The sequence below is a fragment of the Lissotriton helveticus genome, chromosome 7 (assembly GCF_964261635.1).
Source record: "Lissotriton helveticus chromosome 7, aLisHel1.1, whole genome shotgun sequence".
Taxonomy (NCBI): domain Eukaryota; kingdom Metazoa; phylum Chordata; class Amphibia; order Caudata; family Salamandridae; genus Lissotriton; species Lissotriton helveticus.
In genome coordinates, this window is record NC_136068.1 from 1,753,661,575 (window position 1) to 1,753,805,753 (window position 144,179).

General features: G+C 44.2%; 1 protein-coding gene across 1 annotated transcript; it reads left to right on the forward strand.

The window, feature by feature from the left end:
* Positions 1-42,263: 42,263 nt before the first annotated feature.
* On the forward strand, positions 42,264-111,912 carry LOC144769677 (sialic acid-binding Ig-like lectin 13). The gene is made up of 4 exons (XM_078653869.1): positions 42,264-42,309; positions 80,368-80,759; positions 105,993-106,004; positions 111,598-111,912. Exons 1-4 carry the CDS (start codon positions 42,264-42,266, stop codon positions 111,910-111,912), a joined length of 765 nt encoding a protein of 254 aa, XP_078509995.1.
* The last annotated feature ends 32,267 nt before the right edge of the window (positions 111,913-144,179 follow it).

Genomic DNA, 144,179 nt, shown 5'->3' on the forward strand with positions numbered 1-144,179 from the left:
CATCTTTAGTGGTAAAGCCACACTTTAAATTACAATTTGGAAAATGGCACTTTTAAAAGTTGGTACAAAAGGGGGTGGTGATGGACGGAGCATCAGAGTCAATCAAAAACTCACACCCAGTCAAAAGATCTGGGTTTGATCCCACTCTGCCACCCCAGTTGAGACATGGCTATATGCAAATCAGTCTGACCCTGTGCCTCATGGGAACAGTCCAGCCCGAACTACCAAGCCATGTCTTTCCTGCACCGCAAACAAGCTTCCGAGGACCGGTTTCTGGCATTCCAGCCGTCTTCAGCCCGGCTTGCTTGAATCCAGTGGCAAAGTGAGCAAGGGACTTACGTCTGAGCATACCCTGCCACACTTATGGCGGCCAAAGCGGTACAAAAGGGGGTGGTGATGGACGGAGCATCTGAGTCAATCAAACACTCATACCCAGTCAAAAGATCTGGGTTTGATACATCTCCGTTCTTTAGCCCACTCTGCCACCCCAGTTCAGACATTGCTATATGCAAATCAGTCTGACCCTGTGCCTCATGGAAACAGTCCAGCCCAAACTGCCAAGCCATGTCTTCCCTGGACCGCAAACAAGCTTCAGAAGACTGGTTTCTGGCACTCCAGCCGTCTTCAGCCCGGCTTGCTTGAATCGAGTGGCAAAGTGAGCAAGGGACTCACGTCTGAGCATACCCTGCCACACTTATGGCGGCCAAAGCGGTACAAAACGGGGTGGTGATGGACGGAGCATCTGAGTCAATCAAACACTCACACCGAGTCAAAAGATCTGGGTTTGATCCATCTCCGTTTTTAGCCCACTCTGCCACCCCAGTTCAGACATGGCTATATGCAAATCAGTCTGATCCTGTGCCTCATGGGAACAGTCCAGCCCGAACTGCCAAGCCATGTCTTCCCTGGACCGGAAACAAGCTTCCGAGGATCGGTTTCTGGCATTCCAGCTGTCTTCAGCCCGGCTTGCTTGAATCCAGTGGCAGAGTGAGCAAGGGACTCACGTCTGAGCATACCCTGACACACTTATGGCGGCCAAAGTGGTACAAAAGGGGGTGGTGATGGACGGAGCATCTGAATCAATCAAACACTCACACCCAGTCAAAAGATCTGGGTTTGATCCATCTCCGTTTTTAGCCCACTCTGCCAGTTCAGACATGGCTATATGCAAATCAGTCTGACCCTGTGCCTCATGGGAACAGTCCAGCCCGAACTGCCAAGCCATGTCTTCCCTGGACCGGAAACAAGCTTCCGAGGACCGGTTTCATGCATTCCAGCCGTCTTCAGCCCGGCTTGCTTGAATCCAGTGGCAAAGTGAGCAAGGGACTCACGTCTGAGCAAACCCTGCCACACTTATGGCGGCCAAAGCGGTACAAAAGGAGGTGGTGATGGACGGAGCATCTGAGTCAATCAAACACTCACACCCAGTCAAAAGATCTGGGTTTGATCCATCTCCGTTTTTAGCCCACTCTGCCACCCCAGTTCAGACATGGGTATATGCAAATCAGTCTGACCCTGTGCCTCATGGGAACAGTCCAGCCCGAACTGTCAAGCCATGTCTTATATGGACCGGAAACAAGCTTCCGAGGACCGGTTTCTGGCATTCCAGCCGTTTTCAGCCCGGCTTGCTTGAATCGAGTGGCAAAGTGAGCAAGGGACTCACGTCTGAGCATACCCTGCCACACTAATGGCGGCCAAAGCGGTACAAAAGCGGGTGGTGATGGACGGAGCATCTGAGTCACTCAAACACTCACACCGAGTCAAAAGATCTGGGTTTGATCCATCTCCGTTTTTAGCCCACTCTGCCACCCCAGTTCAGACATGGCTATATGCAAATCAGTCTGATCCTGTGCCTCATGGCAACAGTCCTGCCCGAACAGCCAAGCCATGTCTTCCCTGGACCTGAAACAAGCTTCCGAGGACCGGTTTCTGGCATTCCAGCCGTCTTCAGCCCGGCTTGCTTGAATCCAGTGGCAAAGTGAGCAAGGGACTCACGTCTGAGCAAACCCTGCCACACTTATGGCGGCCAAAGCGGTACAAAAGGGGGTGGTGATGGACGGAGCATCTGAGTCAATCTTGGGGATCTAGAACAAAGAGAGTCTATACTGGAGGATGTGGGGAATGACAGGGAAGGGCAGCTGAGTTTTTCTGGAAAGAACGAGGAACGGGAGCAAAGCATCAATCTACAGTGGCTTCTTGAAAACTTAGAAAATAGAATGGTCTAATATCAGAAAACGAGGCACCTCACACAATGCAGAAAAAGGGAACATCTATGTTAAGAAGACATCCTTCACGACAGAACACATCAAGCAAGCTGCCAGATGAAACCTCAAGGCAAATTGCAGGACATTTTGACGTATGTGCATTACTTCAGACAGAAGGAGGCAATCATGATTGTTAGACCAGTCAGCCTTATGGGGACGTTCTCCCAAACATTTTGCATACTTACCCCCATTTTTCTAATTATTTTGTGTTTCATTTAGGGCTCTCTGCATTCTACCAGTGTTAGCCAGTGCTAAAGTGTTTGTGCCTACTTCCCTAAACATGGTTAATGTGGTTTTGCATATTTAATTTTCTTGTAGAGTTCTGTACCATGTAGCCACGGCCTGTATATTAAATGCTACTTGTGGCAGCACATATTGTGACACCTACTTAAGTAACCCCTTGAAATGTATCCCAGGTCTGCCACTGTAGTCTGAAGGCAGTTTTTAAACTGCAGAATTGAATTAGCAATATAAACGGCCATATAAACTACTTGCCAAGCCTTAAATGTCCCCTTTTTTAATATAGGTCACTAAGGTAGGTCCTAGATAGCCTAGATCCTAGAGCGGTAGTTCCTAGATAGCCCAATGGGCAGAGTGTGTTATAATTAAACTTCCCTTTTTTTAATATAGGTCACCACTAAAGTAGGTCCTAGATAGCCCATTGGGCAGAGTGTGTTATAATTAAAAGGTTGGAAATGTACTTTTAGATTTTCCATATCCTGACAGTTAAAATGTCCTAAATTTACATTTCACTACTGTGAGGTTTAGCTTTCCCATAGGATATGGGTTGACTTATTACATTTGAAACATGCAAACATTTGATTGAGGACAACTGAACATTTCATGTTTGGTATTTGTGAACTTGTAATGAAAAATCATCTTAAGTGGTAAAGCCACACTTTAAATTACAATTTGGAAAATGCCACTTTTAAAAGTTGGTACAAAAGTGGGTGGTTATGGACGGAGCATCTGAGTCAATCAAACACTCATACCCAGTCAAAAGATCTGGGTTTTATCCATCTCCGTTTTTAGCCCACTCTGCCACCCCAGTTCAGACATGGCTATATGCAAATCAGTCTGACCCTGTGCCTCATGGGAACAGTCCAGCCCGAACTGCCAAGCCATGTCTTTCCTGGACCGGAAACAAGCTTCCGAGGACCGGTTTCTGGCATTCCAGCCGTCTTCAGCCCGGCATGCTTGAATCTAGTGGCAAAGTGAGCAAGGGACTCACGTCTGAGCAAACCCTGCCACACTTATGGCGGCCAAAGCGGTACAAAAGGGGGTGGTGGTGGACGGAGCATCTGAGTCAATCAAACACTCACACCCATTCAAAAGATCTGGGTTTGATCCATCTCCGTTTTTAGCCCACTCTGCCACCCCAGTTCAGACATGGCTATATGCAAATCAGTCTGACCCTGTGTCTCATGGGAACAGTCCAGCCCGAACTGCCAAGCCATGTCTTCCCTGGACCGGAAACAAGCTTCCGAGGACCGGTTTCTGGCATTCCAGCCGTCTTCAGCCCGGCTTGCTTGAATCGAGTGGCAAAGTGAGCAAGTGACTCACGTCTGAGCATACCCTGCCACACTTATGGCGGCCAAAGCGGTACAAAAGGGGGTGGTGATGGACGGAGCATCTGAATCAATCAAACACTCACACCGAGTCAAAAGATCTGGGTTTGATCCATCTCCGTTTTTAGCCCACTCTGCCACCCCAGTTCAGACATGGCTATATGCAAATCAGTCTGATCCTGTGCCTCATGGGAACAGTGCAGCCCGAACTGCCAAGCCATGTCTTCCCTGGACCGGAAACAAGCTTCCGAGGACCGGTTTCTGGCATTCCAGCCGTCTTCAGCCTGGCTTGCTTAAATCCAGTGGCAAAGTGAGCAAGGGACTCACGTCTGAGCAAACCCTGCTCACTTATGGCGGCCAAAGCGGTACAAAAGGGGGTGGTGATGGACGGAGCATCTGAGTCAATCAAACACTCACACCCAGTCAAAAGATCTGGGTTTGATCCATCTCCGTTCTTTAGCCCACTCTGCCACCCCAGTTCAGACATGGCTATTTGCCAATGAGTCTGACCCTGTGCCTCATGGGAACAGTCCAGCCCGAACTGCCAAGCCATGTCTTCCCTGGACCGGAAACAAGCTTTCGAGGACCGGTTTCTGGCATTCCAGCCGTCTTCAGCCCGGCTTGCTTGAATCCAGTGGCAAAGTGAGCAAGGGACTCATGTCTGATCATACCCTGCAACACTTATGGCGGCCACAGCGGTACAAAAGGGGGTGGTGATGGACAGAGCATCTGAGTCAATCAAACACTGTGGAAGTGGAAGGAGAACAAGAAGGGCAAGGAAAGTGAAACAAAGCAACATTGAAGCTGATAAATGACCACTATGAAACGTGCAAGTTTCAAATACCATTCCAATTGGAACTCACACATAAACAACCAGGACATTGGATATAACAATGAGATAGGGGATGAATGGGCTGATTCAGGCCAGAGGATTCTCATTCATTTGATGTATAATTCAAATACTGAGAAGTGAAGAGAAGTAAAGTCCTGATGGTGGTCGCATACACAGGACATAGAAGGAATAACTTTTGCAGGCATAGCACCAATGGGGGCACCAAACCCCCTCTTACTTCCCTTTCTGTCAGTATGTGCTCCTACACCTGGGGAATATGCTTTTTTTCTGGCTTTCATCCTTTCTATGTAGTCCAGTTCAAGTGCTAATAAGTAGATAACGTAAGATAGCTCTACACACATGACATGCACTAAGCAACTGGTGCAGGTGTTCCCTCTGGCTTCCTTTTCTGAACCACAGTGTGCTCCTACACCTCAGCACATATTTTTTCCCACGCCTGATACCTATTTCTTTTAGTTTACCTATGTGCATTCAAGGTGCAGCCAGGACCATTCTATGTTCACATCTTCAGTAGGATTAACAGCTCTGGTTAGGGGGGCTTAAAGGCCCAGTGCTGTCAGTCACTCTGAGATTGTGAAAGCAAAGTGTCCATACCAGAAGTCAGAGTGGCTTCAGAGGAGCCCACCATTGTGATGCACAGTTGCCATATGATGCAAGATATATTTTTAATGTAGGAGACCGGGAGGGGGGTTGCTGGAATCCAGGCTGTCAGGGTTTGTTCTGCTTGTGTATCATCCTAACAGTACATATAACTCCGGACAGCCCTCTTTGCACCTCTAGGCAATGCTATCTGCTTATCTTGCATCAAAAAGGTTTTTCTTCCCTCCTAACATATTCTCAAATACATCCCCTCCCTGTTTTCAACCCTCGCAGGGAAAACTGCACAATCCAGATTCAACAGAGCTCTGAGGCTTCCCAAGTTCCATGTTTGAGTAGCTTATTCAGTCCACATTGTGTATGCTACTTGTTGGGATTTATTGCCAGTTTATGCCATTAATCAACCTATGCTATGAATTACAGAATAGAAAATTCCAAGAACCGATTAGCTGATGATGCATGGAACTGGGAAATCTTGTACCAGGACCCACAACCGGAACTGCCTCCCTCTACCCTAAATACCCCGCCCTACATCCATTCCCCAGTGTAGGTCTGAGAATTTCCAGAATGCAGAAAAATGGCTAAGGGGTTTGGGAGTTGTGGGGGTAGAAGGGGAGTTTTACCTAGGGTTTCTAGAGTTAGCATGTTTTACATAATACACTTTCTGTTTTGCTGATTAGTTTCTATCCTGTAAATGCTAATAGTATGGCTCCTGCTGCTATTTCACACCAGGCCAATTGTGATCTTCTGCTCCTTTGAACCTATAAAATATGTTCGTTTTTGGTTGTGTGCGAGATGTTGAACAGACTCTATGATAGTCCGCTATTTGTTTCTCAACAGAGACTATTTCTTTGGTTTATCATTTTGCTGATGTGAATTGACTAACCAATTGCTCTTTTGCCTCCTGTACTAACTATTAACTGTAGTTAAACCTTCATTGTTAGAAATGGGGGTATCTAATTTTCAATGATTTGCACCTTTGTTCAAGTAGGGACCCTTCTTCCTCGTCAGGATAACGGGGATACACTACTGAAATAACCCCATTTCCTAGTCAGTATAAGGGAGATACACTACTGAAGTAGCCCCTGCTCACCCAAATGGTAGCTTGGCACAATCAGTTAGGCTTATCTCAGAGGAAGTGTGTAAAGTATTTGCAAATAACCAACAGTAATACACTACAAAAGTATGCCACACCAGTTTAGAAAAATATCCAATATTTTATATACTAAAAAAAGATCAAAATGATAAAAATCCAACATGCAGTACTTAAATGTATGCACTTTGCAAGAATAACCTTAAAATGCACTTTCTGTGATGCTGAAAACAATAGAGTCTGACAACGTCGGTCGTGGTGTCGGCAGACTCGTAAACAGTACGGCCGATCACGTTGGTCCATTGTGGCAACCTTCACGGTTGCAATGTGAAGTGAAGCTGTGCAGAGTACCTTTCACTCAAGGCGTGGTGTAGACAGTGAGTCGGTGATGGTCGTCCGGCGGCGGCAGTGAGACCAAAGTTGCGATGCGGAGGAGTGCTTGTTGCATTGCCGGCAGGTCACGGTGCAAGCGACAGAGCAGGTTGGTGGGAGCTGGCATCGGTCGGCCCAGACTGCGTTGTGGGACGAGGTGGTACGTTGTGAGACTTACGAGCAATGGCTCCAAGCCACAAGATAGTCACAAATGTCAAAGTCAAAAAGCAGCGATGGCGTCGGTGTGACTAGTGAGGCAAAGTGAAGTGATGCGGTGTAGAATGTGGTGCCCACAGCTCATGGTGCACGCAGCGACTCAGTGGTGGCAGCATCGGTCGTCGGGGAGACCAGCGTTGCGGTGCGAGATACGGCGGTGCCTTCGGCGTGCCTAAAGGACACAGAGCCAGAAACAGAGTTGGTGACAGAGGTGGTTCCCGGAGGTCGGTGAAGTCTTTGCAGTCCATAAAGCTTCAGAACAGGAGGCAAGCTCTACTTCAAGTCCTTGGGGATACTCAGCAACAAGTTGAAGAAAGTTTAGTCCAGTCCTTTCAGGGCCCACTGCAGAAGCAGCAACTGCAGGCCAACCCAACAAAGAAACAACAGAGCCAAGGGGCAGTCCTTCTCCTGGCAGCTCTTCCAGCTCTTCTTCTTGGCAGGTTCCTTGATCAAAGCAAGTTCTAATGTTCTGGGGTTTGGACCCAATATTTATACTAAGTTTTTCTTTGTCCTCGCTGAGAGTATCTGTATCTAGTCCAAACCAGTTTGGTCCTCTCTGGCCCAGTTTCCGGACAGGAGCTGGAGACAGCATTGTCTAAAGCAGACCAGGCCCATTCGGGTGCTAGGAAATCTCCTCCTACTAATCTAAAAGCAGTCTCGGTCTGTTCATCCCAGCCCTGACTCATCCAGGAAAGGCAGGATACACCTTGACCCCCCAGTGGCAGTCTAAAGAGAATGCACATTCCCAGCCCCTGTCACTCCAAAGCCAGACAGTCAATGCACAAACCCAATATAGGCACATATGATGGCTAAGTATGAAAATACCTACTTTCTAAATGCAGTATTTTCAAACACAGAACATAAAAATCATCTTTACTAAAAGTTGCAGTTTTACAGTCCAGGCATACTAAACTCCATTTCCCTATCTTGTCCCAACGGGAAGTTATGCTTATACCTTGCGCCTACCATAGGGGTGACTCACATGTAGGAAAAGGGAATTTTAGGGCCTGACAAGTGGTTGCACTTTCCAGGTCAACATGGCAGATACAAACTGCACGTGGACACTGAAGTGGCAGATCTGAGAACCCTTTACATGGCTGCTTGTGTTGGTGGCACTATTAGTGCTACAGGACAACTAGCAGCATTTGTTTACAGGCCCTGGCACTCTCAGAACAGTTTACTAGGGACTTACTAGTAAATCAAATATGCTAATCATGAAAACACCAATCCATAATACCATTTACAACAGAACGCACTTGGACTTTAATACTGAACAGCAGTGAGAACGTGTGCAGAGTCACTAAACCAGCCAAAACTGGCAGGTCAGAAAGCAAAAGGGCAGGGGAAACACACCAAAAGATGCCAGGTCTAACATTCATAGTGTGGACCTTTGTGGATTTTCCTATGTGGTTTTCCCTTACTTGCCTTTGGCCTTTTTGGTTAAAGACTCACATGGTCAAAGGTACAAGAGGAAGGCTATGGGCAAATTTGGTGTAGAAATGTTAACTTGAAATTGCACCTCAAAAATTGTTAAAGTTCTGGGACAAAAATTGTGCTGGTTTTCCCGATGAACCAGTCTTGTTTAGGCATCCAGGCATTATGTGAGTATAAATATATACCAACATCAGGAGGGAGAGGGAGATTGGCACTCTTATGCCCCCTGAATACTATACTGCGAACAACAAAAGACTGACTATAGATAAACTAAGGGAAACTTAGTCAGTAGAGCAACATGGGACGAACAAAAGTTTTTAAAAGAACCCTTACTCACCAACCTAGCTGGTGACATGCTTCATCATTGTATTACCACCAGAGAGGCCGAGTGCCTCCGTGGTGTGCTACGATGCCTGAATTACAGTGGAGCAGGTTTGTTTTGTGTGGGTCTCTGTTTTCAAAAGCCAGGCGCAAGAACTCACAGAGAAATTGAGGAATCGAGGATATCCAGACAGGATTCTCAAGAAAAGCTGTAAGAGAGCCCGAAATCAGAACAGAGAAGCACTCCTGGAAGAGAATCCGACCAGAGTCATGGAGACGACTAAGCATGGGCGTAAAATCCGCTCCGCTCGCGGATTTTTCGGATTTTCGGCAAATCCGCAATCCGCGAACGCTCGCGAATTTGTCGAAAATCCGTGAATCCGCTCGCGGCGGATTTTTTGCTTGGTTGCGGCGCGCGGCGTGGTGCACGGCGTTCACTTTCCGTCATTTTAGCGTTTGCCGAGTTGTTTTTCTTTGCGAGTGACGCGCCATTTTAGATCTTGCTGCGTGTTCCCGCGGGAGTTTGTCGCCCGCGAATACGTACTCGCGGCTTGCCACCTTGCACAGCACACCTCGCGAGAGTTCGCAATTGCGAACACGTAGTTGCGGCGGAAAGGAACAATCTCGCACTTGCGAAATAGAGATTTTGCAATTTTGCACAAGAAAATCACCAGCAAACAGGATAAACCTTCAGAAAATTATGATTTTTATCAGAATCACTCCTCAGGTTGACATTTGCATGGCCTTTTTTTTTTGCAAGGAGTCCATTTTGGGGGGGGGGAGGAAGGAAGTGCCCCACAGTCTCCAACTTCCTGTTCCTGTCCAGCAGGCTCCTCCCAGTGCTTTGTCCATCTCCTGGTCACTTTCATTTGGATCTGGAGCTGGAAGGATTACTTTTTGTGGGTGCTGCTGGATATTTGGATTTGAGGCCTTTTTGACTGTCTTTGGATCACTTTTGGATTAGAAATCAACTTTCACAAGTAAGTTTGTTTGGGGCATTACAGTTGCTGCAAGTAAAATTTTGGAACTTTTTCAGAACATTAAATAAATTATATTGTGGGTAGCCACAGTATCCAGTAGGACCAGGGTTGGTTAGGGGTGCATGATACAACTGTTTTGTTGAATTTAAACACCATTTAGGCCATGGATGGGCTGGGATTGTGCTGATTTTATTGTTTTTTGTCGTTTTTTTGGGCCTGCTGGTGGGGCCCTTTGCCCAGGGGTGGTGAGTGTTGCATGGGCCTAGTCTTTCTGTGGGGTGTCTTCTTGAATTTAAACATAATAGAGGCCATGGATGGGCTGGGATTGTGCTTATTTTATTGTTTTTTGTCGTTTTTGGGGGGCTGCTGGTGTGGCCTTTTGCCCAGGGGTGGTGGGTGGTGCATGGACTGAGTGTGCCTGTGGTGTGGTCTCACTCTCTTTAATGTAAACATCATGGATGGCATTGGATTGTGGTGATTTCTGGCTGTTTTTCTGTTTTTTGGGGGTGTACTGTTGATGTGGACTGGTCATGTGGGTGGTGGTGGTGGCCATCTTGAGTGCTGGCTGCTACAGGCAACATGTGCTTGGGGTGTAAGAAGGGGCCATTTTGAGGAGAGGCAGTGTCTGAGGCCTGCACTTATTTTGCCTACTTTTCATCCATTATGCCCAGGGGTAGTGAGTGTTGCATGGGCCTAGTGTTTCTGAGGGGTGTCTTCTTGAATTTAAACACCATTGAGGCCATGGATGGGCTGGGATTGTGCTGATTTTATTGTTTTTTGTCGTTTTTTTGGGCCTGCTGGTGGGGCCCTTTGCCCAGGGGTGGTGAGTGTTGCATGGGCCTAGTCTTTCTGTGGGGTGTCTTCTTGAATTTAAACATAATAGAGGCCATGGATGGGCTGGGATTGTGCTTATTTTATTGTTTTTTGTCATTTTTGGGGGGCTGCTGGTGTGGCCTTTTGCCCAGGGGTGGTGGGTGGTGCATGGACTGAGTGTGCCTGTGGTGTGGTCTCACTCTCTTTAATGTAAACATCATGGATGGCATTGGATTGTGGTGATTTCTGGCTGTTTTTCTGTTTTTTGGGGGTGTACTGTTGATGTGGACTGGTCATGTGGGTGGTGGTGGTGGCCATCTTGAGTGCTGGCTGCTACAGGCAACATGTGCTTGGGGTGTAAGAAGGGGCCATTTTGAGGAGAGGCAGTGTCTGAGGCCTGCACTTATTTTGCCTACTTTTCATCCATTATGCCCAGGGGTAGTGAGTGTTGCATGGGCCTAGTGTTTCTGAGGGGTGTCTTCTTGAATTTAAACACCATTGAGGCCATGGATGGGCTGGGATTGTGCTTATTTTATTGTTTTTTGACGTTTTTGGGGGGCTGCTGGTGTGGCCTTTTGCCCAGGGGTGGTGGGTGGTGCATGGACTGAGTGTGCCTGTGGTGTGGTCTCACTCTCTTTAATGTAAACATCATGGATGGCGTTGGATTGTGGTGATTTCTGGCAGTTTTTCTGTTTTTTGGGGGTGTACTGTTGATGTGGACTGGCCATGTGGGTGGTGGTGGTGGCCATCTTGAGTGCTGGCTGGTACAGGCAGGCAACATGTGCCTGGGGTGTAAGGGGCCATTTTGAGGAGAGGCAGTGTCTGAGGCCTGCACTTATTTTGCCTACTTTTCATCCATTATGCCCAGGGGTAGTGAGTGTTGCATGGGCCTAGTGTTTCTGAGGGGTGTCTTCTTGAATTTAAACACCATTGAGGCCATGGATGGGCTGGGATTGTGCTGATTTTATTGTTTTTTGTCGTTTTTTTGGGCCTGCTGGTGGGGCCCTTTGCCCAGGGGTGGTGAGTGTTGCATGGGCCTAGTCTTTCTGTGGGGTGTCTTCTTGAATTTAAACATAATTGAGGCCATGGATGGGCTGGGATTGGGCTTATTTTATTGTTTTTTGTCATTTTTGGGGGGCTGCTGGTGTGGCCTTTTGCCCAGGGGTGGTGGGTGGTGCATGGACTGAGTGTGCCTGTGGTGTGGTCTCACTCTCTTTAATGTAAACATCATGGATGGCGTTGGATTGTGGTGATTTCTGGCTGTTTTTCTGTTTTTTGGGGGTGTACTGTTGATGTGGACTGGCCATGTGGGTGGTGGTGGTGGCCATCTTGAGTGCTGGCTGGTACAGGCAACATGTGCCTGGGGTGTAAGGGGCCATTTTGAGGAGAGGCAGTGTCTGAGGCCTGCACTTATTTTGCCTACTTTTCATCCATTATGCCCAGGGGTAGTGAGTGTTGCATACTTGCATGTCCGTAGTCTTTCTGTGGGGTGTCTTCAATGTAAACATCAAGGATGGCATGGGATTGTGCTCATTTTTCTGTGTTTTGTCGAATTTTTGGGGTGTATAACTGAACTGATGTTCCTCTGTCTTCCATTGCTTTTAGGTGCACAAGAAGACTCAAGAGAACCACCAGTGCCAGGAAGAAGTCCTGCAGCGGTGTGTGCAGCATAATGTCACGCGACGTCACGTCTGGACACAGAACCCTCTGCAACTCGTGCAACTGCTGCCTGCTGACCTGCTCTGAAGAGGATGGCCCCAAAAAAAGTAACCCGTAGCTCCTCTAGCAAGAAAGGTGCCAGTAAGGAGCAGAAGAAGCAAGTTACCAAGGAGACTGGTGTGCCGCCCGCCCCTTTTTTTGGGAGTAAAAAAAAAAGTATGCCTGCAGCAGCAGCAGCGGGATCTGCTGGGGACCAAGCTGGCAGCACCCCCCCCCGCTCCATTGGGCTCAGTGCCACCACCACCACCACGCCAACTTAAGTCCAAGCCCTTGAGTGCTGCAGAGGCAGCCAGTATAGTTGTTCAATCACCATCGACCAGTGATGTTGGCTCATCGCAAGAAAGCAGCAGCAATGTCCCTCAATCAACACAGGTTGTTGTAGCTCATCTGACGAGTGTTGAACAACCACAGCCGCAACAACAATCACATGTGCAAGTACAAGCCCAAGTACATGTGGAAGGAGAGGCAGCGCAAGGAGATGCGCAAGCAGAGGTGCATGGAGGGTCACAAGTGCCCACAATAGTTGTTCCTCCCGAAGTAGGGGCACATCAGGAAATCGACAATCAAGGCGAGGTATCATTTGAAGAAGCCACTCCTCCTGCTGATCCTTCATTGTCTTCCACAACCCTAGCAAGGAAGAGATCAAGGGTGGTGTCTACATCCTCTTCAAGCACACCTTCTTCTGATGATACGGATCAAACTTGGGAACCAGCACCACAGCCGTCTGAGAGTGAGGCACACCATGATCCAACAAAGGTACTTAAGCGTAAAAGGAAGCTCGTCCAAAGTCTCAGACTTATGGAGTGTGATGAGGCTCAACAAGAAGTGGCGGATACTGCTGCTGATGAAGACTCTGCCAACGACGACCCAGTCATCATAAAGGTCACTGCAGCCCCAGCGGGCATGCAGCAAACAGACATTTTGACCCTAGCCCGAAGAGCTGCTGCGCGTGATGATGATGATGATGATGTTGTCGATGAGGAGGCAGTGGAAACACCACAATCATTGGAGTTAAGTAGTACACCAACTCGTCCCGCTTCCATATTTCTTTCTGGCAAGAAGAGACCTCCGTCAACCTCGACCTTAATTAGTGGCGGTGAAAGTGGAAAACGTACAAAAGTTGGGCAATCCAGATCCTCCACTTCATCTGGCATTAGCTTCATGACCACCACCACCAGTATCGCCGCCTCCTCCAGGTCCCACAGACACTTCAAGTCCCCAGTTTGGGACTTCTTTACTGTTTGTCTTAAAAATCCAAAGTTTGCCATTTGTACCCTTTGTAAGCTTGCAGTTAGTCGTGGTAAGTCAGGTACCAACTATGGTACCGGCGGCCAGAGTGGTCATCTTGAGAGAAAGCACGCTGTCAAATGGTTTGCGCACCTAGCTGCGATCAAGAAAGGCCAAAATCAAGGAGACGTTGATGTTTCATCTGATGTTGACGAGCAGGAAGAAGACGTGTCAAACACTTCCCTTACACCCAGTACCCCTGTCAGCAGCACACCCAATGTGAGGCACACTAAGAGTGTTGGAGCGAGTGAGACACCAACGCACAAAAGTTCACCAGCGAGCAAAATTGGGTCAACGAAGTCATTATCAGCCCGTAAATGCTTGGTCCAGGGCAACATTAGAACAATGCTTACTTCAGACGTGCCATATGAACGCAACCACCCACTGACGCGTCTGTATAACACTAAGCTGGCTAAAATGCTAGCTGTGGACCTTCTACCTTTTTCTTTTGTAGAAGCGGTAGGTTTTCTTGAATTAGTTGCAACGCTCTGCCCTAAATGGAAGGTTCCGAGCCGGTTCTATTTTGCCAGAGTTGCGGTTCCAGCACTACATGAAGATGTGCTGCAGGCGATTGGGGCAGCTTTGCAGAAGAGTGCTGTTCACACAATACATCTGACAACAGACATGTGGACCAGTGGCCCAGGCGATGATTACATGTGCATCACTGCACACTGGGTCTCTTTTTCAGGTGTTAAAGCAAAGCTAAACGCAGGTGTTGACCCGGACCAAGTTTTCAAAGCTGCTCGGAAACATGCAACACTAGCCATGTTTGGCTTGGAGAAAAGTCACACAGCAGAAAACCTTTTGGAAGAGTTTGACAAAAAGGTCTTGACAATGCTATCCCCCCTAAAACGCAAGATTGGTTATGTTTCCACGGATAATGGCGCCAATGTAGTTAAGGCCATGTTCCTTGGTGACCATGTTAGAGTGCCGTGTTTGGCGCACTGTATCAACCTGGTAGTTCAAAAATTCTTGAGTGATAAAGAGAGTCCAGCGTTCGAGGTAATGGCCACCTGCCGCAAAATGTGCAACCATTTCAGCCATTCTTTTAAGGCCCGGAAGCATCTGCGGAGACTGCTACTTCAACGTGGAATGCCAGTGAAAGCACTCATCCAGGAGGTGGCAACACGTTGGAACTCAACCTTCTACATGCTTGAGCGTCTGCATGAGCAGTATACGGTACTCGATCACTATTTCTTGACAGAGGCTACATCTCAGAAGGAGGACCTGCGGATGAGTAAGGCGCAATGGGACATAGTTAAAAGCCTGACAGACATGCTTCGTCCTTTTGAGTTCTTCACGCGTGCAGTCAGCCAGGAGGACTGTAATTTGGGAAAAGCTATCCCATTGTTGTGCATACTGGAGCACCAACTGATGGCGGTTTCTTCTGAGTTTGAAAAAGATGAAAAAAAAAAAAAACATTTCATTTTGTCTGAGAAATTATTACATTGCCTACGTGGTGATGAACGTCTTCAAAACATCAACTCAGATCAGCATTACATTTGTGCTACTATTCTGGATCCACGCTACAAAAAGGCGCTGGCAGACAACGCATTTTTTCCTTTCGCTGATGCAGATGTTCAAAAGTACAAACATTGGTTAGCCTGGTCAGCCAAGAGGTTTGAAAAAGAACGGCAGGTTATTGAAGGAGAAGCCAGTACATCAGCATCAGCATCAGCAGGCCATCCGCAGTCACAAGAATCCACTTCTGCACCTGTGGCTGGGGCACAAGTGACCTCTCAGCCGTTAAAGACACTGGCAACTGGATCATCTGCACCACACACAATGACAACACTAACAGTGGCTGGGGAGGAGGATTGGCTAAGTTTGATGGGGTATGGTTCTCGAAAAAATGTCACAGGCACAGCAAAAAGTAAGCAAAGTGGAGGAACAGTTGATGACCTTGAGTCGATGGTGCAGGACTATCTGAATGACTCAACAGAGGTCTTCCTTAATGATGAGCCATTGCAGTATTGGCATGGCAAAAAACAATTGTGGCCACAGCTCTTCAACCTGGCTATAAACTATTTGTCTTGCCCACTCGCAAGTGTGTCTTCTGAACGTGTTTTCAGTGCTGCTGGTGGCATTGTAACTCCCAAACGGAGCCGCCTCTCGCCCAAAAATGTGGAGCGGCTGACAATGATCAAGATGAATCAGCACCTCATACCACCAGATTACAAAGTACGAGAAAGCACGCCGCATGAAGACGAGGAGGACAGCAACGTAGATGAGGGGATTTTTTCTCTGTTCGGTGCCACTGACCTCATCCAGCCTGAATTCGCAGAGTATGATGACGAAATCTTGTTCTTATTCCCTGACACCGAGCCCTGAAAATGAGACAATCAATCAAGAACTTTCTTTTTCGTCCTTATTCACTTTTATTCCTGTGTGCTTTGTGTCTCTCATTCTTTGTTTTGCACAGTTAATTTAATTCAAACTTTAATCACCTAATCCCAAAAACAAGACCATCATCAGAACTGTCTTCACTTGTTTGCTTATTGATTTGAAGGTGCCGCAGTCTACATTCCTCAGGTTCACAAGTTCTGAAGAACATGCTCCTCTATCCTCCTCCTCCAGACTGCGATTTCCCTCCAAGCAGAGTGCTGGATTACGCACAATGAAGAAAGACTCAGCACTTGTGGGGGTGTTGTACTTCTTTGCGGGTGAGTTGACGGTTTTGGGCCCATTGCTGTGAAGCTCTAATAATGGACAAAAGTGTTTTGGACCAAATATGAGGTGGAAATTTCTTGCCGTTTTTGCTGACTTGCTTGCCTTTGAGGTGCTCTTTGGCGGGGTTCCGGGGGTTTGTGTGTAATTTTTGGTGTCTGTCGAAGCACTGCTGCGACAGTCTAATCTTGATTGCATTTGCTTTTCAGGAAATCCGTGGTGGAAAACAGGAGTTATGATGATTGATGATGATGACCTAGCTGAACAGCGCCGCATTTGGAACGAAGGCCGAGAGATATTGTAAGTATGAGATTTAGCTTTTTCGCTGTTTGGGGGTGTTGTCGGGTGTTTTTTTGCGGGTGGGTTGGCGCCGGCGGGTCTTGCCTGGGGCATTCCTGGGAAGGTCTAATACCGGATAGAAGTGTTTTGGACAAAATCCATAAGGAACAGCCTTTTTTTTGCCATTTCTTCAGACATCTTGCTCAATGTAGCGTTTTGGGGGGCTTCCTGCTGTTCGTGGGTGGGTTGCGGCCGGGGTCTCTGTCGAAGCACTGCTGCGACAGTCTAATCTTGATTGCATTTGCTTTTCAGGAAATCCGTGGTGGAAAACAGGAGTTATGATGATTGATGATGATGACGACCTAGCTGCACAGCGCCGCGTTTGGACCGAAGGCCGAGAGACATTGTAAGTATGAGATTTAGCTTTTTCGCTGTTTGGGGGTGTTGTGTCGGGTGTTTTTTTGCGGGTGGGTTGGCGGGTCTTGCCTGGGGCATTCCTGGGAAGGTCTAATACCGGATACAAGTGTTTTGGACAAAATCCATAAGGAACAGCCTTTTTTTTGCCATTTCTTCAGACATCTTGCTCAATGTAGCGTTTTGGGGGGCTTCCTGCTGTTCGTGGGTGGGTTGCGGCCGGGGTCTCTGTCGAAGCACTGCTGCGACAGTCTAATCTTGATTGCATTTGCTTTTCAGGAAATCCGTGGTGGAAAACAGGAGTTATGATGATTGATGATGATGACGACCTAGCTGCACAGCGCCGCGTTTGGACCGAAGGCCGAGAGACATTGTAAGTATGAGATTTAGCTTTTTCGCTGTTTGGTGGTGTTGTGTCGGGTGTTTTTTTGCGGGTGGGTTGGCGGGTCTTGCCTGGGGCATTCCTGGGAAGGTCTAATACCGGCTAGAAGTTTGTTGGACAAAATCCATAAGGAAACACCAGTTTTGGCACTTTTTGTAAGTTAGGGTTCGTTAGGGTTAGCCCTAGCAGCAGGATTGCATGTGTTTAGGGGGGTTCTATTGCAACGCGGTTCTGTTGTTGTAGAGCACTGTTGGAGCGATGCTGGCTATGGATACTTTTGCTTGCAGGCAAGTGGTTTGAATACAATCCACGGTCTGTATTTGGGCCTACTGTTACTTTCAAAGTACGTTTTGTAACCATTTTTCTGCTAGGCATCGTTTTTGGAGATATGATTGGGTTCTTCTACATTTTTGCGACTGGCTTTAGTAAGGGTCTTGGTGGGAGCATTGCTGGGAAGGTCAAATTTTGTTCTAAAACACAGTAGTACACCCACCTTGAGGGGAAAGATCCGCTATAATATTTTGGCCATACTTATTGATCCTTAAAAAGGTGACTCAGACAGAGCACGCAGTTTCAAAAATATTGTACTGTCTATTAGGGAAATCAAAGTGTCACTTTTTGAACCACACAGCGTACATACCTTTTATTTATTTATCAGTGGTATTGTAATAGCACTTCCTGTTTTCCGTTCAATAATTACAGGCCGGGTTTCAGTCAACATCCGCCAGGCAGGCAGTGGACAGGGTGTCTCTTCTGTCAGTGGTCACCACCATATTGATGGACGAAGCGTCAGCTGGAATGGAGGAGTGCCGCCAATAAGAGGAATTGTTTGCTGCATGCAACTTACTTACCAATTTCAACAGGACAACTCCAACAACATACGCAATACAGATACAGTATCCATTGTTGTCTTTTATTCTATGAGTGTGACTGCATGTGCTTACCTTTAGTTTGTAACCAAAGATTGTCTGTAAACTCTGTATCTTCAATTATTGTTTGTCCATGCTCTGCTTTTTTTTTCTTCTCTCAACAAAACCTACCCAAAAAGAAACCCCCATTCCCATCCATTTTACAAACCCTAACCCTCTTCCCCCGGGCTGTGTTGTTTTGCTTGATGTCTGACTAAAATGACATCAATAATTCCACACACTTGCTGGGGAGGATAAGGTGATAGCAGCAACAGGCTGGTGAAGGAATACGAGGATATCTTCTAGACTTACTCAGCTTCAGTACTATATCTTCTAGTAGTAGTAGCCAATGTCAAATAAATTCAACGCAAGTACTAGTTATACTTGCAAGCAAATACTTTACCATTTGTTAGGCTACATTATGGCACTGTTCTAGTGTACTGTCACCTGCTATTTTCTCGATCGTACCGTAACCGTTGTAATGCTACAGTAAGGAGGACAAACAAGGTTTCGTTTTCTTTTTTTCCATAGGCATGCAACTGCCACTGTGTCACACCACTAGTACCACCGCAATGAGGAAATGTCACCCGCCCAGGATTGACAACGTTAATCCCCATTTCACCTGGAGCCAGCCCTGGGCCTAGCCCTAATTTCTAACAGAAATTACAGGTAAGATAAGCGTTTGGTGGGAGGTAGTATAATGGAGTATTATTTCGGAGTAGACAAGAGATTGACGGTTGTACTACTAAAGTCCTACGACTGTTCAGGAAAACAAAGTTACTGTTACACCCCCGCCCCCCACCCACCAGACTGAAAAGCAGTAAAAAACAGGTATGGTCAGATAAAGTTGAAAAATATATTTATTTAGCCCTAACAAAATAATCTCCCTCACCCACCCTAACCCCAACGATTGTCTCTGAAACGTCCCAAAACGATCCCAACTCCCAAATCCCACCCCCCAAAAGTCTATAAAAAAAGGGCAAGGGACACTCCACTACTGGAGGGTGCTGGTGCTGGTGTATGATGCGGCATGGGCATCATACTCCTTGCGGAGGGTGGCAAGCTCGGAGCGGAGGCCCTTAACCAAGTTCTTATACCTCAGGACCTCCTGCTCAAGGTTGGACATGCGGACTCGTAGGCGGCGTTGGCGTTCCTTGCAGCTCCTGTGGGGGGCAGCTGGTATTTCGGTTGCTTGGCGGTGGCGGTTGGCTTTCTTAGCCCGGCTCGGTCCCGCTGGCTTAGTCACGGAGGAGGATGCAGTGGTCACAGTCGAGGATGTTGCCCCGCTCGACTGCGTGTCCTCCTCCTCCTCCAGGGCCACCAGCCGCCGATACTCGGCGACTGTGGCCTCCAGCCTCCGTTGCCGGGCCAATCTAGCCTGCTCCCTCCTTGTTGTTGATTTGGAAGGAGCAACTATATGAAGAAAGAAAGACATAGTCTGTAACCAATGCTCCTTATTAATAACACAAAGTGATTGAGCCGAAAGTTGGGTCACAGAGTACAAGTAGCAAATTGAAAGCACAGTACATAACTATTGAGGACAGTATCTATGTAACCTCCCACTTCTGCATCCTTGCTCTAACAGTAGTGGTAGTTTAATGAACTAATTCTACGACCACTATGGACTTCCATTACAGTCGACTATGACAGTACACCAGTCTTATTCTTCTTCTTCTCTCTTGTTTAGGGAAATGGGTACGTTATCTTATGCAAGCCGGCAGAATGACATGGACACAGCACAGTGAAGTTGCACCCGAGAAAAAAAGTTGCACACCATGATGATTGAGACAGACTTGCGTTACTGTACCGGTCCAGTACATGCAGGTGGTGAAGCTATTACTTTTCTATTACGGGTGGCACTGAGAATACTCTGTTACAAGGGCTACTGCTTAATTAATTTACCTTTCACCCTACAGTGCAAATGAGTACTAGAAAAGGAAACTGAAGAAGCTAACTAATTTGATTATCTATCACTTCACATGGGACGTATTTAATGACAGATGAGATGACTTTAGGTGCTTTGCTTAATATTGAGTGAACAGTGATACACCCACACATGAATGACGTACTACAAGTAAACTAAAGTTATTAAGAGAGGTACGGAGTGTCCACCGTAATAACCAGATATATGCTGTGAATGCAAACGCAATACAAAGTACTGCTACTATTCATGGTAGTATTGGACACATTTACAATTTCTTTTCCTTGCCTTCCCTGCACTGGGACGGACGTGCGGGTGCGGTGGTACATGCTCTTCAAGGTAACACTTACTTCACCTGGCGACCATCTACTCTCTCTAGATACACATGTGCTATGTAAGAGTCAGAGAATACCATGCTCCAGGCATCCATTCAGTCAAAGTATACGCACACATACAGTTTCTGTTTCACCCACCCAGGCTGCTGTCCTTCCACCCATCCTTGCTTCATCATTGACCCAGCCATGCACCATACCATATTCTTTCCTTCCCAGCCACCTCGGGGGCCAAGCAAACACATATCGTTCTTCTTTGCCAGCCATCATACAAGTTCGCGTCCCACTTACTTACACCCTTCTTTCGCTTTTCGTTCATCCCATCCATCACGTTCGTCTAAGAACTTATTGGGATTCTTCTCACCAAAAACTTCACAGCTAAGTCGAAGTACATTTCGAGGAGGCTACTACCTGGTTGATTTGTAATTGTAATACACCCGTGCAGAAAGCACACTATGCAGTCTTCAATCTCAATAAGTAAGGAATATATAGCTTACCTGTTTCCGCCACCACCGTTTGATCCCCCACAGGAACGGCCACCAGCTCTTCTACCGCCGCCTCCTCCCCAGAGGCCTCCGAGTCCAAGTCCAACACAGCCACCTCCGCGCTGGCCCCGTTGTAAAGCCCTGCGCCATCAGGGGGCGTTCCGGCGCAAGGGAGGGCGTACCTGCGCAGGAACGAATCCTAAAAGTGGCTGAGGGAAATCTACAAGATGTCAATCAGTCACTTTTAGGACAATGATGCATGACTCAAACCCTGCGCGCTTGAAGCCGACGTACGGCTTGATGCAGCATTGGGGAGATAGGGTACCCCAGAGCATTGCTGGAGCTGCGCCATCGTTGGCACGCAACTCCAGCAATGCGCTGCCTTTACGGCACAGATGCGTAAGGCTTCTGTGACGTTTTGGGCCAATGGGTGGTGGTGGCATGGCACACAATTACTGCCGCATCCCTGCTACTTTGCAGGGATGCGCCGGTAATTGAAAATATGACCCTTACTGTCTAGCATTACGCAGTTCTTTTCTTTACAGTACACTCATACATAATTTCTCAGGCCAATGAAATGCTTCTGAACACAACATACAAAACAAAGAAGCATAGTAGCAAGCAAGGCTACTGAGAAGGAGAGCAGTGCACCTGAAATGCATAGAAGGTTTTGAAATATAATTTACCTCAATGTAATCGGCAGCATTATTGCTCTTGGTAAAGAACAAAGATGTGCAAATAACAGAGCAGGATAAAACAGAGTAGTAAATGTACTACTACTACTACTCACCAAGCCCGGGGACCTCTACGCCGAGCGCGTCCAGCAAGTCCCGCTCCCGGTCCATGACATCGGTCCAGCGGTGGGTGGCCTGGTTATATGTGCGCCGGACCCCAGAGATCTTGTACATGGCCCGGCACACCTTCTCCCACCGCTTGCGACGCTCCCGGATGCCATAGCCGGTCGCGATCTTGCCGCCTCCCAGGATCGTCTTGGGGAGGCGGCGCTGGACGTGGAAGATCAGTGCCGCCACTTCCTCCGCGCTGAAGATCTCCCTCGGGACCACTTGCTCCCCCCTTAAACGCCCGCACGGGAGCCGGGCACGGGGTGCGGGACCCTTCCCCTTCTCAGGGTGCTTCCCGGCTCCCTTTACCATGGTCTGGGCAGAAATAAACTTAAATGATAAAGAAGAAATAGAATAGTGAAGAAGAAAAGAAAAGAGTTTAAAAAAGTAGTTTAAAAGTAACTAAAAGCTGCAGAAAACACAAAAATATAGAGCTAGAAAAATAGAGGGTTAGATAATAAGTAAAATTAGATCAAAAAAACTTCAAACAAGCAAAGGATGGCAGAGATTGAGAGAGGATAGAGAAAGCATGCCCAGAACCATAGCAATGAATGAGAAACAAGATGGCCGCGCCCGTTCACGACCGCGTGGGTAAGTTCGCGCGAGATTTTCCTTGCGAGTACGCGCAAAATTGTACTAGCGAGCAGCACACTTTGCGAGATTACACATAGCGGGCGGAAACGGAATTACGTCACGCCAACAAGATGGCCGCGCCCGTGTACGACCGATAGGGTAACTTGGCAAACGTATAGCTAGAAGCGCCTCGCGAACACGCGCAAGATCACGCGAACATACACGTCGCAACAAAAACAATTTTGTATTCGCACGTATTCGCGGCTTCCGAAATCGATCTCGCACGGATTCGCGCCCCAAAAAACGCGCGAAATTGCAGAAAAAACGATTTTAGCTAAACTGAAAGCAATGAGCAGGTGCAAAAGTTCAAACTTAACATTAGTAACATTAAAGGTAGTGCTTCCTGATGGGCCCCTCCAGAGTTTGCAACTATTCTATGACCCTGCTATGACCCAAACAGCAGGCTCATAGAATAGCACCATAAAGGTCCTGTGAAAAAAAAATTTCACTGCAACAAAAAGCAAATTACAGATAAGGAAGGAAGCAGGTGCCAGCCAGACTGGAACTTTCAAAATTACTGACACATTAATGAAACACAAATTAATTGATGGCAGTTGAAGAAGGGCAGGTATGCTTGCTTTTTTCAACCACCATAATCTACAGTGATAAATAAACCTAATAGGTGCCAGTGAGGATGTACTAGAGGGTGGCATGGGTGTCCCAGAGGGTGGCAGTGGTGAAACAGAGGGTGCTGTGAACCTGTGATGATAAACCAGACGTAGAAACAACATAGTCGCGGCCGTTGCAAGCCGAAAAGTAAGTTCGCAATTGCGAACTTGTCCCAAAATCGGCGCGAACACGCGCCAACACAAAAAACGGAAAAATCCGCAAATCCGCTAGAGTTCGTGGATCTTCGCGGATTGCGAATCAGTAAATACGCAAGTTCGCGGATTGCCAATCCGCAAAATCCGCCCATGCTTAGAGACGACACCCCTCACCTGCGTGACTACTTTCAATGCAGCCTCTAATGCGGTCAGCAAATCCATCAATAGATATTGGAGAATCCTCGAGAGTAACAATCACAAATGGGAGAAACCGCTTTTCTCCTACAGAAGAGCAAAAAGATTTAAGTACACACTTGTACATACACGTCCCAGAGCACAGGACAGAGGAGATGACCAAACTTTTCTTAATGCATGGGGCCTACCACCGGTGGTAGGACATTTTTCCCTGCGGGTTCTGCAGTTTCTGCCACCTAACCTCAACCACGAAACAACTTTTATTGGAACCCGGCAAACAATGGTCACAAAGGTCCCACAAGAACTGTAATTCCACTGATGTGGTGTACCTAAACCCCTGCCCATGCGGACTAAGGTACGTGGGAATGACGACAAGGAAACTTAAACAACGAATATGCGAACACCGCTGTAATATTCGATGCTGCAAGACCAGTACAAAACTAACAGACAACTTTCTAGTTATGAATCACACCACTAATGATCTTAACTGGACCGTCATCGAGCAACTAAAAGCCGGTTTCAACACCCAACAGTAGCTGTTTGAGAAGGAACAGCGGTGGATCTATTGTTTGTCCATGCACCACACAGGACTTAATGATAATATCCAGTGGGGTTCAGTACTCAAACGCTGATACAGACATCTCCTCCTCTGTATAAAAGTAACCCTTTGTCCAGACTCTGTGGTTCTAATAAGCTTTTCCCTGCGTTATAATGAGGGACAGGACCAGCATTTATCCACTAGGACGCTCCACGGCAGGCAACAGCTATGAGATAGTGTTATCATGTTCTCCTATGAGTTATTGGATAATGCGAAGCCCTCCTCCCCCTCCTGTCAATTTTGCTAAATATAACACCCTGCCTCATTAGTGAGTTCCTAGCGCATTATGCTTAACCTAATTTCAGAATTTTTAATACGCAGTGGTATTTAGCAATCTAAGGGCACGCACAAGATAAATTGAGGGCTGACAAGCATTTATTCCTCATCGTCCATGTGATTATGTTATTCTGTGTTCAATAAAGTTCTCTGGATGAATCGTGTATAGCGCATTCTGGTTGTTCCAACTAACGTGGCGCGTCACATGTTGTTTCACGTCGCCACGTGACTGCCACTGGGCTCTTCTACCCGGTTTTGCCATTACTCTACAATATTTGGGTCAAGGAGGACGCCGCCAGGTTCTTAGCAGGAGTGTTCCAGAATCGAAGTAAGTGTTCAGGGGGTGGGCATGTTCACCTAAAGACTCCCCATGGTTTTTTACTCACTACCAAGTAATCTTCCCCTTTCACAGATTTTATCAGCACACATTCCCCTCCTCTCGGACCCATGATACATAAAGCAACGCAGTTGCAAGGAAGCCTTTTTCCAACTAGGTTGGTGAGTGAAGGATCTTTTAAAAGCTTTTGTTTGTCCTGTCGTGCTCTAATGACTAATTTTCCATGAGTATAAATATGTCATTTTTTGTAGTCAGTTGACTTGCGTGCTGTGTGTAGTTTGGTTGGTTATGTGGATTGTAGCGGTATTGGTGTTGTCTTTTAGGGTGTGACTTTGAATGAGACAATTGTTCTGCAGAGTGTGCAAATTGATGTGTTGTCATTTTAATTGTGTTTTCAGTTTTGTGTTCTGCAAGCATCGAAACCTCATTATATTGCACGGTTTTGCACAAACTGTTGTAGTAGTTTTTATTTGTGCTTTTTATATAGGAATATTAATCTGATTGTTGTGCAATGATTTTTGGGATTCATTTGTAAGATAAGCAGATTTAAGGAAATCCAGAATCTTGAGATAAATATTTAGGCTGTATGCTGAAAAGGCATGTGGCACCATTTATGGTTATAGGTTAAAGTCCTATGAAACCTCTAACAGTCTAGTTGTGAATGAGCTTATCTGCTTAGTGATGTTCATTTTATTGTGCACAGGAGATATATTACTCAAAAGTCGATTTCTGATGTTTGGTGATTGAAAGTATTTAAGTGGTTTGCTATCCCTGTTGTGAGTTTCATTTTCTCTCCCAGTAGACGGACAAGGCATTGGTTTGAATTCCGTTTTGCATTTCAAGTCTTGGTTTGAAATTGTATTGTGATTGGTTGAATTCATTTTGTGTTTTGTTAGCAAGGACTGAATTACAACGGGTGCAAGTTTGAATAAGCCAGCGATTTCTGCTGTTCGTGCAGTTTCACCATGCCCAATTGGTACCTCTGCTCACAAAATGGTGACTGATCATGGTTTTTGGCTTAAATACAAGAATAGAATTACCGCTCCAATAAAAAGCTGCAGTTTCCTAAGTATGGTACATTTGGAGTGGATACGATTGTGATGCATGCAATGTTTAAGATGAAACAAAATCCTAGACCTGTGCCACTGGAAGCTTTAATGAGTGGGGATACTTGAAGAAAAAGAAAGCATTCATGTAAATGTTGAAAGAACAGATTAGTAAGGCTATCTACAATTGGATGGATCGATGGAAGATTACATTTGAAGAAAAAAGCATGGATGAAGGATGTTTTAGAAATGATAGGTGATTTCCCAGCAAGTAGTGAAGAATCAGGCAAAACACCACAAAAGATGACAAAATAGTGGAAGCAAAAGAGACAGATAAGAATAAGAATGACCCACAGGGACAGATGAGTTGATGCAGGTTGTTGACTGAAAAGAGACCACCTCCGTACTAAAAGATTCATGTACAAGCACAGGCAGAGGAAGCAGAGGTAGGAGAGCCAGGTGTCAGGAAATGTGACAATGCCTAGTACATCCTCAATTGAAGAGATACGGTTAGAAATCAAGACCTTTAGTCTTCAAGAAGTTCTGGAATTAATGTCTGAAAGAATTAATAGAGACAGCATCTTAAATTGCAAAAAAGATATATTGCAATATTTTGCTTTTAAAGCAGAAAAACATGCTCATCAAACATTTGAAAATCCATAACTGGCCATATTGTGAAACAGAGACAGTAAGTAGTTTCTCATGTCAGTTCAGCCACTCAAAGAACAGCAGAATGAAGTACCAGTGGAAGAAAAGAAAGGATGGAAAAAACTGGTTATTCCAAAGATGGAACTGAAGTGCGGTTGTCTTCAGATTGGAAGTTTGCTTTGTTTGATTCGATGTTGTTGTAATTAGAAATGTGTAGGTATTAGTGGACCTACACATTTGAGACAGGATGGTTTGTGTCATTATTCAAAAACTATTGTTTAATAATCTTTTTAGAGTTTTTGTCGATGCACTCTGTGAACTCTGAATTACCTGCCAAAAAATGTTTGTAGGAAAAAGGACTAAAGTTGTCATGAGTCAAATAGGGACCTGTCACAAGAATACTGATAGATTTCATTGAGATGATGCCACTGTTTAACAGTCTAAGATGCATATTTGTTAGTGTCTGCCTGTTAAGGAGGTAGATAGAAGCCTACCCACCCAAGGGGTTTGATGCTCTCACTGTAGCTCTTATTGAGACAATTAAACTCCAGCTTTGGAATCAGATAGGAGAAGGTATTTTAAGAATGAGGTTTTAAAGTTTTTTTGTATGGCACTGAAGATGGAGCAGATGTTTTATTATGAATATCACCCAGAAGCAATATGATTTATTTGGATAGAGCAAATGGTATTCTGATAGCAAAGCTTGCAAAGGTGTATGCATCAAAGTCACTAAAATGGCCAGATGCCCCTACTTTGGTATTATGATAATAAGAAGCATGCCCAACAAGAGTGTAAGACTACAAGACTACAAGCTTGTTTCCTGGTGCAGTGCTGATGGCCAGCGCCATGAGAAATTCTGGTATTCACACAGCTGCACTTGTGTACATTGCTGATGATATAGTTCTGGAATACTGAAAATTGTTGGCTGATGTGGTACACCCTATCCATTTAATAGTCTAAGATACATACTTGTTAGTGTCTGCCTGTTGAGAAGGTGGATAGGAGCTTACCCAACGAAGAGGTGTGACGCTCTCTCTATAGCCAAGCTCATATTGAGTCTAATTAATCCCCAGCTTTGGCTTCCCAACTTCTTTAGAATCAGATTAAGGAACTTATTTTAAAGAATGAGGTTTTGAAGATTCTTTACATGGCCTGGAAGATGGAACAGATGTTTTATTGTGAATATCACCTAGACGCATTACGGGGTTTTGGATAGATCGAATGGTGTTCTGAATGCAAAGCTAGCAAATGCTCATGCATCAATGTCACAGAAGTGGCCAGATGCCCTTCCGTTGGTATTAATGAATAAGGGCAGCACGTCCAACAAGACTACAAGGCCACAGGCTTGTCCCCTCATGCAGAGCTAATCGTCAATGCGATGGGAATTCCTAGAAATCATTCAGCTGCACTTGTAAACATTACTGATGATCTCGTTCGGGAATACTGCAAACATTTGGTTGCTCTTTGTATGCTCTATCTCTCACCAGATGAATTTGGCCATACCTTCAGCAAATGAATAGCCCTGCAATGACCTAGAGCCTGGAGACTGGGCCATGATAAAGAAACTTGTTTACAAGTCTTGTCTGGGACCTCGATGGAAGGGCCTGACCAGATAATTCTGCTGACAAATACGACTGTGAAGTGTTGTATCCAATGGGAGAGAGCAAAGACAGTACAGAGACAAATAAGAACAACAAATAAAACAACAAGAAAATAAAACCTAAAAAGCTCAAACTCTGACAAAACACCAAGAGCAGTTCACTGTATTTCAGTTGCAGATGGTGTAAATTATGAGACAGCTGAAGATAAAATTGGGACAAATCGGTCTGAAGATGAAATTTTAACATGAGCTCATTAGTCTGAAGGCTTGAGAGAAGGGAGAAAAGCAATGGAAAAAGTAGCTCATTTGAATGATTAAGTATCTGTAACACATAGGATCAGGAAATGAACAAGAGTAAGAGTGCCAAACAAGTAATGTTGTGCCCCTGAATTTTCATATTTGACAAAGAATGAGCTGGTAGAAGGAGACATTGATTTTGGAGACTATCGAATCAGGATTCTGCTGGAAGACCCTCCATGAATAGCCATGAACTGATCATGGTGATTATACACTCGAAACCCTTGTGATGAAGTAATGTAACAAACTTTTTCAACCTGAGGAAGATTGATTATGGACCCTTTTCATTTTTCATAAGTGTTCATAAGTATATCTTCATGATTATTTAGATTAGAAATTGAGTTCTAGATTTTCGATAGCTCATGTCCGCTTGAAAAAGGGTGATTTTGTTTCACAACTTTGGATGATTTGAAAGCTCTGGATACCTTAGGCTTCTGCATTTCCTCCTCTGCTCCATTATTGTTTGTATGGGTTTTTTAACTTACCATCCCCAGGGCTATGCAGCACAATGTATTAAATCTCTAGCCCAGGTTTCAGCGGTAAAGATTGCTAACTATGCCAACTTTATATTCTTAGAAGATTTTAATCTCATTTTGGCTAACTTCGAAGATTTTCTGGCCAATCTCTTTACAGAAATATTAGCGGCTCTCAATATTTAACTGATATCCACTATTCCTACTCATGTGTAATGAGGTATAAATGACAAGAAAAATTATATATTAGCATTTAAAAATATAAACTCAGAATTATCTCTAACCTCCTCAGGAATATTACTCAGAGGAACAAAAATATAAATACCAGACAGTCTACAACATCACGTGATTGATTTGGCTCATGAAAGTCATCGTGGTGTATCAGCAACACCGTATTTTCTAAGAGAGAAGCTATGGTTTCTAAGATTGTACAAACAAGTGGAAGAAATTGTTCAGTTTTGTTATGTCTGCCAATGTACTGTAAAGGAGAAAGGAATTGAAGAGTTGCACATGTCAGATCTTCCAAATGCTGTTTGGTCAAATGTGGCAGTAGATTTGTATGGGCCATTGGATTCTGGGCATTACTTACTAGCAGTGGTAGATGAATATTCTCGTTTTCCAGTTGTAAAATCAATATCATCTACATCTACTTCGACAGAACTTCCAATATTAGATGAAATATTCTTAACATGGGGAATACCTAGTATATTAAAAACAGACAATGGACCACCATTTAGTGGAGAAGATTTTGGAAAATTTATGAACTATTTTGGAATAGTACATAGAAAAATAACTCCAATGTGGCCTAGAGCAAATGGAATGGTAGAAAGACTGATGGCAACAATTAAAAAAGGTGTACAAAGAGCAAAACTTTCACACATTTCAGTAAATCAAGCTTTGTGTCAAATTTTAAGAGACTCTAGAAATACCCCTCATCCATCAACTGGGAAGTACCCTTCAGAATTAATGTTTGGGCAATCAAGTAGAACTCGATTACTACAATTACCAGCAAATCCGCCAAAAGTACATGATGACGTACTAAAAAAGACAAAGAGGCCAAAGAAAAAATGAAGCAAAAAAAGGAAAAACGTATCAAGGTAAAGATAATCAAATTGGTGATTTAGTTTTAGTTAAACAAAAACAAGTAAAAAAATCACAAACTAGATTTCACCCAATGCCTTTGGAAGTTACAAAAATACATGGCACAGCAATGACAGCAGAAAATGATAGTAGAACAATAACAAGAAACAAGTCTTACTTTAAAAAATTGCAACAAGCAATGAACAGAGAAATATATAACCAAAGGATCAACAAGATGAGTGGATGCAAAAATGATCGGAAAGAATTTCGAAAAAAAGATCTGAGAGACTAATTGAACAATGTTCATTTATTTATTCATTTTTTTATTGATTTATTCATTTATTTATTTAAATTATTTTACTTATTTTAAGGGGGAGGGAGAGAATGTAATGATGTATAAATGACATCATAATGTGAGATGTAAAAGAATGTCAACGATAAAGAATGTTCAGGGGGCATTCATTGGATGTACCAGGACAGATATGGAAGCTGATTTACAAGCTCCATTAAAAGGATATTAATTAATTATATTTATTGTGTCTAATGGACTTCTTTACATCATGAAGCTGGACACACTATTGATTTGGTATTTTCTAGCTTTTCCATCCAGCTGGAAGTCCCTTAGAAAGTAGTCTGGTCTGATCACTACATAATATTCTTCATCTGGTCCTTTTTTAATACAAAAATATGGCAAACAAGATATTCCTAAGATTACTGTTACAAAGCAGTCATCAATCGATCATAGTTCCTCAAGTTAGGTTTATTAGAAACAGCCCCACACCGGTAGTATGCGTTGGTCAGTGGAACAACTGTAATGACGGTACATGTCACAGGGGGTCAAAGAGGGAAGCATGGAATGTCGGGGAACCAATCAGGGAGGGCAGAGCACAGGGGAGGCTCACGCGCAGGGAAAGAGAAGGAACCAAGCGCAGGGCGCGGGAGAGGTGGCATAAGAGATACAACACATCTTCCTCTCTTGAGAGTTTTGACAACTGTGCCACGGGGAGAGGTAAACATTATGTGGGGGTGAATAAACAGGAGACTGCTAGTCACATACAAAGTCATCCAAGTGTTTTGGTCTTCGGATGATTCTGCCAAACCTTCCAAAGACCAACGGCAAGTCAGGTGTACATTCAGAGTCAGAATGGGAATCATGGCTAGTTCTACCAAACCTACTACTGAACCTGTGACCGTCAGACGCAATTTCAGAGTCAGAATGTGGGTCATCGTGACAACTCCGATTGTATGTCGAAGTGCTAGGATTGACACCAACAGACCGATCTGTTGATTGACCATCATCTGAGCCAGTGTCAGGTTGGAGATCTTGTGTGATGACATTTCTAGACATATTACTCTATTCAACACAAGCCCTATCCACATCCACCCACAGATCATTGTTAACCGTAACATGTTGCTGTAGGTTGTGAGTCTTGCCCCCCGGATGATATTTTGCCAATCTGCTCATGTGCCATACTTTCGAATTTGAATTTGAATTTAAACATATTTGTATAGCGCACGTATACCAGGCGGTTTCATGACGCTGTGGGATGGCTCAAATTCAAATTACACACTCGAAGCCAGCTCAGGCCGGAAATGCCTGCAGGAAAAGAAAAGTTTTAAGTCTCCCTCGAAACTCAATGTAGGAAGCTGAGGAATGAATGGGTAAGGGAAGGGAATTCCAGAAGGATGGGGCAAGGACAGCAAACTTGCATCCTCCCGACCTCTTCCTCCTAAAGCGGGGGACAACCAGAAGAGAGAGGGCGGAGGATCGCAGATGTCTGCTGGGAACATAAGGGTGAATGAGGGAAGTTATGAAAACCGGGGCTGTTCCGGCAAAAGCTTGAAAAGTGAGACAGCCGAGTTTGAACAGAGCTCTCTCCTTAATTGGGAGCCAGTGGGGGGAGCACAGAACGGGGGTAATGTGCTGGGATCTGGGTAAACCAAAGACCAGACGGGCCGCTTGGTTTTGTACAAGCTGGAGTCGGCGCAAAGCATAATTGGGGACACCATTGTAGAGTGCGTTACCATAATCTAAACGTGAAAGGACCATCGCCATAAGGATAAGTTTGAGGGCTAACGGTGAAAAGAAACGTGAGATTTTGCGGATGGTGCGTAAAATAAAAAAACAGGCCGAAACCATCGTGCTCACATGAGAATGGAAAGTAAGGTGTTGATTCAGAGTGATCCCCAAGGTTTTGACAGAAAAAGAAGGAAAAGGGAGGGGGGCCAAACGAGGAGGGCCAGAAAACAGGAGACCAAGGGTTAAGTTTCCCACCAGTCAGGACAAGCTCGGTCTTGTCAGGGTTAAGTTTTAAATGATTAGAATTCATCCAATCCCTGATGAATACCATCACTGACTGGAAGTTAGAAATAGAAAGAGAGGAGTCAGATAGATTAAAGATAAGCTGGAGGTCATCAGCGTAATTGAACATTGTGACCTCCATCTGCTGTAACGCAAAAATAAGAGGAAAGATATAGAGATTGAAGAGGAGAGGGGAGAGAGAAGAGCCCTGGGAGAGGAGAGGGGAGAGAGAAGAGCCCTGGGGAACACCGCATTGGACCTTGTGAGCTGTAGAGGAGAAGTCCGCCAAGTGAACGGCCTGGGTGCGGTCATTGAGAAACGATCTAACCCAGGACAGGGCGGAACCCCTGACGCCTGCCGCCTCGACACAGGAAAGAAGGATGGTGTGGTCAACCATGTCGAAGGCGGCAGAGAGATCGAGAAGGATCAGCGCCTGTGGGAGATTAGAGTCCAGCCCCTCTCTGAGTGTGTCCATCACGGATACCACCACCTTCTCGGTGGAGTGCAGGGGGCGGAAGCCAGCCTGAGAAGGGGCTAAGAACTTGCTAGTCTCAACAAAGGTACTCAATGTTTTGGTGATGTGCCGCTCAAGGACCTTGGCCAGGTAGGGGAGAAGGGAGATGGGGCGATAATTGGATAAAACTGTGGGGTCAGCCCCAGGCTTTTTTAAAATGGGGACAATCGTGGCGGATTTATGCGAAGTGGGAACAGTTCCCCTTCTTAAAGAGTCATTGATAAAGGTAAGGGGAGGGAGAGGGCAAGCTTGAAAAATTTTACACAAAATGTGGGCCGGACAGACATCAGCTGGGGATCCAGATTTCACAGTTGGAAGAATGGAAAGAAAAGTGTCTTCAGATAACGGTGTGAATTGATCGAAATGATGGGAATTGGGCGGAGGAGTGATATCAACAAAAGTAGAGGAGGGGGGAGGAATATTAGTTTTGATATCTACAATTTTATTTATAAAAAAATCATTAAGGGAATCGCATAGGGGTTGAGAAGGGACTGGTTTAGCAGAAGTTCTGTCTGAGGTGGCCAGTTCAAATACGGTGGTGAAAATTTCCCTCGATTGGCTCTCCGCCCGAAGGATCTTATCGGAGAAATAGGCGGTCTTGGCCTTAAGGATGGCTCTCTGGTACTCCGCCTGAATGGAGTTGTACGAGAGTTTGGAGGACTCGCTGTAATTACGTCTCCAAGTGCGCTCAGCCTGACGGGCAGCCAACTTTTTCACCCTAAGTTCAGGGCCGAACCATTTGTTCGCATCGTGGGAGCGCTTCACTTTAACACGCCTGAGGGGGGCCACCAGATCGCATGTTGAGGACAACCAACTGTTGATGGCCACTGCCTGAGATGGGATGGATAAGTTGTCGATGGGCTCGATGTTAAAAGAGAGGAACACAAAGATGGGATGTCCACTTTTCCCCAATTGCGAGCCCAGGTGTTTTTGAGCGAGGGCAACTTCTTTGCTAAACCCAGATCCAGGGAAAAGGAGATCAAAAAGTGATCGGACCACAGGCAAGGAGTGATAGTGGGAGCAGGAATTGAAATGTTAAGGGACCAAATTTGGTCCAAGGTATGGCCTTGGACATGGGTGGGAGTGTGAATGTGGGAAATGAAATTCAGACTGCCAAGAAAGTCGGTGAAGTCTTTGCAGGATGCATCCTCAGCTGGGTGAGAGGGCCAAAAATTAAAATCCCCCAGTACCAAGACCGAAGAATGGTTAACGGCGAGGGTGGCTATTAGTTCTTGAAAAGCCGGAAGAAAGTGAGCCATATTTTTTGGTGGTCGATACATGAGAACACAGGTAACAGGAGTTGAAAACGATGTTGAACGGGCAACTAAAAAATCTACATCCAGTATTGAGGGAAATAAGAGTAACTGAAACTGGATGCTGGAGCGGAACAACAGGGCAACCCCCCCTCCCATTTTGCCGTGCCGGTCAGCTCGCAGAGCATAGTACGAAGAGGGCAGAGCTGCCAGTAGGTTAGGCAGTGACTCGGGACGGAACCATGTTTCCGTAAGGAACAATAAATCGGGCTTGTGAGTGTCTAACTTTCCCATCACTGAGTCTTGCCGCATTGTTAAACAGTTCATCAATGTAAAGAGGGGCAGTGAATCTGCTATCTCCTTTCTTTACTTTTCTTTCCAAACGAACTTTCACAAGATCGCCGACTTTAAATGCATGTTCCTTGGCACTGTGTTTCGAATCATACCATTCCTTGTAGTATTTCTGGGCTTTGATAATGTTATTCCTGATGTTATCTGGTGACCATTCTATTTGCTTAGATTTGGACATCCACCCTAGGTCAATGCTTAAAGGCTGTCTGCTTCTCATGAGAACAAATGGTGCTGTGCATGTGCTGGCACACGGAGATATCCTGAATGCCCAGATGAGTTTGTAAATTTCTTCTTCCCAGTTTTGGTTTGCGTTTCTAGATAGTTGTATATGTCCCTTCAAGACACGGTTGAATCGTTCAGTGAGACCATTACCTTCTGGATGGTAAATTGAAGTGGTGTGATGAGTGATACAGTTCCTTGCTAGAAACGACTTGAATGCCTCTGAGCAGAATTGCGGACCATTATCTGTGAGTACTGATTTAGGTAATCCTTCACTCAAAAACAGTTTGTCCAAGAAATTTATGAATTTTGCGGTGTCAATTTCATCGACAATTTTTATTTCTGGCCACTTGGAGAAATGATCTATCGCCACTAGGATGTACTTGATTTCGCCGTCATGTCCTTCGATGGGCCCCACAATGTCTAAGCCCAATTTCTCCCATGCCATTAGGGGGGGTTGAATTGGAGAGAGACTGATTTTTGACGTTTTGAGGGTTTTGTCAGAGTCACAGCATTCTACACAGTTCCTGACCTGGACCTCAATTTGTTTGTCAATACCCGGCCATCAATAACTTGACCTGACTCTCTGCTTAGTCTTGGTGATGCCAAGGTGGCCTATGTGGCACAATCTTAGAATTTTGTCTCTGAGTGTGACTGGGGCTATTGCTTTACCAATTCTGTACAACACACCGTTTTCCCAACTGAGTTCATTTCTTGTTTCCCAGTATGCTTTGATATTGTCATGTAGGTTGCGCTTTTCAGGCCATGCAGAGTTGACGAATTTGCATACTTCTTGCAACGTTGAGTCGCGCGACATGTGTTGACTCCATTCTTCCGCAGATATTCCATCCAGGTCAGTGTTGAAGAGCAGAGCCACTTTCTCCTCATCTTCTTGTGTGGCCATGCTTTCAGTGTGAGGCAGAGGCAGTCTGCTGAGGAAGTCTGCAATTTTATTTTTCACTCCTGGCCAATATTCCGCCGTGTAGTTGTAATCCAACAGCTTGATTGACATTTTGCTCAGTCTTGGTGAAGCATTTTGTAGACCAGAGGCAGACAGTATCTTGATCAACGGTTTGTGGTCTGTGCGAAGATGGATTTCATAACCCCACACATATGCTCTGAAGTAATTTAGCGCCCATGAACAGGCCAGCATTTCACGCTCAATTACCGAGTACTTTTCCTCTGCAGAGGTGAGCGACCTGGAGGCAAAGGCTACAACCCATTCTTGGTTCGATTTGTCCTTCTGGGCTAGAACAGCACCAATTCCCTTGTTGCTTGCATCGGTGGTTAGATAGATCTCTGCTTTGGGATCAAAACCTTTGAGAAAGGGTGCCTCGCTGATTTCCTTTTTGATGGTATCAAAGGTGACCTGACAGTCAGGTGACCAGACAAACTTGGTTTTATTTTTCAGCAATTGTCTTATACTGTAGGTCTTTTCTGAGAAATTCCTAATGAACTTGGAGTAATACTCCGTCAAGCCAAGAAAATCTCATACATCTTCTTTGCTTGAGGGACACGGAGCATTGAGGATAGCGTCCACTAAACCTTGTTTGGGTTTAATGCCTTCCTGGCTGATGGTGTGCCCAAGGTAAATCACTCTGTCTTGTGAGATTTTACATTTGTCTAGTTCTACAGTTAGACCTTGCATTTTCAATTTGTTAAAAACTTGCCTAAGGCGTGTGTCATGTTCCGATTGGTTGCTACCCATGACCAGGATATCATCCTGGAAAAACCTGATGCCATCAACACCTTCCAGAATGGATGTCATGACCCTTTGGAAAAGTGCTACAGCAGAGGCCAATCCAAAAGGCACCCTGGTAAACCGATAACAACCAAAGGGTGTGATAAAGGTTGTGAATTTTTTGCTGTCAGCGTGTAGTGGAATTTGGTGGTACGCGGATTTCAGGTCTAAAATGGAAAATACACACATATCATTGGTGGCACTAAACATTTCACAAATACGTGGTAGGGGGTATTGATCTACAATAATGTTCTTATTGAGGTCCCTGAGATCGATGCAAAGTCTAATTTTCCCATTGGGACGTTTCACAACAACCAAGGGGGAAACCCACTCCGCCGATTCCACCTCTTCTATAATACCATCTTTGACAAGTTTGTTTAATTCTGTTTGAACATCATCTCTTACAGACACTGGTAGATGTCTTACCTTGTGAATGCAAGGAACAGCTGAGTCTTTTAGTTCGATTTTATGTTCGAAGCTGTTAAGAAGACCTAATTTACCTGAGAACACTTCTGGGAAGTCTTTTAGTATTGCCAGTTTACTAGAATCATTAATAGACAACACCGGATCAGCACTGTTGGGATCGAGCATGATACCCAGATCCGCTTGGTCACTCCAGCCAAGGACAGAAGGGCCTTTCTTAGCAACATAAAATCTGCAAAATGCTCTCCTGTTTTTAAATTCAAATTCTAGATCACGAGTTCCTAAGAATTCTATGTTGTTTCCCGTGTAGCTTCTGGCGATGACTTTTGATTTTTCAAGAGTTGAGCCAACTTTATCCGTGAATTGCTTCCACACATTTTCGTTGATGATCGTGAAGGGAGACCCAGAGTCTGCCATCAGATTGACTGTCACACCACCCAATTTTACATCACACATGGGTTTTTTCTTCTTAGTTGGCGTGAGTTCTAACACGTCATATTCGATAGAGAAGACATAACTGACGCTGTCGGAGTCAGAATATTCAGAATCTTTGTCTGTGGAATCACTCTCTTCATGAATTTGTCGGACCTGTCTGCTTTGTCTATACATTTTCCTATTGCATGCCTTGGCGATGTGCCCAGTCATTCCACATGACAAGCATTTTTGATGTATGGCTGGACACTTTTTTGAATCGGCTAAATGGGTTGGAGACCCACAACGATAACATCTAAGTTCAGCAAACTCATTGTCTCTAGTACTACCACATCTTTCACCGCTATGTTTTGGTTTACTTGGTTCACTTCTTTTGTGATATTCATGTCTCACTTCTCTTCTGTTTCCTTTGTGTTTTAGTTTGGTTGCATTAGAGGATCTTATAGCTTTAACCTCCACAGGTTCATCCATGACTGCTTTGGCGCATCTGCCTGTAAGTTCAGCTTTCTTGACAAGAGCAACAACTTCCTTCAAAGAAGCCTCACCATTAACCCAAAGTTTGTCCTGGATATTGGGGTTGCTTGCGTGCATAATTATTTGATCACGCACAAACTCCTCTTGCAGTGCTCCAAATCTGCACGTTAAGGCTAAGTTGTTCAAGGCCACAACATAATCTTTAATACTCTCTTCTTTCCCTTGCTTTCTGCTTGAGAATTTGTACCGGTCAACAGCGACGCACACAATAGGCGAGAAGTGGTCGTCCAGATCGTCCAAGGCATGTTGATATACATCACCACCCGTTCTTACTTTCTTCTCTATGTTGTTGTAGGTCTTAACACCGCCTGGACCTAGACAGTACAACAGTACTTTTTTTTTCTTTTCAGCCGTGAAATCGTCATCTTCCACTGTCTCAATGTAATTAATAAAGTATTCTTTCCACTCTTTCCAAGGCATGCATGGTGCACCTTTTAGAGGTAGGAACGCTTGAGGTTGCGAAAGATTTAAGGAACTAAGAGCACACATAGAGATAGGAACCTTCTTGCTCAAGTTCTCACTTTTGCCTGTTCCCCCCCTTTTTTTTTTATATGAGTAGTTGTGCTCAAGTTACAAATATACTTGTGAATACACTTTATGCACTCTTTTTCGAGTTGTTCTTGAAGCTGAACATTGAATTATAAGCTGAAAATTAAATAGTCACTTTTACTTAGATTAGTATTCATGCAGTTGCTCTTGTGAAATTATCGGCCCTTTTTTATTCACATTTCGCAATGTTCACTAATGCAGACTCGAACACAGAGACTCGGGCAGCCGATCAATTTCAATTGCTTTTTTTTTTAAATGGCCTCCAACGCTGCGTTTCATTGACGTCACGCGTCACCGAGCATGCGCAGAAGTGGTTGAAATAGAGGCGCGAACAGATGACAGGAATACCTTTATGTGGATGCGCACGGCTATCGCTGACAGGAATGCTCCGCCCTGGTATGCCTTTGAGCGGAGGCGAACACAGGCAATTTCAAACGACACCCGAGGGGAGAAAATCCAAAGTGCCGTGCGGCCGTACCTTCATGCGATGCTGCAGCTGTCACGAAGACGAAGTCCAAGCTGATTATAGACTGCAAGGAAATGGACGTCCTGAGCTACTCAAATCTCGGCACAAGGCATACGCTTTCACAGCCTCCGATTCAAACACGAAGTAGCTTTAAAGGTAGAAGGTATTTGTTCCGGTCTTCAGATTGAAATTACATTACATTTAAGTTTCCTGTACATCAGCTGTACCTGGATATACCACGGTGTGAGGCTGTAGTTCCGCTCGTCGCCACTGTTACAAAGCAGTCATCAATCGATCAAGTTAGGTTTATTAGAAACAGCCCCACACGGGTAGTATGCGTGGGTCAGTGGAACAACTGTAATGACGGTACATGTCACAGGGGGTCAACCAGGGAAGCATGGAATGTCGGGGAACCAATCAGGGAGGGCAGAGCACAGGGGAGGCTCACGCGCAGGGAAAGGGAAGGAACCAAGCGCAGGGCACGGGAGGGGTGGCATAAGAGATACAACAATTACATTCTGCACTTGGAACAAAGTGACAATTTGAACCTAAAGGAAGCTTTAACTGCTGCTAGACCTGCTTTAACTGGAGGTGTAATAAAAAATGACATTATGCTGGGCTTGATCCAGCGGCGAACCAAAAACAGATACTCCACTACCATATACTCACCTGGGCCCATAAACACACATACATTGAGTAAACTGCTGGAGTCAAAGTTTATATGATTTCACGATGTTTAGGTTAGTTGTTCAATATTCCTACCAAACCTTTCACTGATCAAAAAGTTTGTTCCTCTGGTCGATGGACCATTAGATGAACTAGTTGATAGTGGCAAGGAACATAACTCTAACTTCTCTATATCTTAAAGCAAAATAACCACAGACTCAGGAAGGTTTAAAATCGTTATCTAAATTTCAAGTGCATGTGAACCATCTCAAATACACAGTGCATTCACCCTCACTCAGCGGAGAGAAAATCAATTAGGTCAATAAACAATATAATATGGATGTACTCAATGAGCAATGTCTAAGGAAAGAAGAGGATAGAGAGAAAAGGACATAATTAAATTACAAGAGAAATACATTTACCAAGAATGGTGTGAAGACCAACCACCTGGCAAAGGGCTGGTGAGGGTCTCCCGAATAGGTCAGGAGACAAAGGCTTCAGTACAGGAATCAGGACAGGATAGTTGACCGCTCTAGAATACTGACGGTTGCACCGCACCCCTCTCTGACACCCTTTTCCTCCTCAAGATTCTTCTGCGATCTTCTTATCTAACCCAATTAAATTAGGATAGAAGGTTCTGCATTCAGTTCCTCATCAGCATCTCTCCCAGCAACAGCATCTCTCGCTACTCTGACAGCACCCACGACTCACAGCATCTCTGCATCGATGTCTAACTAACTAACTAAAGCTACCTCTGTTATAACTTTCGTTCTTCATGTGCCACCCACTAAAGTTTCAATATCATAAAAATACTAAATCTAATTGGTCATGCAAGGGGGGATGATCATCACACCATGGTTATGTGTCACTTTACTCAGTTTGACCATTGTTCGCAAACCCATCCCCTTAATTTTTATTCAAAACTTTATTCCCATCCACTACATGTATTCTTTTTGATACATTAATGACACAACGAAGAATAGAACATCTCATTGCTGAACTTTTCACCATCCATTCCCAGGCTTGTAGCCCTCCCAATTGGCTTCTGTTCAACACCTCAGTCATGGCATTCATGGCTCCACTCAGTGAGCATGCACAGGCATCGCATCATTTCATTCAATCTGGTTAGGCAAGAGAGGTCCAAATGCGCACAAATAATAAAGTCAAAAGACAGATGTTACTTTCACAAAATAAATGGTCTCACTGTATACCACCCATCTCTACTCTAATCCCCTTTACTTATCAATACTTTCCCTGCATTGGCATTAGTTAAATAGCTTGTTTCGCTTCAGCTAAGGAGGTTCCATGCATGCGAGTCTTCAAGACTCCATTTTAGTGCCTTCTGCTCATGCGCAAGAAATTCCCTCCAAGCATTAGCTCGCCGTACTGCGTAGATGCATGCAAAGTAAAGATTTGTTGAAATGCCCTTGTAGTTTAGTCTACGTTGGAAAAACTGCAAGGAGGTCGAGGCAAGATGGCGTCCGCTCGAGTGGGCGTGTGAGCTGTCCTCTCTCTGACCTGCAGGACGAAACGCTTTGAGATTTGGACGGCGGTTCGGTTTCGGAGGAAGATCACGATTGCCTGGCAGCAGGGTGGACAATGCGTCTGGTGAACAAAAATACGATTACGCTTTAGTCCTGTAAGCGTTATAATGAAGGGAGCACGCCGATGTGGGAAGTGGTTTACGCGGTCGTGAAGCTACGACGTGCCTGGTGGGCGGTAACCTACTCAGGTGCGGCAGGTTGGCTCCGTGGAGAACGCCGATTCACTCTTAGCATTACGGAAGGAGTACAAAGAGTTGCTGGAGCGATGGCCCCGAAAGGTGCATGAGCGAAGCGAGGGCAAGAGACGACCGGGGGCGAGACAGACCCGAGTGGGGGTGCTGTTTCAAAAGGCGCTGTGGGGTCGGCAAGTGAGAAGCGGCCTGATAACCCCGGTAAATCAAAGCAGAACGAGGCAAAAACAATCCCGGATTTCTTCACGGTGGCAGAGGAAAAACGGAGAGGGAAGAATCCAATTACGCAACCGGCTTCACAAACAGAAGGTAATGTGGCAGAGTCCTCAACGCCCTTAACGAAAGCTACGAGTGAGGCGGCTAGATGTGACATTGGAAACAAAGTGTCTAATGGGTTTAATGAGACTGGGAGAAACACTGTGCCAGAAACAGCATTAACACTACAGAATGGTGACACTCCGGCTAGTATAAATGGTGGTATCAATACATTATTGGAAGTGCCTGAATGTAACGCTATAGAATCTGAGCGTAACGTGATAGTTGCTACTGATAGCTCCGGTGGAGACGTATGTGCGCAGGTACAGCCCTCGATGGTGGGGCAAGCTGTAGTGAATGAGGCAGAGTCAGGAGACTTTTATTCTATGTTGAAAAACTCAGCCTCGTCGTGTGAGGACCTCGCTTCACATTATTCCAAACAAATGCGTATGGAGGATGTAGAGAGTGATGAAGGTGATTATATGGAGGACAGTCAAATTACAGTTTGAGGTGAAGAGGAATCTACAATGATAGAGGGAGCCACCAGTGGTCATTCTGGCTTTTCAGCGGATAATATCACTTTAGCTACTATATACCAGACAATTTTGAGCCATATGGATACAACTGAACAAGAAAGTCACAAAATCCAGAACTCATGTCCGGAGATTAGCAAAATCACAGTCTGATTTTGGGGAGAGGTTTACAGAGGTGGAGACCAGAGTATCAAACATTGAGAATGAGGTCGTAAAACAAAAAGCAGCCACAGAAACTTTAAGTGCTAATAAGGAGGATGTGTTCGAAAATCGGGCACGGCAATAATTTAAGAATTATGCAAATTCCGGAAGGTAAAGAAGGAAAAGACCCGCGCAAGTTCATTGTGGAACTGTTTCAATCAGCATTTCCGGATTTGACTAAATGGGACTGGGACAGAGAGATAGAGAGAGCTCATAGACAACCTTTTAATATTCGTCTTCGATCTGGACAAAGTGTATCTAAACCTAGACCCTTTCATGTGGCATTCAATAGCTTTTTAGCCAGAGAAGATATAAATATGCACACTCGACCAAATTGTAAAAGTATGGGGGAAGGATTTACATTTTTTGCTACACCAGATTATAGTAAATACACCATGGATAGTCGCTTGCAGCTTCGCCAGTTGGTGAATCAATTCCAAAGTAAGGGTGCACAAGCCTATATTATGAATCCGGCGAAGCTTAAGGTGACATATAAGGAGAATGCACGTTTTTTCACTAATGTTGCAGCGGCAAAGGAATATTTGCATTCTATTAATGATGTATAGGTGTATCAAACCGGGTTGGAATGTAATATTCTTCTTCCACCTACCTCTTTGTCTTTTATTTCCTTCTGAACTTCTTGATCGCTGGATCGTTCATTAATGATTTAAAACTAGAATAAGTGAAGTAAGACGATTGTAAGATGATTTTTATGTAGACCTGTAGGGAAAGGACAGAGGGGGGCTGAGAAGCTGGCTACCATCAACAGGACCATGAGTCCAAAAACCTCAGTAAAGGTGGGGGAGTTTTGGGGGAGGTGGGGCTGTTTGGGGTGGGGTGTGGGGGGTTTGTTGGTGGAGGGTATGGGGGGTAAAGGGGGAAAAAACCACGTTGGTACCAAGTGACAATACTGATAAGAGAGAATATAATTTTTGTTGTACAGCTATGGGGTCAAGGCAAGATATTGGGACAGGATATGTCTTTATGAATAGAATCAGAGCTGACTGGAGTATTTTGGAAATAGCGCCCTGATGTCACGAAATTTTAAAATATGTTCCTTTAATGTATCAGGTCTGAATAACGTTTCTAAAAGGAAGAGGATAGCATCTGAAATCCGCTTTATACAACCGGATATTCTGTGTCTTCAAGATACACATCTACCCTGGAACAATAGGATGCTCATAGCAGATTTAGGATACACACTCATTGCCGCTTCTCAGCAAACAAACACGACCAGGGGGGTTATGATCCTCTCCAAACCACGATTTTGTACTTCAATTCGAAGTTTAACAGATATGTGGGGAAGATGGGCAATATCCGAGTTAAAGATTGGGGGGACACAGTTCACCCTTTGTTCAATCTATGGATCTAATTTAGATGAGGCAGAAGTTTTGGAATGGCTAAATGTTGAACTTGCCATTTGGACTTCTCCTTTAATATTGTGCGGAGATCTGAATATCAATTTAAATACGGGGGAACTAGGTGCGGGATTGCAGGAATATAAGGGTCGTAAACCACGAGTTTTTAAAGCTTTATATAACTTGGTTCAAGATTATGGTATGGTGGATATTTGGAGTAAAAGCCATCCAACACTCACAGAGTACACCTTTTATTCATCTCCACATAAGAAATTTGTTCGGTTGGATTACTTTTTTGTATCTATGTCTGTATATACGGGAACTAAGATACAATTATTCCCTCAGGTATCATCAGATCACTCACCAATCCTAATTAAACTTCAACAATTAAAAGCGACCTATCAAGTTAGGAGTTTTACTTTTGATAGAAAGTTATGCCTCGATGAACAGTTTAGAACACACATGTTGAGATGGATACCTGATTTTATTAATAATAATTTGAACTCAACAAGTATTGACATGATATGGGACGCATTTAAAGCCTGTTTTAGAGGGGAGGCAGTGAGTTATGGGCTTTACAATCAAAATAAATTATGGTCCCAAACTCGAGATTTATATAACTGTTTAAGGATTGCGGAATAAAATTTGATTAAGGAAATAGGGAAGATAGATAATTTGTCAAATATATCTACATTTGAAGATATAGTAGCACGTTGTCGAGCAAAGATAACGGGGCTATGGAGTGAAGAGATAGCCCGGAAATATTATTTAAATAGAAGACACACCCATGAATATGGAGAGGCAATTGGTAGGACGCTAGCGTTAAAATTAAAAATGAAGGAGTCATTGCGTTTAATCGCTAAGTTACAAGACCAGAATGGTACTATTCACGAGAGACCAGAAGAAATAATTGAAATATTATATCAATTCTATTCGGAATTATATACTCATCAACCTACTTTAGAAACAGATATGGTTGGGAGGGCACTTTTAATAAATTAACGGATAGTGATAAAGAATTCCTAGATAGTCCATTCTCTATGGAGTAATTGGAGGTGGCAATTACAACTTTAGCTAATGGAAAGGCGGCAGGCCCAGATCTTATTCCAGGAGAGGTATATAAGTGTTTTTTTGACCCACTAAAAAATATTATGCTTGAGACTTTCAGAATGGTACAAACTGGTAAAGCTCCACAATCCTGGAATGATGCCTCTATCATAGTTTTTATTAAGAAGGGTAAACCCCCTGAACTACCTGGCTCATATCGCCCAATATCTTTACTCAACTGCGACAGCAAGATATATTCTAAAATGATAGCGAACCGCATTTCCAAAATTATTTTACCGCTGGTTTCGCTAAATGAACATGGGTTTATCCCAAAAAGAGGCACAGTTACACATATTAATAAGGTTATTACCTTATGTGATATAGCTCAAGCGGAAAAACGGGAATTAGCGCTGATATTGCTAGACACTGAGAAAGCGTTCGATCTTGTGGCGTGGCAATATCTATGGGAGGTTATGAGGAGAGCGGGATTTGGTAAAGATTTTTTGACAACAATTCAGGTTTTGTACATGGCTCCAAATGCAAGAATAGTTACTATGGGTATTAAATCCAAAAAGATTAGTATAACCAGAGGGACTCGGCAAGGATGCCCTTGCTCCCCAATTCTTTTCGCTTTATTTATTAATTCTTTTTTGATTAACTTGTTAAATACACCGCATATAAAACCATTTAGAGTAAAAAATATACCACATACAGTGTTTGCATACGCTGATGATATCGCCATCACTACTACTCATCCGGCTGAGGCAATAGTGGAGATTGAGCGATTAGCCCACAACTGTGGTGCAATTTCAGGGTGTAAAATAAACTCAGTAAAAACTCAGGTTCTATGCACTGACAATATTCAATTTAATGATCCCCGGGTCATGTCTGAAGTAACATATCTAGGCATAAAAATCAAATCTCAAATGAAAGAGATAATTGATACCAATTGGGACACTATTACTCAACAAGTACAGCAATCACTAGATAGGTGGGGACGGGTGCAATTGTCCATTATTGGCAGGGGCAATATTATTAAAATGAATATTCTTGCCAAGGTATTGTACCTATTTCGAAGCATCCCCTTGGAGATCCCTATAACCTATATACAACAGCTTCAGTCTTCATGCACAAGATTTTTATGGGCTCCTAGGAAAACTAGACAAGCAATGAAATGGATGACATTACCGGTGGAAAGAGGTGGGCATGGTTTACCTGATTTTCTGTTTTATTATTATGTATGTGATGGAGCGAGATTTAGAAATATATTTATTTCAGCTCGCAAAGTTAAACTTCCATAATTAATAATAATATTAATAATGTGTGCAGTGAAGAATACTAACCAACCTAGAATAAACTTGAAGACCAAATACACGCGGGAAACTAATATGTGTGCTCATATATGTGCATTGTGTGCAAAGTGCTTGCATGTGAGAAATAATAAACTAATCCTGTTTATTGTGCTGTCAGAATTAAATGCGGTTGTTTAAATAATGGCATGTGCTTATTTTTGTGTGCTCATGTTTTGTCTTTCGTTTTAAATGTTGCACAAGTCTATTTTGTTGTTTTGCTTGCTTCTGCTAGGTAACATAGATTAATGGGTTAATTAATTAGCAAAGGTGGGTGGGTAACAGAATGACTTCTAATTCTTGCATTAATTATTCTTTTGTGTTTGTTTATATACTAGTTGCAAAGAAAGAGGCTTGAGGCCTAGTACGTCTTATTATGCAGCTGGCAAATTCCTGCTCAGTGAAAGCAAGAGCCCAGTGTTGAACATTTCTGCTCTGTTGTTTAAAAAGAAGAAAAATACAAACTTGATTAAATAAGTGAACTTTTCGTGCCTTGGTCGGCTTGACCAAGGTCAGGAACCGGCAGAGAGACTGACAAGCTAAGGAAGTCACGGACATTAATTTTAAAATGTTGCAAGCTGGAGGAAGCTACGTGACTCGAGAATAAGGGACAATAGACTCTAAGAAAGAGTCGGAACTGGGCTTCAAAAATGTGATGATCTAATGTTTACTGTCACTCGACAGCCAATCAGCGTTTTGCTCAAATATGAAAAGTATACTTTTACTTAGATTAGTTAGTTAGAAAGGTATAAAAACTGACCCTTTTGGAAGGAGGGCGCTTCTCGCTTTCCAAATCCAGATGGGCGTGACGTGCTGACGGACTTCTTTTGGAGCACGTAAGATTTTTAGGGCCTTATGACTTTACAAATTTATTTTAGGTGAAGTGAGTTTTAGACAGGGAAATAGGGTTTAGGTGATGGAAAAACTGTTTATTCTTCTTTAAAAATGCTATTTGATTCTGCTTGAAAACTGTTTGCCTAATTTTCAATTCCTCAAACCAATGCTGCTTAAATAAAAAGATTCTAATAAAAACGCACTTTTCTTTGAATAAATAGTTAATAAATACGTTTTTTTGAAAACACAAGCTGGCCTTGTTATTTAAAGAACTTAGTTACCATCAGCTGATCTTATCGCCTGTGTGGCTTAATTAAATGAAGAATTATAAATCTATGGTAAAGTCAATATTCCGCAGTTGTAAATAAATGTATATATGGTTTGTAGATAAGGTTTATTAATTAGGCTACATGATTCAGTTGCTCAAAATATGTCATTATTGATTCATGGGCCTTGTGAGTTATTTATGATTAATGATGGGTATTATAGAGTAGGGTAGTGCTGTTATGACATATTTTCTATAGGGGCGCTGGATCAATTTCCCTGGTAGCAGAAGGAATGGTTGCTATGGTAACTGTCATGCTACGTGATAATTACATAGGATCGATGTTTAACATACGTTGAGTTTGTTCGCATGTTACATGTAGTCGAAAGGATTTTTTCAAGCAGTGTGAAAATTCCTAGTTTGCCGCGGCATTTGAATGGTGTAACAAGAAGGGATGTATGACGGTACAACGCGTACCGTCACAACGCGTGCTGTTACAACGCGTCCCTTACAACGCAAGTCGTTACCACGACTTGCGTTGGGGGCGCGGATGTCGAATAGTATAATTTACTATTCTAACACCAGTCCCCGTGGACACTAGGGAAGGTGTTGGAATAGTAAATTTACTATTTTTAATCTTCTAGCGCCCTCCAGCGCAAGTCGTGGTAACGACTTGCGTTGTTACGGACACGTCGTAACAGCACCGCGGGGAAACATCCGCGTTGTAACGGATGTTTCCCACAAGAAGTGAAGTTACACAGTGCATTTGTTATGTTTCAAAATAGTGATATTATTATCACTAGTGTTGTGGGCGTACAACACAACTTTAGGGATTCTAGGTGTATATGGTAGAATGTATAGTAAGGATTTTTTATGAAATTGTAGCTTTCGAGTATAGGGACTAAGAGCCTGTTTTAAAACTCACTGTGAAAAGAGTAGTAGAATTTATCTAAACTTGAGTGAAGGGTAAGCTAGCGTCGTCTTTTCTTACTGGCAAATGGGGATTTCTATGGCTGGTTAAAGTCCTGCCAAGATTTCGTGCATGTATGATTAGGGAAACTTTCCGTTTGAAAGTGCGTGAATAATTTTGTAATTCCGTTCGAGTCAAACTTTGAATTGCTACTTTATGTTCATTCAGAGGGAAACAAGTTTGTTATTACCTGTTAGAAGGGTAGAGTAGTCTTACTTTATCAGCGAATGTATATTCTGTGAGAATAGCGTCGTCTATTCCACGTAAAAGGAATACTTGTATGATTGTAAAAACTGTCAATTTATTTTAGCGAAACAGACAAATGGTTTGTTTTTCTGTTGTCATTAATAAAATTCATTGAAAAAGTGTTCTTAAAATGGCGCTGTGAAAAGTTTTTGTGAAGGAGGGGTGAGCGCTAAGAGTGAGACGCGAGAAACTGCAGCGGTTGTGTACGTCACAGGTTCGCGCTGTGATTGGTTAACATACGTCACAGCTAGCACATTGATTGGCTCACGTGATTTTGACAAGCTGTTAGCTGATTGGTTCTACAAAAAGGCAAATAATTATATTGGTTGAGCAAGGTGGTGACGTAGCTCAACCTGATGGGCTTGTTGGTGTGTTTCGCGCACGGATTGGTTAGTTTAGTGGAACAACCAGGAAATATTTACGAACATTCTAAATTAAACAAATTTGATTCAAACATGAGTTATTATCATAAAAAAGAGGAAAAGAAGCTTACATTGCTTCAGAAATTGAAAATTTTTCTTTAACCTGATAAGAAAATAGAAACGCGAGGTGGAAAGTTACTTCATAAATACAAAACACCTGCAGCCTATATCGAAGGTGAATATGGTTATCATACTTGCCTTTGGTTTGATGTATGGATGGATTATACCAAAAATGACGGTGTTTTAGCTTGGCCTGAAGTTGGTTCATTTAATATGAGAATTTTGAAAAATTTGGGAGAAAAGATGATGGCTCTTGTGCCGAGACCTAGACCTACTCAATTTGAAGCTTTAGTTCAATGGGAGGATGAGATGTTTGAATTACAACGAGAAAGCAGTGGTATAAAAAGACCTCCAAAGTCATCAAATTTTAAACGAGAAACTCATGAAAATAGAATGCGTCGATGGAGACAGGCAGATATGTGTGATGGTCTTTATACAGTGAGAGAAATGTTTACTGAAATTCCAGGTCAAAAGAATATCCAAAAGAAAAATAATACTGTTATAGACAGTGAAACAGAAGATTCAGTTTTAGAAGAAATTTACATGACAAATAAAAAACAGACTCCTTTAAAACCAGCTTGTTCATGGTCTACTCCGATGGTTTCTATAGGAACCACACCAAGTGCACCTCCATTAAATAAAGAAACACCCAAATTATATCCGAATAATTCTGATTCTTTTAAAACTCCTGTAAGGGTAGAGATGAGAAATAATTCAAGAATAATTGATGAAAATCGAATTTTTCCTGAAACTCCTGATTCAAGAAATGAGGTTCCTTCCAGAAGTTTAATGGATACTGGCATAGATGAGGAAGTTCCAAATACTTCAGAATATTTACGATCAAAGGAAGAATTAATTCGACAGTTAACAAAAGGCATGGAAGCATTAACAGTTCCAGTAACTATTGGTCCTGTTCAGCCTGTTTTTGATCACGGAGAAATTAAACAGCCAGGTTTAACAATTCCATTAAATAAAGAAATTCAAAAGGTGGCTGAAAAAATTTACTCCGAATTATCTGAAATACATCGAGAGAAAAGAAAGATGCCTGATTTAACTTTTAATCCAAATTCATCATGCAGAACACTAATGGGTGCAGAATCAGACATTGAATCTCCAGAAAAGAGTGTTGATAAATCAGATTTATCCTCAAAGCTTGATTTTGCTAGACTAAAAGCAGATTTGGAGGAATTAATTATTGGCACAATTGGTCCTGACAGTTTGAAGCATTATCAAGATGATGAACTGTTGTTCATATGTAAAAGTGTACAGTGGAAAACGAAAAACAAATATGATCAATTAGGAGAATTGGCTGCAGAATTAGGAATTGATTTGAGCAGGCAAAAGAATTTGGGAAAACATTACAGATTGGATTTCACTGAAAATGACATTAATAATTTCAATGCGATGGGAAGAATTATGCATATAAAAGATTTGATTGTGTACATTAAAAAATTGGGTGACTTGAGTAAATGAGAAAAAAGAGAAAGGACGACTAATCAGTACCCAATGAGAGAAATTGCAGGTGGTTGTTATGTTCATGTTCCCTGGTCTAGACAAGACATTTTGTTGTTCACAAATGATTTTCCTCGGCTGAGAGAAAAGCCCGTGGAATGGTATCGACAGGTGGAAAGGTTCATTAAAGTGTCAAATGTTCTGTGGATTGATCTTGATGGATTCTTTGACATTGTTGTCCCATCAGATCTTTGGACAGAATGTAAAATTGCTGTAAGTTGGCCAAAGGTTGAACCAGCCCGAGATAAAGTGACAGGTGCTCCATCATCAGAAGTCATGGGATTGTATGACAAAGTAATTTACTGGTTGAAAGAAAAGATTCCACCAAAAGAAGTTGATTGTGTTAAAAGTGATAGAACAAATCAAGAGCCAAAGGAATCTGTTCATTCATTTTATGAAAGATTACTGTTGGTTTTCAAACAGTACAGTGGCTATGAAAAATTAAATGAAAAGGACATGAGCCACTTTATTTACAGATTCGTTTATGGTCTTAGACCTGAAATTGGTGAAATGATCAGAAATAATATTGTTGGCTGGCAATCTAACTCGGTTGATGACATATTGAGAAAAGCAAAATACTTCAGTGATGAGATTGAATCCAGACAAAAGAAATTAAAGGAAAAGGCAATGTGGGCACAAGTGAAGGTAGCTGAACAACAGATTGCAAACCTTGCGAATAAAAATGTAAATTTTAATCAGAATCAGGGTCAAGGAAAGTTTAAAGGGAATTATAACAAGCCCAAATTTAATGTTAATGTTGAAGAGCTGAAACAAAAATTGCCTTGGTTTAATTGCGGCGAAAATGGACACGGGAAGCCAGAGTGTAAAAATCCGCCCCGAAATTTTAAAAATGCATCGTTAAATCCACAGATGCAGAATGAGTTGAATCTGCAGCAACCGCTACAGCAACAACTAAATGAGTTGAATGTGCAGCAACAGCTACAGCGACAGTTAGCAAATCAGCAGAGTCAAATTCCACAGCCTCCTCTCCCTAACTGTGGAGGTGGTCAAAGATTTAATTCGGATACAGGATTCAGCGGAGTTGATCAGGTAATCAGACCAAAAAAAGTGAATGTACCAAATATTTCTGGACAGTTTGTGATGACCGAGAATGGAGGAAGTGATTCGGATGATTACTTATGACGGGGCTTGAGAGAGGAGGAAGAGTGTGTACTTGGAGCCACTCTTGAGGTTGACCAGTCTGGTCCATTTATAAATGGCAAAGTGAATGATATAGAAATCACTTTTCTTGTGGACACTGGTGCTACCCGTTCTACTGTTAGATCAGTGGAAATTGAAAACCTGCCTCTCTCTGGTGACACCATCCAAGTAGTTGGCATAGCTAATCAGCAAATTAAAACAGATTTGACAGAGCCTGTGAAGGTAGAAATTGGCAAATTCAAAGACAAACACAGATTTGTAGTTTGTAACAGCAGTCCGGTAAACTTGCTAGGAAGAGACATACTTTGCAAGATAAACTGCAAAATATTTTGCTCACCGGAGGGTATTGAGCTACAGACTTTTGAGGAAGATGGGCTTTACAAATTAACAATGTTGATGGTCGAAGCAGAGGAAAGTAAATTGTTTCCTGTATTTGAAAAAGATAATCTCCCAGAAGAATTGAAAAAGACAGTCAAAACTGAAATTTGGGATCTGACAGGAAGTGAGATGGGCTTGATGAAACCTGTTGATCCTGTGAAAATTACAGTGAAACAGGGAATAGAATTTCCAAACATTCCTCAGTACAAAATGAAGGCAGAAACAATTGCAGGTGTCATTCCTGTGATTGAAAAATTCATAAAACAAGGTGTTTTAAAAGAAATTGAAAGCAGTCCTTGTAATTCACCGATCATGGGGATCAAAAAGCCAAACGGAACGTACAGAATAGTTCAAGTTTTGAGAAAGGTTAACCAGATAGTTGTTCCATGTTGTCCAGTTGTTCCAAACCCAGCAGTGATTCTTTACCAAATTCCGCATGATGCAGAATGGTACACTGTCATTGACCTCTGCAATGCGTTCTTTACTGTTCCATTGCATCCAGACAGCCAGCAAATCTTTGCGTTCAGATTCCAAGGTCGCACACTCGCATGGTGTCGCAATCCTCAAGGGTATACAGAGAGTCCTTCAATCTTTAATCAGTTGTTAAAGAAATCTTTGGAGAATTTAAATTTGCCAGGAAAATCGACATTGGTCCAGTATATTGATGATTTACTAGTTGCAGCAAAAACACGAGATAATTGTGTTACAGATACGATCATTCTTTTTAATCATTTGGCAGATGAGGTCCATAAAGTGTCACCTGCAAAATTACAGTTTTACAAACAAGAGGTAAAATATCTTGGTCACAGAATTGCAAAGGGAATCAGACAAGTGACAATTGTGAGAATCAAAATGATTCAGGGAATGCAACCTCCAAAAACACAGAGACAGGTCAGGATGTTTCTAGGGATAGTTGTCTATTGTCGTCAATGGATTAGTGGATTTTCAGTAATTGCAAAACCACTGCAGAGACTGACAAAATCAGATATAAAAGATCCAATTATTCTCACAGAAATTGAAATGGAAGCTTTTAAAAAGCTAAAAAGAAGCTTGTGTGAAGCACCTGCTTTAGGTATGCCAGACTATGAAAAGAATTTTGAGCTGTATTGCAGTGAAAGAGAAGGATGTGCATTGTCCGTGTTAATTCAGAGACATGGAAAACTGAGAAAGCCAATTGCTTACTTCTCAGCAGTACTTGATCCTGTTGCAAAAGCATTACCAGGCTGCTTAAAAGCAGTAGCAGCAACTAGTGTGACCCTTGAACAAAGTGAAGGAATTATTATGGGATTTCCTGTAAAAGTTTATGTACCTCATTCAGTTGAAATTCTGCTTACCAGAAGTAAAACACAGCACTTAACAAGTAACAGGCTTACCAAATATGAAAAGAATATTCTGGGATCAGATAATGTTTCAATAGCAAGGTGTGTTAATTTGAACCCTTCTACATTATTGCCTGATGGTGTCGAAACTGAAATCAGAAATGAAAATGACATCGACCATGAGTGTTTAGATGTTTTGGAATACTGCACAAAGCCTAGGCAGGACATTAAAGATGTCCCTTTGCCTATATCTGACTTTGTCTACTTTGTTGATGGCTCTTGTCTAAGAACAGAAGAGGGTTTCTTGAGAGCAGCATATTCCATCTGTACAGTTGCTACGGTGATTGAAGCATCATGTCTCGAAGGAGTTCGTTCGGCTCAAGTAGCGGAATTGATTGCTTTGATTCGTGCTTGTGAAAATGCAGTAAATTTGAAAATCACCATAATAACTGACAGCCAGTACGGATATGGAGTTGTGCATTCTTATGGACAGCTTTGGTCTCAAAGAGGTTATTTAACCTCTGCAGGTGCTCCCATCAGAAATGCAAATTTAATTAAAAGATTAATTGATGGCATTCAATTACCAGAAAAGATTGCTGTTGTAAAATGTTCAGTGCACAAGAAAGGTGAGGATTTCATTACAAAGGGAAATGCCTACACTGACGAAATGGCAAAATATTGTGCGAGAAACAACTTTGCAATTAATCGGGAGAAGAACGATGAACATATTTTGAATTCACTCATGCTAACATCAGTAGTTGAAACATGGCAGGGAGTTAAAGATTTACAGGATGAGGCAAGTGATGAGGAGAAAAACACATGGTTGAAAGCAGAATGTAGGCAGCGAGATGAGGATGGAGTTTGGACTTACAAAGATGGCAGAACAGTTTTACCAAATTGCATGATTTCTGACATGGCTAGGATGTATCATGGTCAGGCACATATTGGAAGAGATTCTATGATCAGACTTTTTAGAGAGACATGGTTCAATCCAAAGTTCAGAATTATTGCAGAGTTTCTCTCTGTCAACGGTGTTTAGTTTGCCAACAAATGAACCCCAACAGAAAAACAGTTGTGAGCATGGGAACCATAGGACGGGAGGGTGGTCCTTTTACCAGGCTACAAATGGATTTCATGGAAATGCCACCTCATAATAAGCTGCGATATGTTTTTGTAATAATCTGTCTGTTTTCAAGAGGGGTTGAAGCATTTCCCACTCGTCACAATGATTCGATCACTGTTGCAAAATTACTCTTAAGGGAGATTATACCAAGGTACGGTTTCCCGGTGACTGTGGAAAGTGATTGCGGAAGGCATTTTGAAAACAGATTGTTAAAGCTCATTTGTGAAGCTTTGAACATTGAACAAAAGCTCCATTGTGCTTATAGACCAGAAGCTTCAGGTGTTGTGGAGCAAGTGAATGGTACTATAAAGAACAGAATTGGAAAAATGTGCCTATCTACAGGTATGAAGTGGACAGATGCCCTTCCACTTGTTCTGATGACTCTGAGAAGCACACCTGATAAAAAGACAGGTTTAAGTCCACATGGCATTGTCATGGGCAGAGTCATGAGACAGGCTTTTATTCCTGTAGGGAAATTGATGACTATTAATGATAGCGTCATTTTGGAGTATTGCAGGAAATTGTCTGATGTTGTGACTTCTGTGTCTAATCAGGTGGGAACTGAAGTGCAAACAAGAGAAAAAGAGCAAGCACATGATCTGTTGCCAGGTGACTGGGTCAGGACAAAAGTTCCTCAAAGAAGAAACTGTTTAGTACCCAGGTGGCAGAAAGCAAGACAGGTTATTCTTATTACAACAAATGCTGTGAAGTACAAAGGTCTAAAGCGGTGGATACATGCAAGTCATACCATTCGTGTACCTACACCTGAAAATTCTGATGAAGAGAGTGACACCACTGCTGATTCAGATTCTGAAGAAGAACCTGAAAGAAATCCAGATCCTGAAGATCGACAGGAAGGTCGACATCTGGAGAGTTTGAATGGAAAACAAGCCTTGAATGAAAAAGACTTGGAAGTTGTGACATTAGACTCAGAAAATGATGAAGATCTGCTGGAAAAGAGGCAGAGGAAGAGTCTAACCGAAAAGAGAATCAAGATCAGGAGAGTATTGAAAAGCAGAAAAGAAGCTCTGAAAGCAGGAACAGGAATTCTGAATCTGGGAAGTTGAAGGTAATTGAAGAAGAAGAAGAAGAAGACGAATTACCGAGTACTAGTTATAAGGATGAAGTTCCTAACAGAGTGAAGCAGCCGAGTAAAGAAGTACCTGAATCTAGAATTCAAATCTCTGACAGTGAAACTGATGAGAGTGATGAAGATTCTCAAATAAGAAAATTCAGAAAAAGAGCTTGGAGAACAGAGTGCAATGTGACCAAGCCAAAGAAGAAATTACCAAGAAAAGGTGATAATTGGCCAGAAGAAAATGAAGGTCTGAAATTCAAATTGGTACACAGATAAAAGGAACAGATCAACGAGATATCAAGTCAAAAAGATCCTGAAAAGAATATTGAACAAGGAAAGAAAATAGAGGTCATTAATAGAAGAACAAAAAGAAATTTGAAACCAAACCAGAAGTATAAGTCACCTGAATGGACTTATATAATGATTCCACCTGTAGTGGAAATAAACAGTAGCAGTCAGGAAGAAATAGATGACAATAGTGACAACGATTGAAGTATTTTCTGTTTAAATTTAGGGTTTATGATTTTGGCATAAGGCTGAAGAAATTGTGTTAGGTGACACAAGGTCGAAGAAATTGTGTTAGCTCAAAACCATTGTGACGTAAGGTCGAAGAAAAACTGTTAGAAAGTTGAGGGTTTGATGAAAAAAAAAAGAATTTAAAAAGGGGCTTGTTACAATTTTAGAAAAATTTGACATTTTTACATTTTATTTTTGTTTTTTTTGTAAACTTAGTAAAAATGACTTACGTTTTTGTAAATAATAGTTCAAGATGTTACATCTTCAAGAGATGCTGTAAGATGTCTTTGACTTGTGTGGTCCTAATAATTCTGCTTTGGTTAGTTTTAGCTGTCATTCTCCCTTTTGGAATTGACAAGGAGATGTACAAAATCAATATGACAAGCAAAGCTTCTATTAAACAAGACAAACATAGTGCAACAGGCAAAACTAATAGAGTTATTGATCATAATCCTGAGATTCATCAAGATAGATCTGTTGGTGATTTTTCTAGCAATACTTTTTCAAGACTCCTTGCTGAATATGTAAAGGTCATGGAGGTGAAAGACTGTTACATTTGTGTGAAATTGCCTGCTTCTGTTTCAGAGGTAGTTACCTATAATATGCTTCCTCTTACTTATGGCATAACCTGCAGTGTGATAGCTAGTCTGTTTTATCAAACTGGTCGTTTAGAATATTACTATTCTGACTATGATGAGATTTTTGCAAACCTGAAAATTGAGAAAAGCTTGAATAAACACATGCAAGCTAAACAGATGAGGGAATTCTTTATTGTGACAAATGAATGTACCTATAAGTATGCTTTCAGAAATAATTTGACATGTAAATTGAGAAATGAGGAAAAGTCTTTCCTGAATTTAGTTGAGGAGAGAAGAGCCATTTATAAAATAAATGAAATGCTTAAACAGACCAAATCCAAGTTCTGGCAGAAAGAGGACGAAAAATTAAATAGCAAATCTTTTGAAAATGCTGCTATTCACATAGATAAACCAATTAGTGGTACATTTTGCATTAGGAGAGATAATACTTTGTTTGACAACTATTTTGTGGGTGCGAGTCATTGTGAGGACACTTATCAAATCATGGGGGGTTGGGGATTCAAAGGTGGCAAAGACCCAATTTTTCCTGGAATTTATTTTGTTTGTGGAGATAAAGCTTACTACAAGCTTCCTGACCACTGGTATGGGACGTGTTTTGTAGGATTGGTTTTTCCTAAAATATTCCATGTTGACAGAAATGCAGAAGGTTCATTTGAAATCAGCAGACATTTGAACAGATACAAAAGAGAAAGTTTCTCAGAAATTTTGGGAGACATTTTTGAAGCAGTGATACCTTTAGTGGGTATAACCCTGAATGCTGGAAGAATCAGAAAATTGTCTACAATTGTTGACAGATTGTCAACTGACACAGCTGGAGGTTTCAAATTAGTAGATACAGAGCTTATTGCAATTCGGACTATGGTAATGCTAGCAAAAGAGGGTGGAGTCTGTGGCATTTTACATGTCCAGCACTGTTGTACTTATATCCCAAATGAGAGTCAAGGTATTGAGATGTACATTAAAAATATCACTGTAATGCATTCAGATATTGTTCCCTTAGAAGAGGATGATTTTTCAGAACGTCTGTCCAAAAGATTTCAAGCAATCAAAACCTGGTTTCAAGAGATTGGTGGTTCAATTCTTGGCAAAATACTGACACCTTTATTAGTTATAGTTTTTGTGATACTGTTGTTGAAGATCAGTTGCATGTTACACAAGAGAAAGAAATACCTGAGGGAAAAGAAGAGAATATACAAGATTAGAAAGGAACAAGAGAAAGAGATAGAACTGGAAGAATTTCGTAGAACTCAATATGAGAATTGTAGACAAGCTGATGAGACAAGTCTTTAGAAATACTAACACAGTGAAAATCAAACATGTTCATCTATGGGATAAAATTTTGTGTGTGGTTTGGTGATTTTAAAATCACCAGATGAGGGAGTTGATGGAGCGAGATTTAGAAATATATTTATTTCAGCTCGCAAAGTTAAACTTCCATAATTAATAATAATATTAATAATGTGTGCAGTGAAGAATACTAACCAACCTAGAATAAACTTGAAGACCAAATACACGCGGGAAACTAATATGTGTGCTCATATATGTGCATTGTGTGCAAAGTGCTTGCATGTGAGAAATAATAAACTAATCCTGTCTATTGTGCTGTCAGAATTAAATGCGGCTGTTTAAATAATGGCATGTGCTTATTTTTGTGTGCTCATGTTTTGTCTTTCGTTTTAAATGTTGCACAAGTCTGTTTTGTTTTTTTGCTTGCTTCTGCTAGGTAACATAGATTAATGGGTTCATTAATTAGCAAAGGTGGGTGGGTAACAGATGACTTCTAATTCTTGCATTAATTATTCTTTTGTGTTTGTTTATATACTAGAGGCTTGAGGCCTAGTACGTCTTATTATGCAGCTGGCAAATTCCTGCTCAGTGAAAGCAAGAGCCCAGTGTGGAAAATTTCTGCTGTGTTGTTTAAAAAGAAGAAAAATACAAACTTGATTAGATAAGTGAACTTTTTGTGCCTTGGTCGGCTTGACCAAGGTCAGGAACCGGCAGAGAGACTGACAAGCTAAGGAAGTCACGGACATTAATTTAAAAATGTTGCAAGCTGGAGGAAGCTACGTGACTCGAGAATAAGGGACAATAGACTCTAAGAAAGAGTCGGAACTGGGCTTCAAAAATGTGATGATCTAATGTGGCCTGTCACTCGACAGCCAATCAGCATTTTGCTCAAATATGAAAAGTATACTTTTACTTAGATTAGTTAGTTAGAAAGGTATAAAAACTGACCCCTTTGAAAGGAGGGCGCTTCTCGCTTTCCGTGACGTGCTGACGGACTTCTTTTGGAGCACGTAAGATTTTTAGGGCCTCATGACTTTACAAATTTATTTCAGGTGAAGTGAGTTTTAGACAGGATAATAGGGTTTAGGTGATGGAAAAACTGTTTATTCTTCTTTAAAAATGCTATTTGATTCTGCTTGAAAACTGTTTGCCTAATTTGCAATTCCTCAAACCAATGCTGCTTAAATAAAAATATTCTAATAAAAATGCACTTTTCTTTGAATAAATAGTTAATAAATACGTTTTTTTGAAAACACAAGCTGGCCTTGTTATTTAAAGAACTTAGTTACCATCAGCTGATCTTATCGCCTGTGTGGCTTAATTAAATGAAGAATTATAAATCTATGGTAAAGTCAATATTCCGCAGTTGTAAATAAATGTATATATGGTTTGTAGATAAGGTTTATTAATTAGGCCACATGATTCAGTTGCTCAAAATATGTCATTATTGATTTATGGGCCTTGTGAGTGATTTATGATTAATGGTGAGTATTATAGAGTAGGGTAGTGCTGTTATGACATATTTTCTATAGGGGCGCTGGATCATATGTTTTCTGCTAAGAATGAGACTCTTGTTGACTGGAGAACCAATTGAAGAACTAGCAGAAGCTCCTTGTATATTTTTTTTGCTATTGGGGGAGCATGCAAAGGGGTGCCAAATGAAGGAATTGTAGGGAAATTATTTCAAGCACACTCGCTTCAAAGTATTGGACTCGGCCTTTAAAGTGTGGAGAAAGGTATTTAGACTTATTTAATTTACGAAAATCACACATTATACACCCTTTGATGCGGATAAACTGCTTTCCTATGTATTTTGGGATAGAGTTGCGAGGGAATGGTCGTATAAGGGGATTTTTAGAATTGGGGATCTATTTGAAATTATTGGGATATTCTGCACTTATTAAAGTTTAGCTGCTAAATATAAGTTACCTCAATCTTCTTTTTTTAAATATCTCCAAATTCGTGATTTTTGTTTAAGAAAACATATTAGACCTGCCCCTAATAAGTTAGTGGAGGCAATCCGTCTTAGGAAAAAATAGGTACGATATATCAGATTATGATGGAGTATGGATCTGATGATATGCATAAATACAATGTGTACTGGCAGAATCAGTTAGGGGAACCAACACTTGAAATTGAAGATACCCTACTGATGGCAAAAGATTTATGCCTCTCAGCTAAGTTAAAAGCGCAGGTGTATAAAACGGTGTTTAGGTTATACTATACCCCTAAACGGATGGCTACCTGGGGCCCTCAATATGATGGAAAATGTTTTCGCTGTGGTGGGGAAGATGCTGATAGCATACATATCTTTTTTTGCTGTTCTAAGCTAGTGCACTTTTTGAGCAGTATAGAAACTTTTATCACAATGGTTATTCATATCCCGATAAAAATATCCCCTGCACTTTTGTTATTAGATGGGGGACAAATAGTGGGAAAAGGTACTGTTTTATGTAAGCACAAATATTTTTTGTTTATTGCAATGACCGCAGCACGCTTATGCGTTGCTACAGAATGGTTACAACCTGAGCCGCCATCATTTGAATTTTGGAGAGCTAAGCTATACAATTTGTATGAAATGGAATGGAGCTTGTATGCGTTAAATGGGATCAGGAAGCGAAGACTTGGTATGTTAATATGGGGGGCGATTAAAGATCATTTAGAGATGTGATTAGTGCATCCTCTTATTTTGTATAAAAGGTAACAAATATGTAAAAAGTATTATTTGTATTAATTGTATGACTTTTATTGATATTGTCTACTTGATTCAATTGTGGAAATAAAATAAATAAAAAAAAAAAAGGAAAAACTGCAAGGAAAATAAAGACACAAATCGTCGAGCACAAAAGCAACATCAGACTTAAAAACATTAAAAACATTAAATCCACCCTAGCGGTACATTTCAATCAACTTAATCATAATCCTAGCCAGTTACGTTTTTGTATTTTGGAAAATGGTACCATTACTACCGGGTCATGATATTTCCCAACATCTCTTAAGAAGAGAACTATACTGGATAAATCATTTATCATCATTGCAGCCGAAAGGACTGAATGAACGTCTAGAATGTAGTTGTTTTCTTGAAACCTTTGATGTATATCTAAGTATATCTATTTTTTATATGATACTGTATGCACCAAGTCTCTTTATCACAGTGGAAGTTATCACTTCCAATTTCTGTGACAGTACCCTCTATCTAGCTAGATACACCTCGACACATGTTATATAATTTCTATTGTCAATGTTTGAATTATCGCTCTTTATTTTAGGTTGTCACTTGCTATTTCATGTACCCCGTGTAAAATGTCCCGTCATCATGTCAAATAACTACCAGAGTATTTTCTCTGTTTTCATCACAAGATCAGATTATTCTCCATTGCGTGTCAATAGCACTTTTTTTCACGAATTACATCACTCGAGTATTTTCTCCGGTTCCATTACGTCACTTGATTTTAATCCAACCCTGTATGTCACTTTTCAACGAATCCGTATACACTTCTCTGCATCATGTGATCAGCTTTGACTCTAGAACGTCACATCCCCTTTTTTTTAAACAACACGGATGCATTAGCATGCATTACACCGTGTTTTCCGGAACTCAGAGTTTCACCGCTGTACACTCTGGTAAGAAGGACCCACGAACCCATGCCGACCTCAGACTTCTTTAATCAGGTTAGTCACTGCAGACGTTATCTACAGAGTTTTCTCAATATTTTTTCTTTAATCGCAGGCAGCCGCTGGGTTTGAGCACATGATATTCACGTAACCTGACTCATAAAGATATAGGTCAGAACGCGCCTAACATTTGTTGTCAAATACGCTTAAAGTCACTGTACGTTCTCTTCTTTACTTTGCGCTTATCACGCATGTTCATCCACCAGTTTACTTTTGTATTGTTCACGAGGCTCTAAGTCTTTCACGTGCACTCGAACATAGATTTGCACACCGCGCACTACGGCTTATCACCCGTTTTTGAATGAACGCACTGTGGCACAAGTTTCTTTTAGGATTTCACCTCACAGCTAAACTCACATATACTTTTGGCCACTCCTGACTGCCGCTCATGCACTTTTGTGTTAGCATACATTCATGCTTGAGTAACCAGGTTTTGATATGCATGTACATGTTAATTTAAGTTAAGCGATTCCATCGCTGTCACTAAACTTGTGCTTTACTTGAATGCTTTCAGAACTAATCCCCTGAAGAAGAGCATCCGCCCGAAATGCATTGGGCTGAATATGCTAGTAAGCTTGCCATACTATGAAAACAATGGTATGAATAAATATATATGAAAAATAAGGAAATGAACATGAAGACTCAATGAAATTAATTTGAAAGTTCAGTTGAATTTCTCACTTGAGTGCCTATTGGAGATGTTATTCCTATGGGAAATAACCCATTTTGTGTCATTACACCCTCAGCCCAGGAGGGTTTACCTCTACGGCACCAACCACCCTGAAGAATAAAACTCACATGCATAAAGTCATTAGAGTGCAACTTCCACATCACATTTGGAGCAGCAATTTTTCCCTCTGGATATCATCCATCATCAGTAGAGAAATAAACTAATTTAATCTGGGGTTGTTGAGCAGGCTACCACACTCCTTTCAGGTCTCATTACCTGTTACAGGTGCACAGGTGCATCTCCATAAGCTCATCAGCTCAAGGGAGACTTTTCAAACAGAAATGGGTGGGAGCACACTGCTTCACTTCCCAGCACAATTCGACCCATAGCATTATGGTAAATGCTATTCATGGTACATGCTTACTTGAATATTTACTGGAGTGTTCCATCAAAGTTGGTGCAGGTTAGTGCTGTAAATCTCTAGACATGTGTTGCTGGATATCATCCGTCATCAGTAGAGATACAAATTAATTTAATCTGGGGTTGCTGAGCAGCTGCCACAATATTTCCAGGTCTCTGTACCTCTCATGGGTGCACAGTTGCATCTCCCCAAGCTTGTCAGCTCAATGGCTCAAGGGAGCATTTTCAAGCAGAAGGGGGTGGGAGCACACTGATTCACCTCCCAGCACAGTTCGCCACTTAGCATTATGGTAAATGCAATTCATGGTACATGCTTACTTGAATATTTACTGGAGATTTCCACCAAAGTTGGTTCAGGTTAGTGCTGTAAATCTTTAGACACATGTTTCTGGATATCATCCATCATCCGTAGAGATAAAAACTAATTTAATATGGGGTTCCTGAGCAGGCTGCCACAATCCTTTCAGGTCTCAATACTTCTTACAGGCGCACAGGTACATCTCCACAAACCTGTCAGCTCAATGGCTCCAGGGAGCCTTTTCAAACAGAAATGGGTGGGAGCACTCTGCTTCACCTCCCAGCACAGTTTGCCCCTTAGCATTATGGTAAATGCAGTTCATGGTACATGCTTACATAAATATTTACTGGATTGTTTTACCAAAGTTGGTGCAGGTTAGTGCTGTAAATCTCTAGACGTGTTTACGGATAACATCCGTCATCAGTTGAGATAAAAACAAATTTAATCTGGTGTTGCTGAGCAGGCTGCCACAATCCTTTCAGGTCTCAGTACCTCTCACATGTGCAAAGGTGCATCTCCTCAAGCTCGTCAGCTCAATTGCTCAAGGGAGCCTTTTCAAACAGAAAGGGGTGGGCGCACACTGCTTCACCTCCCAACACAGTTCGCTCCTTAGCATAATGGTAAATGCAGTTCATGGTACATGCTTACTTGAATATTTACTGGAGTGCTCTACCAAAGTTGATGCAGACAAGACAGAAAACTGGCTATTTGACTTCAACCCAATAGTAGCCTGGTCTAGCTGTTGGCCAAGTGAATGTCTGCCCCAAACCCTCTACAGAAGTGGCAAGGAATCAGGGTGGTTTTTGACAGGCATTTTTCTATTAAAGCATTAGTGAAATCCTGTTTGATAAATGCTAAAAAAAGTTCCTATACTTTCTCCTTTTGCAAGCTCAGAAAGCAGTGGTCGAAGCACTGATTCTATACAGGTTAGACTACTAAAATGCTCTTTACTTGGCCTACTGTAGTATTGAATACACTGGCATCAAGTATTACATAAAACCTCAGTTGCTTTCTATGCAGACTCGCAAGGCGGTTCATCATTTCTGTTTACCCAAAGCAGATGCACTGGTTGATGTTGAGAATCACATTCAAATCTCTGTCAATGCATATCAAGATTTTCAGGGTGTGGAACCTAAATATCTTAATACCATGATCTGAGAATATTTCCTCACTATAGCTTTACGCTCGGGAGATGCTCAGCTGTTAGTGGTCCCACGCTTTGACAAAAAAAGACAGGAAGGCTCTTTTGTCTCGGTATGATTCGCTTGGATTTGGAATCAACCCCCACCTCTTGAAGTCGGTGGCAATTAGCGATTCCTTGAGGCCAAATTGCACTTTTTGGTGCTTCTTACATTGCATTTAAGGAATCGCAAAATGTGTGATTCCTTAAATGCAATTGCAAAATAAGGAATCGCAAATTTTGCGATTCCTTATTTTGCAAGCAGTTTTGCCTTAATACATACCACTAAGCAAAATTGTGATCGCAAACGCCAAAATTCGGGGAATTTCGGCGTTAGCGATCACAATTTTGCCTGATACATATGGCCCTAAGTCTTTAGGGAAACTAATAGTCAATAGCCTGTGTTTCTCCACAGGATGAGGTATTAGGAAAAGCAGATTCAAGCTAGAAAAATTTCTCAGCAAGCCAATAAGGCACTTCATCCTTATTCGTGGGCTGCTTGCCCATTACCGAATTAACCATAACAGGACTGATAGTCACACACCCATGTCCCGCTGGATGAGCTGCTGCGCCAGGTGGTCCCGCCTGGACGTTGTGCATCATGTATTGTATAACAGCTATATGCATGTGTATCAAATAGGTGTGCAAGACACAAAGCTGTACAATTTGAAGAGTTTAATGACATTGGTTTGGGATGTACCCAGCCAAAATGGGCCAAGTGGCCCCATCAATTGATAAAAGACCTAAATGGACCGGTTATACTGGGTTGAGGAAGGGCGCCATAAAACCAAATATGGTGTTGTCAATCTGTAAGAGGAACTTCAAGAGCTCTATAAGGCTGATAATTATGAGGAAGGGCCGTGGCGGTGTATTTATGAAACAGACCATCAGTTCCATGTACCAACGGAAAGTTGACCCAAGAATAAAATACCTCGGAGTAGTAATATGGGTTCACTTCCACCACGAATATGAGCTCTGCACCCTCATTAGGCACTCCATATCAAGCCAGATATGTCTGGAGGGCTGCGTGGCTGTGAGGCAGAATATCAACCGCCATCATGGAAAACAAAGAGTAACAACCAAAAAGGTGGCAGTGCAATAAAGGGTTAAGAATATAGGGAGAAACCTTTTTAAAACTTCAAGCTTGACAGAACCTATAAAAACATCAATATAGGAGGTTACACCGTCACAGTTCTTTCTGGAAACAGAGGTGAGGGGATTGTGGACAAGCACAAGCACTACTCAAGCGGCTCGCAGATTAGAACCAGAACAAACGTTGGCGGCGCCATGTTGCATGGATTCTGCACACATACAGAACTATGCACACGAAACCAGGCCCTCCGTAGATAGTAGTGGACCAACCTATTACCTCAGTGCCCAAAATCCCAAAAACCGACTAGCAAGAGTGTCTCATTTGTTCTCTGATTAACAGCGAAACTACCAATGATTACACAACCCAGAACACGACACTCCTGACTCTTGGCCCTTTTTGCAGGTTCATCCCTGAACTTTTTGCCTTCCTCCTAGCCTTTATTGTGAAAATGTGTTGGTGGTTCTAGGACTGTGTTCACTTTAGCACTGCTATGCAGTGTAAAGTGTGTGTGCTCTCTCTGCTAAACATGGTAAAGATTGGTCTACGTTCGGGGAGGACAGACGTACACAACTAGGTGCACCCACAAAAGACGCACCATGAGGCAAGTCTGACAACAGGGGGCTCTCCTCCATTCTGCTCCCATGGGGTATGAAGGGTATTCTTTTAGGGCTTGATGAGAGCCCTTTTCTCCGGTGGAGTGTGACAAAGGTCATCGCACCAAGTGGTACCTTCTGACCACGAAGTTGGTAAGAAGGGAGCCCTTTTCAATGGTCCAATGAATGCCATGGACCCTTCTGGGCTAAACGGCAGAAACATGTTGACCACCTTCAATACGGTGAGGGGACAATAATTTCCACAATCTCACCCTCCACTTTTTTAATATCATACAGCTACCTCTTTCATTAAACATTTTATTAGGTAACTGTAATGGTTTTTAAATTTCACTCACTTTTCACGGGCCCCCACTTAGTTTAGAAGTGTCTCTGTGTCATCAGGTGAAGGCCCGTCCTCCACCAAACCAAGTTTTCTAGAGGGCGAGGACTGCCAATGATGAAGCATGAAACTTGGTGGTGTGTGAAGACAGTCCTTGACTTTTGGTGAAATGCCAACACTCACAGTTTAGTTGTAGAGTACCTCAGGTCACATTACTAGGAGCAGCCCCATTTGTGTTGAACAATTCGTTTTGGAGGCTGGCCTGCTCCTAGCGCCTGTGCCTCTATTTAGTGTGGTTTTGAAGATTGGCCTACACCTGTTTGGCATATTTCATTTACCTGTCAATCCCTTGTAAAGTGGTATCTCAGATACCAGGGGCCGGTAAATTAAATGCTACTGATGGGCTTGCAGCTCTGATTGCACCACCCACCAAAGTAGCCTTTCAAACCTGTCTCAGGCTTCTGCCATCGCAGGGCCTGTGCTCGCAGTGTTCCTGCCGCTGTGACATGGCACCTAAAGTGTGTGTTAGGCCTTTTACTGCATGTAAGTCACCCCTAAGGTAGGCCCTAGCTAGCCCTATGGGCAGGGTGCATTGTAGGTGAAAGTTAGGACATGTACCTTAAGTGTGTGACATGTCCTGGTAGTGACAATCAGCCATTTTGGTTTCTCACTGCTGTGAGGCTGCCCTCGCATAGGAATGCATTGGGAATTCCCTGATAAGTGTTTCAGTGGTAATTCCTGATATGAGAGGAGCAGCGTGGTCACGTTTGGTATGTTTGGAATAGTATTAATAAATGCTATGCAATGGTGTGTGCAGATTTGTAATCACTATTTTAGAAATGGCACTTTTAGAAGTTGGAATTTTTTTGTGCTACGTGTCTGCCTGCCCGATGTGTATTGCTTGTCTGGCTCTGGAGTGCCAGGGGTTGGTGAGGTGTTTGTGGCTCCAGGGAGAGCAGGGTGAGTCAGCACAAGGTTGAATAGGAAGATCGGCATTTGGAGTAGTAGCAGAAGTAGTCCCCTGACCCTGAATAGGTCTGTGCCTGCCAGGGTGAATGCTGGCTCCACCCGCCTGTGGTGGGCTGATGACCAAGCCCCCACCTGACAAAGGAGAAAAGGAGCTTTCTAAACAGAGTGCTCCAAAACCCCACAGAACCAGTTCAGGCTGGTTCCCCAAGCCTGTGCCAAGGGCAGAACAAAGGAAAATAGGGTATATATGATGGGGTGATGACCCCATGAAAGGAGGCTTACTGGAAACCTGTTGGATCTGTGTTGGTGCTGGAAACAGTAGGGGAAGCGCCACAAGGGTGCACCTCCTTGCTGAAAGGTCCTGTGAGCTGGCGTACCAGCTCTGCCTTTGTGGTTTTCTGGGCTGAAAGCTCTCTCCTAAGGGTCCTGATCCAGGGACCGACGCGCTCTCTGGGAGGAGTTGGGAGCATTGGGGAGTGCAGTCCCTTTCTCCTACATCAGAGATGATGCGCTGTGGAGAGCGCCCTTGCTGATTGCAGTGCCCTGAAAGGGTTTGTGAGCCTGAAGTGGGCTTGAGGGTAGGATTGGCCAATGGACAGAGCGAGGAGCTACGCTGTTCTCTGGAGATTGACGGAGAGCTCACTTCCTTAAGTCTCCGTAGCCAATTGCAAAAAGAAAGTCAGGAGGCGACTTTGCCTGACTATGGGCACGGCCTATTGAGCAGGAAGCCCAAGAGAAGTCGCCCGAGTAGAGAGGAGGTGCGGTGACCTCATCAGCGAGGGAAGGACATTGGGGCCCCTCCGGGGAGAGAATTGAGCCCAGAAGGAGAGCGGGATCCTACTTCTAATGCCCAGGAGAAAGGGCCTCCATGAACATGCAGCGGCTGGGGACAGCGTCCCACCAAAACCGGACGTCAGGCAAGATGAGCCTGACTGGGGGAGGGGACCTAGTGCCCGGGAAGAAGATTCCACAAGAGCAGAATCCAGTCTGAAGGCACGTGGCAGGAGAGATGCTGTGGAGCCAACTTTCCGGTGGGAGCTCACCCCATGCTGCAGTTTTCAGAGGTGACCCAGCGGGACTGTGGGACCAACAGAGAGAGACTGCCTCTGGCTTAAGTCGTCATGGTTTTTGGGGCCGATCCCGGGCAGCTGCAGTAAGAAGGTACTTTTCCCTTTCCAGATTCCCAGAGTGGAGCTCTCCAGGCACCGTGGTGCCGGTGCCCATTTCTTCACAGCTGACCTGCCCAATGGAACCGCAGAAGCGCCGGCAGCTGCAACACAAGGGCATTTTGTTGGCTTGATGAGAAAGGGGTGAGACACACCCCACGCTCCCAGCACATTGTGCACAGTTGTTTGCTACCTGGCAGCCAAGGGTCCTGTGTAAGTCCCCAGTTATGCCCTGACATTTGGGAAAGAGGGCATTTATGCCCCAGTGAAAGGGCAGTTGGCCTGAGGGTCATTTTGATGACCTGGGTAGGTCGCAAGGCTCTATAAGGATTGGGTAATAGGTTTATGCCTAATCTGATTGTTGCAAAATGTGATTTATACACCATGACTATTGCATAATGTGTTTATGCTTGTGATGCCTATGGTATAATGTGTTTATGCCTACAGAGATTGCATGATGTGTTTATGCTTATGACGGTAATGCATAATGTGTCTTATGCCTAATGTGATGCAGACATAATGTGTTTATGTTGCAGGTGATGATGCTAAGTACAGTATTGTACCGGTAGTTACTGGTTGCATTTTACAATTGCTACTTGTGCTTTGTATAGGTTCTGACAGTGGCCCGATTGGCCCTGTCATGTGTATATAATCCCCTGTGAATATTGCCTAGTGCCAGCTGGCACAGTGTATATGTGTGGTTATGATCTAATGTGTTTTGGATAAAACAAAGGCTATTTTTATATAACCTTGTGTGGAGTTTCTTTTGTAGTGTGACTAGTGTGTTGTGGCTGTGTGTGTGCTGCCCAAACACTTTACACATTGCCTCTGAGATAAGCCTGACTGCTCGTGCCAAGCTATCAAAGGGGTGAGCAGGGGTTATCTTCAGCGTCTAACTCCCTTGCCTAGAATAGAGTGGTGGTTTCTGCCTGGCTTCGGCGCATGCCCTAGCCAACCAGAAATCCCAATTCTTACATTTGCCCATTACCAAATTAACCATACTGGACTGATAGTCACACCAACAGGTCACGCTGGATGCGCTGCAGCGCCTGGTGGTCCCACCTGGATGTTGCACATCACATATTGTATAACAGATCTATGCAGGCATATCAAAGACATGTGCAAGATACAAAGGTCCTCAATTTGAAGAATAAAATACCGTGGGTCTGGGGTATACCCAGCCAAAACGGGTCAAGTGGCCCCATCAATTGATAAAGGACCTAAACGGCCCAGTGGTACTGGGTGAGGAAGGGCGCCATTAAACCAAATATGGTGTTGCCAAGCTGTAAGCAGAACTGCCTGAGCTCTATAAGAGTGATAATTATGAGGAAGGGCCGTGGCGTTGTATGTATAAAACAGACCATCTGATCCATCCACCGCCGGAGAGGTGACCCAAGAATAAAGCAGCTCAAAGTAGTAAGCTGGGTTCGCTTCCACTACAAATATGAGCTCCACACACTCATTAGGAACTCCATATCGAACTAGATATGTTTGGAGGGCTGGGCGGCTGTTAGGCGGAATATCAACCACCATCACATGAAACAATGAGTAACAACCTAAAAGGCGACAGTGCAATAAAGGGTTCAGAATATAGAGGGAAACGTTTTGAAACTTCAAGCTTGAAAGAACCAATAAAAACATAATTATCAGAGGTACACCGTCACAGCTGTTTCCGGAAACAGAAGTGAGGGGAATGTGGACAACCACAAGCACTACTCAAGTGTCTCGCAGATAAGAACCAGACCAAACGTTGGTGGGTCATGTTGCATGGATTCTGCACATATACAGAACTATGCGCACGAATCCTGGACCTCGGTAGATAGTGGTGTACCAACCCATCACCTCAATGCCCAAATCCCAAAAATCGACTAGCAATAGTGTCTCATTCATTCTCCGACTAACAGCAAAGCTACCAATGATTAGACAACTCAGAACACAACACTCCCGACTCTCTTAGGAATCGGGGGAGCAAGACAACTCTTTCGCTCACTCATTAATACTTGTCCACAATAAGAGTATTCAGAGTCACTATATAAATTAAAATGTTTATTTTAACTAACACACTCTATTATGCAGTGCACATGCCCTTACTCGCAGCAAAATGCTTAAAAACAATATTGTCCGCATTGTCACAATTCCATAGAATACAAACGGGGATATCATTTTATAAATACAGTGGAAAAGGGCTACAGTGCCTAAGCCTCCCTCCCAGTGCTAAGATATAGTTTATTATAGAAAAGAAGACCTCTAAGCTTTGTCAGCAGACCCTATACCTCAAGGCCTGGGTGAAAGGTTTACATCTCAGGACAAGCACAGCACCTCTCTCTGGAAAGGTCTCTCTCCAAGTGCGTGAACAACATGGTTTGCATGCAATATTAAAGCACGCAACTTTCAGTAGTGCAGCTGTGTGTTATGTTATGTATAGGTGCGAGGACTGACCAGCACAGAATAACGGAAGAACAAGGGGCACTGTTTATTGACCTTGTACGTCGTGTGCAGACTAATCCTTAGAGCACAGCAGAGAACCTGAAAATCAGACAGTTCTCATGTGAAAAGGGCACAAACAAAGTCTGCACAATAAGGCGTGTAGTGTCATGTGAAAAAGCAGCCTCATGGCAGCGAACCTTATGCTAACTTAGCAATGTCGACAATGAACCCACATTGATTCTACACTGCCATTTATGATCCACTTCTACCTTTCAACCATGAATGACCCTTGAATACTATTCCTTTCAGCAAAAAAGACCAGCATCCTACACTACATAAACTGCTGTAGCCTTATGTAATGTGTAGGAAGCTGGTTCTGTATACACTATAACAAAATAATTGAGTCTCCAGGGGTATAGCAGAGGCTAAATTAGGTAAGTACTAACAGTTCTCTTTGTGGTAGTACAAGCAGTTAGGCTTATCCAGAGGGTGTGTTAAGCATTTATTGTATTCACTCAATCAAGACTGATCGCACACACTCAGAGACTGAATCCAGACCAATTAGGTAAGGCATACTTATGTGTTATTTTTAGAACCAATCAGGACTTTGCACAGGTAATTAAAATATACTCTCAAATGCAAGAATTTACAAGGAACTGTAGTTGAGGTTAAATTTGCAATTGTTAAAGGTTGGTATTACTTAAAAAAGCATTTTAAATTACACAGTAAATACTTTTGAAATACTTTTGGATTTTGTTTAGATTACATTAACTACTGAGGGTGGTATGCTTAGATGCCAAGCCAGGGATCTCACAATACATGGTAAGTAAGACTTTTTAGGATATGCAGTGTAGTTACTTTTTTCTTCATACAAAACATCAGTTCAACACAGAACTTTTTAGGAACAAAAATGCATAGCATTGGGTCGCGTGGTAGAAAAATGGTTTCACAGGTAAGTAAATGACTTACAAGTGGGAGTTGTAGGGGTTAGGACCAAGGTTCCCCAAGGTCTAGGTAGGCAATCAAACGTGTCCACCAGCAACACTAGGGCAGCTGGTTGCAGAGTGCAGCTGCCCAATGAGGCTATGGGGGCCTTGGGTCAAGGACTGCTTATGAGCAGGCCACGTGGCTGTGGGAGCAAAGCTCCTGGGTTAGATATCAGCCCTGCAGGGGCCAACAATCAGCAGAGGAGTTACACCACCAGCGGCACATGAGCAATAGGTTGCTGTGTGCCAAAGTGACGTTGGAGGCCCTGTCCATTTCAATGAGGATTTCTGGTTCGGTAAAGATGCTGTAGGCTCGGGCATGGAGGCCTCTTGGAGGTAACCACTGACTTGAGAGGTAAGTTAGGTTCCTGGGAGATGCTGGGACACCATCAACAGGGCCACCCAAAGTCATGGGGCATTAGGTGCAGGGGTGTCCTTTGACGTCGAGTTCTTCGTACTACCTCTGGTGGCAGATGGGGGACACTGCTGGTTGAGGCTGCAGGTGACAGCTTGAAGCTTTAGGAAGGTTGATGATCATAACAAACAATAGAAGGAGTACCCCTTGAGGACAAAAAATGTCCACGTGGTATGAGGGAAGATACACAAAAAGAGAAAAATGTCTCCTTTTTAAGAAGACCCCTCACTCACCAACCTAGTTGAGAGGTTGAAACATGCATACCACTATCACTTTTTACTATCACAAAGATACCAGAGGTCAATTTAACCAAATACAGTATCTTTCACTAGTTTTTAGGTCTCGTCTATTATATTCCGCAAGGAATAAATAGACGAGAGTATTGAGGTTAAACCAAGCTCTGAAACCATCGCGGATTTTGGACAGTGCCTGTGGATTACTCGAGCGGAAAGCACGTCCACATCAAAGCCATCAGCTTCCCTCCCACAGGCATCTGTTGCTTCCCCAGCCTGCGCTCCGCTTCAGGCATTCACCCCAGCGCGCTCTCGGCCTCACTTCTCCTCCCCCCTAATTACATCCCTGCTGTTTCCCTTTACTTTCACGGTCGCAAGGCTGTGCTTTACTTCAAAGGGATCCACACCCCGCCCCCGCAATGCCGAGAGCATTTCCCGGCTGATTTTTGTTAGCTTGACATTTTGCCAGTGTCTTTGGCCCACAATTAAAACTGTGTGATTGCCATTGGACGCTTCTAAAATTCATCGGGATTTCATCAGCAGTCGTTATTATAGAATTTCATGTTGGCTTTCCGTCTCCTACTACCATTTTTGGTGAAACAAAAGTTGTCATGGTGGTAGGTTTTTTTTTATTATTACATTTTCCCTTGGTAATGGCTTGTGCTCCATTAAGGGCCTTTCGGTTCCACTTTTGCTCTAATTAATGGATTCTTGTTTATTTAACATATTCTCTGAATAGTCAAAAGTCCCAAAATAAAAGATAAATACATGCAGGATTAATGAGACAAACTCGCACTTAATCCTGAGAGGCAGAATTTCGATGCACATTTTATGTACTTTCCAAGGTGTGGATTATATGCACATAACTGTAATGAAACACGGTTTAGCCGTCTGGGTATCTGGAGATGTCGAGTAGCAGTTTAAACGCTTCTGAACAGCAGCGATCCTCAACTGCTAATGAAGTTTTATAAAAAATCCCAGTGCTGACAGAGAACGCTTCCCAAATGCAACAGCACAAAGGCAATTCTAATACGTGGGGAGCTCAACATTTGAGCTAGGGTATACACAGCCATGGAGAAGAGCTTAATGTTACTGATGGCGCCATTCAAATCCAACCCCTACTCCATGAACACCCCTCCCCGTGAGGAGGTGCGTTCTTTCTGTTTTGTGTTTATTATTTTGTTACCTTTCTGCAGATGCTGTTGGCGTGCCGATTTACCTACATGCGCTAGTTCCGACCGCATGATATGTACTCTCACCACTCAGCACCACCACAGCATCACTCAGCACCACTACAGCATCACTCAGCGCAACCCCAGCATCACTCAGCGCAACCCCAGTATCACTCAGTGCAACCGCCGCATCGCTCAGCGCAACCCCTGCATCACTCAGCGCAACCCCTGCATCACTTAGCGCAACCCCAGCATCACTCAGCGCAACCCCAGCATCGCTCAGCGCAACCCCATCATCACTCAGCGCAACCCCAGCATCACTCAGCGCAACCCCTGCATCACTCAGCGCAACCCCTGCATCACTTATGGCAACCCCAGCATCACTCAGGGCAACCCCAGCATAACTCAGCGCAACCCGAACATCACTCAGCGCAACCCTTGCATCACTCAGTGCAACCCCTGCATCGCTCAGCGCAACCCCTGCATCACTCAGTTCAACCCCTGCATCACTCAGCGCAACCCCAGAATCACTCAGCACAACCCCAGCATCACTCAGCGCAACCCCTGCATCACTCAGCGTAACCCCTGCATCACTCAGCGCAACCCCTGCATCAGTCAGCGCAACCCCAGCATCACTCAGCGCAACCCCAGCATCACTCAGCGCAACCCCTGAATCACTCAGCGCAACCCCCGCATCACTCAGCGCAACCCCAGCATCACTCAGGGCAACCCCAGCATCACTCAGGGCAGCCCCAGAATCACTCAGGGCAACCCCAGCATCACTCAGGGCAACCCCAGCATCACTCAGCGCAACCCCTGCATGACTCAGCGCAACCCCTGCATCCCTCAGCGCAACCCATGCATCACTCAGCGCAACCCCTGCATCACTCAGGGCAACCCCAGCATCACTCAGGGAAACCCCAGCATCACGCTGCGCAACCCCTGCATCACTCAGCTCAACCCCTGCATCAATCTCTGCAACCATTCAACAACTGGTTCAAATATGGTCTCTCAATGTTTCAAGCTTTATTACAAATGTCACAAAAAGATGTTAATATTTCACTTCTGTTCTTGGATTTTCATCACAATAAAATACACTGAACATAATCTACACAAAAGTTATTTACAAAAGTTTAAGCTATTGCCATTATAAATTACAATCACTTTTTTTTAAATATCAATTATTTAAAAAAATTAAAAGCCATTGTTATTTGTAATATCAATACATCTAAGTCACGTAAATACAATACATGTTCCATTACAAATGCTATAGGTGTCACATTTGCGAAAGTTATAACTATTGGCATTGTAAATGACAAAGCTATTAATTTAGCTTTTTTCAAAACCACATGAATAAAAAAATTGTCATTTACAAGACCAATAGCTCAAACTTTCATAATGCGAGACCTATTGCTTTGCAAATGCTTGTTAATATTGTTCTGTTGCTCCATATTAAAGTATTCTAGGGAGTTAAATTAGGACAATTTTTACTTCACTTGTATTCACTCACCTGGACCACTGTTGCGATCATAACCTGCTCCACTGTAATCAGGTGTGGGTGACCTCTGACCCTGCTTACGGGCCAGGTCACTCCTCTACCACCGAACAGCACCACCGCTGCACATTCACCCCACTGCTTCCGCTCCTAGCGGGTGTTCGATCCTCAGGTGTCCAGGATCTCCGATCTAACTGTGGTTTGTCCATAACTGTTATTTGCCCTCCTGTCTGCTTTTAGTTTCTGTATTCTATTGCACTGTTACTTTCACTGTTGTAGCGCATTTGCGCCTCCCCACCCTCCTTTTTTGTCGTCTGTGACCCGTTTTTTCCCGCTGCTGTCCCCCGCGGTCACGTCCCCTCGCCGCCCCGCTCCCAGCTGCTCCTCCCTCCCTCCCTTAAATGGCGGCCACTGAGCAGACACGCAGCGTGCGTGCCGCTGGCGCGCCTAAGGCACGCCAAAGGCAAGCCCGTCTGCGCCCGTCCGCGCCTGGACCGTGCCCAGCGCCAGAACCCCTGGACCTGCGCATGCCAAGATGTCAGACTCTGATACGACGCCAACACCCTCCTAGCCCTCAACACCGGCCAAGACCACCGCTGCTTCCAGGCCACCCCGAAAAACACCCACGGACCCTTCTCCTGCCATGCCTGCAACTTTACATGCGACAGAACAACCAAACCCCCACAGACCGGACCCAACCATCTCCTCTGCATACTCCTCAACACCCGCTCCGCACGCAAACACGCCGTCGAGCTCTGGGACCTGCTCGACACCGCCGCCCTAGACGTTGCCTTCCTAGCCGAAACCTGGTGGAATGACTCCTCGGCACCTGACATCGCCATTGCTATCCCGGATGGCTACAAAATCTCCTGCCGAGACTGCAACAACGGGGTGGGAGGAGGAATAGCTATTGTCCACAAGTCCACCCTCCAGGTCCACACCATCGCAGACGACTACCTCAACTCCACCGTACACCTTCCCTTCCGGATCCAACACCGACCCCAACACCACCCTCAGAGGAACACTCATCCACAGACCGCCTGCACCCCGGGCCCTCTTCATTGACTCCATCGCCGACCTTACCAGCACCCACACACTCGCCTCAACGGACTACATCCTCCTCGGGGACCTGAACTTCCACCTCGAGAACAACAATGATGAAAGCTCCGCCACCCCGATCGACAACCTCGCCAACCTCGGCCTCTGACAGCTCATCACCGAACCCACCCACGCCGCTGGCCACACCCTCGACCCTGTCTTCTCCACAAGCACCCACGTCGCCTTCAACCACACCACCGAACTCCACTGGAACGACCACCGATGCATCCACATCACCTTCAAGAAACCAACCACGCACCTCCGCACCCAACAGCTGCCTCGCCGCTGCTGGAGCAAAGTCACCGAAGACCAGCTGACTTCCACCCTCGCCCAGAACCCACCCACCAACCCCACCGACATAGACGCCGCCACCCGAAACTTCAGACTGTTGATCGGTGACCGCACCAACACCCTCGCCCCCATCAACCACCCCAGCAAGAAAGCCGCCTGGTTCACCGAAGAACTCTGGACCTCCAAACGAACATGCCGGAAGCTGGAGAAGAAATGGCTCCATGACCGCACACCACACAGCCACGCAGCCCACAAGGATGCCATCTGCAGACATCACCACCTCATCACAACAGCCAAGAGATCGTCCTTCAAAGCCCAACTGGACAACAACGCACACAACAGCAAAGAACTTTTCAACATAGTGAAGGAACTCTCCAACCCCAGCGCCAACACCAACGACGTCCCGCCCTCTCAAGATCTGTGCTACTCACTGGCCACCTTCTTCCATCGCAAGATCACCGACATCCAAGACAGCTTCAACTCCTCAGCCGCCCCGTCCGCAACAGACCCCACCCCGAACACCACCTACACCAACAAGCTGACCTTCTGGTCCCACGTCAACAATGAAGAGACACGCAAGGTCATGAACTCCAACCACTCAGGATCTCCATCAGGCCCCTGCCCCCACCACGTCTTCAACAAAGCTAACACACCATCGAACCCCAACTGTGGAAGGTCATCAACTTCTCCTTCCACACAGCGACCTTCCCAGAAAGCTGGAAGCACGCCAAAATCAACGCCCTCCTCATGAAACCCAAAGCGGAACCCAAAGACCTCAAGAACTTACGGCCCATCTCCCTGCTCCCCTTCCCGGCGAAGGTCATCGACTAAATCGCCAACATACAGCTGACCCGCCACCTCGAGGACAACAACATCCTAGATCCATCCCAGTCCAGATTCAGACGCAACCACAGCAGCGAGACTGCCCTCATCGCCACCACAGACGACATCAGACGCCAGCTAGACAATGGCAAAACTTCAGCCCTCATCCTCCTGGACCTGTCAGCCGCTTTTGACACGGTCTGCCACCACACACTACGAACATGCCTCCAAGAAGCCGGAATCCAGAAGAAGGCCCTGGACTGGACCACATCCTTCCTCTCTGGCAGAACCCAGAGAGTCCGCCTCCCGCCCTTCTCATCCGAAGCCACCAACATCATCTGCGGCGAACCCCAGGGCTCATCCCTCAGCCCAACCATGTTCAAAGTCTACATGCCCTCCCTCACACAAGTGGCCCGCCAGCACGACCTGAACATCATCTCCTACGCCGATGACACCCAGCTCATCTTCTCCCTCACCAACCAAAACTAACCTCCACGAGGGAATGAAGGCCGTCACCAAGTGGATGATGAGCAGCCGTCTGAAACTGAACTCGGACAAGACGGTGGTCCTCATCCTAGGTCCCACCCTATCTGCGTGGTACGACTCCTGGTGGCCAACCACACTGGGAGCAGCTCCAACACCCACGGACCACGCACGCAACCTAGGATTCGTCCTCGACTCCTCCCTCTGCATGTCAAAACAGGTAAATGACATCTTCTCCTCCTGGTACAACACCCTCTGCATGCTTCGCAGGATCTACAAGTGGATCCCGACTGAAACAAGAAGAACAGTGAGCCAAGCCCTCGTCAGCAGCAGGCTGGACTACGGCAACGCACTCTACGCAGGAATCCCGGGCAAACACCTGCGACGATTACAACGCATCCAAAACGCCTCCGCCAGACTGATTCTCAACATCCCCTGCTGCAGCCACATCACCTCCCAACTAAGAGACATGCACTGGCTCCAGGTCAACAAGAGGATCACATTCAAGCTCCTCACCCATGCACTCAAGGCACTCCACAATACCGGACCAGCCTACCTGAACAACAGATTCAACTTCTACACCCCCGCCCGCCAGCTCCGCTCCTCCAGCCTTGCCCTCGCCGCCGTCCCGTGCATCCAACGAACAACCTCTGGCAGCAGATCCTTCTCCTTCCTCGCTGCCAAGACCTGGAACACCCTCCCCACCCATCTGTGGGAGACCCAAGACCTGCTCACCTTCAGAAGGCTCCTCAAGACCTGGCTCTTTGAGCAGTAGCAGCGCCCCCCTCCCCCAGCGCCTCGAGACCCTCACGGATAAGTAGCGCATTTTACAAGTTCACTGATTGATTGATTGATTGAAGCACACCCAGATAGCATCCAGCTATTCGGGTTGGACCCCAAGTGAGGGGCTTCTTAAAAAGAAGAAATGTTCTCTTTTTGTGTATCTTCCCTTATACCATGTGGACATTTTTTGTTCTCAGGGTTACTCCTCCTATTGTTTGTTACATATATGATATAAGCGACCAGGAGTGTTCCCTTCTATACGCTTCCTCAATTTTTTTTAATCATTGGAGGGTGATGATCACCAGGTCCCAGGTAATGATCACAGGAGAGCCTCCTTGTGTTGTTGGGCCACTCGACCTCGGGACTGGGTGTCGGGTACAGATTGGTTCCCGAATCACAGAGCCACATACATCCACATTCTGAGGATGAGTCTTTGCTTGAGTAAATCCGGTGATCATGGGAGACTGAGTCTGGAAGCAGGTCCTCCGGGCTCTGGCGAGCTACGGGACACACTGGATTCTTTGCAGTAGGCAAGTCAGTAGGTGTCCTGTTCTTCCTGTGTCAGCATGGCTCTTTGGTCTTTGAGGGTGGCAGAATAGGTGCTGCAGCCCTTAGAGGCCTTCCATGGTCACAAGGACCTATGGCACCTTTTTCAAGGGGGTTACCTGTGACCAGAGATGAGATAATTGTGGACAGAAAGGTACAGCTTTGGTAAAGAACACAGGCCCTGGGAACCTGATTGTCAGGGACCCAGGGCACACCAAGTCAAAAGTGCATCATGTGTCAGGCAAAAAGTGGGGCGGGGGGCAACCATTTAAAAAGGGGCACTTTCCTACAGCGGACCAACAAACCCTTGCTCTCTGCTCCATAACCACAACAACATTTTCCACACTGCCTGTGACTCCTGGCATCACTAATGGGGGAAACTATGGGTGTACTCGAGCCTGATCCATCCTGTCATGAACCTCCTACGCCCTTCGCCCTTCTGCCGAACCATGTGTCCACCGATCACCTGCTACACACTCTCAGCCCTGTCCGCTTGCCTGGGATCCTCTCCTCCTCCACTCCCTGTGATGCATCCAGGGCCTGCCTCTGCAGGCTTGATAAATCTAGCAGCAGGCCCTGGGAATCCATAGCCCCGCCCACCGCATCCTTGTGACTCAGAGTCTCCATGCGACCGAGAGGGGTCACCTCACTCCCTGGCCGCTCCCTGTCAGCTGGCTTGATGCATCCAGTGGCACTAACATTTCCTGTGTCCTGCAGGGCCTGGAAGCCTCAAAAATCGTTAGTGTTCCATCATTGCACACATACCTCGATGTGACGTACAACCTCGTGTCAAATGGGTTGCAGCAGTGTTCACAGCCGCTGCAACCCCCACACAACAGCCAAAACCCCTTATAGTGGCCCATGGCCACAGAACTGCTTCAGTAGTTCCAGAGGTACCCGCAACCCCCGAGCACCTTAGGCTACCTGTTGCCTGTTCCCTCCCAGCGCAGCATGGTAGAGTATCGCGGCCCATGGCGGCCCGCCCACCATGCTGCCCGAATTCACAATACCTCTCACTTTATTCCAATGACATTTGTGGGTCGGTGAGGAACAAGCCATGACAGCTTCTACCACAACACTCGCTGACAACCTCTTCTGCTGCTCCTCCCTGAGATCACCTGCCTGCTGCAGGGCCCCATCAGCCATCAAATCCAGCCCGCCTGCATCCCAAAGAACCTCAAGGGCCATCATGCAACACAGCGAAGTAACTTTATTTTCTACCCTGCGTTACATTACTCCTTGATAAATCGTGCCTGGTCTGTGCTCCCCACCTATCTTGAAAGACAATGGTGCCTCTGAAGGAAAATTAGTTGTTTAGGTACAGATAATGTGGCTGAATTTTACAAAATGTTCTTGTGGGGAGACCCCCAAACTCCATAGAGCAATTACAGCTTACTTGATCGCTATCTGTTTGTGAATTGGGTACCAGCCCCCACCACTGACAGACATTACCAGCTGCTACTGTACGTTGCACCATGGTGTAAGGGTGCCTGAGTTGGAACTAGGCTGCCAAAACAGCACCAGCACATTGAGAAAAGACAGGAATGTACTGTATTGCTTAAATATGGGGCCCTTTCACTTTGGCGTGTGGGAGTGCAGCAAGGTGACCAAAGACCCATAAATGAGGACTTTAGCTTGTGCTGCATTTTGTCACACAAAAAACAACATTTTTGAGAATTGTTTCCTGATTTTTTAAAGCATCTTATCAATGTTCACTGTATCAAGACAGCTGAAAAATACATGAAGGTCCATATGGCTTCATGTTTTGTAGCTTTTAACTTTAATCTTCTCTGAAGTTCTCTTTCCTTGTGTCTCCACAGGATTCCTCTGTGATGATGAAGATATAAATAAATACTATACACTGACTGTTCCCAGCCCTGTCACAGCTCAGGAAGGCCTATGTGTCCTCATTCCCTGCCAGTTCACTATCCAGGAGACAGGGGAGGCAGCAGAAAGACCCCGCGGATACTGGTTCATTGAGGGTGACGCCATGTCTGACCCGTCAGTGGCTTCCAACGATAGAAAGAGAGAGATCCGTGAGGAAACCAGAGGCCGCTTCAAGCTGGTGGGAGATGTAAATCAATGGGACTGTTCCCTGAGGATCGATGACGTCAGCACACGGGATACTGGCACATACTTCTTCCGATATGAGCACAGTAGAAGCTCGAGAATTAAATATAATTATAATATTTATCCGCTGCGCGTGACGGTTGTAGGTAAGTCACGTCTGAACTTCTCTCTGGTTGTAAATTGATTACAGAGTCCAGCCTCGCATATTGAGTATGTTACCTATAGAAGACGGAATTCAGACATTTAAAACATTGAAAATGTTAACTGAATATTTTGTTGCTAATGTGAGCCACAGAGAGAGAGGCTGAAGCTATAATGTGCTATTGTTTCTAGGTGAAGAGGGAAAGATGAAAGCGCATGGCTGGTGATGGTAGATTTTGTCTTTTAAATGTGGGAAGACAGGCAAAGCACTTCTTACACATCTTATTACTCAGCAAAGAGTCAAATTGACGATAGTGCCCAGGATATTGGGCTTGGTATGGAGGTTAATGACTATCACCATGGAGTGTAATACAGTCACACATTTTATCGCACAAAAGCACACAAAACACGTTTATAGACTGAAGAAGGCACTGTTTATCGAGTTCATTCAGACATGGGCCGCAGTTCACAAATGGCAGTAAATTCCATTTTGGCCTTTATTCTCCAATAGCGTCTACCAGGAGGAGGGCAGAATCGGCACCAGCTTTGTTTTAAACTAGACAGTTTATGTAAGGAAGAGGGGGTATCCCCGACTAGAGTTCCTAATACGGGATAAATACAATGTTTGAAAGAAAGAAATTAGGAACTAGTGTTTGAAAACCATGGACATAGACGGACTAGTGACAGCACAGACTATAGTGAGACAGGAAGCATGAATTTTCATTGTAATAAAAAGCACAGTTATCATTTGGATATACATAGTTATTGTGTGCATGCCTTCATTATATATGTGACTTATTGTCTACATATACAAACTACTGTTGTCAGATCCTATACAGTTTTTATAATGGTGTAACTAGAATTGGGATCTATACAAGGCTGATTTTAGAGATATTTATACATTAAAACATGGCTGAATATGTCAACTATACATTTTCAAAAAAGTACAATACACATTTTATAGTGATACATTTATACAGTGTTAAGGCGTAAAGATAATAAATGCCTTAAAGAGAGCAAACAACAAGAACCTGGCCTAATATTTACAATTATATACAGTAGGTTTTGTAACCAGTTTTGGATTAATACATTTACTAGATAACAGAAACAGACACAGATATGCTGTTTATCTAACAAAGTAGGTTTGGCATATTTGACAGAGAGAGAAGTTGGGAAAAGAACTTAAATGGTAACGGAGAGAACTCTCAAAGTTAGCATAACTTGTAAGGGGTAGGGATAAAGACTAAGAGGGGAAGGGCCCGTGAGATGACACTGTATAAATGTATCACTATAAAATGTGTATTGTACTTTTTTGAAAATGTATATATCTAGGATTTCTCACGGACATTGACAAGCACTACTATTGTTTATATCTTTTAAATATGTACAGGTCCACTTGGATATCTACATGGCTCCCTGATGAAGGCCTCCAGCCGAAACGCGCGTAGTTGACATATTCAGCCATGTTTTAATGTATAAATATCTCTAAAATCAGCCTTGTATAGATCCCAATTCTAGTTACACCATTATAAAAACTGTATAGGATCTGACAACAGTAGTCTGTATATGTAGACAATAAGTCACATATATAATGAAGGCATGCACACAATAACTATGTATATCCAAATGATAACTGTGCTTTTTATTACAATGAAAATTCAATAAAATAACTTTGTATCATGCTTCCTGTCTCACTATAGTCTGTGCTTTTAAACTAGACAGTTGCCATGGTTTCATCTAACGAAGAAGAGGTTCTTACATGTACAAAAGAATGCAAAAAATTATTTTGTGCTTTTTTTGACAATCATTACATGTTTCTGACAAAAACTGTGGACAATGGGTGCAGGGCTAACACCGTACACAGTTTGTGTAAGAAGTCTGTACTATCCTGCATATTATATTGTAAGGTGTTTTACCAGCCCTGCTCAGCCAGTGCCTGTGTTCTGACTCATAACAATTGATGCCTCGGAATGTTGGGATGAGATAGGCATTGTGACAGTTGGTCATGGGCTGAGCTGCTGACAGGCAGCTCCTGGTGGGGCTCTGATATACCATCTTAACTACATGATGTCCTGTACCTTACTACTTGTTAACTACTTGAATAAAACATCCTGAATTACATTCTTCCTGCGTGGACCTTCATCGTTACATATTTTGGCCACGAGGTTGGGATGAACCTACACTTTCAAGCGGATCTAAGGTACCTGGCGAACACAGGTAGACCAAGAGATGGTGTAATTTCAGAAACTATTGTGGCAACTACCACAATTTTCACATTAGGAGGTATCCACAAGAAAGGAACATTTCCAACAAGGAATTAACTTTTTCTACAACCTACATAAAGAACAATTACAAGCAAGTAACTTTCATCATAGGAAAGAAAATAAGACATCCCGAAACAAGTAAGCATGAAGCACTACGCCTTTAAGCCACACCAGTGGCCTCAACACCGGCCAGCCCTAGCCCCGCCTTACACTTATTGGACTAAGGTGTTTAAACAAAAATGTGTGTCTTTTTCACACTTTTATGGCAGAACATTCATCCTTACCATGCTAGTGCACACTGTGGCACACATTCCACGAGCCTGATTTTCACAACTTCAAGCGCCAAGTATGGATTAATTCTACTGCCTACGCTGTTTGATGTGCTGCACAACTACGCTACCTATTCTGAACTTCCAATCTTTCTACTATTGATTCCTGTGATTCAACTAACAGACCACCCTCTTTCTGTTTATCACCATTGTTGGGAAGTAAGGGCTAGATGTAGGTAATTCCGATTTACCTACTCTTAAATACTGAATTTTACCGATTCGGTATTTAAGAGTAGGTAAATAGGAAGGAGGCAGATGTATGTAATTTTAAATTCAGAATTACCGAATCTGTAACATTCGGTATTTACCGATTCTGTAAATACGGAATCGGTATTTCTCATTGATTCCTATGGGCTTTGAAGCCCATAGGAATCAATGGGAAATACCGATTCAGTATTTACAGAATCGGTAAATACCGAATCCTGCAAGGGTGCAGGGGGTGTCACTTTGACACCCTCTAGCACCCCAAGTACAGGCTTATGTGACATGTGGCACACATGCATGCCCTAAGGGCATGTCTGTGTGTCACATTACACAGGTATGCATGCACAGATGTGCATGCACACCTGAATTCGGTATTTTACCACACAATAGGATTGTGTGGTAACCACACAATAGGATTGTGTGATAAAATACCGACTCTTATGGGCCTGTGGCACTGTAAACTGTGCCACCTACATTTGGAATTACAGAATCGGTAAATATACCGATTCTGTAATTTTCAGCCCCCTACATCTGAAAACCCTAATACCGGTCGGAAACGGCCGAGATCAGCCGTTTCCGACTGGTATTAGGGCTCCTACATCTGGCCCTAGGTCCTTTCCCATGGAGCTTCAACACAGCGCTGAGGTAACATGTGTATTGGTGTTTTCTCGTCTTTACACCACCTCTAGTTTTCATCTAGTCTTCGCTCTTCCAGAAATGTATTTTTCTAAGATTGTTTTTGATCATGCCTGTCACTAAGGGCAAAGACGTGTGTGACTTTCTAACTTGGCAGTGCTATGCCGTGGAAGCGTTGCTGGTGAGTCGTAGTTTAGATTACATAAAGTATTCCTGTCACCAAAGGGTTTCTGTGAATGACTTTTGTGGTGCACCCCACCAAGCTAAGGCATCAGTTTCTCTGCAAGTGCGCCTTCATGTCACTGGTCATTTCATATATTTTCATAGGTAATCTTTTCTGTGTGGTAAGTAATGACGGCACTTTCACTCCTATCGTACCGTTTTGACCGTTTATTTGACAGTTTAAATTAAGTGCGCACTCACTTTTCCTCAAGCTGGCTGCCGCGCGCATCTCCTCGTACTTCGTCTGTTACGCCAGCCACTTCACTGCACCAGATCTTACTCAGTGACACAGTTTGACGTTCTGGCGTGCCGTGAGCCTTCTGGCACAAGCGTGCTGTGCGTTCTGCCATTTTCTTTGCTTGCCACTGGGGTGGGTGCAGTGAGCTTGTTTCAACCGCGTGTGGTTTCTCCTGTTCTCTCCCGATTCTGTGCCATTTGTAAGGCATTCATCCTTTGCCACTTTTTAGGATTGTCAAAACAACGCGTCGAGAAGCAACATCCAGGGCTATTTTGTATAATTGAAATGCAGATTACTTTGAGTCACTTCCTGCTAATCACAGACTTTGAGGTGAGAGGAGCTGTGATCTTTCAACAGTCTGCGCACACACGTCACCTCACCATTCTTGCTTTAAGAGTTTCAACAACTCTACATCCTTTTCCTATGCATCGCATGCCACACACTGCGAGGTGCAAGGAGAAGTCAGGCGGCCAACACAAGGTATGCCTCTCATCATGCTTTATATTGGCGGTAAAGCACCATGAGCAAAAAAGAAAGGAGTTCTGCAATTATCTTGGCCACCACACAACAGTGTTTTCACGCTTGGTAATACTCACGTTCTGCATCTGCATGTTTAGTGTGGATCATGTGAACTGCCAGTCCAGGTTGGTGTTACTGTTAGTTGCTCTGCTATTTCACGAACATTAGGGTCTGACAGGACTCTCCACATGACCACCTTTGACTTTTAATTCATGATTACTTTTGGTAATGTTTTTGTGTTATATACTTATACTTACATTACTTTTTCCATACACACGATTTATTCATTGCGCATCAACTATGGATTCATTAGATTTTTACATTTCCCTACACAGGGATGGGAATGGGTAATAGTCCCATTTACCCATATTCACTTGCCTACATGGCTACCTCTTGCAGGTATGGACTCTGGGTACTTACCATCTTGGGTTCATGTCTGTATTTACAATTTAACATTTCCCTACACAAGGATGGGAATGGGTACCAGCCCCATTTGCCTACATACTTGTGCCTACATAGGTAACATACGGTGTTTACCATTACACAGGGCACAGTTTCATGAGTCACGGTCCCATTTTACATTTACATAGTACCCTTACACAGGGCACAATTTTATGGGTCTTTTTCCCATTTACATTTATTCAGTCTCCCTACTTAGGGTGTCATATGGGTTACAGTCCCATTCACAGTGCTCCTCACACTCTTGCACAGGAGTAGAGGACGGTCATGGGTTTAGTCCCTTTGACTGATATTGTCACTTTACATTCTGCAATTTTCTGTTTTGTATAACGCAATGTTACACTTACATTGTATTGCTATTGTTTATTGAAAATGGGGGCAAGTATTAGTTATACTGTATGTTTCCACTTTGCTTCTTCTCAGTTTTCTTATTCATCCAGCTTCCCTCGTGGTGTCATCACATTGTCATTCTTGGTTTCTGGATCTACACTGCTTGTTGTCGTCTTTTGTCTCCAGCCTTCCCTCGTTTGTTTTTCATTATTTTCCTTCCCTTTTCAGGAGGAAATCTGTTACTCCCTCTTTCCTGTATCTGTGTTGAGGCTGGTGTCCGTTTGCGTCGTGCCTTGTCCTTTATTACCTTCCTGCCTGCCTGGTCAGTGGGTGCGTTCGGGGGTTAGTCTCTGGTGCGTCTGTGTTCTTCTGCCCCTTGTTGTTTCCGCCTTCATGTTACTTGTTTTTTCCTCACACCTTTTCTATGTCCATTAGTCTGAGTTATCTCTATCAGTTTCCACCTAACTCTTTTCTTCCTCTTCTTCTTCCTCCTCGTTTTCTTCCACCTGTCCCTTTGCGCTGCTTTGCTCACTCCTTTCCTTGACGCTGTTTCTGTTCATCTGCTGTTCTTCCTTGTTATCTCTTCCCTGGTCCTCTCTCGCTATTTGTTATTCACTTATTGGTTTAATGTTTCTGTTAGAACGGAAGGGGATATGTAGTATCCTGCATATTATATTATAAGGTGTTTTACCAGCCCTGCTCAGCTAGTGCCTGAGCTATGACTCATTAGAATGTTGGAGTCTCTTGATGCCTCGGAATGTTGGGACTGAGATAGGTAGAGTGACAGTTGGTCATGGGCTGATCTGCTGACAGACATATTTATGAAGTGACGCATCTAGGTTGATGCATCACTTCGTAAACCCCTGCGCTATATTATACCTGCACCAGGTATAATGTATGCAGGGTGGGTGTTCCCCCGCAAGAAAAGGTCGTAGGAGTGGCGCAGCTAAATCTATGAGATTTCGCTGCACCCTTTCCAGGACGCAAATGTGTCAAAACCTTACGCCTGCCTCATGGCAGGCGTAAGGGTGACGCAGGCCCTTTCACATGGAGCTTGCCCCATGTGAAAGGAACATTGCTGGAGTTGCATCAAGCTTTCGACACAACTCCAGCAATAAGCCACTCTTTGTGCTGGCAGATACATCAGTTATACTGATGTATCTGTCCTTCCTTGCGACATGATACGTCATATTATAAATATGACGCATCATTGGTGTCGCAAGGAGGACGCACTGAGAAGTGACGCATCGCTGCTTTCACGCAGCTATGCACCACTTCTCGTAAATGAGGCCCCAAGTATTCATCCCATCCATGCAGCAGTATGTAGAGCATAGCATGCACCCAGGCCGATCATAATAATCCTGTTTCTGCACATTGTTATGTGAGGTTAAGCAATTTGTATAGTGCATGGCTGTCCCGGTAAAGGGACGTAAAAGCGCTGTAGGGTTACTTTTATCCAATCCAATCGCATCAAATAATGAGCTCTCCATCTGTCATACACTTTCTCAAACTCTTTCACCACTTGTTTAGCTTCCATGCATCTCCCCATTACTGGCTGTTTTCCCCGCTTTGTCTGCAGTTGTTGTCTGTCCCATTCCTTTGCAATGTCTCCTTAGCTATGATGAAGCCCAGAACAGGAGTTTATCTCTGGACAGGGGAGTCTTAATCAAATAGTATGAATGAAAGACAGCCATCTGGTTACTTAAATGAAAGCAATGTAACTCAGGCTTTCCACCCACCCTCTTACTTTTTTATAGTCCTCCACCTTCTTGGGTGGAACGATCAAGGCTGACCATTCCCTATATTTCATGAATATGTACTACGTTTTCAGGGATGAGTGACAAATTGCCTCAAGGTTGGAGAAAATACTTAAGTATGCAAAAGAGTAATAACTGTCAGTTATGTAGATTACCATGACTTAACTGTGTCATGTAGGAATAACTGTCAAGTCAATTTGGCTGTGGCCTATTCCTGCTAACTTATGCAAATCTGAAATAGGTAATGGAGGGACTTATACTATTTTCTTCTTGGTCTCCTTCATACAGGGTCTCTTGGCTTGAGTTGCAGTGGACTAACTATGTAATTTGTATTTATTTATTGATAAAGTTTTATATACCGCAAACATGACCATCGAGGGTATCAGAGCGCTTTACAGTTTATTCAACAAAAAGGGTACAATCGAACACCACAGAATCAACAAAGCAAATAATTCACAGTCTTATAATGTCTGACATCCTCGTGAGCCAGGCAGCTGGCCCACAAATCCACATCTATGTCCCAGGCTCAGCTGGGGAAGCCCGATTAAGGCAGAAATGTCTTCATCAGGAGCCCTTTGGCTTCTTTTTTGAAAATGACAGTGAAAGGGTTCACCCTGACTTCGGGGGGTGAAGGGAGTTCCAAATCCTCAGAGCCGTACATGAGAAAGCTTGATTCTAGGTCTTTTTTTTCATGAATTTTTGTGGTTTGAGCAAAAGTGTGTTTGCGCTTCTGGAGGCTCTCGAACCACATGAGAGTTGCTTGTGAGTTGATGTTCAGTAGACAACTTTTCAGCTGTTTTGGGTTCTTAGGCTGGGCTCTACTTGTTCTTACTGCTTCCAAGATAAGGAAGGTGATGGAATAGTGGTCTGTCCAATCACATGGGAGGATCGAATTAAGGAGGATGGAGTTGGGCTTACCAATGACAAGATCTAAGGTAGCGCCTTTGATCTGAGTAGGACTGTCACATATTTGGATTAGATTGAGGTCAAGTTGGAAGGATTTAAGGCTATTGACCACCACGTAATTTACATTGTTCGTGTAGAGGTTGAAATCTTCCAGGAAGATCTGATCTGAGTGCCATGGAAATCAGCATTGGCCGAGATAATGTCCATGATCTGTTCTGTGAAGGGAAGGTTGTCGCGGGGGGTGGGGGGTAAAACATGTGCAGTTTGCATGAGTGATTGTTGCAACCAGTCACTTCAATGCATAGGTATTCACAGGACAGCAGGAGGTCGGCATGTAGTACTTTCACTGTTAGATTGCTACGGTGTAAACATGCGATGCTTCCACCTTGACCACTAGTTAAGTCCAACCTAATGATATTATAATTTGGAGGCATTAAGAAGTCCAGGATGGGAGCAGCTGAGTCATTTAGCCAAGGTTTCTGTCAACATTACAAGATCGAGATCCTGGGCAAGCATGAGGTCCGCAATGTCAGCAGCATGTTTAACAGCCGATCTACAGTTTAGGAGCACGCATTTGAGACTTATGTTGGTTTTCGTTGGTGCAGGTAGAGTGGTGGTGACTCTCGTGAGATTGTTCATATTTAACATTCAGGTGTTTGGCCTAGGTTCCCTGAAGGGATCAGTGGGGATAGATTGAATTTGTTGCAAGTTTGATAAGGTGGGGGGGTGCTAAATCATATGAAAGTAGGAGGGAATGAATATCCCTATCTGACAGGAAAGCTCTACATCTGAAGGGGCGAGAGGGGTTGATAGGGAGCAGAGCAGAGGCCCACCTATGGGGTGTGTGGGTGATGTGGGCTGGTGTCTGCCGGGGGCAGGGAGCCAGGTAAGCCTGCTATTTGGGGGTAATTGGGGATGGTGATTGTTCCTAGTGGCGCAACTTAGTCTGGAGTTAGCTGGCAGATCCTCAGTGATAAGTAAAAATCTATGTGCTTCCGCCTTAAGTTGTTGTAGGCAGAGTACTCTCCTGTAAATCGGCCATCCACTGAGATGTGTGAATGGGATTAGGAGGCTAGGCCCAGGGTATGTTGCAGCAGTAGAGAGCTAGTGGGGGTAGTGGAAAGTACGGCAGGTGATGATCAGATGAACCCAGAGGGAGGGGATTCTGGGAACTGTGGCTGCATGCTGATAGGGATGGGTAGGATAGAGGAGGAGGGGATGGAGGGTTAGAGACCTATGGTAGCCTGTGAGGGCATGGCGGGATTACAGGATGGGCTGGGGGAAGGGTTCCTGGGGAGAATCGGGGCAGTGATGTGTGAAGTGGGGGTAGGGGAGTAACAGCTAGCTAGCAGTGGGCGGGGGCATGCAGATTAATGTGATGATTGTGTTGTCGCAGCTCATTCACAAATGGCATTGAGGGGGTGTTATTATTATCAATTGAGGTAGCTATAAGAGGGCCCTTAAAGCGCTGAGATTTATATTCATAGTGTGATTTATTTTTATGTCACATTAGGTTATGGTTTCCGGGCTCATTTAATTCTAATTTGTTTTGTTCAGGGCACCTTCTCTGATACCATATACAGATGGTGGCAAACCATACCAAACATCTGAGGTTTGCATTCCACTGTGCAGTGAGTCTGCACTTTTAGATCATCCAGTCCTTACCTGCACGGACTAGGGACACACAACCACTAATCTTACTCTCTTTTCTAGTACCATTGAGAAGTCAACCCAAACTCCTGGCACTTGTTCCACAGTCGTGGACCCTGCCCCTACCATATACTTATAGGAGACCTTTATATGTTCTTAGGTGAGTTCTAGACCTATTTTGGACAAATAATACCATTTAGACACAGCCATATCTTGTAGCAATTTGCGTATTACTACAAACCAGGCAGTAATGTTTGGATGCTTTAATCTAGGTGTTGTGACGTATGATATGTGGATCTATTCCAGAATTTAACATTTGGCATTTACTGCATGAACACTACCGAACGGGTAGGTTTCCTCTCAAATTCAATGTTTCATTTATTCATGAGTTGTTCATTACTAACACTTAAATCATCTGATATGTGGGTTTCTTTGTTCAGAGAATAAGGTTTTCACATATTTACATTATGAATGATAAAAAAAAGTTGTGGGGTTATTGTTTTATCTGACACTGCTGCCTTTGCCGCATACAGTTTTGAAATTCTGCTGATAGTGTAAACAACAAAACAGTTATGCCGTACCCCCCCGTGTCCTACTTGTCTTGCCTGCTAGTCTCTGCAGTCTACTCTGCTATTATATATTATTAACCCCTAAAGACTCAGAGGGGGTGTGGATGAATTTCAATAGTGTAGAATGATTTCTGTGCAACAATGAATCAATCAACCACAGTTCACTTCTGGTACCTGATTAGATGAAGCGAGGACTGCATGGTTTCCCAAGGTGCCATGGTGGTGGTGGTAGAAGCAGCAACATGCATTGCTAGCGTTTCTTTTAACATTGAAGGCAAAGTCATCAGAACTGAATCGAGGTCCCACTCCCCCCTAGGCGAACTCGAACTGTAGGATAAAGACTCGTTGAGTGGAGGGGCTTTTCATCGCAGGGAGGTAACAAATTTAAAAAAAGAACTAGGTTCATGCGGTTATTATTAATATTATATGCAAGCTTGCAAACAAATACAGTCACCAAAGACTAGACTACTAGAACAAACTCTGACACAAGAAGAGAGTATGATAAGCAATGAAAAATTAAATTAAACTTAGATGCAAACAAATACAGTGCCTGAATTATGATGCTGGCAATGAGATGTTCCTCTGAAAAAAAATATCATACACTTTGCGGGGTTGGCTAATATAAGATATTGCCAGTGTAGGCTATACAAGCTGAAGAGTAAAATCCACCTCACCCTGCACTGAGTTGGTGTTGCTTTCACCACATCCGCCCCACCAAGTTTGTGATCAACTGATGGTGTAAATTGTAAAGTCACACCTCAATAAATCAAACAGTCTGGGGGAAGAGGGTTAGGAGATTGGTGAATGGATTAGAATAGGGATTTGGGGAAAGGCTAGACAAAGACAAACACTACACAAGGACAACATTCATCTTGGCAATGAGCAGCCAACCAACAGAAGTCTGTTATTGGAGGAAATGGAATGGAAGGAACAAATGTGTACAGCTAAACCAAACCAAATTGTCTGTCTGCTCCTAGAGAGATCAAGTTACATTATTATTTACAATCAGTCTTACAGAGCTTTAACAGATATTGATTATGTTACAAAATTAACTTTCTGTTTATGTAGGATTCAAGTAAACTGTACAAACACACGCAGTTCAAATGATAACTAAAAGAAAAATGATACTGTAGTGCCAAATCTGGATTGGGAGTTGCATCTGCATTGATTCCACTTGTATGGTCCATCAATGTTGGGTGCCTGGCAGCTGTGGTCCGGTAAGGTAATAATTGGTTTTCCAGTTTGGCGCTGGATAAGAGGGCCTGTAGATTGGAAAACAAAAATGATATTCAAGAATCAAGGACTAGGAGAAAGAAAGAAGTTAATCTAAGGAGGACTAGGAATGCACTGTGAAGACTCATAGAAAAAGCAAGAGGAGAAAAAAAGAGTTCTTTAGCTTTTGAATTATTTCATTTTATGCCCGTTGTGTGATAGAAATCGGTGAGGCCAATTTTAAAACAACCAGCAAAAATCCCACATAAAATTGCCTGTTTGTAATGTAACTATTGGTATCAGACTGATCAAACTGTCTTGATCATCCTTATTTCATCATCACATAATATATAACAAAATGTGTAGCCTAATATCAGCATAGGCATAATGTGAGTATTTATCATTCAAGACTAAACGTCTGTCTCCAGTTACCCTCAACAACAGGCCCCCACCCAACCCCTTCTTTGCTTCATATTTGAGCCAGACAGCACCGAGTAGCACACACACCCCAGCAACATAGCATGGTCCTAATAAAGAAAAAAATCAAAGCACTGATGTCAGTCACACCACTCACCACCACCACTACACAGACGTTTGTAGATATGGTGTGTTGTTTACCTCTATGCCTCTTCAAAGTCATCAACAATCATTTGAATTGGTTGGTTTCAGTGATTTTGAAAACGTTCATCTTTTTCTGGTGCAGTCCTTGAAGTAGTCACATTCTCACCCATGCCCTGAGTCATTCCATCATCTTGATCCTCCTGAGTTTGACTCCGACTATGGTGTCCAACTCCGTACCAACAGTGTCCTGAGCCCCAACTCAACCATGCAAAAGATTGGCCTGTAGTAGTGCAATTTTGTTGGTGAACAACACGAAGGGAAAGATTGAGACACTTTTGTATAGACTAGATTTGTGTTTGCAAACATTGCATTATCTAAGGGACTGGTCGCATCTGAGTCTTGGAGGAGAATAAAGCATGAACAAATGAACAAAGCAGTGTGGACTGTGTGGAGTGGACCCGGTGAAGGAATCTTGCTATCCACACCTGCGTATATTGCAGACACCTCCTTTAGCTGTTCATGTAACATGTGTATCAATGGGATAGCGTGTCCTATGGTTCTGTCCTCTTTGCTGACTTCCTGTGTGAACCCCTCAAACGGAAGCACCATTTGACTATGACCCATTGGTCCATTTCAATGATCATGCTTTTTACAGTTGCTTCTTCTCTTTGCATGATATATTCATTGATAGGACTGTACTGCTCAAACAGGCGTTCACGCATGTAATAAGTAGAGCCCCAGCATGTTGGTACCTCCTGTATGAGTGCTTTAACATGACCCTCAGCTCTCTCTAGGCTTTAAATGAATGGCTGAAATGGATGCAGATTCTTCTTCAGGTGGACAGTAAGGTCATTACTTGGTCTTGATTTTTGAGAAAGTCCTGTACAATGATGTTGATGCAGTGCACCAAATACGGGATCCTGAAATAGCCATGACTTTGTGCCAGTGCTTGCCGGTGCTTAGCACCGGCACTTATTTCTCAGGGCCGGGTCTACACACACAATATCAGCTCACTAATGTCAGAAGGTCTCCCTGGTGAAGAGCCGATATTGCACGGTAAAGCCATGCCTGCCTGGTTCAGTGTTGTGTGATTGGGCTGGATTTGTGTGTGAAACATTTACATTTGTACATTGCGACTGCCCACCTTATCATGAGGCACACGGACTAAACACACACAGTGACAGAAATGGCCTGGGTGAGGTCGCTGCCATGTGACTAACAGCGGTCAGAGTAGCACTAGTCCAATACGATGACTGCTTGAAAATAGCCTGGCCCCTCCGTCCTTGGCGTTGCATTGTCAAGTGTTTCCTTTCCTCCCAAATGAATCAGAACAATGCATGTGAGTATCCCCACGTTTGCCCGCCCCAGCATACTGTGCAGCTGCAGTGCAGTGCTGTGATGTGCTAGTCAATTGACTCAAGATCAAGCAGCATGCAGCGCAGCAGCAGGCCTGTATACAAGCAAAAGGCACTGAGGCTGTAAGTAAATGATTTCATTTTGGTAGCAATGCGTGAGCTAGTGTGAAGCAAGTATGCTTACTGTTTAATGATTGAGATTCATCACATGCCTGAAAAGTGTAACCTCAAAAGTAGCGCATTATAGTTCTCAAAGAAGTGGTTTCCCCAGCAGAGGTAACCACGTTAAAATGTTCCCCCATCTATTCTGGCTCATTTACCAGTTCTGACTTTTGAAAAGGTGGGCAGCTGGGTTTATTACAAACATCTGAATGAATGAGCCTTCATTCTCGTCTCCTGATATTTGGTGCATATTCCAAGCCCAAACGCAGAGAGCTTCAAGAAATAGCACTGCGTGGAGTTACTTAAGCCCACCTCCAACCACAGCACTCACCATTGTCAACTCTCCCCAGACTAGAGGAGCTCAGATGCTGGGAATATGCTGGCCAACTCAACTCCACGGCACTGCGCCCAGACTGCTGCTGCGGGAACTTTCAGTTCATCATCTGCCTCGAGGAGGTGCCGAGGAGCTACAAGGAGCGGTACTGAGGGTATTTGGCAATAAGGCCTACACACTGGAGACGGGCCACCTGAGTAAGTATCCACCAAAATTGAAGTCAATGCAGATGTAAATTCTCTCCAGGTGGAACAGCGTGGTCTTCGCCTCCCACCTGCCTGGGTGGGGATTGCACCCTGAACCTGGGAAGTAGCACCCTCCTGGGAAACGTGGACGCTGTGAGATGGCAAAGGGCCTGTGGGGTGACAGCAGCCACGTCCTGATTCCTGAGACACCCTAGAAACAAAAATATCATCAAAGAGCAGGCAGAATACATCATCCATGAAGAACGAGGAAAAGACACATTTTTATAGCCAGGATCCCTGTTTTTATTGACTTTTGTATCAACCAATAACCAGACCCTGTGTCTCTGCACAGCCGCTTTCTCTCCCTCCTTTTCACGCTGTGTGCTGCCACTAAAGGTGAAAATTGCAAAAAACACAGTTGATGGACAGAATGTAGAACAATGTCATACATTCACCCCAGTACAAGGATCTGGGCCTAAATCCATCTTTTTTTGCACTCCACACAACCCTGGGCTAGACACTGGCTATATGAAAATCAGCTCTGACCCTGTGCCTCATGGGAACAGTCCAGTCCGAACTACCAAGCCATGTCTTTCCCAGACCGGAATCAAGCATCCAAGGACCGGTTTCTGCCTATCAGCCTTCATCAGCCTGGATAGCTTGACTCCAGTGGTGTGGAGAGCCTGGGACTCACGTCTGAGCATACCCAGCACACTCGGGGTGAAAATTTCAAAAAACACAGTTGATGGACAAAATGTAGAACAATGTCATACATTCACCCCAGTACAAGGATCTAGGCCTAAATCCATCGTCCATCACCACCCCCTTTTGTACCGCTTTGGCCGCCATAAGTGTGGCAGGGTATGCTCATACGTGAGTCCCTTGCTCACTTTGCCACTGGATTCAAGCAAGCCGGGCTGAAGAAGGCTGGAATGCCAGAAACCGGTCCTCGGAAGCTTGTTTCCGGTCCAGGGAAGGCATGGCTTGGCAGTTCGGGCTGGACCGTTCCCATGAGGCACAGGGTCAGACTGATTTGCATATAGCCATGTCTGAACTGGGGTGGCAGAGTGGGCTAAAGAACGGTGCTGGATCAAACCCAGATCTTTTGACTGGGTGTGAGTGTTTGATTGGTTCAGATGCTCCGTCCATCACCACCCCCTTTTGTACCGCCACTAAAGGTAGCACTCTCTCCAATAAACGTACAAGAACCAACAGCAAACTTTTCATTTGGGGCAGGTGTGAAGTTCACCCCGACCCTGAGGATGGATGACTTCTTACACAATGCCCACCACCCATGATGCTCAGAGTACTGAGGCATTAACACAGGTTAGTACGTGGTCCATGTTTAGGGGAGTTGGATGACTTCTTAAAACTTGAGACAGGACTCTCGCCTTGAATTTTCTTTCACATCACAGTGCATTCTGGGGTATGTAGTCTTGGTTGACTTTAATTATACCCATTGCAGTAAACAGAGATTAAACAGTTTACCAAAGCAAAAGCACATGACTGGATTAGCCTTTCCCTACTAATGTAGAGCCATCAAGTAAATACACAACTGCATCCCTTTAGAAAGATGTTTAGCAACACCAGTAGAGTACCTTGATTACTGCTTGGTTTCCATGGGCGACGTGCGGGTGACTTGTTTTCCATGTGATTAAGGCAAACCATCAATTGATTAAGCTATTAACTTTTGTTCCATACAAAACCAGAGCACACCACATCATGAGCATCATTGTTGACTTTTAACCAGCATTCCACTGGAGCAAAGAGGGCATCAACATTCTTTACAAAAATTCTATCTGTAAAACAATACATATTTTTCTGCCTCCATTCCTGTGTATCTGCATCTTCTTTACTTTGCCTGTCCATCCACTCTTTTCCAATGTCTTTCTTAGGCCTGCTCAAATTTCCCCAACTTACATTTTTTATTCAACAGATGTACTCCATTCCCCTTTTTAGTTAAGCTTCCTCTTTCTTCCATATGTCTCTATCCCTCTCTTTAGCTTGCACCTTTCATAGTACTCGCTTTCTCTTCATCCATCTCATTACCTCGATTTCTTTCAGGTTCTGTCTTTTCTCTTGTTCTCCATCTATATTAGCATTCTATGCCTCCACCCCATTCGTCTCCACTCATTCTGTATTCTTTTTTCATTTCATCCCTTTCTGACTCCCTTTAAGTCAGTTCCCCTCCCTCTATTTGGCTTCATGTTTTGCTTTTTGTTTGCAGCACACATCAGTGTATCCTCTTACATTAGTTGTACTTTGAGGTACCATTTCTGCTGCACATTCTTTTGAAGATCTTTTAGCAGCACTACACTTACAGAAAACGTTGACCTACCCAGCAGCACAGAAGTTTTAAGGCATGATCAAAGTGGGCTCTGGCCCTCTTCCTCAGCCTTTCAGCCCCCCCCCCCGATAAAGGTAGCTATGTTCTGCAGAAAGCCTTGCCCTGATTACCTTGACTAATTCTTAAAAAAATATATAATAACTGCTTCTATTTTAATGTGGATGGTATCTGGGGGTCTATTATGAACATTTGGCTGAGACATGTTGCACATTTATATTTCATGTAACATTGATAATGTTTCTTTTAGATCGAAACAGCAATTCTCAAAAGAGGAATGGGAGGGTGTCACAAAATTATTTGCGTCAATATTAGTGCACTGCTGCTGTTTTGCAGTATTGAAAAGGCTGCTCACTATTTCTGAATATTAGATGTAAACACATTTAGAATTTGTATAATTGTGCCTTGTTCCAATGATGTGCATTTGCCTGAAGCCTGCACTGCTTTGCACTCATTGTCCACAAAATATGCATTTTACAAAGGTTTGAAACACTGGGCAAATATCAGCTGCCCGTATGATGTGCATATGCCAGGGGCTTTCACAGCATGACATATATAATAAGCTTACCAAAGAGAAGCCTGCACAGGTGGACATTTCTGACACAGATATGTGAAGTTTGCAGACCTCCATTATATGCGCTGTTATTCCAAAATGCTGCTTTAAATAAACTTTTGATTTCAGCTTTTTCAAAATGCTCCATAACACTTGCAGTTTGTTGACTGCTAAGGTGTGCCTCTCAACGGATCATATGGTGCTTTCTCAAAGTCAAACTGGAGAGCTCAACTTTCTGATGCTGCTGGTGCCACCGCCAATGTTGGAAGAACTTGCGGTGGGTGGGCGTTTTGTTTTTTGACTCCCTGGCTCTGCATTACCTACTTCTACTGAGGTGCTTGTGAATGAAGGTCGCTGTCAGAACTTTGCAAATATGGCAACTGGTTGTGGTTGAATCTGTGGTGCCTCTGCCACATCCTCCCTGAGAAGATGAGATGGGGTAATGTCTCTACTGGGGCTAGGCTAACATCCATGATGACTGACTCATCGTCATCCTCCTCTTCTACATCTGCCTCCATGAATCTAAGGCTTTCTGGAGCCTTCCTTTTCCTTTTTGTGACATGTCTCCCTCTCAGACTGAGGTGGGATCCAAGTGGCTTCTAGATCATCAGACGGGGTGCTTAAAGAAGAGGATGATGCACCACTAACCCTCCTTTTTCCAGCTGGAGAACTGGAAGACAATGGATCGTCTGGAGCAGATTTCTCTACTTCCCCAGCAGCATGAAGCTCAATAAGCTGAATCTCTTGAACTCCTCATACCTCGGGATGAACTACTATTGGCAGTTGTGGTTGTTGTTCTTATCCACTTCTCTGCATATCCTTCAATGATTGGGTACTACTTTGCGATAGAGAAAAATAAATGTCAACATCACTGCTCATCGACGTTGGCATGATGAGATTGGCTATCTCTGTGACAGACATGGGCTTGGGCCTAGACTGGGGTGGGTACACTGAATTTGGGGTGCTGCTCCCCGCATGCTCCCTAGAGGCCTGTACAGCAGGCACAGTTTTTTGTTTTGCATTAAAAACATGTCAGGCGACATACATGGGGTGATGGTGGTAAGCGTCTACTTGTTCTCACTGGCTAATTTCTTGGTAGCAGTTTTGGGCTTAGCAGTGGCGCCTTTCTTTGGGGCCATCTTCAAGCTGATATTTAACAGCAGCACTTAGCTTCACAAGTTGAAGAAATGTTGGTTGTGTAGGTCACTCACTCATCATGCCGTGCACAGGCCTTCTTTTTTGCAGTACTGTGAGTTATGTCAATGTCAACGTCAATGTCATAAGTTTTTATAGAGCGCCATTTGTCACCGCAAGGTCTCAAGGCGCTTATGTGTTGTTGTCTCTTGTGGTTGTCTTCTTGTCATGCACCAAGAAGAAAAGAAGCAAGTAGGACATCTATGAAACATGGCATTGTTGCGGTTCAAATGGTAGCGCAAACAAAAAAATATCATTTATTGTGTGGTCACTGTTGTTACTCCTTTAATTAACAATACAGTGTAAATATATCCACTCATTTGTAAAACAGAAAAGTACATCAAAATATAATTACTTTCATTGTGAGTAATCACTCAGGAAGAATAAGAGAGAGCAAAAACAACAATAACAACAACAACCTACAGATGAAACTGTTTGCTTTATGTGTGGCATGTGACATCACGTCACTGACAAGGTGTGATGTGGCACTGACTCTGCAGAAGGTGCACCTGACAAATTACAATGGAAGGAATAATCCCTAGACAATGAATGCTGTTGTGCATCTACAGCAGACATGAGGTTGATTTGATTGAAGCATGATGTAGTAGGAAATTAAATTAACAAAGAATGTATTTTTATTATACAAAGATTTAAAACATATTTGACAAATTAATTAAAAATAAAAATTAGAAAATGTAACTAATATTTAAGCATAAGTGAAGTTAGCCTCAAAGATATAATAATAATGTATTATTAAACTGCTATCTAATTGCTCCACCATCCGTGCAGCATATTTAAAAATGGGCTGAATTTGTTTGGACACACAAAATGACTGCACACTAGGCCTGGGTGTAAATTTCATTCCGCTCGCGGAATTTGTGATATTTTGACATTTTAGTGTTCCACAGAGAGAGCGAAAATGTCAAAACGTTCTCAATCTGCCGCGAAACGGAAATATTTTCTTGTTCGCGCTTTAAAAATGCACTCTCGCACGGGTGGTAGCATGGTAGCGACTTACTGGGTCCCTGCATTTGCCAACGAGTTTCCCTATCCGTTCGCGGGTGCCACGAGATCTTGGATTGTTGGTAGCAGGTCGCACCTTCAATTCCCCAGGCAGTATCCATACACTCCACCAAACACCATGTCACTCCCCTGGCACTCCTCCAGTGACCCATTCACCCCATGTGCTAATCCATTCATTGCGCCAAAACCCAAACACTTATAAATTCACCCAGGCACTCTCCTTGCAGTACTCTAATCATTCAGTCACTACCCAAGTACTCATGCAATGACCCAGGCCTTAACACATACACTGCTACAAACCCCTGTCCACTATGCATGCTGTCCTCTAACCACCTACATTCTTGTCTTTCACACCTTCAATTACCCAGGAGGTACCTGTACACTCCAGCAATCACCCTGTCACTCCCCTTGCACTCCTCCAGGGACCCATTCAGCACCATGTACTAATCCAAACACTGTGCCAAAACCCAAACATTTATAAATTCGCCCAGGTACTCTCTTTGCAGTACTCTAATTATAAAAAAAATCTGCGGGGAAAACACTCTAGCTAAATGTCAAGGAAGAAGGAGCTCTTGATAGGTTTCTTGGCCTAATACTCTTCCCGTAGCTACTTCCGACACCCCCGGGCTCATTAGCGGAGAGTTGCAGTTGCAGAGTTTGGGCAGCTAATGTGTTCGTTTGGTCTGCTGAGGTGTTAGTTTCGGGGATTGTGAGCTCACATCCGAGTGACAAGTTCCAGGAGTGACGCCAACCCTCGCCCCCTCGGGGAGAGACACTGCCACCAGCCTGGTTTGACAATGGCCGATGGGCTGTCCGCATATACATGTTAATCCAGACAAGTATCTGGCGGGCCGCTTTGAAATGCTCAATTTGTATAGGACTGCCTGTGAAGTACGCCTCTTTTTATCAGGCGTGGGAGATTCATGGCTCTGTTTTTTTCCCGGCTATTAGCTGCGAATTAGCTTTAATGCAGATACTTTTTAATTGTATTAACTGCAGTTGCCAAGTGGCAGCCTTCGATTCTCAGCATTATTTCCCATAGTTCAAAACCGAAAACAATGAATACCCCGTGAGTGTGTGAAAAGTACAAGCATAGGCGGGAGTCTGCGTGGTCAGAGACTAATCAGATCTTTTCGCCACGGCAGTGTCCTCACTGCCACAGATGGGGACCTTCAGAAGAGCATAAAACACCCATTTATATAAATAGAAAAGGGATTTGCCACTGCTCTTGGTAACTACAAAAGCAAATAGCTTGTATTTGTTTAGTTTCATCTGATACACTCGGGTAGGAAATGTGCTAAAAACTAAACAAATTTCATAGTTTTATAAGATACCATACCTATATTTGGCATCCTGGCACGTAACCGTTCAGAATCCGCTCGCACCTGGAGTCCTGTCACTAAATGGATGCCGTCAAGAACAACACTTTTCCTCTGGTAGTACCCATACACTCCAGCAAACACCATGTCACTCCAAATGCATTCCTCCAGTCATCCATCCAGCAACATGTACTAATCCAAACAGTGCACCAAACGCAAACACTTATAAATTCACCCAATCAATCTCCTTGTGGTACTCTAATCATTCAATCACTACCCAAGTACTAAGGCAAAGATCCAGGCCTTAACACATGCACTGCTGCAAACCCCTGTCCACTACGCATGCAGTACTCTAACCACTACCACATTTGTCTTTCACACCTTCAATTACCCAGGCAATACCTATACACTCCAGCAATCACCCTGTCACTCCCCATGCACTCCTCCCATCAGCCATCCAGGAAAATGTACTAATCCATTCATTGCGTCAAAACCCAAACACTTATAAATTCACCCAGGTACTCTCCTTGTAGTACTCTAATCATTCAGTCAGTACCCAAGTACTCACACAATGACCCAGGCCTTAGCGCATACACTGCTACAAACCCCTATCTAAGAAACATCCAGTCTTCTAACCACCTACACAATTGTCTTTCACACCTTCAATTCCCAGGCAGTGTCTATACAGTCCAGCAAACACCTTGTTAATCCTCACTCTTCCAGTCAGCCATCCAGCACATATACTAATCCAAACACTACGCCAAAACCCAAATACTTATAAATTCACCCAGGCACTCTCCTTGCAGTTCTCTAATCATTCAGTCAGTACCCAAGTAGTCATGCAGCAACCCAGGCCTTAACACATGCACTGCTACAAACCCCTGTCCACTACGCATGCAGTCCTCTAACCACCTACACACTTGTCTTTCACACCTTCAATTCCCCAGGCAGTATCCATACATTCCAGCAAACACCCCTCCAGTGACCCATTCCGTACCATGTACTAATCCATTCACTGCGCCAAAACCCAACGACTTATACATTCCCTCAGGCATTCTCCTTGCAGTATTCTAATCATTCAGTCAGTACCCAAGTACTCATGCAGTGGCCCAGGCCTTAACACATGCACTGTTACAAACCCCTGTCCACTACACTTGTAGTCCTCTAGCCACCTACACTCTTGGCTTTCACACCTTCAATTCCCCAGGCAGTATCCATACATTCCACCAAACACCCTGTCACTCCCCTTGCACCCCTCCAGTGACCCATTCTGTACCATGTACTAATCCATTCACTGCGCCAAAACCCAACGACTTATACATTCCCTCAGGCATTCTCCTTGCAGTATTCTAATCATTCAGTCAGTACCCAAGTACTCATGCAGTGGCCCAGGCCTTAACACATGCACTGTTACAAACCCCTGTCCACTACACATGCAGTCCTCCAGCCACCTACACTCTTGACTTTCACACCTTCAATTTCCCAGGCAGTACACTCCAGAAATCACCCTATTCACCCTATCACTCCCCATGCATTCCTCCAGTCAGCTATCCAGCACCATATACTAATCCAAACACTGCGTCAAAACTCAAACACTTATAAAATCACCCAGGTACTCTCCTTGCAGTACTCTAATCATTCAGTCAGTACCCAAGTACTCATGCTGTGACCCACTTGCTCTTTTCTACTCTACTCCTGCCTCTTTCTGCACCCCTGTTGGTTCATTCTGCACTTTTCATGCTTCTTTCTGCACCTCTATTGCTTCTTTCTGCACCCTGTTGTCTCTTTATGTACCTATTCTGCCTCTTTCTGCACTTTTCTTGCCTTTTTCTGCATCTCTCTTCCCTCTTTCTGCATGTCTGTTACCTCTTTCTGTACATCATTTGCTTCTTTGTGCACCCCTGTTGTCTCTTTCAGCACTCGTCTTCCCTCTTTCTGTACCTTTCATGCCCGTTTTTCCATCTCACTTGCCTCTTTCTGCATTTTTCTTGCTTCTTTCTACACCTCTGTTGCTTCTTTCAGCAATTCTCTTGCCTCCTTCTGCACCTCTTAGTTAGAGGTAGTTTTAATCCTCTTGCCCTAATATGAACTAGGGTCATACAGGGGAGGTCATGCCAATCACAGGGGAACCCCAACCCATAGTGTACCCTAGTGTATGTAGGTATTTTTACTGTATTCTAAGTGTCTTTCAGCATAGCACTGGCACCAGACCTTGTTAGTCAGTCAGTTATCGCCAATACCCGTCATCAAAAAGGTGGGTGTACAGGATGACTTTGCAACAAGACCTCTTTCTGCTCCTCTGTTGGTTCTTTGTGCACATCTCTTGCTTCTTTCTGTACCTTTTTTCATCTTTCCGGACTTCTGTTTCCTCTTTCTGCATTTCTCTTGCTTCTTTCTGCGCTTTTCTTCCTCTTTCTGCACATGTCCTACCTTTGTAGTTGGAAATTAGCATTTAAAAACCCTTTGAAATTCACAGAAAAAAAACACAGGTTTCAGGGACGTTATAATTAGAAATTAGCATTTAAAAAACCTTTGAAATTCACAGAAAAAACCATAGGTTTCAGGGACGTTATAGTAAGAAATTAGCATTTAAAAAACCTTACAAATTCACCGAAACAACCACAGGTTCAGGGATGTTATAGTTAGTTGGTTATTTATCTTGTACAAAACCAGAGAAATTTGGCTATTATAGTTAGTTCAGCTAACAATAACTCACGCCCCCACAATGCACTGCTGATGACGTTACATATTACATCATTTATGAAATGGTCAGTGACATTACTGATGACATCACTGATGCCATCTCAAATGACATCACTGATGACATCACTAATGACATCATCCACGTGATAATCTGATGCACCTCCTCATACCCTAATATAACCTTTGATACACTCACTCTAAAATACAGACTACCATTTTCGAAACAGTACACACACCAATACCAGTTAGTGCATACCCACTCAATAATTCCAAGACCTACACACACATCCACTCATTCACCAATACAGTCACTCATACATGCAGTCATCCATCAGTACAGCACTATTATATGCACTCACATGTCTATACAAATACTCACACACCGCCACTCATCCATAGGTTTACTCACACACCTAGTCAGTCATGCAAAGAATCAATCACACTCCTATTTACTCACCTATACAGATATACACATACCACCTCACTTATTCAAACATATACTAACACATACTTAAACTCATACAATAACTAATACAAGCACACACTCATCCATACAGCCACTCTCACAATCACTCACTCTCACATATAGTCATTTATATGCTCCAACAGCCACATATACTGCCTCCACATATGCAGTTACTCACATATGTACCACTGAGGCATCCATTCACTCACCAACACACCCATACACATTCTCACCCACCTATACAGCCCTTCACAGATACATTCTTGAACCCATACACCCAGTGAATCACCCACTCACAGATCAATGCATGGAGGCACACCTCCCACCCACCCACACAGACACTCAGGCACCCATACATATACTCAGACAACCAATCATTAACCCATATATTGACCCTTATTTAGCTACTCACCAACCTACGCAACCGCTTACACACCAACTGACAAACTAAACTGTGTGAATGTCTGTATCAGTCACTAACCCATTTATTCAGTAAGACACATTTAATCACACGCTTATACAGTCAGTCACGCACCTACTAAATCATGCATTCAGACACTTATCCACCCACTCATTCTTCAATACACCACGGCGCATATGTCTATATATATATATGTATATATATATATGAAACAAAGGAAACTCCACACAACCTCCAGCAAGCAGTACAGCAACGCCGGCGAAGAGAGACGGACCACCAGGCTCAGGTAAGATGTTTTATTTCACCACAACAGATAGCAGCTACGCGTTTCGGGCTCAGAAGCCCTTGTTCACACTGCAATTGTCAATAAAGTTTGTTGTTTTTTTATATGCTTAGTGGTACACACCCTTGTTCATTACGTCACCGATCACATGATCATAGAAAGTGAAAACATACATATTGTTTTTTTCTCATCTTACTGAATAATTCCTGTTGTACAATATGCTTTCATCATTAAAACAAATATTAAGCATGAATATTTTTTGGTGTATCTAATCATATTTTATACGATCTCTATCTTTAAAGAGGTTTGTCCTATTATTTAACACTGTCTATATATATATATATAAACATATTTAAACTTTACAGAAACACACAATGACGTGATGATGTCATCAGTGTTGTCATTTGAGATGTCATCATTGATGTCACTGATCATGTTATGAATGATGTAATAAGTGACGTCATCAGCAGTGCATTGCGGGGGCGCCAGTTATAGTTAGCTGAACTAACTATAGAAAGCCGAATTTCTCTGGTTTTGTACGAGTAAAAAGTCCAACTAACTATAACATACCTGAAACCTTAGGTTTTTTCAGTGAATTTCTAAGGTTTTGTAAATGCTAATTTCTAACTATAACGTCCCTGAAAACTATGTTTTTTTCAGTAAATCTCAAAGAATTGTAAATGCTAATTTCTAACTATAACGTCCCTGAAACCTGTGTTTTTCTCAGTGAATATATATATATATATATATATATATGTATATATATATATATATATAAATATATATATATATTACCTACTGCCGTTTGCCAGTAGGTAGTTCTAGTTAGGACCTTGTTTCCATAGGAAGAACATTTTTTGTTTTGCTTATAACTTTGGCGTCATTTGATGAATCTGCATGAAATATATAAAACCAATTCTTTGTTCATATCAGCTCCTATGTTGAAAGTTTGGGGGTGATTCGTCAAGGGGGGGCCGAGATAAAAGGGGGTCCCAAAACGTGTTTTCTCCATGTTCATTTCTATAGGAAATTTTAGACAAGGCTACAGGTCGAACGGGTGAACGGAATTACTCCAAATTTGGCAGGGAGAAGGGTCTTGGTCTAGAAAGCACACTTTTGTTTATTTGGTGTAAATCCGTTCAATAGTTATTGAGAAATATCAAAATTTACAGATATCGATATTTGGGAATTCTGCCATCTGATTGGCTGAACACCAAATGGGGGTTTGGCTCAAGTGACAGGACCCAGGAAGGGCCTTTATAATAATAAGTAAGCTAGATATACCTGGAATCCTACTAATAAAATTTTTGAGAAACCACACTATATACTTTTAGCGGTTTAGGTTATTTATTTTACCCATCAATTAATTTTTTCTTTTTCAGAGAAGCACACTGTACAATTTAACATTCCATATTTGGACATCAATATATTCAGACACTGTACAACATGAATAACTCAACATACATTAACGATTATTCTACAACATATATAGAAAATGTATGACAAATTGAAAAAATATTTTTGACGCTATATACATCACATATATATACACATATCACGAACTGCAGAACAGTGTATCAAGTGCATAAACACTACCATGAACCCAATCCTGATTTTAAAAAAAACAATCCATCAATTTGAATAAAAAAGGCATAAATTAATCTGATTGGCTGAGGCATTACGAGCAGAAGCTTGCTGCTGATTGGCTGCGAGTGGTGCGAGCAGTTGCAGCTAGGAAGTGTTGGCGCTATTTTGTGATTCCGTTGAAGTGAGTAAGGGAAAAAAAGGGTTTCAACGAAGTGGGAAAGAGGAGGGTAGGAGCACCGTAACCTCTGTGGGTGTTTAGGGTATGCTATAGAGGGGGTGCGAAGTGATGTATTCACCCTTACCGGTGTGAAAGTGGTGGGCTACAGAAATTCAGTGAGGTAGGTATTGCCTAGAGTCTGATGCTGCTAAGGTGAGCTGGTGCTGGACTCGGGGATTAAAGTGTGAGCCTAAACTGTGTGTCTTATTCTGTGAAGTTATGTGTCCTGGCCGCTGCACTACAGCTGTGGAAGTAGTAGTGTCAGCATATGTTTATACCTACTAGGATCAACTACTGACCGGTAATGGTCTGAAAGTCCAGAGGTATGGAAAATATGTGAGGTATTGTCTAGAGTCTCATGGAACTAGGAAGTGTTGGACGCCCTTTTTTGATTCCGTTGAAGCGAGTAAGGGGAAAAAAGGGTGAAAAAAGTAGGAAAGAGGAGAGTAGGAGCATTGTAACCTTTGTGGGGTGTTTAGGGTGTGCCATACAGGGGGTGCGAAGCAAACTACTCATACCTACTGGTCTGAAAGTCATGGGGTACAGAAAATATGTGAGGTACTGTCTAGAGTCACATGCTTCTGAGGTGAGCTGGTACGGGACACGGGGATTAAAGCGTGAGCCCAAATTGTGTGTGTTGTGCTGTGAAGTCATGTGCCGTGGCCGCTGAAGTACACCTGTGGAAGTAGTGTCAGCATGTGTTTATACCTACTAGGATGGACTTTTGTTTCGAACATAGTAACTTGTGTATGGTGCTTAGGGGGTGTTTTAGAGGGAGTGTGAATGTAAGTTTGTGCGTATCAAATCAATTCGGTATTTGTGAAGTGCAGACTACTCACCCCTACGGGTCTGATGGCAATGGGGGCATAAGCTGAGCTGCTGATGGACTCGGGGTAAAGCCGCTGAACTACTGACCCCCACCGGTCTGAAAGGTCGGAGTACAGAAATTAAGTACGTTATTGCCTAGAGTGTCATGCTGTTAAATTAAGCTGCTGCTGGACTCGGGGATGAAACTGTGAGCCTAATCTGTGTGTGATATGCTGTGAAGTCAGGTGCTCTGGGCACTGTGCCACACCTGTCCAACTTGAATATGGTGCTTAGGTGGTGTCGTATAGGGAGTGTTGTATAGGGAGCGCAAAGGTGTTGTATAGGGAGTGCAAAGGTAAATCAATACCAAGGCACACTTCACATGAATAGGCGTGAGACACGTTTCGGGTGATGTCAATCCCTTCCTCAGCGGCGTTATAATGATAAGTAAGCACAGTGGGTTCCTGATTTGATTTTGTATACAACAGCTGCCCCGGTCGTGAAAGGAGACCCACCGCTGCTGCGTGTCATGCTGATACCAAACAGGTTTCAGCAGGAGGAACGAGAATGCTGACGCTCTGCAGGGGGGTGTCAGCAATGCTCTTATTGGCATCTATAAAGTGGGGCAGGCACCCGTCAAAGGTTCACTTTAACCCACTGTGGATTCATTATCTGAATTTTTGGCAAGATTAGCGCACCCACTGTGGAACACGCATTGGCACTACAGATCCCAGAATACCATAGTGCCACACCGATTGGGGCAGGAAAAGTTAAATTTAAATTGCACAATGAACTGTGCTTACTTGTCATCATAACGCCCCCTGAGGAAGGTATTGACATCACCCGAAAAGCGCCTGCCGCCTATTCATGTGAAGTGTGCGTTGGTATTGGAAGCTTGCTTGCAAGATGTCAATAAATCAAGAGAAGCCAAGAGTCTCGTGCGGCCTCCTTTAGAATGGGTTCCTGATTTGATTTTGTATACAACGGCTGTCCGGTCGTGAAAGGAAACCCACCGCTGCTGCGGGTCCGTGCTGATACGAAATGCGTTTCAGCAGGAGGAATGAGAATGCTGACACTCTGCAGGGGGATGTCAGCAACGCTCCTATTGGCATCTATAAAGTGGGGCTGGCACCCGTTGAAGGTTCACTTCAACCCACTGTGGTTTGGCAAGATTAGTGCACCCACTGGGGAACACGCACTACAGATCCCAGAATGCCATAGTGCCACGCCCCTTTGGGGCAGGAACTGTTAAAAGTAAAGTGCCCAATGGACTGTGCTTACTTGTCATCATAACGCCGCTGAGGAAGGGATTGACATCACCCGAAATGCGTATGGCACATATTCATGTGAAGTGTGCCTTGGTATTGGAAGCTTGCTTGCAAGATGTCAATAAATCAAGAGAATAAAAGAGTCTTGTGCGGCCTCCTTTCGAATGGGTTCCTGATATATATAAATATATATATATATATATATATATATATATATATATATATATATTCCACACAATCCATTGGAATCCTGTTTCCATGCACAAAACAACGGTCCACGGCACCACAACTGCTTTCACGAAAAGTTTATTCAGATGGCAAACCCTCTACGCGTTTCGGAAACCACGTTTCCTTGTTCACGAGTTGCTTTTTAGCTTTAATATCATCCTCAATTCTCTCAAGCTTAGTTTCTATTTTGCTCATATCGGACAAGAACTCTTTGTCAGTTCATCAATTTCAATGGCAAGTGTATCGCAATCCTTACGTGCATATTTTACAAGGAGGCCCAGCATAATTGTAGAGCAGTTGTGACTGTTTCCCGCCCACTCTTCAACCAACTCCGGGGCGGGATTATTGAAGGTTGGTGTTATGAAGATTCTCAATCCACGCGGGACTCTTCCCACATCTATGTATTTTTGTAAAGTGGTTGCCTCCCACCATTTGTTCCATTCTGATTTCAGAGCCTTCAATAACTTATCCCACAGTTGCCTTTTACTCTGAGTGGGCGGTCTGTCAGGTGCACTTTCCATGGTTGTTGCATCATCATTAGTGTTAACTGTATCAAACATAAGTGTTGCCGCTTCATTGCGTTTTGCATTTCTCTGTGTTGCCATCGAAGTTAGGAATAATATCACGTTGATAGCGCGCCTTTGGTTGAAAGTGGCCTCTTTAGGGTCTTGCAAAAGTATCGAACCACTGGACTCCGTCTGCCCTTACGCTGTAACAAACAATCTATGGATAATCGTAAGATCTTGCTTACCCGGTTCTTCTTGCCTCGCTCTAAAGTCGGTCAGTTTCCTTTATTGATAGAGACTTCAAACAATGGGCATTACTCTGACCCGGAAACGTGTTTAATAGAAATACAGCAGGGCGGGCAAGAGTTGATATCAACAATTCCACTGCACACAGTTCGCTTCAAATCAAGTCGCTTGCGACGGCGGGCCGTGGTGGGTCAGCGACGCCCAATATTCCACACAATCCATTGGAATCCTGTTTCCATGCACAAAACAACGGTCCTCGGCACCACAACTGCTTTCATGAAAAGTTTATTCAGATGGCAAATCCTCTACGTGTTTCGGAAGTATTTAATTTTCCAAAACCTTCTGATTGGTTGTGTGGCTTTTCAACCAGATGAAGCGATTTAAAATAAAAGGATTATAAACCCCTAAGCCCAGGAGTGCGACCGGTTTTTCCTTCTTTCAGAAGGATTTGGATAAAGAAAATAAATATATATATAGAAGCCCGGCAACGTCCACCTGAAAGGACTGGTGCAATGCAGCGGTCACAGGTCCTGTAAACAATGTAAAATGTAAAAGCCGCACCTCACAAGTTGGTGAGGCACAAAGAAAATTGCACATACTGCTTTCAGATTCATTTATTTTTGGCAACGCGTTTCAACCTCAACAGGTCTTCGTCACAGCCTCATTTACATATTGTGCCCCATCCACCATAGAAATAGCATAGAAGTGAAAGACAGAAAGAAGATACTGCCGTAAAATTTCACAGAGAACATTGGGATGCATGAAAAAAACGATATGACAAATTATTCTTAGTTTATATAATTAGTCCATAGCAGAATTATTATCACATTAAATTAAAGATGACCAATTTGTAGACATGAAAAACAGCTGTGAATAAACGAACTATAATAACCAAGTGGCATTATCAGAACAAAGGGGCCGGCATCACAGATGCAATAGGGTCCGCCCGCAATAGGTGAGGCAGTCCCACCAAACAAATTTGGATGTGCCTGCCACACTGGCAGGCGCATCCTGTATTTTAACATTGCGGCGGGTGGCAGCACCCGCCACAATGTTAAAAAACATGTATTTCATATGCATGTACAACGTGACAGGCACCGTTCAGTGCCTGCCACCTTGTACATGCATATGTAGGGGGGTACCATAGGTACCCCCCACGTGCAGCAGTCCACCCCTCCGGGGCCTGCAACGGGCCCCCAAAGGCATTCACAGCCTGTCTTTTTGTGGCAGCATCGCTACCAAAAAAGATAGGCATCCTAATACCCACGGCGGTGCCTGCACTGCACCGCTGCCATGGCCCCATTGTCCTGGTCCGGCAAGGCGGGCGGAAAAGGCCAGCCTTGCGAACCACGGCGGACGGTCTTTCGCCCGCCGCGGTACCTTTCCCATTCCCACCGCCATCCTAATTTGGCGGTGGGAATATTCAGGGTGATGGTGGGAAGTCCGCCACTGCCGGGCCGGCTGTCCTCACCGCCAGGCCGGCTGTCCTCACCGCCGGCCCAGCTGTGGCGGACTTCCTGCCATCGTAATCGGCCCCTAACATTTAAAAAACACTTGAGTTGATACATCATGATATGATAACCATGTGGCCAACTGCTATAACACATTCTTCTTGACAGTTACCAATTTATCTACCACAGTTGTCTTTGATAGACAAGCCTCCCTGATTTTCACTTTCTTATTCTAAAATGTTGGCATGTATGATTTTGTTATCTAGACTGAGTTTTGTTATGTAAAGCAAATAATGTTGTACATTTTGATTTCTGTCTCCTACATCTTGAGGACAAGCCAGCAATCTCCCTTCCTGATCGAGTGATCACGGGTGAAACTGTGACTGTGGAGTGCACGGCGCCCGGAATGTGCTCCGGCACCGCCCCGGAGATTACCTGGAGCTTCGAGTCAAAGTCTGAATATAATCATTCCTTTTATAATACTGATAATCTGAATGGTACCAGAACCAATAAATCTACTATCACATTCACAGCCTCGAGGGACCATAACAACACACATCTGTCTTGCACCGCATTCTTTCCCGCTGTGAGGAAACAAAGTACATCGAGCATCACTCTGACTGTTGAATGTAAGTACAGCCTTTAACCATTGCACAAAATAACAATCTCATGGCTTCTCAGTTTCATAAAGATGTTGTTACATTAGTGGCAAAAACCACAGTAGTGAAGTAAGGGGTGGATTACGTTTTCAATGAAGGCTTTTATCAATGTCAAAGACACTTTTAATAAAAATATGTATCCACAATCCTAAATTGAGAAATCCTTAAAAAAAAAAGGAAAATAGCAGATGAGCAATATCTTAAAAAGAGTTTGGATGAAAAATAGAACAAATTGAAACCTACTTTAATGAGCAAATTCACCCGTTGTACCTGAAAATGAAGTTAGATATAGCACGTTGTGAAGATAATAAGCTTATCAAAACTTTAGCGGAGGAATTTGAATTTTCAACAACTCACTTGAAACATGAAAGACCGTATTTTAGGAGTAAAAGGTAGGGGTGCACCCACACCAGCCAGCAAAGACGGATAAGAGAACGTGTCTGCAATCACCGACAAGAGCATCTTTTGTATGAACACTTCTATTTCTCTGCACTTTTTGTTGTGCTGCATCTGAAAGGACCATGGGAACAAGTGACATGATAAAAGGAGAAGAAAACAGAAGAATTACATGAAAAAAAGAGAGAACATAAAACCTTTTCAGCTCATGAGATAGGGGAATATTTACTAATCGGGCAGGCAGCGCGGAGCAACAAGCACTGAGTTGTGTGGAAGAGAGAGCTCCATATTTACAATAATATGATGCATTCCTGCTCTCATTGGGCAGGCGCACTTTTTGCAGCTAGTCTCAACGCCATCACCATTGCACCATAGTACAGGGGTGCCTGCAATGCCCACAATAGCTCCAGGAGTGCAGGCTCAATGCCAGACTTAAGTATAATTAATTTTCACTGAGGAGTTGAACTCAGCATCTGGCCAATGTCAGTTCTAGTTTTAAAATGATGTTTATCAAGAGTCCTATCACCATCACACTCCCCTCCAACTTACTGTTAATGCTAAGATGAGGAATTACGAAACACACATTCAGGAGAAAGTAGAACATTATTTTCCAATACATTTGTAATCTAACATGTTCGCATTTGGCATGGAGATGTACGTAGTATAAATAGGGGCTGATTGCCAAAAGCATGTAGGAGTACAGGACCCAGTACTACATGAGTACTTTTTTTTCTCAGTCATTAAGTCTTTATTGCGATTATTCATCATTAAAGACAATCTAAAACAAGTAATACAAAATCTATGCAAGATAAAATTCATCGTATATAAAATAAGAAAAAACTTATTTCTAAAATCCATAATACATATGTACATAGATATTTACATTATAAAACTTTCACTAAAATAGAATTAAATATAAAAATGAGCAATAGACTTAGACATATCTAAAATACAGTATCTCTAGTATAACATCTCAATATGAGCACGCCAATCCTATGGTAACGTCCAACTATAGATCCTACTCAAATAACCATGACTTAATGCATCCCAGCTGGCTATACCCCACCCTTTTTAAACCTTAGGATCCACGCCCAACTCAAGAATTTTGCTACACCGATTACAACTGGGTTTGTAGTGTCATTTTTCAGTATTCTGCTTGCAACTAGCACTGATCTTGTTCCCATAAGCATACAAACAGGTTTTAACCATACGCGCCTGGGTTGTATGTACGCAGGGCAGGCAAATAGAAAGTGATTGACGGTTTAAATGTGATTTGGACAAAATACGCATTTGTCACTACCAGCAGAGTTCCATCTACTGGATGACCATCGTAAGGGTAATGTACCTACTCTGAGATGGTGATACAATTTGCGATCCAGGGGCTTCGTAATGGTATCCCAGTAATCTTCCAGGAGGGGTTCGTCCTTAAAATCAAGGAAGACTGTTGTCAGAGAGCTAGCGACATGGGAGGAGAATCTCTTGGCTTTAGTCATTTCCCAGTACACAGCACTAAAGACTTTTTTTGATGGGAACACAGCTGTGGCCGGATTGGCCCAAAGTTCCCCCATCCCCATATCTGTCAATAGTGCCTTGATTTCAGTCAACCAGGAGATCTTCTGTGAACCACCCAACCCTTTAACTTCCACCATGGCATTGGCGTATAAAAAAAGCTCTGGTGTGGTCCAGAGATGTCGCCAAAATGCCAGGGGTCTATAGCGTGCCACATCCTCAATTGCCTGGCAACCAAGGTCTAACAGTAGGGGGATACGTGGGGAGGATTGGGGTAAACCTACAGATGACCTCAAAAATTTATTCTGTGCGACAATAAGTGAAGACAGGTTACTAAAACCCCATAATTCTGCGTCGTACAAAATTGCGGGCAAGATTTTAGAACCATAAATTTTAAAAATTGGGGCAATTGGCTTGGTTAGGGACAACCTATGCTCTTGAGGGAGATAAGCGGAGATAAACCCCCTTGATAATATGCCCCATGGTTATTAAGTGACTTGCCCAGAATCACAGGATGTTGAGCTTAAAGCATTCTTCAGCCGGAGGCTCACTAATCCTTCCAACCTCGCAGTTGTTGACTGCAGACCTATCCTTATTTTTTCACACTAAAGTGGAAAAGATATGCTTGAATGTTACTAGGTCTGTGGAACACCTTTCTCTGGGGCCTAATTCTAACCCTTCTCAGGATAGGGATTGCCTGCTGCTTGAGCCATTCAAAGAGTTCATGCTAACACATTCTGAAATTATAATTCTAAAAGTAAAATCTGGACCTCCTCTTGATCCCTGCCCCGCATATGGTATCAAAATCTGTTACTGCAATCAACCTGCAGATGAAGGCTCTTCTTAATTTATATCTATGTAATGGTGAGGCGCCTTCCATTTGGAACAAGCATTTGCAATGCAGTAGGTCTCGTATTTGCAAGAGTTAGAGCTATTGGCATTATAAATGACAATGCCTTTTATTTATGTGTTTTAAAAACCTGCAAGCGGTGTGTACACATGCACTTTGTACATAGTCATGACTGCGCCGCTTTTACTTCCAGCCTTGCTTCTCGTAAGCAAGGACTATAAGTACACCGCTTGTAAGTTTTCAAAACATAAATAAAAGGCATTGTCATTTACAATGACAATAGCTCAAACTTTCACAAATGCGAGATCTATTGCATTGCAAATGCTTTTTACTGCAGCATTTGTCAACACTGTGTATTGATTATTTTGGGAGCAGTGCAAGTGTTTGATAAACCGTACACAGCATTGGTTCCCTTTCATTTAGTCTTGAATGCTTGCGCAGCGGCTACAAACAAAATGGGAAATTGACACCTGCCTTAATTTCCTGGGCTAGCCATCGCATGTAGTTATGTCCCATGCCATTTCTGCACAAAGTGTGGTGTGTTTACTTCCCTCGGGTGTACTGCTAGCTCTCTCTACACAACAAGGGTACATATGCTTCTTGTGAAAGACATCTGAGGAAGGGGCAGAGGCGGTGATGCTTAAATGTGCACAGTACTGGGAAGCATTGTGCTTGAAATATTGCTTGGTTTAATTAATGAAACGTAGACTTTTTGAATGTTTGCATTTTGTAATAGAGGTGTTCCCGTTAGGAGTGTCAGGAAGAGCGTCCTCGTTTAAAAGGATACCAGAGACGTCTAATCAGAAATAAACTTAGGGGCAGATTTATGAGGCCCTTGCACCTCTTTGCGCCGCAATTGCGTCACTTTATTTGACGCAACGGCGGCGCAAACAATGCGCCCTATTTACAACGTTTCAGAAAAGGGGTGGTGATGAACAGAGTGTCTGAATTAAGCAGACCACTCTTACCCAGTCCAAAGATCAGGGCTTGATCCATCACCGTTATTTAGCTCACTGCCCCATCCCAGCTTAGAACCTGGCTATATGCAAATTAGTCTGTCCCTGGCCCAGTGCATCATGGGAACAGGGCAGACCAAACTACCAAGCCAATTCTTCACCAGAAAGGAGACAAGCTACCGGGGACCGGTTTCTGGCATTTCAGCCTCGTCGGCCCGGCTTGCTTGAATCCTGATGGAGCAGTGAGCAAGGGACTCATGTCTGAGTCTACCCTGCCACACCTATAGTGGCCAAAAACGATTCAGAAAAGGGGGTGGTGATGAACAGAGTGTCTCAATTAAGCAGACCACTCTTACCCAGTCCAAAGATCAGGGCTTGATCCATCAACGTTATTTAGCTCACTGCCCCATCCCAGCTCAGAACCTGGCTATATGCAAATTAGTCTGTCCCTGGCCCAGTGCATCATGGGAACAGGGCAGACCAAACTACCAAGCCAATTCTTCACCAGAAAGGAGACAAGCTACCGGGGACCGGTTTCTGTCATTTCAGCCTCGTCGGCCCGGCTTGCTTGAATCCTGATGGAGCAGTGAGCAAGGGACTCATGTCTGAGTATACCCTGCCACACCTATAGTGGCCAAAAACGATTCAGAAAAGGGGGTGGTGATGAACAGAGTGTCTGAATTAAGCAGACCACTCTTACCCAGTACAAAGATCAGGGCTTGAGCCATCACCGTTATTTAGCTCACTGCCCCATCCCATCTCAGAACCTGGCTATATGCAAATTAGTCTATCCCTGGCCCAGTGCATCATGGGAACAGGGCATACCAAACTACCAAGCCAATTCTTCACCAGAAAGGAAACAAGCTACCGGGGACCGGTTTCTGGCATTTCAGCCTCGTCGGCCCGGCTTGCTTGAATCCTGATGGAGCAGTGAGCAAGGCACTCATGTCTGAGTATACCCTGCCACACCTATAGTGGCCAAAAACGATTCAGAAAAGGGGGTGGTGATGAACAGAGTGTCTGAATTAAGCAGACCACTCTTACCCAGTCCAAAGATCAGGGCTTGATCCATCACCGTTATTTAGCTCACTGCCCCATCACAGCTCAGAACCTGGCTATATGCAAATTAGTCTGTCCCTGGCCCAGTGCATCATGGGAACAGGGCAGACCAAACTACCAAGCCAATTCTTCACCAGAAAGGAGTCAAGCTACCGGGGACCGGTTTCTGGCATTTCAGCCTCGTCGGCCCGGCTTGCTTGAATCCTGATGGAGCAGTGAGCAAAGGACTCATGTCTGAGTATACCCTGCCACACCTATAGTGGCCAAAAACGATTCAGAAAAGGGGTTGGTGATGAACAGAGTGTCTGAATTAAGCAGACCACTCTTACCCAGTCCAAAGATCAGGGCTTGATCCATCACCGTTATTTAGCTCACTGCCCCATCCCAGCTCAGAACCTGGCTATATGCAAATTAGTCTGTCCGTGGCCCAGTGCATCATGGGAACAGGGCAGACCAAACTACCAAGCCAATTCTTCACCAGAAAGGAGACAAGCTACCGGGGACCGGTTTCTGGCATTTCAGCCTCGTCGGCCCGGCTTGCTTGAATCCTGATGGAGCAGTGAGCAAGGGACTCATGTCTGAGTATACCCTGCCACACCTATTGTGGCCAAAAACGATTCAGAAAAGGGGGTGGTGATGAACAGAGTGTCTGAAATAAGCAGACCACTCTTACCCAGTCCAAAGATCAGGGCTTGATCCATCACCGTTATTTAGCTCACTGCCCCATCCCAGCTCAGAACCTGGCTATATGCAAATTAGTCTGTCCCTGGCCCAGTGCATCATGGGAACAGGGCAGACCAAACTACCAAGCCAATTCTTCACCAGAAAGGAGCCAAGCTACCGGGGACCGGTTTCTGGCATTTCAGCCTCGTCGGCCCGGCTTGCTTGAATCCTGATGGAGCAGTGAGCAAGGGACTCATGTCTGAGTATACCCTGCCACACCTATAGTGGCCAAAAACGATTCAGAAAAGGGGGTGGTGATGAACAGAGTGTCTGAATTAAGCAGACCACTCTTACCCAGTCCAAAGATCAGGGCTTGATCCATCACCGTTATTTAGCTCACTGCCCCATCCCAGCTCAGAACCTGGCTATATGCAAATTAGTCTGTCCCTGGCCCAGGGTATCATGGGAACAGGGCAGACCAAACTACCAAGCCAATTCTTCACCAGAAAGGAGCCAAGCTACCGGGGACCGGTTTCTGGCATTTCAGCCTCGTCGGCCCGGCTTGCTTGAATCCTGATGGAGCAGTGAGCAAGGGACTCATGTCTGAGTATACCCTGCCACACCTATAGTGGCCAAAAACGATTCAGAAAAGGGGGTGGTGATGAACAGAGTGTCTGAATTAAGCAGACCACTCTTACCCAGTCCAAAGATCAGGGCTTGATCCATCACCGTTATTTAGCTCACTGCCCCATCCCCGCTCAGAACCTGGCTATATGCAAATTAGTCTGTCCCTGGCCCAGTGCATCATGGGAACAGGGCAGACCAAACTACCAAGCCAATTCTTCACCAGAAAGGAGACAAGCTACCGGGGACCGGTTTCTGGCATTTCAGCCTCGTCGGGCCGGCTTGCTTGAATCCTGATGGAGCAGTGAGCAAGGGACTCATGTCTGAGTATACCCTTCCACACCTATAGTGGCCAAAAACGATTCAGAAAAGGGGGTGGTGATGAACAGAGTGTCTGAATTAAGCAGACCACTCTTACCCAGTCCAAAGATCAGGGCTTGATCCATCACCGTTATTTAGCTCACTGCCCCATCCCAGCTCAGAACCTGGCTATATGCAAATTAGTCTGTCCCTGGCCCAGTGCATCATGGGAACAGGGCAGACCAAACTACCAAGCCAATTCTTCACCAGAAAGGAGACAAGCTACCGGGGACCGGTTTCTGGCATTTCTGCCTCGTCGGGCCGGCTTGCTTGAATCCTGATGGAGCAGTGAGCAAGGGACTCATGTCTGAGTATACCCTTCCACACCTATAGTGGCCAAAAACGATTCAGAAAAGGGGGTGGTGATGAACAGAGTGTCTGAATTAAGCAGACCACTCTTACCCAGTCCAAAGATCAGGGCTTGATCCATCACCTTTATTTAGCTCACTGCCCCATCCCCGCTCAGAACCTGGCTATATGCAAATTAGTCTGTCCCTGGCCCAGTGCATCATGGGAACAGGGCAGACCAAACTACCAAGCCAATTCTTCACCAGAAAGGAGACAAGCTACCGGGGACCGGTTTCTGGCATTTCAGCCTCGTCGGCCCGGCTTGCTTGAATCCTGATGGAGCAGTGAGCAAGGGACCCATGTCTGAGTATACCCTGCCACACCTATAGTGGCCAAAAACGATTCGGAAAAGAGGGTGGTGATGAACAGAGTGTCTGAATTAAGCAGACCACTCTTACCCAGTCCAAAGATCAGGGCTTGATCCATCACCGTTATTTAGCTCACTGCCCCATCCCAGCTCAGAACCTGGCTATATGCAAATTAGTCTGTCCCTGGCCCAGTGCATCATGGGAACAGGGCAGACCAAACTACCAAACCAATTCTTCACCAGAAAGGAGACAAGCTACCGGGTACCGGTTTCTGGCATTTCAGCCTCATCAGCCCGGCTTCCTTGAATCCTGATGGAGCAGTGAGCAAGGGACTCATGTCTGAGTATACCCTGCCACACCTATAGTGGCCAAAAACGATTCAGAAAAGGGGGTGGTGATGAACAGAGTGTCTGAATTAAGCAGACCACTCTTACTCAGTCCAAAGATCAGGGCTTGATCCATCACCGTTATTTAGCTCACTGCCCCATCCCAGCTCAGAACCTGGCTATATGCAAATTAGTCTGTCCCTGGCCCAGTGCATCATGGGACAGGGCAGACCAAACTACCAAGCCAATTCTTCACCAGAAAGGAGACAAGCTACCGGGGACCGGTTTCTGGCATTTCAGCCTCGTCGGCCCGGCTTGCTTGAATCCTGATGGAGCAGTGAGCAAGGGACTCATGTCTGAGTATACCCTGCCAAACCTATAGTGGCCAAAAACGATTCAGAAAAGGGGGTGGTGATGAACAGAGTGTCTGAATTAAGCAGACCACTCTTACCCAGTCCAAAGATCAGGGCTTGATCCATCACCGTTATTTAGCTCACTGCCCCATCCCAGCTCAGAACCTGGCTATATGCAAATTAGTCTGTCCCTGGCCGATCTAGGAGATGCGTCACGTTATAATGCCCTGCGCCATAAGGAGGCGTTCCTGCGCAGGGGGGGCAGGAACGCCTCCTGAAAGTGGCTGAGTGAAATCTATAAGATTTCACTCAGTCACTTTCAGGCCAATGCTGCGTCAAGACCCTGCGCCTGCTTGAAGCAGGCGTATGTCTTGACGCAGCATTGTGAAGATGGGGCACCCCCCAGCCTTGCTGGAGCTGTGTCGCACCTTGCGACGCAATTCCAGCAATGCACCACCTTTACGGCACAGATGCGTCACGCATCTGTGCCGTTTTTGCCCCATGGTGCGCCGCATTGTAAATGCGGCGCACCATGGGTGGCGGAGCTGTGGCGCACTGTGACACACATTAACTGGCGCATCCCTGGGGATGCGCCAGTTAACATAAATCTGCCCCTTAGAATTTTTGCATGTTGTACAAGCTTGTGCTCATACATGAGTTGTATGTAGATAGCGCTCACCACCCCTGACAAGGCATTGTTATTTACAATCTTTTTTGCAAGATTCATTTGCATTGAAGCTTCTTTGAGCTAGAAGCGCGACCTGCTTCGAAGTGCTATATGCCACCAGTTGCATTTTTTTGGCGCAGGGGGAACCTTCCACGCATGGCCCCTACCCGCGTGAGGCCCTGCGGCTGTGAAGGGAACAATGTCAATAGATGTTTCGGTTTCAAATTATGCTAGCAGTAGCATAATAGGCAAAAGAAATTCCTTTCACGAAGGAAAGGCGCAGTACCACAGGCTCTTCCAGGGACACCTAGTAACAGCCTGTGGTACTGCGCCCTTTCCTTTGTGAAATGAATTTCTTTTGAATTACATAATTCATAAAATTTCATGAGCTGCAGTTTCTTCTTTTCAAAGGAGCTTTATTTCCGCATCTTCAATATGGGAGAGCTGCGCCAACATAAATATGCATTTACAAGTTTGCACCGTTGGGCGCAGAAAACAAACAGCATAATATTGCAAATGTATCTGCAGCATTTCTCTGGACCATGCAACTAAGAGCCATAGCGATCAATCACAGGGCATAGTTTTCATATTGATAACTGCATCTGGAAAGCTTTGTTTGCCACAAATGCACGCCTTATTTCACAGGGATCTGGTGCACACAACTGTGTTTGCCCTCTTGCTTATTTTCTTTTTTTTTGTTTTTAGGAGTATGTGTGTGCTATTATTTTGCATGTGTTTTGAGCGTGCAATGATAAAGAGAAGCTGAAAAGTTTTTGAAAGGTCTCAGTTAAGTCATTGTTTACATTGACCCTACAAAACCTATAACCCTAACTTCCCATATTTTGCTCCTACCCCAGCGGCCTGAAGTAACCGAAGGGCGTCATACAGCGCTATGCAAAAACTACAAATGAATATTAATATCAATAAGTACTGAGAAGCACTGTGCTTGCAGAGGTGCTGCAGCTGTAAAGGGATCAATGTCAATAGATTTTTCAGTTTCAAATTATGCCAGAAGTAGACCGATGATGGATTAAACCCAGATCTTTTGACTGGGTGTGGTGTTTGATTGGTTCAGATGCTCCGTCCATCACCACCCCCTTTTGTACCGCTTTGTTCACCATAAGTTGGCAGGGTATGCTCAGACATGAGTCCCTTGCTCACTTTGCCACTGGATTCAAGCAAGCTTGGCTGAAGACGGCTGTAATGCCAGAAACCGGTCCTAGGAAGCTTGAATCCGGTCCAGGGAAGGCATGGCTTGGCAGTTCGGGCTGGACTGTTCCCATGAGGCACAGGGTCAGACTGATTTGCATATGGCCATGTCTGAACTGGGTTGGCAGAGTGGGCTAAAGAACGGTGATGGATTAAACCCAGATCTGTTGACTGGGTGTGAGTGTTTGATTGGTTCACATGCTCCGTCCATCACCACCCCCTTTTGTACTATAAACTACAGACAGGCTCGGGCCGCCAGCCACTGCGGGCAAGTAGCAATTAGAGTTTGCCCCCCGGCCTGCCTCCAGTGATAGTCGCCCAGGCCTGGGCACTGTCCTGTCACTCTTGCGAGTTCCGGGCGGGGAATCCCAGTAACAGACTGTCCTGGCGGCTCATGTGTCACCGACTCCTCTCCGTCGGTCGCAGTAAAATATTGAATTCTCTGGGGGGGAATAATAACAGCTAGCATGAGGCGGACCGGGTTGGAAAGAGCCCGTGGATGATGCACTGCGCCACGATTATATTTAACCTTATCGGTGCTCATGACGAGCTGAGTCGTCATGAGCTATGGTTGCCGTGTGCTCATGACTAGCTGAGCTCGTCATAACGGCTCCAACGCTCTCATGCAGGTATAAATTCCCGCTGTGCTCGATGAAAACGGGTGTGGCCGTGACGAACTCAACCATGGTGCGTGCCCTCAGCCCTCCTGCACAGCGGGGGAATTACCCCCGCGGACAAGGGGTTAAAGCTACCTCCGGCCAAGATTATATGCAAATCGACTATATCGCAAAACGTTCTCCTTGCGCTCAGCAGAGAGATTTGACGTCCCGTCCCACGTGATGACGTCAAGCTTGCTGACAGTAGGACCCGAGCCCCAGCAGTTGGAATCACAATTGTGATACATTGTAGCAGCTGAGCTAAAGCTACCAGCAGCCTTAGCTCAGCTGTGAGCCCCATGCCTGCTGGACTCGGAGCAGTACGCGCAAGTCACAGGCAGCGCGCTGCTACAGACTCTCGGTTTTTCTTTGCACTTTTAGTGACAGAGAACACACAGCATAGGCGTGACAATGCATTTCACTGCAGTAATGCGGAGTACCTCACTGAAATGCGTTAGTCTAACGCCTGATGTGTGATACTTGGCAGGACTGCTCTCAAAGAAAGGTCCCAAAACCTGGTTGTCCTGGAGGTGCGCCACTGATAAACAGTAATGCGTTGAAACTTTACCTAATATCAGTCAGTGCATTCCATCATTTTAGATCGCAGAGACTTCTTTGTCAGGGGTTCCCTGTCGAGATAGGCAGGACAGTTGGAATTTATGGCATATAATTTCACTGTTGCAATAAATGACCCTCAGCTATCTAAAGACTGCTTTGGACAGTCTTCTTTCCTTTTCTATTTACAGTGAACATATGTGTGGCCAAATAATTGAACATGCCTGTAAGTTACTCACAGGAAGCCTGCGTAGTGCAAACTGATAGGCTGCTGGATGGGAGGGGTTGGATTGCGGAATGTATGTGGTACTGGTACAGTCCCTTTTGTGCATTAACACACACTCAGAAAGGGTGAGGAATGCGGCAAAGCAACACACTGCGATCTAGCATTTCAACTCACGTGCAGCAGACAAGAAAAGTGGAGAAGTAAGTGAACACTCGTTGTGGTTGCTGCATAAACCATTACTTTATTCCTCTAGGTGGCAGTGGAGATACATAAATAAGGAGGCATGCATTTTTGGTAACTTTACATGGAGCTTTGTCCAGAGTTTTTACAAACATGCAGATTTTGGCCAACTGCAAACGTTCTACACCACGGAAGGTGTGCACAGAAGAAAAAAGTAGATTTTGCTTTTTTTTAAGTTTCGTTTATTTAAAAAAATATAAACCACACATATTGTCTATTAGATGCCTCGTCTGAATTGCCCAATTCAGAAAATACAGGGTTGAGAGGGATAATTTGCAGGTGAGAAGAGACTGGTGGAGGTAGGAGGGAAAGGAACAGGGAACAGGAGGGTAGAAGGTTAAAAATCACGGTTTGAGGCAGAATTGCGGTGTCTTGAAGCCTTTATGGTACACGTCACTTGACATTGTCTATGGCAGTGCTAACGTGGCATGAGGGACAGAAGCACCAGTCACAAGGGGGTGGAGGAGCGAGATGAGACGGAGTGCAGGTGGAGGAGCGAGATGAGTAACAGACCAAACTGCCCTTTCTCCACTTAAGCTATGCCAGGAAAAGTGAGTCTTTCAAATGCATTGCTTGCTACCACGTTCATGAACAGATACCTACAGGTAATATTCATTACTCCGAGTCATAGACTTCCCCATCACAGTCATTACCATATGAGCGAACGCTCCTCCCCAGAACTTCCAACCAAAACTCCATAGCCCATCCCTACCCACCAGGCCACTCCCTCATCCTGTGGCATATAACCCTTGACCCAAGGAAGCACATCCTGTACCCCCAAGAAAAAGAAGCCGAACAGGGAGGGAGGGATGGGAACCTGGACTGTGGCAGGGAGTTCTACGATTCGGAGCAATGAATATTACCGGCAAATAAACAGTCACTACATCCTCTTCAGACCTCCCCCTCACAGTCATTACCATATGAGGAGATACTGAAGATAAAATCGGCTTCAAAAGAGTATAGGAAACAGACTTTATTAACATCAGTATAAAGTCACCCCACCTGAACAGAACGCAACACAGCATCTCCAAAGCCAGCCGAACCAGCCCCACCCACCACCAAACGACAATGGGATACAAAGATGCGAAGCGCAACCCACGCAGCTGCCTGGTCCCTGAAAATAGCCCAGGAATCAGCCATACCCCAAGTCGATCTCTCAAGCACCGACCCATGCGCCAGTACGCCACAAGTATAAGAAGCAGCCCCCACAGCCCACCTCAGCCACCGACTGAGAGTAGCCCCCAAAAGAAGGAACCTTGGGCACAAAGGAAGGATCAGGGCGAAGAACCACCCAATCCGGAAAAATGTTTACAAAGGGCCCTGAACAAAGCAAGGAGCCCAACACCCCAACCTTCCAGGCCGAGAATATAGTGACAATAAAAGCCACTCTGATCGTTAAAAAACACAGAGACACCACATCCAGAGGCTCAAAGGGAGCTGCCTGCAAGGCCTTCAGAACCAAAGGAAGAACCCAAGCAGGTGAAAAGGATGAAACCATGGGCTGTTGGAGGTACAAGTCTTCAACAACCGAGATATCAATGGAACCACAGGCTCAAAGTCCGAACCAATAGAAGCCTTCACAGCCGCCCAGTTAGCCCACAAGGAGGACCAAGCTAGACCCAAGCCTAATCCGTCACAGCCGCCCAGTTAGCCTGCAAGGAGGACACAGATAGACCCAAGTCTAATCTGCCCCCCAGGAAATCCAAGGTGTGCACAGGTTCCACCTCCAAAGCAGACCAACCCCAAGAGGTACATCACCCAGGAAAGACACCCAATGCCAAGCACCGGACATGAGTGTTGAAGGGCGCCAGGTCTGCTGGATAAGTTCAGCCACAGGAGGAGAACACCCCAAATACATCAGTGTTAGCCCCACAACTGCCAACCCGCCAGTTGCAAGTGGATGGGATAATCCCAGGACAGAGGGGAAAACGACAGGAGACAAGGAACTATGGGTAACCGCCAGCAAGGACCCACCACCAACCTCAACAACAGAGGAAGCCAGGGCCTCCTGGACCAAGCAGGCACCACTAGGACTACTGTGGTCCAATCCAACTTGACTAACAGAATAACCCACTGAATCAGGGCAATCGGGGGAAAGGCACACAGCACATCCACCCTTGAAAGTGAGCCCAATAGAACCAGAGAACAAACAGGGCAACAAATAGGACCCCGAACCACTGCATCAGGCCCTTAAACACTTCCCATGTCAGGCACACGACGGACAGGAAGGAACCGACCTACATAGATGATCCGCACCCTAGATCAACTCCCTGCAGATGCAACGCCCTCAGAGATAACAGGTTCAAGTCTGCCAATAGGCAGATCTGAAGCGCCAACAAGTTGATGGAAGCCACCCTCGCACTCCCCTGAAGGTGGATATAACACACCACTGCTGTGTTGTCCGACAGCACCAGCACATCCTGCTGTAGGACCCCAGGAAGAATATGAGGCAAGGACAACTGCATCAGTCTCAACACTCTACAAGTCAAGGACATCTCTGCCTCCTGCATCAACCAGAACCCTAGAACAGGATCCAGGGCCAACAGACCCCCACAACCCAGTTTGATGGCATCCGTAGCCAGCACAAACTGCTCCTGGGACATAAACCGAGAGCCCCAAAAACCGCCAGCCACTAGGACAATTCCCTGGCCGTATCCATCCCCCCCCCCCAGAATCAACCATACGTAACTGAAGACCCCGGACACCAAACTCCAGGAACAAGAGTACCAGGGGGTTCAAGTGCTGCCAGGCCCAAGGAACAATCAACACGGCAACAGACAAGAATCCCTGAACCCGAAACCACTGTCGAACCGTGGAAGATCAGGCTACCAACATGTTCCGCAGCCTGCGCACCGAAGGTAGATAGTGAGACTCTGCCAGAAAAGCTTCCCCATCTTGGTGTAGAAGACCCTCCTGAACAGCATTTCCAGAGAGGGGCACAAAAGGGACAACTCCACGTTCCGAACCACCCGAGCGGCTGGAGGAGTCTGCAAAACCTCAATCGTATGTGCCCAAAGAGGAAGAGAGCAACCAGTCTTCCAGGGTCAGAAACACCAGGATCTCTTGAGCATGCAACAAACCAACCAAGGGAGCCCACAGACAGGAAACAACCTAGGCAAGCCAGACAGCCCAAATGACTAAATCTGGAACAGGAAATGTTCAATGGCGCCGCCCAGTTGAGCAAAACCTAAATCTGTACCTACTGACACACAAATAGACCATGGCCAAGAACAGTGTTCAGTTCACATGGCCTTTATGGGCCTCAGCTCAGCCTTTTTGTCAACAGAGATACTCTCTGGACTGAGCTGAGGTCCCTGGGGTTGGGCCAGGCACATATTTCCTTTACTTACACACAGGTGTAACAGGGGTGGTTAGATATGGACCTGATAGGGAATGCACCCAGCCATTTGAACCAAGAAAATCTGTCTGCCATGGCTGCATTCTTGCCACATTTTTATTAGGTATGTACGTCAACCAATTAGAGGAGATGCTTATTAATAATGGTGCTGATGTCCCTAAAGTTGGAGGAAGAGCTATACCAGTATTATTATATGCCAATGATGTGGTTCCAATTGCTTATACAGGAAGGAGCCTGCAATTACTTTTAAATGCCTTTGTTGATTTTATGCATAGTTTGGATTTATTTACACATTTTAAAAAAATCACATTTTATGGTGGTAAGCTCGAAGAACACGAAGGGCCTTATTACAACTTTGGCGGTCCTACATCAGCACTGCCAATGGGCTGTCCACTGTAGGACTGCCGAAGCTGTGGTGCGTGTGCCCGCCAGATTAGCAGTTCAATCCTGGTTTGGCTGCCGGTGCAGCGGCGGTCTGATGGTAGCACTCTGTTAGGCTTATAAAAGAGCCTAACATGCAGACTGAAGCCGTCTTGTCACCGACTGCACTTTCTTGCACCACGGGTGAGTGGTTGGAACGTATCAGCACTCCGTCCATCATCTAGTTGTGCTTAATTTGTTTGCCCTTAGTGGCCAAGGTATGCCAAGACACAGGTCCACTTGATTCAAGCTTGCCAGGCTGATAAGTGGAGATACCCTGAAACTGGTTCCAGGATGCTTGTTTCCAGTCCAGGGGGGTCCTGGCATAGCAGATTGGGCCAGATAGTTCCCATGAGGAGCAGTCTCAAGACTGGTTTGCATATGGCCGGGTCCAAAGTGGGGTGGTATAGAGAGCAAAAGAACAATGGATTCAATTAAGACCTCTTGGCTCATGTGAGTGGTTGAAAAGTTTAGGCACTCTGCCCATTATCTTGTTGTGTTTGCAATGTTTAGTACCTATTCTAGGGTGATATGTATTAAAAAGAAAGGTTAAGACCTGGCAGAATGTTTATTTTGTTAGGTCAAAATAGTAGCTTAAAACTGAATTCAGGATACAATGGCTGGCCTGAGACATGTTTAAAAAGGCTACTTAAATGGGTGGAACAATAAGTGGTGCAGGATCACTAGTGACCTTACATTTATAGGTCCCAGGAACACGTAGTAAAAAATGTACTAGGGACTTACAGGTAAATTGGAAATGCCATTTGGGTGAAAGCCAATCTCACCATTTTTTAAGCAGGGAGCACAGGCACTTTGGCACTGGCTAGCAGTGCTAAAGTGCACAAAGTCCAAAAAAACCCACTAATTGGTTCCGAGGACAGGGGACGTGATGACACAAAGTTTGGGGGTATCCCTGTATAGAGGGCCAAGTCCAACAGACATCAACCCAAACTAATACAAAGTTGTGCTCAACATTGCATTACATTGCATCCATGGGTGCTGCACGGGTATTCTCACGTGACCACCCAGGGGTTTGGACGTAAATTCCTATCTAAAAAGAGTTGTACCTAGGGATTTGTATCAAAATCCTCTGCTTCATCGAGGCAGGCACAACAAGGAAAAATGTTTTAATTAATCCTTGTTTTTTCCCACTTTGTATAAACCGTTTTATAGCGCGCTCTGATACTTGGGAGTGTCCTGGCGCGATTTGCATATGTGCTGCTGTGTACAGCACGCAAACAAAATAGGAAAATCCCTAAAGCATATGTTTTGTATTGGAAGAGACACCTTGCAGTACAAAATGTATGCTTCAGACAACACATACACCCTTGCACTAAGGCTTCAGGATGTCTGCATTAGTGCATAGCTGCCTATAATGTGCCAGCACAGGGAGAAAGGAGAACAGTGCCACATCATAAAAGATATTGAGCTGTTCTGTTCTCTTCCTTTCACACAATTAGTGTGAATGAGGTAGCAATCAAAACCAACCAAGTCCAGAATATAAATCCAAGCGCCCTCATTTCTACCACTTTTAGGGCAATATGTAGAATGGTTTTACTTTTTTAATGCAGGCCCGACTTGAAAATATTTGTCAGGATTCACAAACCAATGGAAATTGCTTTGCTTTACTCTGCAACACGAGGGGGTTCAAAGGGTGGTACATGAGCATTCTGGGCAAGCACCCGTTTTTTTACGCAAAATGGCTTTATGCCATTTAAAAGCAGGGTTAAAAGGAGAAATGCTTTTATTTCTCCAAACTTTTACCTGCTTTGCATGTGTGCTGAACTGGCCAGCGCTGAAAAAAAGTAGGAAATGTTTTAAAGTTAGTCTAAGAATAATATTGTGCATTTAAAGGGAACCCTTCAGAAACTACTATCCCTAGACTAGACTCATGCAGATACACTTGCACTATGGCGCTAAGGTGTGTGAGAGACACTAGGCAGCCTGATTCTTTGCCAGTGCTGGGGAGAGAGCAGGATAATGCTGCATATCTGTAGATATGACTCTTTCCCACTCTTTTCCTGCCACACAACGTAGCACAGCACCTTTTGGGGCTTTGCTGCATTGTGTGACAGGTTCATCAATGTGGGCCCTAGCTTTCTTCTATATTGTTTTCCCTATGCATGCCTAGCTGTCATTTAATGGGGCAGTTTTCATTTTTTGATCACTCAACCTGCTTTCTGAAAAATAGGATTACTGTAAAAAGAGAGAGGTAAATCATACTTCCGCCCTGTTCTGAATAAAATGCATAATGTTCAATATCTACCATGGCCTATTGTCTTTTTTTGTTCAAAAGGCATTGATTAGCAGCAGTAAAGCTCATGCCAGATTTCTGAATTCTATGTTGGAACTAGTTTCCTGCCAGCCCTCTGAGACAAAGACTGAGATTTCACAGGACCAGTGACGAGCAGCTTAACTACAGCCTGACCAGAGGCGGCCCAGAAGTGCAGCCTACTCCTGCTGTATTGTCAAGCCTGTTTATCTTCTGCCTCACTATACCGGAGACAATTTCAGTTCCAGGCATTTCTTTGTAGAAAGCGACCCTCATGTTGAAACATTGTTTCTTCGGCAATCGCATAACTTTGTGAGGCCGGAAGCATTTGTTTCTTTACACTTCTTTCTTTTTATGTTTCATTTTGACTCTGTAGAATGATTCGACTCTATTCTGCTGGGAGATTTACAGGACCTGATAACAAGTGATGTTGCGCTGGAAATAAGGATGTAAGTGCTTGACAGTGGTTGAATCTACAGTAGTAGCATGAGCATGCCTGGTAACAACTTTGATTCTCCCAAACCACCCACAACATTCAGCCCCATACAGGCACATTTTTACCTTCACACTTCCTCAATGGGTCTCTTTAAATGGGCTCTATATAGGACCAGGAGCCTGGTGGTTAATAAAAGAGGCAGGTCTTATGTTTTTTCTGAGAATCCAGCAGTTGCTGTCCTTGATGGCAAATCTGAGAGCATCCAAGTCAATGGTCAAAAGGTAAGCCAAACTTCTGTAATTTGACTAATTTTATTAACTTTACGTTAAGCAAATCCCATTAAATTTTGAAATATTATGTAAATGTGTCACTCTGCATACTTCATTTATACTTTTTTTGCTGTTTCAAGAAGAAAATATCTTGCTGAAGATTGGTTTGTGCAGACAATGTGTCCCTCCTTGTTGGTATCTTGAGTGACTTTTGAATGTGAGGAACGCTCTTGTGTTCACGAGGTATCCTGAAATGTATTTTGCAAAACGCATGCAAAATTTCACATAATTCCATGACATTTCTCAACAGTTTAAAAACACAAGAAATTATACAATTTTTCACAGCACTACCTACAGAAAGTGTGGTTCATAGCTGAGCGTCCAGATATGTTCACAGGAAGGCCAGAAATGTGTTGACGTTTCATTCATAAGAATCAATACTAAATACCACCTGTAGCTTAACAATAGGAAATTGCTGAGAACTCTTTCTGATTCTTTGAAGCACACCGGGGTCCTATGATGTATATGGTACATGTTGGATGTTGCCCTTTTTGCAGGGTCATCCCAGAACTTTTTGCCTTCCTCCTGTATTTTTTCAAACTGTCATTGGTGGTTTTATGACTCTGGGCCTTTATCACTGCTGATCAGTGCTAAAGTGAATATTCTCTCCATTGTAAACTTAGTAAGATTGGTCTACACCTATTTGGCATATTAAATTTACCTTTCAGTCCCTTGTACAGTGGTATGTCGTATACCCAAGGCCAGTAAATTAAATGCTACTGGTGGGCTTTTAGCACTGCATGCAACACCCACCAAAGTACCCTTTTAAACCTGTTGACGGCTTCTGCCACTGCAGGGCCTGCGCACATAGTTCACTGCTGCTGTGATAAGGCACATAAAGTGATTGCGACGTCTGTGACACCCCTTTTACTACATATCAGTTACCCCTAAGGAAGGCCTAGCTGGCCCTATGGGCAGGGTGCGGTGTAGATAAAAGGTAAGACATGTGCCTTAACTGTGTGGAATGTCCTGGTAGTAACAAAGCCCTTATTTGGTTTCTCACTGCTGTGAGGCTGCCCTCTCCTAGGAATGCATTAGGGATTAACTGATATGTGCTTCAGTGGTAATTTCTGACATGAGAGGGGTGGCGTGATCAAGTTTGGTATGTATGGAATAGTGGTGATAAATGCTGAGTATTGCTGTTCATGGATTTATTATTACTATTTTAGAAAGGCCACTTTTAGAAGTAGGTATGTCTGCGTGCTATGTGTCTTTGGTCCTCTGCTAGAATGTGTATTGACTGTCTGGCTTTTGAGTGACCGGGGTTGGGGAGGAGTCAGCGTTAGTCTGAATAAGCCATGTATGCATTTGGAGTGGTGGGAGGAGTAGCACCTGTACCTGAATAGGGCTGTGCCTGCCTTCCAAAATGATGGCTCCGCCCCCTGTGGTATCTCTGTGGCAACAGCTCACACTTACAAAGAGGAGTGTTGTGCACTGTTATGAGATTATCAAAGTGCCCCCAAAACTGGTTTGTACTGGGGTCAGAGCCCAGGGCCATTGGAGAACAAAGACATATGCACTATAAATACTGGGGCTGTGACCCCACGTGAACTGAGCTTACTTAGGAATTGGATCTGCGGAACACTCTGCCAGGAGGAACTGCTGTAGGACTGAGCGACTACCTGCTGGGAGGCCCTCCGTTCTGCCTGTGCCCAGCTCTGCCCTTGGGGTTTATTGGAGAGGAGTGCTGCCTGCTCCCTGCATCGTGGTTCCCTGGTGGGGACAGGCTAAGCACTGCGCCGGCTGTTGTCTTTTGCTTCAAAGCACATTGGGTACTTGCCGAGTGTGCTGGGCGCTTGCACTTTTTCTGATGGGAGCAGCGTGTGGTTGGTCTAATCCCTGATCCACTGTGGGAAACAGCGTGAAGAGCCTCCACTGCTGGCTAGACAAAAGTGCATGGTGAGCGCTGTGGTGGTGGAGCACGCAGTGCATGTTCGGCGCTGCCCGGTCCCTATTTCTTGAGGCCACCAGAGGCCAGGCAAAGGCTGAGCCTGGTTGTTGGCGCAGCTCTCCCGGAAAGGAGGAAGCCTACCGGTGCACAACAGGGGGTAACAGCGTCTCCCAGCCCGAGACAGCGAGGAGGGCCCTGGGTGTCACCTAATCAGTGAGCCAGGGAGAGGGGAGATGTCCCTCTGTGTCTGCCATTCCCGGCAAAGCCCAAGTGAGGTCCTCAAGTGGCCTACCCATCATTCTGTCGCACAAAGGTGAGGCTGCTTACGGCACATTCACTACAGCCGTCGCGGGCCTAGCAGGGTTGCGGACAGGCTGCGACTCCTGCAGTTGGGCCCGTCTCTCAGGGCAGATGTATTGTAGTGGACCTGAAGGGAGCTTTATTGTTCTTTCTTTGGCTGTGGAGGACTTGTGGGACGGGGTGGCGAGGTCTCCCCGAATCACGAATGCCACCTCCCCTTTATTCTAACTCCTACATAACCGGGGGCATTCTTCATTTTTGGAGACTGGGTGTGCTGCACCCCATCCCCTTACTTGTTACGCTGGGCACCTGGGCCATTCTTGTTAAGCAGGAACCGGGTGAAACTTCAACAGAGGTCCCCAAGTCCCAAAGGAGAAAGGATCTCCACAAGATGACCGCATTTCATGGAGTAGGCAGGCATGTAGCGCAAGGAGCCTATGAGGGGGTGCAATTCTTATGAATGTCCTGGCATAAGATAAGTGTGCACACTAGATGTTCACATGTCTTATGCCCTGACGTGCTACAGGAAGTCTGGGAGCTAATGTGCAAGCAATGTGTACCTGGTGTACTGTTAGCATGATGTGTTTATGAAATGTACACTAGTGCAAGTGTTTACTTTGGTGCACTGTTGCTGATGCTTATACATAAAATGTTGTGCTAAGGGCAATCCAACCAATAGGTATTGGTTATCCCCAATGGCAATGTTTATGACAGTGGCCTAATTGGCCAGGTGATTTATGTAAATCCCTTTAAAGTCTTGACAAGTACCTGGTGGCAGAGTGTATATATGTGAATGTGTTCTAATGTGTTTTTATGGATAATACAAATGCTATTTTTAAATAACCTGGTGTGGAGTTTCTTTTGTGGTGTGCCTAGTGTGTTGCTGTTGTGTGAGTGTGTTGCCCAAACACTTTACACATTGCCTCAGGGATAAGCCTGACTGCTCTGCCAAGCTACCAAGGGGGTGAGCAAGGGTTATCTTCAGTGAGTAACTCCTTCGCCCGGACTAGAGTGATGGTTTCTAGCTGGCTTAGGCGCATGCATAGCCAATCAGAAACCCCATTTCAAACGGCGCAATTTCCCTGTTTGTGCCTGGAGCACCTTAAAACAGGAGTGCCAGGCAAAAACAGGGAGAGTACGCCCTGTTACATTGAATGTGCTGCCCCAAGGGGAGCCACTAACTTGTGTTGCCATGGGGGCAGCGCATTCAGGTGAAAAACAGAGCACCCATGCAAATTATGGAACACCCTCTGATGATAGCCCTGGCGCTTTATGCGTGCCAGCGCTATTGGTATTACAGAAGGGGATGCACAAGCGTTTGTGTCCCTTTCTGTAATACCAAATTACCCCAGAGCATTTCCGCATTACGGCTCCTGGTAGATTGTGAGATTACCAATTACATATGTAGCAGTTGCTTACATCCAAGATGCCTTCTCCAGCTCAGTTTTCTACCACTGGGACTTCCAGTTGAACCTGATATATACAAATTCCCCCAATCATATGGGGAAATGCTGGATGCAGCTTTGTCCATCCCCTACAATTTGAATCTTTTATATTATATTTCCTGTAATGTTATACGTTTTCTGTTATTTGTCACTGGTGAATTTCAAACAGTGGTTAAAGAGTTAGTGTGTGTTGCCATTAGGAATGCAGTTGCTGTTGGGTACGTGAACAATTATACTATTGTTTCCTGATTAAATTCAACAGGCGAAATTCTGCACGATGAAGGAATGACTGAATAACCACCTAAAAAAGGGAGGTGGCTCACTGAGAGCTAAAGGATCCCCACCAAACAGGCTATGTATTGGCCTGACACTACTTCTGCCCGGGTTGAAACAAGGAGAGTTGTACCAGTCTCAGTGCTTAAAAGTGCCGCAGGATGCTGGATGCGGCCGTGTCCGTCCCATAGATGCTTTATGTTATTTGTCATTGGTGAATTGCAAACAGGGTCTAAGGAGCTAGTTTGTGTTGCCACCTGAAATGCAGTCTTCATGCTACCATTGTTTTATGAACATCAGTGTTCACAATCACTTTGTGAGTGAGAAAAGTATACATTGCATGCACCTTGGATGCTCATTGTTTCATAGTTTTCTTAGAGCTGCATCCTTTTTTGTTGGATATTTACTGAACACATTTTCATGTTTTTGAGAAAGTGTGAAATCATTTCTTACATAAAGCTGCAACTCCGGTTGGTGGGACATTCCCATCTTTATTGCCGCTGGGATAGTTATGTTATCCTGTTCCTTGGCAGTGCTCCTGTGACACCTCTTCCTTTGAACATGACTGCTTCAAGTTACCTGGAGAGTCAACGACTGCCACGCACAATGTTACCTTTAATACTTCTAGGCGCCCCTTTGTCTTCAAGGAATTGGCAAACATGTGACTTTTCTTGCATCACCAACCTTAGCACAGACTGTGAGCGTAAAGCACAGCTACTGCTTCAACAACCTGTTAACTTACAAGGAACTAACTGAATATTAAGACAATGCCTGTACCAGACGGGAGGGCTCCATTCTGGAGACTGGTGCCCAGTGGTGCACACAACACTGAGGCATGTCTGTAGCGGTGCTACATCTGCAGACCAGCATTGAGGAGCAGGAAAGAGGAGCAGATACAGCCCCTCTAGCTGGACCACTAGATATTTATTATGCTTAGTTTGTGTATTTTTTGGCATTCGGTGGTAAGTCTACCAGAAGTACCACTCAATGCCAAACAATACACAAGTCTTCTGGTCAATGGTTGGGGACTGTTCCAGGAAGGGCACTTGCAGAACAAAAACATGCATGGTGCCTTTGAATGACTCTGGGAAAGAGCAAACCCATAACATTTCCCCGGCTCTCCTGCAGTGCACAAGAAAGTGTCGGACCTTTGTACTGCTTTCAAGATTTAGATATTATCAGAGGAAGTTCTTGAGTAGAACCTTGCATATGTATGTACCTGTAATTTCTATAGTGTGAATCTAGCCTAAACGCGGCAGTGCACTTTAGAGAGTCACAGGCAGCGATACGGTCATGGAGTGATTGGAGGAATGGCTGCATTGTTTGAACAGAGGTGGACTGTTACTGCATCATTAAAGAGGTGTGATACAGCCCCATCCTAAATTGTAGTGTGGCTGGGGATGTACCGAGTGATAAGGGAATTTTGATCCAAATCCATAAGAAAATCTACTACTTTGTTTTTAACTTTTTTACACTTTGTTTTCCCCACTATGCTGTGTTGGCTACATGTGCACCGACAGACGCCAGAGGTAGCGATGTAGTCAACCGAACAGGCAGGGATGTGAGCGACGTAGATATTTAAGGATGATATGTCTGGGCTTGAAGATAGTGTGGGCTGGGAGAGCCAGTGAAATGTCCTGAGAGGTTTGTTCTATTTCTTCAGGCCCCTGATGAGGCATGCTGCAGTGTGTAGGATGCTCTTAAGGGACACATGGGAGGCATTGGAGCTGGTCATTGATGTTACACAGATGCAAGAGCGCAAGGGATTGAAGTCCCAAAGTCACTTCCTGAGAGATGCTACCACATTACTCCTGTCCCTTCAAAGGCTTTGACCTTTGAAATCTAGTATTTTGCTGTTGAAATCTCAAAGTATAACCCCTTAATTAGGTCAAAAGCAGGAACATTAAATCTGATTTCAGAACTTTTCCAACGATTTTGAATGATAATTTGAGACAGGAGTATCTATGAATAGTTTTAGTGTACGGTAAACCCTTTGGTGAAAAAGAATGTACAATCCTATATGCAATTCACAAGACTACCTAGTGAATCGAAGTATTTTCGAAAGAATGAACAAAAACTAGATTAAACCTGGACTTTCTTATTCCTGACATTGGTGACAACTCTGAAGAGGATTCAGAAAAGGGGGTGGTGATGAACAGAGTGTCTGAATTAAGCAGACCACTCTTACCCAGTCCAAAGATCAGGGCTTGATCCATCACCGTTATTTAGCTCACTGCCCCATCCCAGCTCAGAACCTGGCTATATGCAAATTAGTCTGTCCCTGGCCCAGTGCATCATGGGAACAGGGCAGACCAAACTACCAAGCCAATTCTTCAACAGAAAGGAGACAAGCTTCCGGGGAGCGGTTTCTGCCATTTCAGGCGTCGTCGGCCCGGCTTGCTTGAATCCTGATGGAGCAGTGAGCAAGGGACTCATGTCTGAGTATACCCTTCCACGCTTATGGGGGACAAAATGATTCAGAAAAGGGGGTGGTGATGAACAGAGTGTCTGAATTAAGCAGACCACTCTTACCCAGTCCAAAGATCAGGGCTTGATCCATCACCGTTATTTAGCTCACTGCCCCATCCCAGCTCAGAACCTGGCTATATGCAAATTAGTCTGTCCCTGGCTCAGTGCATCATGGGAACAGGGCAGACCAAACTACCAAGCCAATTCTTCACCAGACAGACTAATTTGCATACAGCCAGGTTCTGAAACTGGGATGGTGCAATGAGATAAAAAACGGTGTTGGATCTAGCCCTGATCTCTTGACTGGGTGAGAGTATTCTGCTTAATTCAGAGACTCTGTCCATCACCACCCCTTGTTGTAAATATTTTTGTCCACCCTAAGCGTGGAAGGGTATACTCAGATGTGAGTCCCTTGCTCATTGCACCATCAGGATTCAAGCAAGCCGGGCCGAAGACGGCTGAAATGCCAGAAACCGGTCCCCGGAAGCTTGTTTCCTTCCCAGTGTAAGAATTGGCTTTTGTAGTCTGGTCTGCCCTGTTCCCATGATGCACTGGGCCAGGGACAGACTAATTTGCATACAGCCAGGTTCTGAAACTGGGATGGTGCAATGAGCTAAAAAACGGTGTTGGATCTAGCCCTGATCTCTTGACTGGGTGAGAGTATTCTGCTTAATTCAGAGACTCTGTCCATCACCACCCCTTGTTGTAAATATTTTTGTCCACCCTAAGCGTGGAAGGGTATACTCAGATGTGAGTCCCTTGCTCATTGCACCATCAGGATTCAAGCAAGCCGGGCCGAAGACGGCTGAAATGCCAGAAACCGGTCCCCGGAAGCTTGTTTCCTTCCCAGTGTAAGAATTGGCTTTTGTAGTCTGGTCTGCCCTGTTCCCATGATGCACTGGGCCAGGGACAGACTAATTTGCATACAGCCAGGTTCTGAAACTGGGATGGTGCAATGAGCTAAAAAACTGTGTTGGATCTAGCCCTGATCTCTTGACTGGGTGAGAGTATTCTGCTTAATTCAGAGATTCTGTCCATCACCACCCCTTGTTGTAAATATTTTTGTCCACCCTAAGCGTGGAAGGGTATACTCAGATGTGAGTCCCTTGCTCATTGCACCATCAGGATTCAAGCAAGCCGGGCCGAAGACGGCTGAAATGCCAGAAACCGGTCCCCGGAAGCTTGTTTCCTTCCCAGTGTAAGAATTGGCTTTTGTAGTCTGGTCTGCCCTGTTCCCATGATGCACTGGGCCAGGGACAGACTAATTTGCATACAGCCAGGTTCTGAAACTGGGATGGTGCAATGAGCTAAAAAACGGTGTTGGATCTAGCCCTGATCTCTTGACTGGGTGAGAGTATTCTGCTTAATTCAGAGACTCTGTCCATCACCACCCCTTGTTGTAAATAACTCTGAAGAGGGACACAAAAAACACCAATACTTATTGGTAAATCTCATTGATGTGAAAAGTACTTTTATGGCATAGCTTAACAGTATAACTTGAAGCTCAATAGCACAAATGGCCTACTATGTTTTTCCAATTTTACCAGAAATCACTTGAAAATGCTATTTATGCTCTGTTACAGACCCGTCTGATGCACCAGAAAGTTTCATAAACAAAACACAAGGTAAAGTATTGATATGTTTTCCGTGATTATGTTTACATAATATATAAAATCTATTTTTAAGTATTGGTGCTATTTGTAACACCATGTTTTATACCCAGTAGATCTTAATTAGGTTCTCTTGCAAAAAGCAGTAAGCATTTATATGCTATACGTCACATTTGAATCTATCCTTGCTTAATACAAAAAACTGTACATCTGTATGTATACCGTTACTGCATGCACTCAAACCTATAGGGAGTAATATATAGTCCAAACTTTAACTTAAACTTACACTATAACACAACAGCATGAGTTCCAATATCACCACATTGCACTCCCATGTCATGTCCAGAAATTGTGGCAGGTGACACACCTTCCTCCTTACAATTTCTATGTGCTTCGATCCAATTCAATTCTCATGCCTCCACTCTTATCTCCCCTGTACTTTGGTCACCTCAAAAACCACGCCCCCATAATGTACGTTGAGGAGGCCATACATCAGAGTTTGCCTCTATTTTCTCCAAATCCCAGTCCCAGTAAATGTAACATATGCCTGACCCGCCTGTTGACTGGGGCTAGATAATGTGTGAATTTCAGAGTGTGCCCATTTTTGTACAACCCTCTTCCAGTCCAAACTTGACAGCGCTGACACCGCTTTCTATGGCATGGCAGCACATATGTTAGCCAGCACAAGGGCAAATTCTTCAAAAGCACATACATGTTTAACATTCCTAGAATAAACCATCCAGCCCAAGAGACAGCATCTCCTTACATTTGCTTCCATGGCAGCACTTCATCTAAAAAAAATGCCTGAACTTAGGGTGTCACCTTACAAAGTGTTTAAGGTCTGCCTCGATCTTGGGAAGCCCAACACGGAAAGCCTGTCAGAAATTGAAATCATAATCCTTACGGAGGAAACGCCGTCTATAAGGATTACGTGCAGGTTTCTACTGTGTTACACTTGGCAGGCCTGCAGACATGTTTGCCGTGCCACTACAGAGGGTGGCACAAAATGTGCTGCAGCCCACTGGTTACTTTTAACTTACAGACTCTGGGTGCTCTTTAGGTACCATATACACGGGATGTATAGGTAAGTTAAAGATGCTAACTAGAGAGGAGTTATTCACATTCTTTTTTTTTTAAACAATTCTTTATTGATGTATTTTCAATTTTGTTGTCCAGCCAGCCCCACCTCCCCCCACCCCACCCATATACAGGCATTTTCAAATAATATATACATACATTGCCAAGTGCAAACATATTGAAAAATATATTCGAAATTGATTCAGTCATATTTATACCAGTATATTTGGAGGATTAGTTAGTCGTTTCTTTCTATCCACCGTGTAAGGGGGTCCGATATTTCTAATCCTTTCCTTTTCTTATTCCTTCCCTTCCTGCTGTAGATAGCTATCTCTAGACTATATGTTGCTAGCAGTCGTGCCCGCCATTGCTGGAATGTTGGTTGGTGTGGGTCTAGCCAAACCGGTACCAGGCAAATTCTAAGCACTGCCATTGAAACGAACACAATTCCTTTCGATTTATCAGGTCGAATATCCCTGTCTGCCCCTAATATAATTTCTGCAGTTGAGATTTCTATTCTTGTTCCAAAGATTCCTGAGAGAAAAATAGAGATTTCCCGTCTAATGGGGTTGAGTGTTTTGCATGTAGCAACATGTGTGTTAGGTCTGCCTAGCATAACGCGCATCGTGGGCATTGCGCCCCTTTCCCCGTACTCCATTTAGCTATTCTATTGGGGGTATAGTACACTTGGAAATACGTTTTATAGTACTGAGCTTGCAATTTTGTCGACATTAATAGCGATTGGGAGAATTTGAACGCCCTCTGTATTGAGGTTTCCGGTATATCTAATTTTTTCTGCCATTCACTGGTGTATTTATCCAGATCATCCTGAAAAACAATATTTAAATTATTATATTTTTCCCCAATTTTGACTCTGGTGTTTTCACTCTGGCGACTCTGCCGCCCCCTTTTTTCATTATAAAATCTCTTATTTGTAAGTATTTGAAGAAATCTCGATATTCTAGGCCAAATTCGCTTTTTAACTCTTCAAATGAGCTAAAGCCAATTGAATTATAAAATGATCCAAATTATGTAATGCCCGATCTGACCCATCGCATTATACACGTGTCTGTAAAGATCCCTGGGAGGGTAATATTTCTGTGAAGTGTTGTGTAATAAGAAAACCTTCCAATCCCCAGAAGTATGCGTGTATGATTCCATGCGCTATAAATTCCTTTTAGGGTTTTGAACTAAACTTTTTTAAAGTAGCAATCATATGTCAATATCCAGAGATGTTCCCCTGTTTCTTTACCTAAGATAAGTTCCTGTGGAGTTGGAACCCCCCTCTCTTGAACGGGCTCTTGATTTGGAATTAGCAGTGCTCTGCTGTATTTAAGTATTGTCGCCCACCAATAAGCTTTAAAGTTAGGTAAGGCAAGACCTCCTCGTTCCTTTGGTAAGGTGATGTATCCATAGGCTCTTCGTGACCTGCTATACCCCCAGATGAAACGAGAAAAAATATTATCAATTTCTTTGAAGATCTGTGGGTCAAAATTTAAACAAATGGTTCTAAAAAAATATAGGAATTTAGGAAAGAATAACATTTTGATTAGATTACATCTTCCGATAATTGTTAAATGTAGATTGTGCAGTCTACTAAGGCTCTTTTCTGTTTGTTTCATAAGTGGGTTCAAATTAAGATTAACCAGCTCATTTAGGTTTGACGTAATATTTACTCCTAAGTATAGTGCATTATCAACTATCCAAGGGTCTTTATAATTGCTTTTGTTGTTAATTATAATCTGGGTTTTATTTTGATTCAGTTTGTAGCCTGATATTTTCCCAAAAATTCTTGCTTCTTCTTCCATTGAGTTAACTGCTTCATCTGGGTTGGTCGTGACTATTGCAATGTCATCCGCGTATGCCAAGGTCTTAGTTTCTCCATTAGGGGTCCTCATTGGTGTTATAGCTAGATTGGTTTCTAGCCTACAGATGAACGGGTCTATAAATATGGCGAATAATAGAGGGGAGCATGGACAACCCTGCCTTGTCCCTCTAGTCACTTTGATGTTATTTGATAGTTCCCCGTTGATCATAACCACAGCTACCGGATTGACATACAACATACGAACTGCGTTGATAAACTGTTCCCCGATCCCACTCCTTGACATAGCAGTCCATAGATATTGCCAGGAGACCCTATCAAAGGCCTTTTCTGCGTCCATGCAATAGAAGCGCCATAGCGTCTCCTGCTACTTCTGCTATGTCAAAGAGTGTGATCACCCTCTGAATATGATCAGTGGTAGATCTGCCCGGTACAAATCCATGTTGCCTGACTGAGATGATTTTATGAATTACTGGGGCGAGTCTACTAGCTAGCAATTTAGAATACATTTTAGAATCACTGTTTATTAATGTGATAGGGCGGTTGACCCCTAGCTCTGTCGGGTCTTTGTTCTTTTTAGGGAATATGATAATTTTAGCACAGGCCCAGGATTCTGGTGGCCACCCTCCTTGGTAAGCATGAGTCATTAGTGTTGTTAAGATTACTTTCAATTGCTTGTGAAATCTAGAATAGAATTCCGTAGGGATCCCATCTAGACCAGTCGCTTTTCCCGGTGAAAGGCCCTTTAAAGATAGAAGGATTTCTACCCATTGCAGTATCTCTGCCAGAGTGTCTTTGACGGTGTGCAGGAGCTGAGTTCCCGCTACTGAGTCCAGATATTCCTCAATTTTGGTTAGTTTTTTGTTTGTCTCGGTATATAAGTCCTCATAGTAACTCTGGAATGCATCCCTATTCTCTTTGGGGTCTTGTGTAAGACCATTAATAGGGTCCCTGATCACTTTGATCATGTTTTCCGAACTTTGCTGTCTTGCTCGGACAGCTAGATGGGGTCCTACCTGCTCACTAAGGGCCCGATTATGATGGCGGACGGACCTGCGTCCGTCCGCCACCCCAGAGGTGGAGGGACCGTCCGCAGGGGCACCGGCGGTTCCTCCGTGCGAATTAGGATGTGACCACCACCCTGGCGGTCACATCCTGTATTTTTAACATTGCGGCGGGTGCTGCTTGAAGCAGCACCCTCCGCAATGTTAAAACTGCATGCAGTGCATTTGCATGCACAAAGCGGCAGGCACCGCGCGGTGCCTGCCGCTATGTGCGAGCAAATGCAGGGGGGTACCATAGGTACCCCCCATGTGCACCCCCACCCCCTTCACCCTGCCCAAAGAAAAGACCGTATGCCTTTTCGTGGCAGCATTGCCGCCGCGGAAAGGCATGTCCCAAGGCTAATCCTAATATGGCTGGTGGTGTATGATAGACACCGCCACCATATTAGAGCTTTTCTGCCGCGGTCTGAAGGCGACCGCGGCGGAAAAGCGGCAGACGGTCTCCCTGTCCGCCGATGACCCCCAGCCATCCTAATCTGGTGGGGGGTCTTTACAAACACTGCAGCGGTGAATCCGCATCCTCCGGGCCGGCGGTGGCTTCCGCCGGCCCGGAGGATGCAGATTCCCAGCAATCATAATCGGCCCCTTAGTTCATAGATTTTCTCTTTATTCAAGGTGGCTTTGCATATTGCTTTAACAGTAAAGATCTCTGTTATTTGGTTCCTTGCAATGGCAACATCTCTTACTGCACCCTCAATGTCTGTGCCCCCCTCAACAGCTCTTATAAGAGATTCCTCCTTTGATGCTAGATTCTCCTGCAGCTTTTTAAAGTTTTGTTTCACCTCTTGGTTGCATTTAATTGAGAATCTAAGAGTTTCTCCCATGATTCCCGCCTTGAGTGCGTCCCAAACCACTTCCAACGGGCCACTACCCATGTTATACCCAAGAAATTCTGGAATCCAATTTTCGATGTGCTGACAGTATTTTTCATTTAACAATAAAGCCCTTTCAAATCTCCATCTACTGCTGCTGTGTTGTATCTTCCCGGAGTCGATGCTTACGATTAGGGGATTATGATCTGATAGAACCCTGGGTAGTCGATCTATAGAGCACTTGGTTATGATAGTGTGTAAGGCAAATATGTAATCCAGCCTGGCAAATTTAGAATGTGGGTGTGAAAAAAAAGTAAAGCCGGGATTATTTGGGAATTTCATCTGCCAACAGTCCGAGATCCCGTGTGTATTGAATAATGCCTTCAGGGCTCTAAATACCTTTGGTTTCCTACCTTGGTATACAAAATTGTGCCCCGACGACCAGTCAGATGGTAGATTTAGATTAAGATCACCACATACGATCATTGGGGCTAACCAATGTACTAATTCATTATACAAGAATTCCAAGTGGTCTGGATTATCTGCAACACACCCATACACCAAACAAATAGTTTTTTTCCAACACCATATTGACACTCCGTAATTGCCTACCGTTCAAATTTATCGGTGGCTGATCTAGTAAATTGGAGCCCCCCTCCTCCTGCCAGAATAGCCACCCCTCGTGTTCTATTTCCCTGGGTTTTCGCTGTGACAAATCTATACCCGAGGGTTTTCAGAATCTGTATTTGTGACCCCTCCACATGTGTCTCTTGAAGACAAACAATTTCTGCCCCAATTGATTTGAGACCTACTGCTACTCTGTCTTTTTTTTTAATCATTGAGATCGCAGATATTAATTGTTAATATTTTTAATTCATCCATTAATGCAAATGGATTCTGCCTTGCCAAATTTTGAAATTATGCCCGATCTAGTAGACCCTCTTTTTTTGCAAGTCCTATCTGCCATAAGTTTGAATTCCGGGACATTGGTCTTGGTTATAGCCCTGACAAAGGTTCCTGCCGTGATTCCATGCCTGTAAAGCCTCCCCCTCCCTTTCCCCCTCTCCCCTAAACACCCCCTACAACACCCCGCACCCCCTCCCCAAGAACCCACCCACCACCCTCTACCACCCATCAAGGCTTCATGGTTCTGAAGGAACCAAGGTGTGGGCATCAGGGTAGTCAGCACGCCGCAACCAGCCCTGTCCCCCGATCCCTGTATCCGCCAAAAGGGAGAACGAGAAGGAGTTTTCTTTGATATAGGTCTCCAAGTAACTTTGGCAATATACATATATACAGTAATGTTATGTTTGTTTTTCAGTTTTTCTTTTTTTTTTCACTTTCATCATTTTGAAATGAAGGGCACAG

Coding starts and splice junctions, on each gene's coding strand:
- LOC144769677 (XM_078653869.1), top strand. CDS start 42,264: ATGGATAGTCGCTTGCAGCTTCGCCAGTTGGTGAATCAATTCCAAA. Junction 42,310..80,367: donor GTTGGTGAATCAATTCCAAA/GTAAGGGTGCAC, acceptor GTGTCTCCACAG/GATTCCTCTGTGATGATGAA.